This window comes from Lutra lutra, chromosome 9 (assembly GCF_902655055.1).
Source record: "Lutra lutra chromosome 9, mLutLut1.2, whole genome shotgun sequence".
NCBI classification, from domain to species: Eukaryota; Metazoa; Chordata; class Mammalia; order Carnivora; family Mustelidae; genus Lutra; species Lutra lutra.
This window is the reverse complement of record NC_062286.1, coordinates 123,063,164-123,191,569: the sequence shown is the minus strand read 5'-3', so window position 1 is coordinate 123,191,569 and position 128,406 is coordinate 123,063,164. Positions and strand designations below refer to the sequence as shown.

At 46.7% G+C, this 128,406-nt stretch overlaps 2 protein-coding genes and 2 pseudogenes across 2 annotated transcripts; 1 reads left to right on the top strand and 3 right to left on the bottom strand.

The window, feature by feature from the left end:
• Positions 1–3,653: 3,653 nt before the first annotated feature.
• On the top strand, positions 3,654–4,487 carry LOC125109893 (frataxin, mitochondrial-like; annotated as a pseudogene).
• Positions 4,488–23,153: 18,666 nt separating this feature from the next.
• Positions 23,154–23,991, bottom strand: LOC125109110 (40S ribosomal protein S3a-like; annotated as a pseudogene).
• Positions 23,992–48,226: 24,235 nt separating this feature from the next.
• Positions 48,227–72,067, bottom strand: LBP (lipopolysaccharide binding protein). The gene is made up of 15 exons (XM_047746859.1): positions 71,847–72,067; positions 70,019–70,133; positions 68,714–68,842; positions 65,094–65,249; positions 64,428–64,491; positions 60,921–60,984; positions 58,745–58,836; positions 58,060–58,236; positions 56,680–56,739; positions 55,271–55,438; positions 53,757–53,824; positions 53,213–53,255; positions 51,150–51,213; positions 50,245–50,321; positions 48,227–48,621 (listed from the first exon to the last, which is right to left on the bottom strand). The coding sequence occupies exons 1-15, from the start codon at positions 71,968–71,970 to the stop codon at positions 48,577–48,579; spliced, it is 1,446 nt and encodes a 481-aa protein (XP_047602815.1). The 5' UTR covers positions 71,971–72,067; the 3' UTR covers positions 48,227–48,576.
• A 10,147-nt stretch (positions 72,068–82,214) lies between these two features.
• On the bottom strand, positions 82,215–107,624 carry BPI (bactericidal permeability increasing protein). Its single transcript, XM_047746724.1, has 15 exons — positions 107,425–107,624; positions 104,718–104,832; positions 103,325–103,453; positions 101,771–101,932; positions 100,437–100,500; positions 98,260–98,323; positions 96,838–96,929; positions 93,889–94,065; positions 92,788–92,847; positions 91,228–91,395; positions 90,090–90,157; positions 87,900–87,942; positions 84,993–85,056; positions 83,871–83,947; positions 82,215–82,433 (listed from the first exon to the last, which is right to left on the bottom strand). Exons 1-15 carry the CDS (start codon positions 107,552–107,554, stop codon positions 82,395–82,397), a joined length of 1,452 nt encoding a protein of 483 aa, XP_047602680.1. The 5' UTR covers positions 107,555–107,624; the 3' UTR covers positions 82,215–82,394.
• Positions 107,625–128,406: the final 20,782 nt, after the last annotated feature.

The window sequence follows — 128,406 nt, the reverse complement described above, 5'->3', positions numbered from 1 at the left end:
GTTCTAGGCTCCCAACGGCTTCACATTTTTTTTTTCTCTTGCCTACATTGTTTTAAATCAACTTTATTAAGGTATAATGTATATGCAATAAATGCAGACATTTTAAGTGTACAGTTCAATGAGTTTTGACACATGTGTGTATCCGTGTACCCACATCGTCATCAAGATAAAAACACTTGCATCACCCCAAGGATCTCCCTCGTGCCTCTTCCTGGCCAATCTCTGATCCCACCTCCTACCCCTGAAAACCATGGACCTGCTTTCCGAGACCATCCGTTCATTTTGCCTGTTCCAGAGCTTTGTGCGAATGGAACCCAGCAGTCTGCGTCCCTGCTGTGCTGACCGCCTTCTTTCACACAGCATTACATCTTTGAGAGGAATCCCTGGTATTTCATGGGTCAGTACTTCACTCCTGTTTATTGTAGAACAATGCACACAGCCGCTGGACCAATCCTTTTATTATATTGTATCGTATCTTTAATTTTCTTCACGTAGGAAATGCATCCACATGGCTCAGCAGTCAATCCGTATAGCAAGACGGACAGCGAGGGGTCTGGCTCTCAACCCTTTCCTGCATCCCATCGGCTCCTATCGCCTCTGCAACAAAACAACATGAAACTCCACTGGGGTAAGACATCGAAGGTGATTTGACACCTTACATCCTAGGGCCAGTGGGAGCCCAGAGAGGGAGCAATCAAGACAGGAGAGGCACTTGGTCTGGGTTTTGAAATATGTGTAGGAGTTTGGTAAGTAGTCACAGAGAGGAAAGGTATCCTGGACAGAGGGAACAGAATGAGCCAAGACACGGAAGCCTGAGGCATCACTGCACATCCTGGAAAGCACAAGGAACTGTAGGGTGAGAGGCGGGAATGAATGAGAGCATGGCCGAAGACCAGGCATAAACATGGACAGAATCTCCTCTTGAAGGGCCTGGATAGCCTGGTTGAAGTGTGAACAAGGAAAAGTTTTCATTTTCCCATCATTGATCACCTCTATGTTGTGTTAGATTTTCCTTTACCCCTGGATGGTGGCTCCTTTCGTGACCTCTTGGTCCTGATTCAAATATTTCCATTACGTTCAGTTTAATTTATGACTCGGTCCTGTGCTTGTAAACCTGAATCTCATATTCCACCACTCAATGTTTTCTCTCTGCCCCGTGCAGACATCTGGAGGCTATCACGGCTTGGAGCAGGAAAGCATGTATGTGCCCGTGCGTGTACATGTATGCCCACATGTGCAATGGTATGTGAGCATGTTTGCACGTGAGTGTGTCCGTGCGCATGTGTGTTATCCGTGCGTGTGGTGCTTACATGGGCATGCATGTGTGCACATGTGTGTGTGTGGGGGGCTGGTTGTCTCTTCATGCAACCCTCCCTCCCTCTCCCCTACTCTGACCTGTAAGGAAGGAGGGAGAGGTCACCGGGGGGCACTGGAAGTCCTCTCTGTGTATCTCAGGGGTGGTGAGTGGCCCATGCTGCGGCTCCTCAGCACCGACCAAACTTGATATCCATCAGCTCAGGGTGGGTAAACTGAGGCCCACGGGGGCCCTGTTACTGAGGCGCTCAATTCCAAGCAGCTGTTCCAGGCAAGAACCGACCTTTGGGAGAGTTGTCCTCTACTTGCGGCCCCCAATATGTCCTTGATCCTAGGCCTGTGGCCACAGTTGAGTCTAGTTTCACTTCCTTTTGGAAGATGAGACATCAGGGGAGTGGTCCTTGCCTTTTCTTTGCTTGTCACAGTGCCTACATCTCTAGGACATCCCCATTCTTCTGGGGGCCCCTTTGTCTCAGTTTTGTTTAGGGGAACAGTCATAAGAATCTTTTCCTCTCTCCCGTCAGATGGTCTGGAGAAGGGATAGTAGAAGGTCTTTGTTGACATCCTCCTGGAAAGAGTTTAATCAGGAGCCTGGCCAGCTCAGGTCTGGGTTCTGCCCAGAGTTCCAGCAGCAGCTGGAGGATGGAGATCTACATGAAGGGGGCCCATGGGCTTGGACTTCAGGGTAGTTTGGGAGACAGAACAGACTCAGACTGCCCATGTCAGTTTCCTGGGTCTCTGTGACAAGGTGAACAAGCTGGCAGGATTCAATAACAGAAATTTATTTTCTCACAGTTCCAGGGCCTCGACATCTGGGATTGAAGAATCGGGGGCACTGAGTCTTCTCAGGACTGCGAGGGAGATCCACTCCAGTCCTCTCCCCTCGCTTCTGGGGCTCTCTGCCAATCGTTGGCATTTTGTGCCTTCTGCCTTCATTGTCCATGGAGTTCTCCCTGGGCATGTGGCTGTCTCCAAATTTCTCTCTTTCAATAAAGACACCAGTCCTTTGGATTAGAAGCCCACCTTAATGACCCATCTTAATCAATTACCTCTGCAATGATCCTGTTTCCCAATAGCATCACATTCTGAGGAGTTGGGGGCTACAATTTCAACTTATGAAGTTGCGGGGGGCAATCCAGCTCATTGCCTTCAGGATGAGCTTTTTGTGCGATGAGCTTTGTCCCATCAACTGTAAGGAGTGAGGATAGCAGTTCAAGTCTTGGGGATGCTGGAATTTGCATCAAGGACCTACATGACTGTCCCTCCATAAGCCTCTGTCCCATCCCCCAAATGGGCATAATTTTACCAAGCTTGCAGGATTTCTGTGGAGATTAAATAAGATAACATTTGGGAATGCACTGGAGTGTCTGGGACCTGCTGAGCCTAGGCAGAGAGGTCGAATGCATTGGGGACCATCCCCCAAGCTGACCTCCTGAGACATCTCATCTTGCCAGAGATGCAAAACCAGCAGTAGAGAAAACCTCCTAATTGTGGCTTTCACTTCTCCTTTGGCCAAAACTTGAGGTCATGTCCAGGGAATTGGAAGTTCATGCGTCAGAACTCCAGGGTTTAAGCCCCACACAAGCTCTGTGCTGAAGGCCTGCCTTTGACACAATTTCACGGACACTACCTCTTCATCAGAACCTCCCAGGCATCTTGTACCCATCTGACTTAGTGTGCCCTCTGCCGCCTTGTCCTGGGACTGGTCTCCTCACTGGCCACCACCGAAATCCCTCTTCTTCCAAAGATAAGGAGTGCATGCCACCCTGTGAATACCGGGGGGTGGCCCAGCCTGGGCATTTTTCTTCTCCCCCATGGTGGGACCACTTGAACTCTCTGTTGGGTGCACCGCAGGCCTGCACAGACCTTGACCTGCATCAGGGACATTGTGTCTGTCATTAATCCTCTATCCAGACTCAATCCCACCCCTCACCTTCTTCCAGAACTGAGCTGAAGCTCTGGCTTACTGATTACAAAACTTTTTTTTTAAAGTTATTTATTTATTTGAGAGAGAGAGTGTGTGTGCACAGGGTGTGAGCAGGGGGAGGGATGAAAGGGGAGGGAGGGAGAGAGAGAGAACCCTAAGCAGACTTGGTGCTGAGCTCAGAGCCCCAGTGGGACTCGATCTCATGACCCGGACCAAGCTGAGCCACCCAGGCACCCCTGTTTACACAATATCCTTATAGACAATATCTGTTCATGATAAAAATGGTACAAATGGTATAAAAGGGTGACAACAGCTCTTCCTTCCACTACTGTCCCCAGGCTTCCAGCTTTCTGTCCCAGAGGCAGTGTCTTTCTCATCTTTGCAGAAGTCCTTTGTGACAAAAGATAACGCGATGTCCTCTACATCGTACTCTCCGCATGTCTTTGACCTTGGAGGGAGGGCGCAGTGGCCGCAGATGGTGAGCAGCATGTGGTCACTCAGCGCCCCGCAGCTGACCCCCTCCTGCCCCACGGGGCACCTCCCAGGGTGATGGAGGACGCCCGCCTTACGGCCACGGTGGCCCGCACATGAGGACTGCAGCAACCTGCATACCCAGCAACCTGCTGGTTTGAGCCTCCATGGCCTTCAGCACATTGTGAATGTCAAATAGCAGGTGTCTGATGACTGTGTGGACAGCGGGAACTTCGGGGGACCCTGGCTCTCTGGATGAGACCACCCATAAAAGACTGGCAAGAAGACCCTGGACTCCTTAGGAGAGTTTGTTGAAGACCTCGAGGACAAACCTTACACATTCGAAGACTGTGAGGTCTTGTCTGGGAGTGGTGTTTTAACAGTTAAACTGGGTGGAGATCCAGGAACCTATGGGATCAACAAGCAGACCCCAAACAAGCAAATCTGGTTATGTTCACTTTGGCGGGGTGGGGGGGCTAGACTTAGGACTGGATGGGGAAGAACTTGGTGTACTCCCAGCACGATGTGTCCCTCCAGCATCTGCTGGCCACTGGGCTGACTAAGGCCTTAAAAACCAAGTGGGACTGATCTTCTCTGGCCTCTTCTGGAAAAGGCACTTGATGCCCAGCCCAATTCCAAAGACATTAAAAGCTATAAAGCCAAGACCCCAGGCTTTCTTCTGCAGCTAAGTGTCTGGTTTTTTTCATTCCAGATTTTGAAGACGGTTGTCTGCTATGTCTCAGCTCTGTGAAAAGAAAGCGTTGCCTGCCACCCTCCCCCAAATTCAGATTTTTAATTTCCATAGTCTTTAAAAAAATTTATTGTCTGATTTCTTCCTTCACAGGATATCCCTTCTCTTTGATAATGTCCATATATGCATACATTTATATATAACGTTACAACAAAGAAAAATAAGAAGGAGAAATGACTTGATTTCACTATCCATTCTTTGAAGGACTGAACGGCAAAAAATCACATAAAGAGCAGCTGGCCAACTTCACCTCACTGTCTACAAATGAGACTCATTCAAGAGTTGCCTATGAATGTTAAAACAACAATAGCAAAAACCTGACCTTGAAGTTGGTTTCACATCAGCACCCTCAGGGTGCAGATCTGCTTTGTCTGAATGACTGCAGAGTATTCCATTATGTGGATTCATGGTTTGTGTGACGGGTCATCTCTTGATGGACATTTAGATTAGTTCTGTTCTTGCTGTGACAAACTATACTGCCAATAGTATCGTTGTGCAAAGGGATTTGTGGGCCAGTGTGACTACGTCTGTGGGACTTCTCTTACAAGCACATACTTTGGCTGCTGGGGTCTTTGCAAGTTTTGCTAGATTGTTACTATGTTCCCTCTAGACAAGTTGAACTCATTCACAATTGTCTTTCATTTGGGGACTGGCTGCTGGCTTTGCCTCTGAAACCAGAGCCAGGAACCACAACCCACTTCTCATTTGTGGCTTATCTCTGGTCTATTTCCCGCCCACATGGACCACCTTTTTAAAAAACCACTTTTCTTCCCCTCTAAAAGTAAAAAACCACACACTAAAACACATGCACTGTGTGGAAAGAGGGTCTTCCTTATCTTTTTAAATTTTTTTAAAGATTTTTATTTATTTATTTGACAGAGATCGCAAGTAGGCAGAGAGGGGGCGGGGAAGCAGGCTCCCTGCTGAGCAGAGAGCCTGATGCAGGACTTGATCCCAGGACCCTGGGATCATGACCTGAACTGAAAGCAGAGGGTTTAATCCACCGAGCCACTCAGGCATCCTGGAGAGAGTCTTCCTTATCTTATTTAAAACTGTATACCTTCCTCCTAACACACTCTCTGATCTATAAGAGGCACTTGGTAAATATTGGATGAGTGAATGAATGAGTAGAGAGGCTGAATAAACTTAAGACTTTGACTCTTCATCTCTCACACTCAAGGGGGCCAAATGAAGAAACATTATATAGGAAAGCCGATGGGTTGCCTGACATGAAGCCATCTTCCTTCGAGCAAACCCTGGGTTTTGTTCCTGTCCAGTCCTCCTCCATGTCATTCTAGTAAATTCTGACTTGTCTAAGTCAGTCATACCATTCCTTTGCCAGTGACCAGCTTAGAAAATGCATGTGATCCCATCCTGGCCATGGAGAGGTATTGAAGTCCCCTGATGAAGGTTTCCTCACTGACAAGACATAAGCTGCGTGAGGAGTCATAGTCCTCTGCTGCTGGAGGTTGTCATGTAGGTGTGTGATACCTGGACCTGGGGCAGCCACCTTGGGGTAGTGAGAGGAGCCAGCCCAGGGTAGACTGACACGTTGATAAGGGCAGAGCCAAAACAGAAAGAAGCTATCCTTTTGGTTAAACACAGAGCCACTGAATGGGCCAAGTCCAGATGGCCAAACCTGGAACTGCTGACTGTGGTATTTGCTATTACATGAGACAATAATTCATTACCATTTTCTCTAACTTGCAGCCAAAAAGCAGCCTAAATGAAATCTGTTCCCTTGATAAGTTACAAAACTCACATGCCTGAAGTGCATTTATAATGCAGATGAGGGACACTGGAAATTTCAGAAGCCTTGTGTATCTTGAATTTGTTTTGCCTAATCAACAGGGGGAAAACTAAAATGAGTATATATATATATATGTATTGTTTAAAATATGGCAGTAGAGGCAAGCACAAAGGGAATAAAAGATTTGTTTCCTTATCATCAAAGATGAGCAATTTCAGCATTTTCAGATAGACCCTTCCAATATCCTTTCTCTGTTTCCTTACATATGAAGTTAATGTAGGTAATAGTAAAATATAATGGCAATTATCTAGGTTTTTTTGTTTGTTTTTTTACGAAGCATAAACATTTTTCTCTCTGTGGTCAGAGAGCCCTCAATAATGTGATTTTTGATGGTTGCGTGCATTTTGGGGAACAGCTCTGCTGGATTTCCTGTTGCGGCTTCAGGCCCTCCCATTAGGGAGGTCCAGTTACATCATCTTCTCCCTCTCTGGTTGCCAAGGGTCTAAAGGGTGGAGACCAAATATTGTGGTCAGCCTGAGTTTCTCAGTGGAGTCCTTTAGTCACTGTTGATTCGAATCACCCAAAGAAGACCTTAAAATGCAAGCCCCAGGGGCTCAGCACACTAAAGCAAACGCTCAGGGCAGCCCTCGAGGTAATTCTGATGCACGCTGAAGAGTAAGAAACATAGAACTCAGCTTTGATCACTTTCCAGGCAAAACCTGCTCTCTCACAAATTGACTTGGGGCACCTCCTCCTCTCCATTTGGGCCGGTGAGGCTTTACACCACCGTCTGTCCCTCCTAGCTTGTACTAGAGTCTCTGCCACTCTCCTCACCAGCTGCTCTCCACCTTGGGGAACTTTCAGCGGTCAAACTCTTTTCTATTACCAGAATTCTGGGAACCCTTTCCTGCTTCTCTGCAAATTCCACCTGTTGGCCCCAGGACCTCAGTTGACTCTCGAACTGTCAAGACAAAGTCTGATGCCTTTCACGTAACAACGTCTCATCTATATATTCTTCTCTTTTTTCATCCCATACAAATGCTTGGTGCCCCTACCAGGTACTCACTAGAGCAAAGGTGTGATGAGGAGTGAGACTTGTCCCAAGGCTGGCTGCTATTCAGCTCTCAGGTTCCAGCTTACGGTGTCCCCCTCTCAGTGAGGCTTCCCTGGGCGACTCTACCTCCATGGGCCCTACCCCCGTGCCACCATCATCATGCTCTACCTGTGCCTCAGTGACCTCTTCATTCCTTAATTGGTTGCACCTTCCATTCTTGAAGGATATTTTCTCTAGATATAGAATAGCTGTTCTTTTCAACACTCTAAAGAAGTTACAATTTCATGGTCTCCACAGCTGTGAATGGAGTCATGGAGTCCGTGAGTCATGGATCCATCATGGTGTCCGTGAGTCATGGACCCTTCAAATCACTGTTCCCTTATTGTGACATTTTTCTATGACTTCTCTCAAAACTTTTCCCTAATCTTTGGTTGTTGTATTATGATGTGCATAGATGTGGTTTTCTTGGTATTTATCCTGCTTAGGTTTAGTTGAACTTCTCGAACCTGCAATTTTATACCTTTCACTAACTCGAGACACTTTTGAATTATGGCCATTATTAAAATTTTTTAAAAATTTTAATTAAAAATTTTAAATTTTTTTGGCCTTATTCATTCTCTTTTCTCTTTCTAGACCTACAATTCCATCTATGTCAGGTCTTTTGATATTGTTCCATCAGTTCGTGAGACTCAATTCATTGTTTTTTCAAACTTTTCTCTCTCTCTGTTGTTTAGATTGAAAATTTTCTCTTGAGGTTGCTTACTTTTTTTTTTTTTCTTACCACTTTCAATCTACTCTTAAATCCATCTTGCGAACTTTAACAGACATTGTAAGTTTTCAACTCTTGGATTTCCATTTGGTTCTTTTTTAAAGTTTCAGTATTTCTGCTGCGATGTCCTATTTGCTTATACATCATGAGCATATTTTCCTTATGTCCTTAAGCATGGTTACAGGAGGTCCTTTAAAAAAAACCCTTGTCTGCTAATTCCAACACTTGGATCCTCTAGGTGTTGGTCTCTTTTGATTGTCTTTTTTTTTTTTTTTTTTTTGAGGATGGTCATGTTTTTCTGCTTTTTGCACATTGAATAATTTAGGGTGTATTCTAGGCATTGTGAATGGTATGAAAGCTTTAGATTCTGTTATGTTCTTCTGTAGAATATTGCCTGCCTTTCTTTCTTCCTTTCCGATTGTATTAATGAGGGCAGTTGCAGTCCTTACCCTCTTGGAGCATACAGTCTAGCAGAGAAGATGGATATGAAACAAATAATTACATGGTTAGAAAAGGGAAACTGGAATTAAAAATTTAAATAAGGCTGACTATCATTACTATGTGTAACCATGGCACAAAGTGCCTGACAAGCTTCATTTTATTTAATCCTCATTATTTCCTTCTAAAGTGGGTGTGTTAGTTTCATCTAGGGAGGCTGGGAGGCTGGGAACAAGAAATGTTAGCGGTGGAGAGAGTCCTGTGATGTGCAGAGGATACCAGTTTTGTTACCACTTCAGTGTGGGACCCAGAGAAAGCTTATCCCCTCTATAAATGTTTGTATTCCTTTTATAAAAACTGGACAAATATAGTGACCTCCCAGGGTTGTGGCAGATGAAGGAGGTGCAAGTGTTGAACACCAGAGAAAGAGACTTTGGAAATCACAATGTTCTTAGAAATGCAAAGAAGGGTAGTGGCATGGGATCTCTCTTGGTTTCTCCTGCAAACTGTTATGGTTGTGAGGACATAGGTGCTTGGATGTGTTTACATGGCGTAGCACAGGTCCTCCTTGGTGGAATGGTTGGGGCTTTTCCTTCTCACTGCCTTGTTGACCGAAGAAGGGATATTTGAGAGGGGTGTTTACTCTTCCTTCCAGCAGTACTGGAAGTCAACCAGGGAGATGTAGGAACACAGTGGATGAGAAGCAGCTGCAGGACAAGAGAGCTGGAACAGGAATTGCAAGTCGTGGTCAGGCACCTGCTTTTCCAGGGAACTTCTTAAGAATTTATCTGGTTCATTGGAGCTGGGGATGGTCAGAGAAATAAATGATGCCATGAAATGTTCCAATGTCAGAATTATTGGGATCCTTGAGAGGGTGGAGAGAGAGAGGACTAGAAGACATATTTGGCCAAATCATAGCCAAGAACTTCCCCAATCTGTTATGTGAAACAAGCAATCGTGTCCTAGAGGCAGAGGGAACACCCCCCTCCCCAAGATCAATGAGGGCAGATCAACACATAGGCATGTAATAGTAAAACTTGGAAATCTTAGAACCAAGGAAACCTTTTTAAGGTCAGTTAGGGGGAAGAGATTCCTTAAGTACAGAGGGAGGAACATCAGAATAGCATCAGACCTGTCCACAGAGACCTGGCAAGCCAGAAAGGACTGGCAAGACATATTCAGTATACTAAATGAGAAGAATATGCATCTAAGAATTCTTTATCCAGCAAGGCTGACACTCAGAATAGATGGAGAGATAAGAAACTTCCAGGACCTACAAAGACTGAAAGAATATGTGACCACTAAGTCGGCCTTGCAAGAAATATTAAGGGGGAGGTTCTATAAAAGTAGAAAGACCCCAAGAGTGATACAGAACAGAGATATACAGAGATAATCCATAGAAACAAGGACTTCACAGGCAACATGATCACAATAAAATCTTATCTGTCAATAATCACTCTCAATGTGAACAGCCTAAAACCTCCCATAAAACAGCACAGGGTTGCAGATTGGATAGAAAGACAGAACCCATCCATATGCTGTCTACAAGAGACTCATTTATACCCATAGATACATCCAGACTGAAAGTGAATGGATGGAGGACCATCTTTCATGCCAAGGTACCGCAAAAGAAAGCTGGGGTAACAGTTCTCATATCAGACAAATTAGATTTCAAGCTAAAGACTGTAGTCAGAGATACAGAAGGATGCTATAACATTCTTAAAGGGTCTATCCAACAAGAAGATGTGACAACTATCAATATCCATGCCCCCAACATGGGAGCAGCTAACTGCATAAGCCAATTGTTAACCAAAATAAAAAGACACATTGATAATAATACCTTAATTGTAGGGGACCTTAACACTCCATTCTCAGCAACAGACAGATCAGCTAAACGGAAAATCAACAAAGAAACAGGAGCTTTGAATGATGCACTGGACCAGATAGACCTCATAGGTATATACAGAACATTCCACCCTAAAACAACAGAATACTCATTCTTTTCAAGTGTGCATGGAACTTTCTCCAGCATAGACTACACACAGGGTCACAATTCAGGTCTCAACTGATACCAAAAGATTGAGATTATTCACTGCGTATTCCCAGACCAAAATGCTTTGAAACTGGAACTCAAGCACAAGAAAAAGTTTGGAACAAGTTCAAACACCTGGAAGCTAAAGACCATCCCGCTCAAGAATGTTTGGGTCAACCAGGAAATCAAAGAACTTAGTCAATTCATGGAAACCAATAAGAATGAAGACACATCGATCCAAAACCTGTGGGATACAGCAAAGATGGTCCTGAGGGGTAAATATATAACAATCCAAGCCTCACTCAAAAAAAAAAAAAAAAAAAAAAAAAAAAGAAAAATCCTGAATACACAAACTATCTTTACACCTTAAAGACCGGGAGAATCAACACTAAATTAAAACTAACCCACGCATGAGAAGGGAAAGAATTAAGATTAGAGCAGAGATCAATGAATTAGAAACCAGAAACACAGTAGAACACATTAAAGAAACTAGAAGCTGGTTCTTTGAAAGAATTAATAAGACCGATAAACCACTGGCCAGACTTATCCAAAAGAAAGGAGAAATGACCCAAGTTAATAAAACTATGAGTGAAAGATGAGCAATCACGACTAACACCAAGGAAATAAATACAATTATCAGAAATTATTATCAACAGCTATATGACGATAAATTAAGCAACCTGAAAGAAATGGATGCATTCCTGGAAACCTATAAACCACCAAGACTGAAACAGGAAGAAATTGACAACTTGAACAGACCCATAACCAGTAATGAGATTGAGGCAATGATCAAAAATCTCCCAGAAAACAAGAGTCCAGGATGTGATGGATTACCTGGGGAATTCTACCAAACATTCAAAGAGGAAATAATACCTATTTCCCTGAAGCTGTTTCAAAAAAATAGAAACAGAAGGAAAACTTCCAGGCTCTTTCTATGAGTCCAGTATTACCTAATCCCCAAACCACGCAAAGACCCCATCAAAAAGGAGAATTTCAGACCAATATCCCTGATGAATATGGATGCCAAAGTTCTCAACAAGATCCTAGCTAATGGGATCCAAGAGTACATTAAAAGGATATCTATCACGACCAGGTGGGATTTATCCCTAGGATGCAAGAGTGGTTCAACTTTCATAAATCGATGTGATAGAACACATAAATAAGAGAAGAGACAAGAACCACATGGTTCTCTCAACTGATGCAGAAAAAGCATTTGACAAAATACAGCATCCCTTCCTGATTAAAACTCCACAAAGTATAGAGATAGAGGGAACTTTCCTCAACTACATGAAATTCATCTATGAAAAACCCACAGCAATTATCATCCTTAATGGAGAAAAGCTGAGAACCTTTCTATTGAGATCAGAAACATGACAAGGATGCCCACTCTCACCATTATTGTTCAACATGATACTAGGAGTCCTAGCAACAGCAATCAGACAGCAAAAAGAAATAAAATGCATTCAAACTGGTAAAGAAGAAGTCAAACTGTCTCTCTTCACAGATGACATGATACTGTATGTGGAAAACCCAAAAATCTCCATCCCCAAATTATTAGAACTCATATTGCAATTCAGTAATGTGGCAGGATACAAAAATCAATGCACAGAAATCAGTTGCTTTCTTATACACTAACAGTGAAACTGTGGAAAGAGAAATTAGAGAATCAGTTTTATTTACAATAGCACCAAAAACCATAAGAAAACTTGGATTAAACCTAAACAAAAACGTAAAAGATCTATACTCTAGGAAATACAAAACACTCATGAAAGAAATGGAAGAAGACATAAAAAGATGGAAAAACATTCCAAAACATTGGAAGAATAAATATCGTTAAAATGTCTATGCTGCCCAGACCAATCTATAATTTCAATGCCATCCCAATCAAAATACTAATGATGTTTTTCAAAATGCTGGAACAAACAATCCTAAAATTTGTATGGAACCAGAAAAGACCCCGAACTGCCAAGGAAATGTTGAAAAAGAAAAACAAATCTGGTGACATCACGTTGCCTGATTTCAAGCTATATTACAAAGCCATGATTACCAAGACAGTACGGTACTGGCACAAAAACAGACACATAGACCAATGGAACAGAATAGAGAACCCAGATATGGACTCTCAACTCTATGGTCAACTAATCTTCAACAAAGCAGGAAAAAATATCCAGTGGAAAAAAGATAGTCTCTTCAATAAATGGTGCTGGGAAAATTGGACTGCTATATACAGAAGAATTAAACTGGACCATTCTCTTACATCATACACAAAGATAAACTCTAAATGGATGAAAGACCTCAACATGAGACAGGAATCCACCAAAATCCTAGAGGAGAACATAGGCAGTAACCTCTTCGACATTGGTCACAGCAACTTCTTTCAAGACACGTCTCCAAGGGCAAGGGAAACAAAAGCAAAAATGAGTTTTGGGGACTTCAACAAGATAAAAAGCTTCTGCACAGCAAAGGAAACAGTCAACAAAACAAAGAGGCAACCCACAGAATGGGAGAAGATATTTGCAAATGACACTACAGACAAAGGGCTGATATCCAAGATCTATAAGGAACATCTCAAAGTCAACACCCAAAAACAGATAATCAAGTTAAGAAATGGACAGAAGACATGAGCAGAACTTCTCTAAAGAAGACATACAAATGGCTAACACACACATGGAAAAGTGTTCATCATCTTTATTTATTTTTTTTAAAAATATATATATTTTTGAGATTTTATTTATTTGACAAAGAGAGAGAGATCACAAGTAGGCAGAGCAGCAGGCAGAGAGAGAGGGGGAAGCAGGCTCCCTGCCGTGCAAAGATCCCGATGCGGGGCTCGATCCCAAGACCCCAAGATCATGACCTGAGCAGAAGGCTGAGGCTTAACCCACTGAGCCACCCAGGCACCCCCATCATCTTTAATCATCAGGAAAATTAAAATCAAAACCCTTTGAGATACCACCTTAACACCAGTTAGAATGGGAAATATTAACAAGGCAAGAAACAACAGATGTTGGAGTAGTTGTGGAGAAAGGGGAACCCTCTTACACCATTGGTGGGAATGCAAATTGGTGCAGCCCCTTTGGAAAACATTATGGAGGTTTCTCAAAAAATTAAAAATGGAGCTACTCTATGATCCAGCATTTGCACTGCTGAGTATTTACCCCAAAGACACAGATGTAGTAAAAAGGAGTGGCACTTGCACCCCAATGTTCATAACAGCAATGGCCACAGTCACCAAACTGTGGAAAGAGCCAAGATGCCCTTCAGCAGACAAATGGGTAAAGAAGATGTGGTCCACATACACAGTGGAATATTACTCAGTCATCAGGAAGGATGAATACCCAACTTTTGCATCAACACTTTATGCTGAGTGAAATAAGTCAAGCAGAAAAACTCAATTATCATATGGTTTCAGTTTATTTGTAGAACATAAGGAATAGCATGGAGGATATTAGGAGAAGGAAGGGAAAAATGAAGGCAGAGAAAACGGAGTGGGAGATGAACCATAAGAAACTAGGGACTCTGGGAAACAAACTGAGAGTTTTAGAGTGGAGCGGGTGGGGAGATGGGTGAGCCTGGTGATGGGTATTAAGGAGGACACAGATTGCATGGAGCACTGGGTGTTATATGCAAACAATGAACCATGGAAGACCACATCAAAAACTAATGACGTACTGTGTGGTGACTAGAATAACACAATTTAAAAAAAGGAAATAAGACCTTTGCAGATGTATTAAGGTAAGGATAGAGATGACATCATACTGGACTAGGTTGGGACTTAAATCCAATGGGAATATCCTTGTGAGAAGAAGAGAAGACACGCAGAGAGACACACAGGGAGAAGGCCACATGGAGACAGGGACAGAGACTGGACAGATGCTGTCACAAGCCAAGGAGTGCCAGGAGCCAACAGAAGCTGGAAAAGGCAAATTAGGGTCCCTCCCTGGAGCCTTTGGAGGGATTGAGCCCTGCTGACACCTTGACTTCGGACTTCTGGCTTCCAGAACTGGGAGAGAATAAATTTCTGTTGTCATAAGTCACAAAGTTTGTGGTCATTTGTCACAACAATGACAATGAAGCTAATATAAAGGACAATGTGATCACATTGTTTAAGTTACTTTGATCCATTCGTTTCACTGCCAAGCAATTACTGTAAGGATATTCTCTCACATCTCTGCCAACACACGTGCATGAGGAGACACTGGCGTGGGAACGGGGGTGGAAATTTGCACGTTATAATTCAACTGCAAAAGAATGTAACTTTCTGTTTTGGTTTCTAACTTGTGTAGGGTGGTATCTCAATGTGATTTTGATTTGAATTTCCCTGATGACTAAAGATGATGAACACTTTTTCATGTGTCTGTTAGCCATTTGTATGTCTTTAGAAAAGTGTCTGTTCAAGTCTTCTGCCCATTTTTTGACATAATTATCTGTTTTGTGTTTGTTGAGTTTGAGGAGTTCTTTATAGATCCTGGATATCAGCCCTTTGTAGTGTCATTTACAAATATCTACATATAGGGGATTGTTGACAACTGGGGAATCTTGGTGAAGTGTAGATAGGAGATTTTTTTCTATTTTTCACAGGTTTTGTGTGACTTTTAAGTTATTTCAAAATAAAAAGCTTCCAAAATATAAAGTTACATATTCATTGACATTCTACTATAGGAGAGAGCAGTTTCTTCCTATTTACTTACTTATCTATTTATATCCATGAATAGTCAGTGGGTTATAATTCATTAATATTGTTATTTATTTTGATGCTCAAATTATCTCAGATGTGTCCAATGGAAGGCCATTGAAGCTGGCTTGTGTGTCCTTCCAATGAGTCTCTATCATCGTTTGAGCACATCCTTACTTTGTGGTACAAGAAGATACTTCACATTCATTTAAACTTCTCTTGCCCCAGCCTTGATATCAGCCCTTTCTCCAAGGAGCCTGGCTCCTTTCAGTGGAGAATGGTATTTAGAAATGGGGATCTGGATAGTAGGTGTGCTCATTGCTCCCCAAAAGGTGTAAATCCAGATATAATAGATGTACACAGAGATGCCTAGGGGTATTTTTATTTTTTATTTTTTTTTTTGCTACAAACTCAAATCTGAATCAGACCAGCCTCTAAATCTCACTAATAATTTACAGAAAGTGCAGGGGAAGGGATACATGTTCAATGACCCCATAGAAATGCAGTTAGAAAAATGAAAAATGGGAAATTCTAAGGACAAATGATCTGTTTTCTTCAACCAAAAGATAAGAAAGGGAAAAAGCAAATGTAGGGGGCTCTTAGAAGCTTAGGAGCCCTGGAAGATTCTGGATCCTGGATGTGTAGATCCTGGCACACACCAACTGAGTAGGAAAAAATTTATGAGACAATTAGGAAATGTGAACACTGACTGGGTATTTGATGATATTAGTGATTTAGTATTAACTTTTTTTTTTTTTTTTTTAGAAAGAGAGAGTGAGAGCATGCATGTGCTAGCAGGGTAGTGGTGGGGGAGAGGCAGAGGCAGAGGGAGGGAGACTCTTAAGCAGCCTCTATGTTCAATGTGGAGCCCCGACCTCATGACCTTGAGATCATGACCTGAGCTGAAATCAAGAGTCAGATGCTTAACTGACTAAGCCACCCAGGTGCCCCAATTTAGCATTAACTTTCAAGGTGTGATAATGGTATTGTGGTTATGTAAACATTGCTTACTTTGTTAGAGATCCACACTGACTGACTTATGGATGAACGTCCACGATGTCCAGGACCTGCTTTACAATAACCCAGTTAAGCATCTGACTCTTGATTTCGGCTCAGTTTGGGATCCCAGAGAGGTGAAACTGAGCCCCGTGTTGAGTTCTGCACTTAGTGTGGGGTCTACTTGGAATTCTCTTTCTCCCTTTCCCTTGCCTCTCTCCCTGCTCATGCACACACATGGGCTCTGTCTCTCTAAATAAAACCTTAAAAAATAATAATCCAGGTGGCACAGTCACTTGAGTGTCCAACTCTTGGTTTCAGCTCAGGTCATGGTCTCAGGGTTGTGGGATTGGGCTCTGTGTTCAGCAGAGTCAGCTTGAGATTCTCTCTTTCCTTCTGCCCCTTCCCACTGCTCTCCCTCTCTCTCAAATAAAATAAATAAAATCTTAAAAAAATAATCCAGTGGCAGTGGTGGGGAGTGGGCAGGAATTAGAGGAAATCAGAGGGGCCACAAATTAATTGCTCAAGCTGAGTAATGTGTTCCTGGGAGTTTATTTTAATATTCTCTCTAAAATACCTTGAAATTTTTCACGATAACAAAGGTTTTTTTTTTTTTTTTTTAAGTTTTCCAGATATCTGCTCAATTCTTGGCTTATAGCTTATATAAGTCAGTGTCTCAACAGGAAATGGAGGACACATTTATGTTAGGACAATTCAAGGAGGGTTTGTTTATGAAGGGACTGTTTTCCAAGGGAAGGGCAAGGTGTAGAGGAGCCACAAGGGACAGTACAGGAACCTGGAGCTAGGGACAGGTGCGCTGTTATAGCTTAGGAACAGCAGGAGAAGGGAGGACTAAGAAGAGAGTAATAGAGACGCCTCTTATGGAGGACACCCAGGTCATCTTCCACTCTCCCAGACCTTGCCAGACCCCCTTGAAAGCCAGAGGGTAAGGGGCCCATTGGTGTGGTCTGCACAGAGCAGCCCCCTGGGCACAGAGCCCAGTGGAAGGGCGAGTGTGCATCAGTAAGGGCCAAGAGGAAATTAGGGGCTTGAAGCGAAAGTCCTTTACTGAGTTAGTTGCCTGAACTCACAATGTCTTTCTTCTTTTCTAAACTCATAGCAGTCGGGTTTCAGCCCCACCACTGCATTGACCCCTTTCCCCCTGAAGTCCCCTCCATCATTCTGCGCCCATGGTCAGTTCTCATCCTCCATCTGGACCAATCTCTCAGTAGCATTTTACCATGGACCCTTCCTTCCTTGAAACATTTGCCTGCCTGGCTTCTGGGACATAAGTTGTTCTGTACTCTCTCCTACCTCTCTTACCATTTCTTCAGAAGGCCCTTTGCTTATAACTGTTCTTCCTCCCAACCTCTAAGTGTTGGAGTGTTCTGGGCTCCAGCCTGGGCCTTCCTCTCTTTTCTCATTCCTGGGTAGCCTCATCTAGTCTCTTGGCTTTAAATATCTCCTACATGTCTAAGGCTCATGTTCTATTGCCAGCTCCTACCTGTCTCCTGGGTTCCAGACTCACAGCACCAAATTTCTATTCAACATCTCCATGTGGGTGTCTGGTAGGCATCTCAAAGGGCTCCTTCACATGTCCATTCAGTAATTAAGCCACGTACTTAAAGATCTTCTTTCCATCAGACCCCACTGTAATTTATTAGCAAGTCCTGGCAGTGCTAGTGTCCAGAATGGGACCACTCTTTGTCACTACCATGGCTCGTTCAGGTTACCCCTATGTCTCTTCCAGGACCACGGCAAAGAACTTCTTACCTAGTCTCCCTGATTCCATTCTTGATCCTTTATAGTCCACTTGCCACATCTCTGCCAGAACAATCCTTTAAAAAAAATGAATCTGATTACGTCACTTCCTTGTTAAAGATACTTTGATGACTCCCCGTATCTCTTAGGACAAAACCTAAACCACACAATGCTTGACTCTGTCCCAGGGAGAGAGGTTGGCTTTGCTTGGAGACTTGTTACCACAGTCCATTACCCAAGACATGCTTCAATTCCTTCATTTCTCGTATCTTCTCAGTGAAGGAACATGTGAAGCTTGTGGGAAAGGGGCTTCTGGGTATGTGGGATTGAGAAAATTGGCCTTGCTCTAAGGAGGGGTGGGCAAGACTCACCCCATCATCTCCCAAATTAAAAAATTAGGTGTTTCCGTAATTTTAAATAAAAGTCATTCCTTTTTGGTGTATTTTTTTGGTCTGCATTTATACCACTTAACAAAGTAGTTCATAATCCCAAAATAACCTTAGCAGGGTAGGTGTAAGGCAGCTGTGGGAAAAAGGGCATATTTGATTGGGCCTCTTTTCTCCAGGGGCCCCTTGATTTGAACTCTCAGGAAACTAATCTGCAAAGACGAATTTGCATCTCCCTACGAGACCAGTATTGCCTCCAGTGCACTGCGAAGTAATGTTTAAAAAACAGATCCCATACTTACCTAAGCATGGTTGTTTTTCATGGCATTCTTGTGTGATATTTTCATAGTGTTTCTATGTTAAATGCAAGTATCTAAATTTTTAGACATTTTGTAAATCAAACCTGTAAACCTATTTAGAATTGCCTCAATTTTTAATAGTTCCAGGAGCGCCCACATGGAAGAGGTCTGAACTCATTAAAAGGCTCAAAAGGTTGTTTTAGTTTATTCACAGTTAGGGTTTTCTTTTGGGGATGATGAACACTTTCTGGAATTAGGTAATAGTGATGTTTGTACTAAATACTAAAAAACACTGAATTATACACGTGAAAGGGGCAAATTTTACGGTATGTGAATTATACCTCAATAAAGCTGTTATAAAACAAAGTACATAGGAGTGCCTGGGGGGCTCAGTTGGTTAAGCACCTGCCTTTGGTTCAGGTCATGATCCCAGAGTCCCAGGATTGAGTCCTGCATCGGGTTCCCTGCTCAGTGGGGAGTCTGCTTCTCTCTTTGCCTTCTGCTCCCCCTGCTTGTGTACTCTCTCTCTCTTGCTTTCTCTCAAATAAATAAAATCTTAAAAAAAAGAAAAGAAAAGAAATATAACATGAGCCACAGGTAGAATGTAACATGTTTGGGCTCCTACTAGGAGTCAAACCCAGATCTGCAGCCTCCAGCCCATGTGAGGCTGACAGTGGTCCCAGCAAGAAAAGGGGGAGGCACACGGTTCTCCCCATCACCACCACTCAATCCCTCTAGTGCTTTTGGACTCCAAAGTTCTGGGATGTCTTTAAAAATAGTTTTTTTAAAAAATACTTTATCTCCCTTTTCCAGTTGTTCTTAGAGGGAGCTTTGTCTTATTGTTGTCTTTATTTTTTATTAGAGAACTTCTTTTCTGTTTGGAGAGCAGACCATGGCCAGACAAGAGTGAGAGTAGGGTGGCCAGGTAGGAGACCGAGGCAGAGGCCTAGGGGAGGCAGGTTGGTGACCAGGACCGTGGAGGTAGAGACAGAATGAGAGAGATCTCTATGTGCCAATATGAAAGGCAAGCACATACTTTTAGATTAATCAAGCTAGGAGCACAGAAGTATATAAAACATGATGTCATGTTTTTGTTAAAAAATGTATACATATACATACTTAAAATGGGGTAATCTTCTTTTTATTTTGATGTGCTTTTCTCTTTTGTCTTTCCTAGCCATAACCTTTTTCTCCATTACATCCTAGATATCTTTTGGGCCAGGCAGAGATTCAACTCAGTTCCAGAAAGAATGCCAAGAGAGACCATAGCACTAGCTCTTGCCATTCAAAAATGGGATTATACAACAGGACAACAGCCTTGCAAGACAAGTTCTCCAAATTCCTATATGAGTAAGCAAACTTGGAGAATCTCTCCCAGTTGAATTTTTCAGGGATGTGGAGTAGGTACCTCTGTAAACCATTAAGGCTTAGCTGGCATCAGGAAGAAAGATGTAATTAGGAGCCACAAAAGAAAAGCCTGTCACCTTCTTCACCTCTGGAGGTTGAGGAAGGAGAAGAACAGCGAAGCAGGAGATGAAAGGCTAAGATGGGTGTCCCAGTTTCCCTTCTCTGGGCTCAGGTTTGGAGGGGGAAGGTGGATTAGTGAGAACACAGAAGTCAAGGAGAGAATCGTTGACCCTGCTTGCAATTCAGCACTCTTCTGGGACAGTTCCTGGTGCTAACCTATAGTACACATGGGCCAACAGGACAGCTTGGTGTGGTTGGGCAGAGGAGGGGGTCTAAGTCAGCTGGGCCGTCATCACAAAATACCAGAGGCGGGGTGGCTTACACAACAAAATTTATTTTCTCACGGTTCTGGAAGCTGGGAAGTCCTAGTCAAAGTGCAAGCCAATCTGGTTTCTGGTGGGGGCTTTCTTTCTGGTTTGCACATGGCCAACTTCTCCCTGTGTCCTCACACGGTGGAGAGAGAGAGCGAGAGAGCTCACTGGTGTCTTTTCTTGTAAGGACACTAATCCTACTGGATCAGGGCTCCACCCTGATGACCTCATTTTACCTTAATTACTTCCTTACTCCAAATACATTCACCTTGGGGGTCAGGTTTCAACATATGAATTTTTTTTTAATTTTCTTTTTTTAAATGTAATTTTAAAATTAACATAATATGTGTTATTAGCCCCAGGGGTACAGGTCTGTGAATCACCAGATTTACACTTCATAGCACTCACCACAGCACCATAGCACATACCTTCCCCAATGTCCATAACCCAACCACCCTCTCCCTACCTCCCTCTGCCCAGCAACCCTCAGTTTGTTTTGTGAGATTAAGAGTCTCTTATGGTTTGTCTCCCTCTTGATCCCATCTTGTTTCATTTATTCCTTTCCTACCTCCCAAGCCCCCCACGTTGCCTCTTGGCTTCCTCATATCAGGGAGATCATGTGATAATTGTCTTTCTGTGATTGACTTATTTCGCTAAGCATAATACCCTCTAGTTCTATCCAAGTTGTCACAAATGGGAAGATTTCATTTCTTTTGATGGCTGCATAGTATTCCCTTGTATATATATGCCACACCTTCTTTATCCATTCATCTGTTGATGGACTTCTACGTTCTTTCCATAGTTTGGCTATTGTGGATATTGCTGCTATAAACATTTGAGTGCACGTGTCCCTTCTGATCACTACATTTGTATCTTTAGAGTAAATACCCAGTAGTGCGATTGCTGGGTTACAGGGTAGCTCTATTTTCAACTTTTTGAGGACCCTCCATGCTGTTTTCCAGAGTGGTTGCACCAGCTTGCATTTCCACCAACAGTGTAGGAGGGTTCCCCTTTCTCCGCATCCTTGCCAGCATCTGTCATTTCCTGACTTGTTAATTTTAGCCATTCTGCCTGGTGTGAGGTGGTATCTCATTGTGGTTTTGATTTGCATTTCCCTGATGCTGAGTGATGTGGAGCACTTTTTCATGTGTCTGTTGGCTATCTGGATGTCTTCTTTGCAGAAATGTCTGTTCATGTCCTCTGCCCATTTCTTGATTAGATTATTTGTTCTTTGGGTTCAACATATGAATTTTGAAGGGACACAATTCAGTCCAGAGCTGGGGTCTTATGTATAATTTAGTTTCCCTGAGATGCCTTGGGATCTTGAGGGGTCTGAGCAGACCCAGCTATACAAGCAGCTGAGAAGCTGGTTGCAGAGCCTGCCAGAAAGGACCCCAGTACCAGAGGGAGGTACCAGATTTGTTCTCTGCTTAAAATCCAGCATGCACCGTGCTTACCTGTTGGTACCTGACAAATGTCTTTATTTAGTTATTTATTTATCTATCTAACCAATTTATTTATTTATAAAAATTTTTTATTTGTAAATATTTTATTTATTTATTTGAGAGAGAGATAATGAGCAGGGAGGTGGGGCACAGAAGGAGAGGGAGAAGCAGGCTCCCCACTGAGCAGTGAGCCCAATGCAGGGCTCGATCCCTGGACCCTGGGATCGTGACCTGAGCTGAAGGCAGATGCTTAACTGACTGATCCACCCAGTTGCTCTTGGCAAATGTTTGTTGAAAGAATCAACTGTAGCATCTTTTTGTACATGAGTGTCTCTAGTTCTCCAGCCTTCAGGAGTCACTGTCTCCTCAAACATCCACTGAATACTGGCCCCCAGCTCTGCAGAAAATCCATCTGAGTCTTTAGAAAGTGCTGATATATATTTCAATAGATTTGTCCTACTTGTGTTTTTTGTTGTTGTTCTTGTATTTTACTCTGAGTGACTCCATTGCTTCTGGCTTCTCTGTGGTCACCGGTGGCTGTCTTAGTTTCTTCTGGTTGCTGTTCCTTGCCTAAGCCATTTTACTCCAAACATCCTTATGAAGCTAAGGCTGTTTCCAGGACAGCACAGACTCCAAACTCTGCCCTGGTCTTATTCTGCCTCAGAAGCACGTGGAGCCATGGGCCTCCGATGGCCGTCACAGCATTTTCTAGTTTATCTGCGCCGGCTTCCTTGCCAACGTTCAGCCAGGAGGACGTGTCCATTTTCTGGAGCTTGGTCATAATCTCCTATCTTCCTTGTGGTCCATGAAGCCTCACAACCCAGCTGGGATGCTTAAATGGAACCCCAGGGGCTTCTGAGAAGGTGTTGGTTTAGAGGGGAGGTCAGATGGGAGAAGATAGGATGGAAAAGAGGATGGTGGGAAGAGGGAAAGCAGAGGAGAGAGATAGCCTGACTCCACTCCAGCTGCAATATGCACCCACACCACCTAGATAGCTCGTTAAAACACAGATTTCTGAGCCCCACCCCAGAGTTTTTGACTCAGTAGGTTTGGGGTGGGGACCAAGAATTCTCTTTTTTTTTTTCTTAAAAAAAAAAAAAAGATTTCCTTTTATTAACCCTCTATAATACTTCCATCCAGGTGACTACAGCTTAAAATGGATCATTACCTTTTGGCAGCTATTTAGAAATGCAGAGGAATGGATAAAATCCATACCACAGTTCAGGAAAGTTCACATCACCAACAGCTCAGAATATCTGATGCACCAACCCTACATTATTTAAAAAGAGTCATCAGAAATTAAACACCACAAATAAGATTTTTAAATTTGTCATCATCAAATGTCTGAATTTTAAACAGATTCTTGGACTGGTGGCTCATATCCGTCAGCTCTCTCAACTTTAGCACTGGTCTCATCCCCAGGAGCTTTTCCAGAACTCCCACCTCCACCACGAAGCCCCATGAGCTTTCCCAATTCAAACTTTGGCTTCTTCAGCATTTTCACTTTTCTAACAAAGACATCATGGAGTGGATAAATGGGCTGACAAACTTTTTCTATACCTTTTCTGATGTTGTCTGGAATCAATTTATTGACCACTTCCTTCAAGTCATTTGTCGGTGCCTCTCGGGTCATGATCTCCATCATCTTTTTCTGAATTTGGTGGACCTGTTTGTGGTGAGCCTAAGAGGTCTTCTGAATCAGATTATTGCATTTTTTAGTAAAACCAACAGAAAACAGATGAAGCAAATAACCATCAGTAGTCTTGACATAAACATGAGCTTCAATCATGGTCTGCCATTTTTTGGCCATGGAGCACATTTTGCCATGGGTAAGATCCATGCCATGGAAATTAGTCAGGCAGTGTTTTCCCTGAACAACCTCGATAATTCGTTTGAATTTTCTAAACTCAGCTTCATCATTCTTCAGATCATCAAGGCTCCCATCAAAAACACAACCTTGAGGCCATCAGATGCAATTTTGGCTCCTTGAGTTCTTGTGACTAATGTTTTTCCAATATTTCTTACATTGAACATAGCTGGTGCTTTCACATCATACCAGTCTTTCTTAGAAAATGGATCAACCACTTTCTTCTTTCCTCCCTTTTTGCCGCCTTTCTTAAGGCACTTGTCCTTGCCAACTGCCATGGTGATGCTCAGGGAGCCAAAAGGGTAAGAATTCTCATCTCTGACAAGTTCCCAGGTGATGCTGATGCTGCTGGTCAGGGGACCATGCTTTGAGGACCACTGATCTCATCCCTAACTATCCAGGACACAGCAGGCCCCATTTGGATATGGTGTTTTGCTCTTCACAATGGGCAATCAGATATGCTCCTTCCAAAACATCCTCGCAGCCAAGAGCAGAGTCCATCTGTTTGTTCATATAGTAGCAAGATGTCCAACAAATCCCCAAAGAAGCTAACGAGCAACGTGGATCCAACTCTTTATTGTCTGTCAGAGAAAAGGCATCCATGCTTGGTAATGTGCCCTTGGTTGCTCTGCTGGGCTCCGAGGCCAGAATAAAGCACCTTGTCATCTAGCTGGTAAAGGCCCTGGTGGAAGATATTGGACCAGAAGGCTTAACCACACCACAGTTTCCTGAATAGCACCCACTTAACACCCCATTAAATTGGGGGTACAGTGGATGGTTTCTACGTTCAGAACCCCATTTATTTCCAACTTGGTGGAGGGGGTGTGTCCCTCATTGCCCAAAAGCCTGGGGCAGGATGGCCACTCCCCCCGCTCACCCATTCCATCAGTGATTGGCAGCTGCCCACACATCCTGACCCTGAACTAAGTGGGATCATGCTCTGTGGGAGCAAGGGGCAATGATGAAATGCACCCAGGATCTCCCACCAGGATCTGCGAGGCCTGGGACACAGCTCCAAGCTGTGTGCGTAGTGAGGCCTCAAGAAATGCCAGCCTTGATGATTATGGGCGTGATTAAGAAGAGGACCCCAATCACGGTCTGCTTGTAGAACTCTGTCGCTTGAGGCAATGCACGGTCTCCTTGTGGGAGGAAATTAGCATTCCTGATAAATGCTTAAGCAATTTTCTGATAAACTTTAACAAGATTAAAACCTCTTTGGGGAAATCAACTACCCACACATTCAGCTGATTATTAGACATTCTTTGTCTTGTATTCAGTTTAATAGTGATTATCCAACCATTCTCTTTTCCTGCAAAAATGTCCTTAACAAAAGGGAACTGTGACTTGGCTCTGTGGCAAGATGGAAATAAAACTTTGACACCTGCTTATAACTAATTTATCTGAAAAATTTAAAACAGTCATTATGGAGAAAGGACATAGGAATAGGAGCCAATGTTTACTGAGCACTCACAGCTTGCCGGATGTTATAGGAAAGGCTTTTGTAGAGTTCGGCTCCCTTTCTCTTCATCATGAGTTGGCTTTTAATAGCCCTGTCTTATAAGATGTTCAGAGAAGTGAAGCGACTTGCCCAAGATCACACAACCAGTCAATGGCAGAGCCTGGACTTTGACTTCAGGCCTGAGTCTACAGTTGGAGCTAGCAGTAACTATATTCTTCTGCATCTGCGAGGAATTATAGTGGGAGATGGAAGGTGGGAGAGTCTCGGAGAGAGGAATGCCATAGGATGGTAGGGCAGTAGGGGAGGGAGAGAGCCCACCCAGGAAGAGTCATGGAAGGGACCGTGGGGGGAGGAGGTGGCTCAGCCCAGAAGAGGAAGTAGGGGAGGGATACTGGAGGCTGTGAGAAGGAGCAAGGAGGAGAGCAGAGGCAGAGCCAAGGCCCGGGCAGGTTTGGCTTGAGTTCAACGTGGCAGCCGCAGGAGTGGGTCTTGGTCCTTTCAACAGTGAGGTGGTCTGTCATCATCTTGGGTTGTGGATCCTCCCTGCTGCCAGTTGGCTTTTGAGGACTCTGGATCCCAGTTTTATCACTTCTTAGCTGTGTGACCTTGACACATAACTGCCTGGAGTGAAGATTTCCCCATCTGAAAATGGAGGGGGAACAACAGACTCTCTCCCGTGGGATTGCTGTGAGGATAACCGGGGAAAGCCCCCCCAAAGTAATTAGGACATGCCTGGCATCTCCGGAGGGCTCCGTAAAACGGTGGGGTGCTCCTGTTTTATTTAATTAATTAATTTTTAGCGAAGTGTGGTTGACACACAGTGTCACAGCGGTCGTGGGTGGATAGAATAGTGGTTGCACAAAACCCTGTATTTATGCTTCGCTCCCCACGTGTAGCTACCAGTTGCGAGGGGATCCTGCTGGGGTGCGTAACTGAACATAGGCATCATAGTGCCGTTATTTTCTCAGGAGGGCTGTGACAAAATTTTGAACATACTTGAGCATAATTTCAGGCTGTTAGAAAAGTTGCAAAAACAGTACGAAGAATTCCTAAACACCCTCTACCAAGACTATACATTTATATCAATTTATTTATTTATTTATTTATTTTCCCCCCTTCCTGAACTGTTTGCAAATCAGATACAGGCCTGGGGGCCCTTCATCCCTAAATACCTACGCATGTGTTCCCTAAAAGCAAGGACTTTTTCTTACATAGTCACAGAACAATGATCAAAGTCATGAAATGGACAGTGAGACGAGACCGTTATCGGAAGACCATACTTGGATTTGTCAGCTGGCCCATGACATCCTGTACAGCACAAGAAAATAATCTTTGTTCATATCTGGCGTTCAGTTGTCCTGTCTTTACAGTCTGCTTGAGTTGGTAACAGTGCCCTAGTCTTCTTTGTCTTTCATGACCTTGACATTTTTGAAGAGCACAAGTCAGTCACTCTCTTTGCCTGATGTGTCCTCATAATTAGATTTAGGTTAGGTGTTTTTGAGCAGGAGCACATCTCAGTTCATCAAGTCACTTTGAACATTTTTGTTCACAACCTAAAAATGGGGTACCCTCAGAGGAAGAGGTGGGGAGCACTGGACTGCCTGCAGAGGATCTCCTGAGGGACTTGATAAACATATGGACGCTGCAGGACCCCTGGGCCCCTGGACCAGGAACCTGCCTGGTTAACCAATGACCTACGTTCCCTCACACCTGCCACTCCAAGACATGACCAGCAGATGGCAGTGCAGTCCGCACTTAGAATGCAGCTTCTGGGTTTCTGGAAAGATCTCAGGGTGCCCGGTTTCCTGTGAGTACAAGGTAACATCCATTAGGAAAGCTTGGTTCCTTAAGCTGCCTGCCTCCTGCTCTCCCATCTCGTCTCTTCAGAGGGACTGCTCAAGATGCCTCAAGACCTCAAAGTGGCCAGAAGTCACTTGGAGGTTCCTCAGCCAGAGATGACCCACTCCTGAGTGAGAGACCCCGCTTCTGAAAAGCTAACCAGAAGCAAGAGTAGGAAACCATTCACACCGAGCATTTACTGAGAGCTTACAACATGCTGGACACCGTGGTTAGCATGGCTCATTCATTGTCTCCTGTAGGCTCACAATAAACTCAGGGTTTGCCCTGAGGAAGGACTAGTACGGACGCAGTGACCTATCCAAAGTCACACAGCGAGCTATTGTTAGCACTTCCAGTTTCCATCTTGGCCGGACCTTGTGTTTCAGTTAGAGGAGGGGATAGGGAGCAACGTCTACACCACAGGCACATGACCAGAGAGGCCTGGGGGTGTCCTGACTAAGGAGGGCATGCTCAAAGCTGCCTGTGGGGACCAGTGTGACTGGGCCTGGAGCTGCCCGAGACAGACCCTGGGTTAGCCCCCTGTGAAAGGGGCTCAAATGGATTGCTCTGTCTAGCAGATTCCGAGGGGCTGGAAGAGCTGAGCGGCTTTCAAAGATTGGGGGACACTGTGGGACGTTTGGTCTGTGTGATACCCATCATAGTGAAATCATACTTCTACCTATTCCATTCTTTTCTAATAGATTCCATTGAGGGGATTTTCAGGAGATGGGATCCACCGTATCTGAGAGGATGGTGTGAAATGAGCCTGGAGATGTGGGCAGGTGGGAATTTTCACCCATGGGTGTGGTCAAGAGAAGTGGCCTAGAAAACAGAGAAGTCTGGGGCTCTAGGAAGAATCCTTATCGATATATTTTGCTATTGAGGCAGACACTGCTGGTTGCTCATACAAGACCTCATCTCCCCTTCTTCCTTATTAGCAGAAGTGGTCACCTGCCCAGCTCAAGAGCCCTGGCAATTAGTCTAGGCCAATGAGCTGTGAGCTAATAATGCTGGCTGGGTGTGTAAGTCTGGATTCAGACAGGAAGAGAAAAACCCCATGGTAATTTGAACAGGGAGAGTTTAATATAAAGAATTATTAACTATAACAGAGGATTGCAGTGATGGGGGAGTGGCTAGGAAGAAGCAAAGAGAACGTAGGATAAGGAGCAGCCACTTCTGCTTATCCTATCTAGTTCATTCAAAATGAACTAGAGCTCAGAGGCGTCTCTGCACAGGCAGTGGGTCCCCACAGGCACCATGGGTGGGGAAGCTGGGGGGCGCTGCTGGCAGGCAGTGCTACTGGCTGCCACCTGCCAGAGGACGGGGGGACCTTTAAAAGGGATTAGGTCTGTCTGGCTTGTCCCTTTTATACTTTGATTTTCTTTTCCTATAAACTGGGTCCAGAATAAAGAGCACTTGGAGCAGAACTGCGGCTGATGGGTAATATGAATGAGAGATGAACCATTGTGTTGATAAGCCACTCAGATTTGGGGTTGTTTGTTTCATAGTACAACCTGGTGAAACCTGACCACTACACACTAAGAACGTCTTATGTACTAATTGCCAGTTAAAGTAAGGAGAAGATTTCTCTGTTTCTTAAAAGACTGAGGAGGTTAAGAATGATGGCTAAAGAAAGAACTAGTAAGGTCTTATTCAAAGGAAAGGGGAAAGAGTCCTACAAATGCTTCCTGGACAGAAATACTGGTACTTACAGATTTGTTTCAGGGTCAAGAGAAGGAATAAAAAGAATAAAAAGGAAAGGAGAAAGAGAAAAGTAAGACTTTAAGGGAAAAGCAAAGAAAGTTTGAGAATACAGTGTTTCTATACCACTCAACAGACTCCCGGATGTTGCCCAGGAGAATAAGAAGAATATTATCAAACCGTGAAAGCCTGGTTTGCTGCTTACCTAAAGACCAAGTCGAGTTGCCCACGTGAGACACCAGGCAGAGCATCTCCCTGTCCAGGAGACAGGATTTGAAGCCACTGTGTTCTCTCTCAATGGCATCTTAACATGCCTCGTTCGTCCTCATCAGCAAGCACACGGGCTTCCCACTGAATTCCAGCTTCAGAGTGACCTTTGAGGTATCCCCAGGGATGCACAAAGTTAATAGCTTTTATTTTGAATCAGACACTTCAACACCTAGTCTCTCAGTTTCGCGAGGACTCAGCTACTGGCTTTCATAGAATGTGGCAACAGACAGAAGCGATCGGCTCAGATGGGTGTGAGGAGGGGGAGGGCTGCGGGAAAGCCCCTGGTGACCCTCTCTATCAGCAGCAGCAGCAGAGAAAAATGCTGGAGTGAGGCACAGAAAAACATACCATGAATTTTACTGATTTGAGCACATTGGAGACTGTCTTCCGAATACAATGATATCGGCAACACATTTAAGGGAAACTTTGAGATCCCCTCCTGCCTATCTCCCAGATATTACGTAGGTCTGGTTTCCCAAAAGCAAGGCAAGAGGATCTGGAAAGTTCTGGCCAGCATCTCTCCTTGGAAAGATGAGGACAGAGAGCAGAGGTGGATTGAGTTAAGGAAGGTCACAGCTGGAGTCTGTCTTCAAGCCCCAGGTGGTGGGAATCCGAGGTGTAGGGAGGACCCAAGAACCTTACACCTTTATGTTCTCTGGGCTCCTCACCCAGACCAACAACCTGAAGGCAAGATGGAGAGAGGACAGGCGGGAACGATACTCTGACATTACCCTCACACAATGCCAGCTGAGCAGAGGTAAATAAATTACATCTCACTGCATAAAGGTGGCCCAAGTCTTTGCCATGTGTCACAGGTCACAAAGGGATGCAGAGAATCTGAATCGAACGACTCATCGGGCTGACATTAGTGATGATGCTGCCTTGTGTATCCTGCAGACAGAGAATATACCTTCCGTTGAAAAACCCATGAGAGTTTTATAAAAAATTGTTTATAAAACGCTTTTATAAAAATTGACCATGGCTATAAAGGAAATTCCAACCCCTTTCCCCAAGACAGAAATTGCAGAGACCTCTTTGGCCACCAAGTAATAAAACAGGAAATTAAAACAAGAGGAGAAATGAAACCAAAACCCCCACCACGTGGAAAATCTAAAACCCCCTCCTCAAAAATTTCAAACTCCATTTGAGAACAAAAGGAAGTCAAAATTGCAAGTTGAACCAGATTGGGGGGAGGGGAGGGAGGGAGGGAATGAAAATACTGTGTGTCAAAAACAGTGAGATACAGCTAAAACCATATTGAATAGAAAATGTAGTTCAAAACGTTTATATTTCTGAAAAAGAAAAAGAAGAACAAGGAGGACGGAATCAAGCATTCACCCCGGGAAGACGTAAAATGAGCAGCAAAATCAATCCAGGGGATGAAGGACAGAAGGAAGACAAGCAGAAATTAATGAATCCGAGAACACAACAAAGGGAGAATTGATAAATTGAGGAGCTGATTCATTGTGGGAAAGAGCCCCACACAGGAAAACAGATGAGCCGCGAGCCTGCTTTATCGCAGGGGCCAAACACAGACAGAGAAGGCATGATTAGGAATGGGAAATGACAGACTAGCGTGATAGGAGAAGATTTTAATATGTATTTTTAATTACATAAATAATGCGTGGATAGATGTGCTTTTGAAACAAGAGTCAAATAATAAGAAAAAATAGAGTGAAAATTTAAAGCCCTCTAAATTAGTTTGCTGGGGCTGCCTAACGAAATACCACGGAGTGGGGGGGCTTATGCAAAAGAAACGTGTTTTCCTATGGTTCTGGAGGCTGGAAATCTGAGATCAAGGTGCTGCAGGGTTGGTTTGCTCTGAGGCCTCTGTCCTGTGTCCTCTTGTTGTCTCTTTACACGGCTCTCCTGCTGCACGAGTGCCCCTGGAAGAGGAAGGCCAAACTTCTTCTGGTAAGGACACCAGTCAGTTTGGATGAGGACCTACCCTAACAGCCTCATTGTAACTTGATCACCTCATTAAAGGCCAAGGAGGTGGCCTGTGTCCAAACGCAGTCCCATTCTGAGGTACCGGCCATTAGGTCTTACACAGGAATCTGAGTGGAGACACAGTTCAGCCTTGTCAAATAATTTTCACCTTCTTCCCCTCAAGTCCTACCTCTTTCCCTGGAAGTGTCATGACTCATTAAGCTCTCCCATGACATTTGGGGGGGCTCAGGACAAAAGTCAGACTGAGGCTCACATGCCAAATGTCTACATTTTTTCCTGTAAATCCCGCAGCTAACAAACACTTCAGTAAGAACATCCTATCCTCCTACCTCTAGACAAAGGCACCTGTGTGTTGACCTGGAAAACCGGGTTCGGATTTAGAATTTCTGAACTCTCCAGAGTTCCTTGCCAGAATGTGGTGGGAGGAGCACCCTTCTCTTCCCACACTTGACTCAGTCTGTCCCATGAGGACCTTGGGTACAACTGTGCATACGGGGACTCCAACCTGGACCTCCAAGCTCCTCTCCCACCTCAAACACTGCGCTTTGGCTACTGCTTGGATGTTCCAGGGGTCACGTTATCCTCAGGAGGAGGTACCTGGGTGAGGCTCCCACATACCCTGGGAGGGACCCTATTCCTGGGAGCCTGGTCTAGAAGGAAGGCTCAGGCTCTAGAAGGATAAGTCCCCTGGACTGTTGTGTGTGGAGCATCTGGAGGGGGCTTGAGTGGGTCCCTTGGAAGTGTAAGCCCAAGGCAGAGTCATCTTGCTTGGATCTAAGGATAATATAAAAATGCTACAACCACGTGTTACTGGGTATCTTCTCAGACCATTTTACATCCATTTTACATATAAAAATGAGACTTTAGTTCCAAAAGGAAAGCTTATTTAAGAAAAATGGATTTTCCATTTTTCTGAGACTTGTGTCCCTCCCCCTTATGTCTTATAGGTTTTTCCATGTCAGCATATATAGATCTTCTTCATTCCCTTTAACTGTTGCATTTAACACAAGGCAATGTTAATCCCCTTGAAAACTAGGATGATTTCAACCCAAAATAAGTTAAAAGATACAAATTACCAAAATTGATTAAAGAAGAAACAAAACAGCTAAGTTGGATGTAGCTGAGGAAGTTGTCCAAGTGAACTTCATAGTTCGTCTCAAATCTACAAGCAACAGGTCATTCCAAAGCTCTTTGAAGTCTCCTAGAGCATAAAGAAATAAGCTACACTGCCCAGTTAGTCTTCTGAAGGGTACAAGTATTGCTGTGGATTGAACTATGTCCTCTCCCCAAAGTCATATGTTGAAACCCTAACCCCGAAGTGTGATGGTATCGGGAGGTTGGGCCTTTGTGGGAGTGGTTAGGTGTGGATGAGGTCCTGAGGATGTAGCCCTCTTACACAAGAGAGATCTCCCTTTCTCTCAGCCATATTGAGACAAGATAATGGCCACCTGTAAGCTGAGATTTGGACCCTTACTAGGAGCTGAATTGGTCAACACCTTGATTTGGGACTTCTCAGCCTCCAGGTCAAAATTTAAAACCAAGAACTGTGAGACATAAATTTCTGTTCTGTAAGCCACCCAGGTTATGGTATTTTGTTCTAGCAACCTGAGGTAGGACAAAGCAACCAAAAGAAATTCACTAACTAATTTCATCTAGGAATACTGAACAAAGCATCTCTATGAAAGATTAAGAGGTAGAATCCAGTAATATAATTAAAGAATAAGAACCAATTGCCAGATGGTGGGAAGTTGACACACAGAAATCAGTTCTTTTTTTTTTTTTTTAAAGATTTATTTATTTATTTATTTGACAGAGAGAGACACAGTGAGAGAGGGAATACAAGCAGGGTGAGTGGAAGAGGGAGAAGCAGGCTCCCTGCTTAGTAGAGAGTCCGACGCAGCTCAGGTCCGGGATCATGACCTGAGCTGAAGACAGACACTTAATGACTGAGCCATCCAGGTACCCCAGAAATCAGTTGTTTCAATCATATTTCTATGTATTGCCAATCAACAATCAGAAACTGAAATTAGAAACACAATACCATTGATAATAGCTCTAAAACTTGCAATATTTAGGTACAAATCTAACAAAACATACAAAATTTATATGATGGAAACTATGAAATGTTATGAAGTCAAAGACCTCAATAAAGGGAGAGAAAGACTGTGCTCATGGATAGGATGACTCAACATATCCAAAATGACATTTCTTCCCAGATTTTTTTCATAGGTTTAACATAATTTTTTTTTTAAAGATTTTTTTTTAATTTATTTATTTGACAGACAGAGATCACAAGCAGGCAGAGAGGCAGGCAGAGAGAGAGGAGGAAGCAGGCTCCCCGCTGAGCAGAGAGCCCGATGCGGGGCTCGATCCCAGGACCCTGAGATCATGACCTGAGCCGAAGGCAGCGGCTCAACCCACTGAGCCACCCAGGCGCCCCAGTTTAACATAATTTCTATCAAATTTCCAGTAGGAGTTTTTGTAGTTGCAGACCAAGTGATTCCAAAATGGACGCTGAGGTGAATGGACCAGATGAGTTAAAAAACACTTGAAGAGTGAAGTTAGAGGAATCAGACAACCTGATTTTACTAGTTGTTATGTAGCTTCAGTAACCAAGAAAGTGGTGTTTGTGTAGGGATAAACACATAAATCAAGGGAACGGAATAGAATTAAAAAATAGACCCACATAATTTTGATCAACAGATTCTTGACAAAGGAGCAAAAGTAACACAATGGAGAAAGGATAGTCCTTTCAACAAATAGTGTTGGCACGGTTGGACTTAGAAAGGCAAAAATAATGAACCTTGACCTAAACTGTATGTTGCAGGCAAAAATTAACTCAAAATGAATCATAACTCTAAGCATAAAATGCAAAACTATAAAACCTTTAGATGAAAATATAGGAGAAAATCTTCATGACGTAGGGCTTGGTGAACTCGAGATCTTCGACATTAGACCAAAGCACAAGCCATAAAAGAAAAATAATTGATAAGTGGGACTTAATCAAAAGTAAAAACTTTTGATGTGTGAAAGACCTTGTTAAGAAAGTGAAAAGACAAGTCACAATCTGGGAGAAAATATGCACAAATCGCATAGCCCACAAAAGACTTGTATCCAGAATGTAGAAAGAACTCTCTGGGCTCAACATTAAGATAACAATCAAATTAGAAAATATGTGAAAGACTTGAATACACATTTTTTTTTTAAAGATTTTATTTATTTATTTGTCAGAAAGAGAGAGAGCGAGCGAGCACAGGCAGACAGAGTGGCAGGCAGAGGCAGAGGGAGAAGCAGGCTCCCCACAGAACAAGGAGCCGGATGTGGGACTCGATCCCAGGATGCTGGGATCGTGACCTGAGCCGAAGGCAGCTGCTCAACCAACTGAGCCACCCAGGCGTCCCAAGACTTGAATACACATTTCACCAGATAAGATGTAAAGATGGAAAATAAGCACATGAAAAGATGTTAATAGGTGTTAGGAAAATGCAAGTTAAAGCCACAATGACATACCATTACACACCTGTTAGGATGATTAAAATTAAAAATACTGACAATACCAAGTCCTAGTGAGTACACCCTTTGGTATAGACCTGACTAAGAGAGCCACAGTAATGTCTCATATACCCAATAAACAAATAACAAACCCAAATGAACCAGGATACGTGGGAGAAACCCAAAATTGCATACAAAGAACAACAAACCAATCTGGGTTACAAGTGTATAAGATAACCCCACTGAACCCTATGGGGAGTAAAAGAACTAACTAAAGTAACTTTGGAAAACAGTATTTTGGCTGGATACTCTATTTAGAAAATATATGTTTACTGGTATTGAACAAAAAAGTAGATACTTTGTGGACAATGAGAGACAGGTTTCTCACTGTCAGAAAAAGGAAAGAGATAGAATGAACCCTATGTGGTGTTGGACCGGAATTCGAAATATAAGGATGAACCCAAGGGTTTTAATATATTTACGGATGGATAAACAGAAATAAATGGATGCACGTATGAATGTGTTCCTCCATCCATGTGTATTTCCCCGTTCCGATGTCTCAGAAGGCAGTGACATCCCACTGGCAACAGGCACATCGAGATATTTAGCATCCAGATTGTGGCCTCTATATACCATTTTCCTATTAAAAAAAAAATTAAAGAGGAGCACCTAGTGGCTCAGTCAGTTGAGCAACTGACTCTTGATTCCAAGGTGATGGGATTGAGCCCCTCACACTGGGGGCTCAGTGGGGAGTCTGCTTAGGATTTTCTCTTCCTCTCCCCATGCCCCTCCCCACGTGCTTGGGCCCATGCTCTCTCCCTCTCTCAAATGAGTAAGTGGATCTAAAAAAAAAAAAAAAAAGGAAAGAGAAGAAAAGAAATTCACATTTCAGAAAAAAAAATTAAAAAAGAGAAAGTTCCTTGGAGAAATGATCAATTCCAGAGCTTGGCTAGAGAAAGTAAAACATGAACCTGGAACATATTATGGTGCTAGAGAGAAAGGAAGTGTGTGGAAAATGCTGGGGCCATAGTAAAAAGATATAGAAGGCAACCTGAATTATTCCTAATGGCTTAAAGCCGGGACTACTTGAGCAACAAAATAAAGATTGGATTGCAACCCTGTTCTGTTTCCTCCCATAACTGTTATCATCTCTTAATTAACCGTATAATTAACATATTATGTTTTTGTTTATGGCCTCTCTCTCCCCACTAGAACATAAGCTTTACAGAGGTGGGGATTTGGGGGTCTAGTCTGTTTACTGATATAGGCCAAGTACCATAACAACACCTGGCATATAGTGCAGACTTAGTAAATATTTGTGGAGAGTAAATTTTTTCTCTTCCTCCGTTGGCATGTAGATTGGGGAAATTGAATGTTCTAATGGAAACAAAAAGAGTTTTTCCAAATAATTGAACAGGAAAAGAGCCAGCACCACCTGATTCTCTGCCTCAGCACATCTGAGACTCACATAGACAGTCAGGGGTGGTCTTGGGGGAGCTGAGCAGTCTGGGGCATTGCCCTGAGGAGGACATGGGCACCTGGGAGTACAACTTCCAAGGAACACTTTGGAAGATATTCCTCTCAAAAGGATGCTTGGAACACCTCGGGTTATTTCGGTGCAATCACTTTAGTATGACCATTTTAAACGCCATCGGTATCCTTATCGCAGCTGAAACCCTCCCACCCTTGGGAGGTTGACATTAGGCGCCCACTTTATGGATAAGGGAAAGAAAGCATGGAGGAGGTGAGTGTATCAGTTTTTGAGGGCTATTGTAAAAAGGACCACAAACTGGGTGGCTCAGACAACAAATATTTATTGTCTTTCAGTGATGGAGGCCAGAAGAAATCAAGGTGTCCATAGGGCCGCTGCCTCTGAGACTTTGGGGAGAACTTTCCTTACCTCTTCCTAGCTTCTGTTAGCCTCCAGAATTCTTCAGCTTTTGTAACTACGTCAGTTCCAGTTCTGTCTCTGCCATCCGATGGCTGTCTTCACATCATCTTGCCTCTGTGTGTCTGTGTCTGTGTCCAAATTTCCCCTTTTTATAAGGGGAAATGTCATATTGGATTAGGGCTCCTCCTCATGACCCTATTTTAACTTGATGACTTCTATCAAGACCCTATTTCCAAGTAAGGTCATAGGGTCACATTTGGAGGTACTGGGGCTAAAATTCAGCATATCTTTTTTTGGAGGGCAGAATTCAGCTCATAGCAGTAAGTTACTTCACATCATGGAATATTAGCACTAAAAGGGACTTTTGTTATTGTAGCCACCCCACTCTCTACTCCCTCTACACAACCTTAACCATGAATGGTGTCTCCTAAAATGGAAAGTTGTCAAGGGATTTCACCAAAATATTAACAATGGCAAAGGTCATTTAAGTCTACCAGGCCTCCCATACCTGCAGTCCTCGACTGGCCTCCAAAAGGCAGGCCCTCTGGGTCTTCTCCTGTTTTTTGCTGCCTTGGGTTTCTATCCTCCGACTTAACATTTCATGACTCATCTCCCCCCACCCCAGTACCGAGTACCCTCTGGAGCCCCAGTAGACAGCTTAGAACCGTCAGAAAGAGTGAGAATGGGGGAGACACCCTTTGGGGAGCTCTGTGATTTGAACAGGAGAAACATGAAAATGAAATGCAGGGACTACTGAGCATGTGCAGCACAGGCAGAGGTAAAGATATGGAGATGATTAACAACTGACTATAAATTGGAGGAGCTATGTGATAAGGGCCTAGGGCAGCCTATTACTGGGGAAAGATTGGAGTATTAGGTTAAGTGCTAAGAGACTTCAAATAAAATCACCAGGTACTTATTAAGTGCTCAACTCAGTATTGCAATAAGACATGGGTGACACAAAGACACACAATATCTCTTTCCTGCCTTCAAGGAAATTCTAATTTACTTGGGGAGGTTAGACATAAAACTCAGGAAAAGTCAGACAACAAAATATTTAAATAGTAATCTACAATACCACAAGATCAGTTGTTAAATGAACTGTAGAGCTGATAAGAAGCTTTTAGAATTCTGAACCAGGAGATATTATTTGCTTACTTATGATCTAGATAGGTACATATTTTCTTGCCAGAGAGAGGAAGAGTTAACTGAACAGGGAAAACCAATGAAACTTATAGTTTTTTTTTTTTTTTTTAACAGAGACCTACAAGATTGATAAACCTGTAGTCAGACTAAGAAAAAAAAGAGAAGACTCAAAATCAGAAATCAAAGAGAAGGCATTACAACTGATGACACAGAAATAAAAAGGATAATAAGAGAGTACCATAAACAATTATATGTCAGTAAATTGGGTAAGCTAGAAGAAATGGTTATGTTCCTAGAAATATACAACCAACCAAGACTGAATTATGAAGAAACAGAAAGTCTGAGCAGACTTATAACTAGTAAGGAGATTAAATCAGTGATCAAAGGTCTCCCAGCAAAGAAAAGCCCAGTACCAGATGGCTTCCCTGAGAATTCTACCAAACACTTAAAGAATTTATACCGATCCTTCTCAAACTCTTCCAAAATACTGAAGAGGAGGGAACACTTCCAAATGCATTTTATGAGCCCAATGTTACCCTGATGCCAAAGCCAGACAAAAACAGTACAAGAAAAGAAAACTATATAGGGCAACATCTCTGATGATTATAGATGTGAAAATCCTCAACAAAATATTAGCAAAGAAAATTCAATCTCACATTAAAGTGATCATACCCCATGACCAAGTGAGATTTATCCGTGGAATGTAAGGTTATTTCAACACATATAAATCACACAACATATTAACAGAATGAAGGATAAAAATTGCATGATTATCTCAATAGATGCAGAAAAAGCACCAAGTTCAACACTCTTTCATGATAAACAACAACAACAACAACAACAAATGAGGAAAAGAAGGAAACTACCTCAACATAATAAAGCGCATTGTGAAAATTCCACAGCTAATTGTACTCAATAGTGAAAGACTGAAATCTTTTCCTCTAAGATTAGGGACAAGGCAAAGTTGCCAACCATCACCACTTCTACTCAACATAGTATTTGAAGTCCTACCTAGAGCAATTAAGCAAGGAAAAAAAATTAAAGACATCCAAATCAGAAAGGAAAAAGTAAAATGACCTCTGTTCAAAGATGACATGAAGTTAAATGAACCCAAAGGTTCCAAGCAAAAAAAAAAACCCGTTAGAACTATTAAACAAAATAAGCAAAGTTACAGAATACAAAATCAACATACAAAATTCCATCACATTTCTATGTTAAAAACGAATGCTCCAAGAAAGAAATTAAGAAAACAAACCCACTTACAATAGCATCATAAGGAATAAACTAATTAGGAATAAACTTAACCACGGAGGTAGAAGACCTTGTACAATGAAAACTATAAAACATTGCAGAAAAAAATTAAAGAGGACACAGATAAATGGAAAGACAGCCCAAGTTCATGGATGGAAAGACTTAATATTATTAAAATGTCCATACTACCCCAAAAGATCTACAGATCCAATGCAATCCCTACCAAAATCTTAATGGCTTTTTTTTTTTTTTTTTTTTTGCAGAAATAGGAAACAACAGCAACAACCCTAGAATGCATATAGAACCGCAAGGATTCCAAATAGCCAAAAAATCTTGGGAAAGCAAAACAAAGCTGAATTCAAAGCACTTTACACTTTCTTAATTTGAAGCATATTACAAAGCCATGGTGATCAAAACAATACAGTACTGGCATAAAGACAGACATCTACACCAGTGGAAGAGGATATAGAGCTCAGAAATAAACTCATGCATGTATGGTCAAATGATCTTCAAGAAGGGTGCCATAACTACATAATGGGGAAATTATAGTCTTTAACAAACAGTACTGAAAAAACTGGGTATCCAGATACAACAGAATAAAATTGAACTCTTTATCTTATACACAAAAATAAATTGAAAATGGATTAAGGATCCAAATGTAGGATCTGGAACTATAAAACCCCTAGAAGAAAACACAGAGGAAAAGCTTTGTAACGTTAGTCTCAGCAGCAATTTCTTTGATATGCCACAAAAAGCACAGGGGACAAAAAATCATAGACAAATATGACTATGTTAAACTATAAAACTTTTGCGTATCAAAGGAAACAATCAATAGAGTGAAAGACAGTCTATAGAATGAGAGAAAATATTTGCAAACTATGTATCTGATAAGGAGTTAATATCCAATATATGTAAGGAAATCCTACAACTCAATAGCAAAACAAAACAAAATAAAACAGATAACCCTACTAAAAATGGGTAAAATTTGAATAGGCATACAAATGGCCGACCAGTATATGAAAAGATGCTCCATATTATTAACCATCAGAGAAATGTAAATGGAAACCACATGAAATATCACCCCACACTTGTTAGGATGACTATTATAAAACAAACCAACAAACCAGAAAATAACAAATGTTGGTGAGGATGCAGAAAACTTGGAATCCTGGTGCACTCTTGGTGGGTATGTTTAATGGTCCAGCCACAATGGAAAACATAGAATTTTCTCGAAAGATTAAAAATAGAATTCTCATATGATCAAGCAATCTCCTCTCTGGGGATTTATCCAAAGGAATTGAAAACAGTACCTCAAAGAGGTATTTACACTCCCATGTTCATTGCAACATTATTCACAATAGCCAAGGGGTGGGAACAAACGAAATGTCCATTGATGGATGAATAGATGAAGAAAATACGGTGTATACAAACAATGGAATATTGGAATATTGGAATGAGCCCTGAAAAATAAGGAAATCCTGCCATATGCTACGACATGGATCCACCTCTGAGGACATTATACTAGGTGAACTAAGACAGTCATAGAAGGACAAATACTGCATAATTCCACTTATTATCTAAAGTAGTCAAACTCATAGAAGCAGAAAGTGGAGTCATGGTTTCCAAGGGCTGGTGGGGAGGGGAAAATGAGGAATTGTAGCTCTTTCCAGTCATGCAAGATGAAAGAGTTCTAAGGTTCTGCTGTACAACAATATATATACAGTTAACAATACTGTACTATGGACTTAAAGATTTGTTAGGAAGGTAGAATTCATGTTTTGTGTGTGTGTGTGCACGTGTGTATGTGTGTGTGTGTTTTATGACAATAAAACAAATTTTAGAAACAATTAAAATAAACATCACTATATCAAAGAATGACTGAGCAGGATAATCACAGAAAGCTCTGGATCGGGAATCAGAAGACAATTTGAAGCCTAAGGCGTGTATTAGCCATAATAATTGCTCCTGTTTATTGAATCCTGACTGCAGACTCAGCAATTAACATACTTTGTACGTAACTCATTTAACTCTGTCAACAGTTTCATGGGTTGCTATTGTTACCTTCTGCAACAATTTAAACCAACTCTAGCTTCTGTGACAGATAAATCCCCAAAGCTCATGCTAAATAGGGCAGAAGTTCATTTCTGCTCTTCTAAAGTCCGAATGATGGTCAGGATTGGCTCTGCTTCTCTGCTCCATACAATCATTCAGAGACTCAGGCCGGTGGAGACTCTGCCTCAACACATTTATCTCAAGTCTCCTTGGGTGTCAATATCCAGCTTCAGCTACAGGGAAAGTTGGGGTGGTGGGGGGGGTGGGAAGAGAGAGAGGGAGACAGAGATAGAGAGAATCATACTGGTGGTGCTTTATGGGCTCTGCCCAGAGTGGCACGCATTACTTCTGCCCTCAGTCCATTTGCCAAATGGTCACACATACTTAAAAGGGAAGCTGGGAGACACAGATGTGTGTCCAGGAGGAAAGATTAATGTTTTGTGGATAGCCATCTGGTCAGACTCTCCCACACCTGCCTCTTTTTTCAGGGGCGGGAACTTGGACTCAAGGAGGTTCAAGGTCACACAGTGAGTAAAGAGAAGTCAAGAGACACCACTGAAACTAGTTGATGGAGCAAAAAAAAAAAAATAAGTTGAGAATATAGTATCTAAAATTATGCACTTTCCAACAGAGGAACCAGAAATATTAAGTTACTTAACTAGCTTGAGAGAGGGATGGTAAGTGGGACAGTTTCATGAGCTTAACCCTCATGAAGTTGGTAATTTTGTTTAAAATTGGTAAATTTAAAAAAGGGAAAATGGAAACATTACTTGATATTTGGAGTTATCTGGAACTAAAACCAAACATTTAAGGAATTAAAAGTTGTTCCCTCTGTGACCATTGCTTCTTATAGAGGCCCTTTTGTACATTTGAGTTTTAAAGCATATACTCTGTTACTTTGATTGACACGTTTAAATTTATATTTTGACAAAATATAAATAATAATTACTTGTGTAAAAAATCCAAACAATACAAAATGGCACAAGAGGGGAAATCAAGACCTTACAACTTTATAAACCCTTTCTTCCCACTCTCCAGAGGTACCCTCTGTTTCCAGGATTTTGGGTAAACTCCAAGAAGTTTCCTCTATACAGCTAAGTATGCGTGTATGTGTCCCTATCATTTTAGATAAAAGGAGACAATACTGTACTTTCTGTCCTATAGTTCACCCTTTCCACTTGCCTTGATATTTTTTCATGCTTGCACGCAAAGTCATTCTTCTTAATGCTTTCCTTTGCATGGATGCATCATAATTGATTTACCAGTCCTAATCAAAGGTCACCTGGGTTGTTTTCAGCTTTTGTTCTTGTTTTGCTATTACAAATAATGCCATAAAAAGCAACCTATACAAGGTGTCCATTTCAGTGTGTTAGATGAATAGACCTGGAGAAATGGGGTTTTGTGCATTAGGAGCCCAAATAATCAAAGGCACTGTAAGAAGTCTCGTAAATACAGATGGAATCATCTTACGTATTCTTCTTGGAAGCAAAACATACATGCAGAAAAAGCACAGAAACAATAAGTGTATGTTCACAAAGTGAATTCACCCAGCCAGCACAGGGAACAAATTCCAGAGCCCAGGAGACCTCCGTGTCCTCGTCTAGTTACCCATCCTCTCTGGCATGGCACACACTCTTCCTGACTTTTACTTCCATATGAATTAATTTTGGTTTTGAACTCTGTGTCGGTGGAATCACACGGCATGGACCCTTTCATGTCAGGTTTCTTTAACTAAGCCCTCTCTTGGCAGGATTCATCTACATTATTGCCTGTACTTGAAGTTCATTTTTTTGTTCACTGCTGTATAATATTCCATGGTTAAATATTCCACAATCTACCCACCTGTGATTGACGGACATTTGGGTTATTTTCAGTTAAGGGTTATTAGGAAAGGTGCTTTATCAACATCCTGGTAGGTATGTATTGTTTGTTGACCGTGTGAAGGCATTTCCACTGGGCATCTACGGAGGACTGGAATTGTGGGGTCCTGGGCATGCGCACGTTCCACTCTGGAACATCTTTCCCGTGGTTGTACCAACTTACACTCCCACCAGCAGTGGACATGTGTTCGTGCCAACATTCCACGTTCTCGCCAACACAGATTTTTGTTTGTGTTTTTCATTTGAACCATTTTGTGTTAACTTAAAATGATTTTACGCAGGGGCGGGGGCAGTTCATGGAGCACTGCTCATGACTGAATGATAGGGCCTAGATAGCTTGCTAGCAGTGGAGGGGTGGGGATGGAAGAAAGCTGGGCTTGATTGGGTCTGGGGACTCAGGTGATGGCTCTGGGCCTAACCCAGCACCCCAACACCCCAAGATGGGATGGAATGACAAGAGCATCCTTGTAAAGATTTTATTTATTTGAGAGAGAGAGAGAGAGAGCATGCGCACTTGAGGAGGGGGAGCAGAGGGGGAGTGGAGGGGGGAGAGAGAGGGACAGAATCTCAAGCAGGCTCCATGCGGAGTGCAGGAGCCTGATATAAGGCTGGATCTCATGACCCTGAGATCATGACCTGAACCGAAACTAAGAGTCGGACACTTAACTGACTGAGCTATCCAGGCGCCCCAGCAAGAGCATCCTTTAAAAAACAGCCTTCCTGTCCCTGGGATTTTTGCTGATAGGTCTGCACTAAGGGCCCCAGGAGATCACTTAAGGCGGGAAGAAAGCCTACCCTAAGGGAAGTGGAGATGTAAGCCCTGGATTCTTTAGTGGTCCCGGGTGGGAAATCGGTTTCTTCTGGCCCATAAAGCAGTTGTCTGTTCTGCTGTGTTTTACTACCAGCGTGGCCTGGCAGGCTGCCAGAAGCAGACCCAGGGGCATGTGCTGGGCTGTGGGATGTCTGTAATAGACTCCAGGGAAGCCCTCAAGATGCCTTTACAGATGCCTTTGTCACACAGGCCCCGTGTACCCCCCAAACCCAGTCAGCCTGAGGGGTATGTCCAGCCTGCAGTTAGGGGACAGGTCAGAGTCTCAGGATAGATCTGGACTGACGTAGACGTCAGAGTCATTGCAACCAGTGATGGTCTTCCAGGCAGTGGGGGCTGAAACCCCTTTCCTGCCTACACTGACCAGATTGGATTCTGAGGTTTGCAGTACCCACAAGAGCAGAGCTGAAGATGAGTCAGCTGGCAGCTGAAGTGGGGGGCCCTCTGGTCCCCAGAACACATCCAGAGTCTGAGGCCAGCAGTGTGGCTGGTGGCTCACGGAGCCAGAGAACAGAAGACCCCTTGAGAAGTGAGAGGTAGTGCAGCCCATAAGATCACCCTCCCTTCGGACACTCACCGCAAGCTGGAAGGTCCCGGAGACCACCCCATACATTCTGTAACTTGCTAAAGGACTCCTAGGACGCACAGAAACCTATTCATCTCATGGTGACAGTTTGTTAAAGGTAAATGATGCCATTTAAAGTCAGCCAAGGGAAGAGGTTCATAGGGCAGAGCCCAGGAAAGTTCCAAACACAGAGCTTCAGTTACCTTCTCCTTGTGTATACTTGGACCGGCTTACTCCCTCCCCCCCCTACCCCCCCCCCCATCAGTGCGTAACAACGTACCCAGGGTGTTGCCTGTCAGGACAAGCCTTGGTGTCCAGTCTTTACCGGGGCTTCATCCGTTGGCACTACTGACCACCTGTATGGGTGACTGCCTTCTGCCACCCCTTCAGGGATCCAGCTGATGCCATGTAACCCAAAGCACCCACCACAGATCACACTGCTCCCCTGGCTTGGTCCAACGCCCCCGGGTAGACAAAGATACTCTGCTCCAGCAAGACTTCCCAAGGGCTTAGAGATTAGCTCTTGGGCTGAGGACAGAGATCAGACAGCTCTTCGAGCAGGGCTGAATTATTTACTGCAGAAGCCCCCACTCCACTACCTGATTCCACGGGTGCTCAGGCCCCAGCTCGGGGGAAGGAGGGAGAGTGTAAGAGGAGGGACCCTGAGCACATACCCATGGGCTAAATGATGGAAGCGTCTCCTTCAATGTTGCATTCCATTTCTGGGTATTGATTTTCCAGCTGTACCTGTACATATACATGCGGGGATGGACTAAAAGTGATGTATGGATAAAGCTATCCACTAGCACTATGTGTTGTCCAGAGCTCTGCCGAGCTGGAGAGGGAGCCCAGCTGCCAGGTGTCAGAGATGCTGATCACAGCAACAACAAGCCAAAAGGAAAGCAAGCGGGGAGCCTTCAGTCACTCCCATAGTGTAGACCGAGAGCCCCCTCTGCCCTTCCCCCTTTGAAACGGCATGCTGGTGGATCTGATGGATCCGTGTAGACGTGGGGACCATCTCACAGTTGAGGAAGCCCCAGACAAAAGCCTCTGGCAGTTTTATGGACCCAGGGCCATGGGGAGTGGGGTGGGGTGGGGGATGGGCTGGGAGGGAAAGTGCTGAGTACTGAGTCATGGTTGGGGAGGAGTGTGTGCAAGGCGACCCCCTTCTCTCCCTGGAAAGGACCCTCAGCAGAGGCACCTAAAGAAGACCGCTGCTGAAGGCCTCACCTGGAGAGACTTAGGGCGGAAGATGCCTGGGCCAGGAAGGCAAATATGCAAATATGCAAAGAGCAGGAAGGGCTGGAAGCTTCCCCAGATACAACCCGCAAGGGCTGCTCCCCAGGTCTGGGAGGGGAGGCCAGGCTTCCGCCAGGAGGCCTGTCAGCTAAAGCCTTTCTGGTTGCCTCTTGTCAGGCCTCAGAAAGCACATGTAAGGTTTGGGTGCAAATGCCAGACTTTGGTTAAAATGAGGAGGTGGACTCCTTCTTTATAAAAACAAATTATTGGAAACAACAGAAGAACCCATCAGTAAGGGATTGGTTGGATACATTGTGGCATCTCCCCACCAGGAAATCCTATGCTTCTATAAGAAAGAGGAAGTTGGGGGTGCCTGGGTGGCTCAGTAGGTTAAAGCTTCTGCCTTTGGCTCAGGTCATGATCTCCGGGACCTGGGATTGAGGCCCGCATCTCGGGTCCCCCGCTTGGCTGCTCAATGGGGAGGCTGCCTCTCTCTCTCATTTTCTCTCTTTCCCTCTGCCCCTCTCCACCCCTCAATCTCTCTCTCAAATAAATAAATGAAAATCTTAAAAAAAAAAAGAAAGGAAGGAAGAAAAAAGAAAGAGGACGCTGTCTTGTACATACACAAGCGTGGAATTCTGTGTAGCTGTAAGTGGGGGGGGGGGGTGTGGGGAAGTCAGGGAAGAGGAGAGGGAAACTATAGCTTGCAGTCAAGAGGAGGGTCTCCAGGGCAGCATCTTAGTTTGGCGGGAGGATGAGGTCCATAGTGCAATGAGACTGTGGTCTCACGATGGTTTTTTGACAGCTCAGACTTCTGATCATTAATAGCCAAATGTCAACGCCAGTCCTTCTCGACAGGTCTGAGCTCTCCAGGATCGTCAAATGCCCACAGTCAGACTTCAGGGTTTTAGAACTTGTTATGGGCCAGCTGTGGGTGCCCTGGATCTAGCCCAGCAAGACATGATGACATTCTGTTACAAAATGAATGTGTTTATTCTCACTGGGTTAGAACGACCTTTCCTTGCTTTGTGAATAACAAACGTTTTGTTCTTTTACAAATAAGTGTTCTTTCCCTGTCTCATAGCAAAATGATTGCCCCATACTCATCAAGGACTTGCCTCGGCTTCCCTGAGTCTTTTCTTGGAGCTATCTCCTTGGGATGTGCTTGCAAACTAGCCTAAGTTTCTTTAAAAGGGAGAACACAGGAGAACAACTTTCCCAGGCATTGTGGCAAACAAGTTTTCTTTCTTTCTAGCACATTCAGGATTTTGAGCTGGTGAGCTCCTACTCCATTGGGGGACCATGTGCAGGCCATGTCAGAGCCCACCCATCTTCCCACAGCCATGCTCACCAACCTGATTGCTGCTTGCTGGCACTTGTATTTCTTTGCCTGAGAGCTTTCTGTTGCTGCTAGAGCCCTCTCTGAGAAGACTAGGAGAACTAGAGAACTCAGGTCCACCAGAAGCCCTCCCCCACAACCAGTGACTGGTGGGAGATGGTTTATAAAGATTCCAGCTCCTGTGGCCCTTGGGTGTATACCCTGAGAAGCAACCTGAGCTGGCTCCCAGAGTTTCCCCAGCAGAACTAAGCTGAAGTCACCTTTGGTTTGATCATATACCCTTTAAAAGCTGCTTTCTTCCACCCATCCAATTTTCTCTCCTCCTCTGGAACTTCCTGGGCTCTTCTTCCAAATAAACTATTTGTACTCACCTCCTTGTACCCAGGGGTGCTTCTGAGGAGCCCAAAGTTAGGCAGGTGATAATCACATCAGCCGTTGACCAGCACCTAGTATGGCCTGGGCAACCCCGAGGGCTTGATAGGAACATGGAGTCCCCAGTCACCCTGCAAGATGGGATTCCCAGACACAGCTGACAGGTGAGGACACAGGACTTGCCCAGGGGCCCAAAGTAAATGCACAGGAGTCCAGGCTGGCTCTTTCCACCAATCCTGAGGCAACACTCTTAAAAGTGTGGACTGGAACTGGGTCCGTGCTGCCTCTACTTCCCCCATGCTGAGTCTACAAACAGGAGATGCTCGAGAAGCACTTCTGGCCAATCAGTATCAAATTCCCAGTATGGCTAAATAAGTCCTTTTGGGTGGATTACCTAATATCACCATGACGACAGGCTCCAGAAGTGGCTACTGTCATTATCATCCTTATTTTATAGATGAGAACCCTGAGTCGGGGGAAGGGACCTGCCCAAGGCCACCTGGCTTGTCAAGGACAAAGCCCAAGTCTGTCACCTTCCACCATAGGGATGGATGATGGAGGTGGACAAGTGAACCAAAGGAAAGAGGAGGGAGGACAAGAAGCCATGGCCTGCCTACCCTGCCGACAGCTGGGTGACAGCACATTGTCCCATCTTGGAACGTATCTCTGTCACACACAGGGTAAATGGGTCTGTTCCTTGTGAATTATCTGTTAGCCGGCAGCTCCATCCAGCTGCTCTTTAACACAATAAAAAAAATATCAAATGAGCCTTCTGATTCCCAGTCCCCAGGGGCCCAACTGCATAACTTGGAAATGACTCTTTAGTAAGTCTGATCAAAGGCTGGTTGTTCAGTAATTAGAAATCACGGCCTCTTCCTCCGGGCTTGGGGCTCATAAACAACAGTTGGATGAACTCTTTATCTGTGTTGGACCAAAAACCTAGAGGGATCCATTTCCTCCTAATTTACACCCGTTTCAATGGGGGAAAGCAGCAGGAGCTTGCGTTTCTGCTCTGGGACACCTACTGGTTCCCTTGTCTGTAGCAGGCAGGGAGAGAGGGAGGGAGCACACATCGAAGTGAGCCCATGAGCTGCCCATGCACTGAGATGGTCAAGCACCTTCCAGAGGGGGCCTCAGAGCCAGATCCAGGGCTTGGTGGGCCTCTGTGAGACCACGGATGGGGCTGACCCTCCAAAGAGCCCGTAGACAAAAGAGGCCAGGTGGTAGGGAGGTTTAGCTAGAGCACCAAGTGGTTCCTTCACTGAACCATTCAATAAATATTTATTGAGGATCTACTCAGTGCCAGGTACAGAGATCAGATGGTGACTAAAAAAGATGATGCCTGCTCTTAAAGAGGGTACAGGCCAGCCCAGGGAGATGGTCTCTCCTGGGGGAGGTGGGGGCTGGGAAGCCCAGGGACAGAAAGGGTGTGGGTGCACCCGCTGAAGAGGCCCAGGGCACCCAGGCAGACCTCTCCCCCAGAGCTGGGAACAGAGAAGTCTTCATCTCCCCGGGAAAATGCTGCACATCTGGAAATGCAATTTGCCAGTCCAGCTGTGGGCTCCAAACCCCAGCTGGGTCCTGGCCCTCAAGCTCTCTTGTACTGGAGGTTGGTGCCCAGGAACAGGAAATCCTAGGAGAGACAAGACAGGATGGCATGGGAAAGCATTCCTTACGCCAAAAAAGACTCATCTCCAGTATAAAGGGAGGCCCACATCTGGGGAAGCATGAGTTCTGCCAGAAACCAAGTCAGGGCATAAATCTCAAATGTGCCTCCATCCCTAAGGTCTCCAGAAAGCACAGCTTTTTCCATCCACCTTCTCTGAGATGGCGATTTATCTGTCATTTCCCAAGCTGCTGCTTCCAGGCAGGCCCCATAAATGTCCTTTGTGTCACCTAAATTTTCTCTCCCTCGCAAATAACACAAAATTGTGCACCACTGAGGTTTACACTCCTACCGCCTTGGAAGTTTCCATCACCTGAAGGGGCGGGAACTCTGAACCCGAGCCAAAGTCCAATTCTCTCCCACAGTGATCCAGCCCTTGCCTTTGGGGGTCAAACAAATGACCTCAAAAGTCTACTGAACATGAGAGTCTATAATAAATCTTCTGATGATTTCTCATGTGCCCAGCTGAGGCCAGCGGCATGAATTGTTGGTCCTCACTTCAATTAACCAGCTGTCTGACTCCTTGTAAACTCTCAACAGTAGGATGTTGAGCATCCTTGGGTCCAAAAGGACACTGGATATTACTCTTTCAAGTAGAGTAGTGGGTCAGTGTGTCCATGTCCCTGACCCGCTGCTGCCCTTCCCTGTCTTTTTATTTTTTTATTTTTTAAAAGATTTTACTTATTTATTTGAGAGAGAGGGAACACAATTCGGGGAGAGGTAGTGGAGAGGGAGAAGCAGATTAACCTGCTGAGTAGGGAGACCGATGCAGGACTCGATCTCAGGACCCTGGGATCATGACCTAAGCTGAAGGCAAATGTTTAACTGACTGAGCCACCCAGGCGCCCCTGCCCTTCCTTGTTTTTAGCGGCTGTTACTTGCTGTAGATTGACGATGTCCCAGACACAATGCAGCATCTCCTTTACTGCTTACAGGGCTCCCCACCCAGTCATCCCTCCTTACAGACGCTATTCCAGAAAGATAACCTGAACCATGGGCACAGACACACCAGAAAATGCTTGATCAGAACCGTGGTGTGGAGAGCAAAGACTCAGACGTATTCCTTGATATGGAAATGGTTCAGTAAATGATGTCTCTGATGGCTCTAACTGTCGGTTCTGTTAATGGTTCTGTTAACTGACGGTTAAGTGTCTGCTTTCAGCTCAGGTCATGATCCTGCTTGTTCTCTCCCTCTCTCTGACGAATAAATAAATACAATCTTAAAAAAAAAAAAAGAATTTAGAAGAAATTTTCAAAACTTCCAAATGGCTCTCAGAGCCTGTGCTGTTGCCATGACAGCGTTTTCAAACTGAGCTGGTGTTGAGGTTCCCTCAGGTCACCCACAGGGGTGGGGACGTGGAAGGCAGTGCGGCACAGGCTGTGTCCAATGCCAGCTGCCCGAGGAGGGGTGCCACATCTGAAGGACACGTGGGTGGCTGCATGGCATCTAGCGTGCCTGGGGTCTTCCTCCCCTTTCTGAGCGGCAGCGCTGGATTGAGTCCCACCCACTGAGCTACGGCCTCTGAACCTGGAAAACAAACCAGTCGCCCCCCTCCCCAATTCCTCAAAAGCCCATCGGAACCCACTGACCTTGTGGATCTCGAGAACAGGGTCATAGAGCTGAATATCCTTGAGCAGAGGAAGGGGGAAGCCTTCTGCCAACTTCTCTGGAGGTTGAGGCATAGCACGGAGAGAGATTTGCAAACAAATAATAATTATAAGTAAAGTCATAGAAAAAAATAAGTTTCCCTCATCCAACTCTGTGTACAGTATACTCCCATTTAAAGATCACCAAAGATTATGAGGTAGATAAGATTATTATTTCCATTTTACTGATAAGGAAATTGAGGCACAGAGTGGCCAACTAACTTGTCTTAGGTCACACAGCCAGAACTAGGATTTCAACCCTGGCAGGCTGCTCCAGGAGCTTGAGCTCCCAGCCCTGGTGCTATATGGGAGGAGTAGGAGGTATGGGGAGGCAGATACTCATAGTAAGAAGCTAGTAGGCACCTGCTCCCTGCCCTCACTCTCATCCTGCTTTCTGTTGTGGCCAAATGAAGCAGGGCTTCGTGGAAATGGTGTTTAGAACTTGATGCTTTATTTTCTGACTAGGGAGTTGGCCATTGACTGGGAAATGTGAATTCAGAGATGGGCTGCCCTGTGCCCGCTGCTTTAGCTTGGTCCTTAGTCTTTTACCTGCCATTTCAGGGCATAAGGGGGCACACTTCTGTGAATCCCTCCTTCTCTCTTAGGAGGAGGTTTCCTCTGCCCCAAAGAGCCCCCTCAGTTCCTAACCCTCACTAGAGCCCTGGAGGGAGAGGAGACCACCTTCAAAACTCCCATCTCATTGGCTGCTGAAGCTCAAAGAGGGCAATTGACTAAACCAAGGTCACTCAGCCTGCAGGAAAGCCGTGTTTCCCATCTCCAAGCTCAGCTCCTTTTTCCTCAAAGAGCACTGTCCTCCTTGACATGGAAAAATCCCTCATGATTCTTACCATTGACCTTGGGGTAGAGGGTGTTGAGAATGTAGTAGTTGAGTAGCGCCTCCAACAGCTCCACCTGGTGGAGAACAGGAGAGATACACCGTGACCACATGTGCCATTTTGCCCACCAATAAACGTCCCCATGTCTGCATGTGGCGACATGGCGAATAAGACTGAAAAAAGCGAATTTCAGATAGATGCCTACATCATACTACTGTTTTATATTATAAAACTATTTTAAGAAACACGTTTATTTGTATACAAAAGGATAGACACCCTTGGAAGATTACACACCCAACTGTCTTCCCTCTAGGAAGAACGTCAAGGTTTGACTTAGCTTTGTCTTTAATTTTTTTTCACAGTTTAATTTGTTTCCATATAATGTTTTCCCAATTTGCTATGTAATAATTTCTTTTAAAAAATTCAAAACAAAAATTATGAAATACACTTTATAACACTCACCATGTAGATGGTATAGGGCTCAGAACATTACATATACACCTGACTCAGTTTTCACAATAACTCTTTGAAGTTGATATTACTGCCTCCATTCCACAGACCAGAAAACCGAGGCCCACGGAATGAAAGTGACATTTAGAAATGGGGAAGCAGGGGCAGAATTTGAGTCCAGATTTATCTGATTCTATAGTTCCTACTTTCGGCATTCCATGCTCTGAACACCCGATAAGATGACTTCTTGTGAATCTTTACATATGAATGTTTTACCTCATAAGACACTTATACATGCCATGTACAGATGCAATATTAGTGTGTCATTAGTCACTTCCTCCATCATTGCTTGGAAGGGGTCATCCTTTGGGATCCCTGTGGGCAGAGTCTCTCTCCACAGTTTATGTGGTTGTTTCTACTTCGTAAGTTGGTAAGGGAGGGTCTGGGCAGCGCAGGGCAGGGGGAGGCTGGCCAGAGGGGTCGGTGTGGGCAGGATGGTAAAAAGGAAGACAATTAGAGGTTAAGGTCTATCCATCTCCTCCTTGGCCTGTGAGGAGGAGCTGTCATCACCCCGTCTTCCTTCTTGTCAGAAATTTCTCCCTGATCACATCAGCCCACACTGATTTTCCCACTGTCTTTCTTACTTCAATATGGGGCCATCCATTTTGCCACTTGTTCCTCCTGGTGGAAATCACTTCTTGGTTCAGCCAGGCCAGCAATTAATGCCTCTTCTTTTAATAACAGAGTCCCAATTTTCCCCTGGGGAACTCTCCTTTCCAATCTCAGTCCATGTGGCTTGGGACCACACACCCTGGCTCCCGGAGTGTAGATGAAACCCATGTTTGGTCAACTGGCCTTGTCCAATTTTTAGCCACAGTGATTGGCTAAAGAATGGTCACATGACTCAGATTCACCTAATGAGAGCTAACACCTAAATTTTTAAAAATTAAACTACAAAATGCTGATGTTTTCTAGCAGTGGGAAAAATCAGTCAGAGAATGAAGTCAACATGGATGAAGGCAAAGAGAAGAGATGGGGAGAGATTCTTGATGCACCAATTTGAGTACCTAGATCCAGCTATGCCTGAAACCTCATTTTTAATTTGTTTTTTAGTTTTATGACCCTATAAATTCCTCCTATTGGCTTAAGGCACTTTTAGTTGGCTTTGTATCCTTTTTTTTTTTTTTTTAAAGATTTTATTTATTTATTTGACAGACAGAGATCACAAGTAGGCAGAGAGGCAGGCAGAGAGAGAGAGGGAGGAAGCAGGTTCCCTGCTGAGCAGAGGGCCCGAGGTGGGGCTCGATCCCAGACCCTGAAATCATGACCTGAGCCTAAGGCAGAGGCTTTAATCCACTGAGCAACCCAGGCGCCCTGTTGGCTTTGTATTCTCGTAGTTAAAATAACTCTGTCCAACAGAAGATTTAATTATAACTTATCTTCTATTGCAATGTAACTGTTCCTTGGCCCTTGTTTCATGCCCTCAATGACTGCACTTTTTACGGCAGAGAGTAGCTCTTCTCACTTTTCTATTTTCTTCTGTAAGTGCCATAGCATTGCTTAGGAAACACACTAAATTAGTTAACACCTTAATCAATTCATAAATAAAAACAATGATTACTTACATTGAACACTCCAACTTTAGATCCTTTCAGTTCTACTTGTATCCTATAACAAATCAGGCAAAAGTCAGAGATGTGGGCATGATATCCATGGGACACCTAAGCAATGTGGGGGTCCCCAGAAAGGAGTCTCTGGTTTAAGAAGACACAGAACCAAGGATGGTGTAGGGATGGGACTGAGAAAGATGACTAAGAACCAAAATCAGCGATGCAACCTTACTGGGAAGACTCACAGAGGGGACGTGAGTCATGTATGTCAGAAAGTCAATATGGTTAATGTCAAAAATAAGAAAAAGCAGTATTAGTAAACTCTTTAGAAATTTGGAAGTAATGGGAATTAGGCAGAAAGGACATTTTGGAGGCATGACAAGTGGGGGAAAAGAATTGAGCTAACCGGGGTAAAATTTAAGTTTCCTTCCCCAGTGATAGACCCCTAACATTGAGAAGAAGATCTGCTCCCATCCCTACCCCCAGCTACAGAGAATCAGCTACAATGTCCAGATGGAAGGAGCCCAGTTGCCTCCACGGGGGCAGGAGGCTGACTTACTTTCCCGGTTTCAGAAACCCAGTGATCCTACTGGTATTGAAGGTCAACATGGCAGACACATTAGTAGCCTGGAAATTCCAGTAGAAGAAAACAGGTTTAAATGAGAAAGGCAGTCGGGGCACCTGGGTGACTCAGGGGGTTAAAGCCTCTGCCTTCAGCTCAGGTCATAATCCTAGGGTCCTGGGATCAAGCCCTGCATCGGGCTATCTGCTCAGCATGGAGCCCACTTCCCCTCTCTCTCTGCCTACTTGTGATCTCTGTCAAATAAATAAATAAAAATCAATAAAAAAATTAAAAAAAAACAACTAAATGAGAAAGTCTGTCACATATAGGAAGGATAACTATTAAGACCAGCTGTTTCCTTTAAACAAACAACTTGGTGAGTTAAAACAGGAACTTGTTCCCTAACTGTAGACTCCCAGAAGGTTCATCATAAGTACTCAATACATATTTGAACTTGGACTTGAACATTTTTTACTTGAAGTTGGTGACTATGATAGTGACTGAACTTTGAACAGACAGACTACCAAGAGGTGTAGAGTGCCTATCCCTGGAGATCTCTAAAGGGATCATTTCTAGCTACCTCACAGCTAAGAGTCTGTCCTAGTGGTGATAATAATAAAAATAATATTAATAATATTTTAAAATTTATAATATATTAATAACAAATTTGACAATAATAACAACAATATCAAATTGCAGCTATAGCATCTAGGAGCAATGACCCTTCTAGAAATTTGTCTTGTTGAGTTTCCAACCTGACACAGGAGAACAAAGTTCTCCATTCGGTGAGCAGGAACCCAAACGGACTCAGAATCCCTTCACTGTTACACAGAGTCCATTGAGAAAGGAGAGAACCCTCTCAATATTTAACCCAGAGGGCCTTTGATATAGGGAGGTGCTTACACAAGTGATGGAATTGCCGAGAAGCCAAAGAGAGCTAAGGGGGTGACTTAGAGACCAGCAGAGGAAGGAAGCTGCTTCCACCCCAGGACTGAAAGAACAGAGGAGGGATTGGGGTTAAGGGAACCACCATGGAAGTGACAGAATCACTGCCTGAGCCTCTGTCTAGGACAAAGACAGAGGAAGAAATATTCAGGCTTCTTCCTTCCTCCCGCTCTCTTGACAGTGTTTCCCATTGGCTAACTTTATTAGAAGTCAAAGTCCAAGGGAGCCTGGGAAATGTAGTCTTCAGAGGTCAGATATAGATGCAGAGCAAACAAGTCCAAGACCCTTATACCTTCCTCCCAATAATAGCCCTTCTCAGTGTTTTGGAGATACAAACATTAAGCAAATAAACCTGCAAACAGTTATGTAAGCATCTTTATAATAAATGCTATGCAGGAAAACAATAGCGTGCTTTAAGAAAAAAAAAAGATGACAGGGAGCCTAAGGTGGTAAGAGGCAATCAAAAAAGTCCTCTCTGAGGAATTGATACTGAAGTTGAGATCTGAAGGAAGGGGGAAGAGCATGCAGAAAAAGGGAACAGCATTTGCAAAGGCTTTGAGCCTTACCACACCAAGCCGGAAGACAGGCTCCCTGACGGAGCTGGGTAGGAGCACAAAGCCTTCAATCTCCATCAGGGGGGTCGAGGACAGATTCCCAGGACTGAAGTTCAGGAATGGGGCAGAGGCCATTGCTCCCTGGAGCTCCAAGTTCATGTTGGGGTACAGTCTGGCTAACTGGGGGCAGAATGAGAATATTATGTCAAGAGAAGGAAACATGCAGGTTTGCCAGGAGAATCCCGAGGGAGTCAGAGAAAGCTGAGAATGCTTTTTGATTGATTTTATCTTCACAAAACGCTCTGTTCATTTTTCTCTTAATGGTGCCCCTGGAGATCTTGTCTTGTCAGACATCTGGAGTTTTCATGGCTGCATTGGGTTCCATCGGGCATGGGCACTGTAACGGATCTAACCACACTGGGCATCAAGTGGTATCCAAGGTTTTGCCCTTATAATGACCACTCCTGTGAGTACCCTTGGCTATTTTGGGGGGAGGGGGTACATTCCTAAAAGTGGAATTGTTGAGTCAAGGGCAGGATGGGTATATGTCAAGCCTTGGATATTCAATATGACTGCCTGTCCGAGGCGCATCTGGGGCGGGGGAACTGGGAAGGTGTAGGAGAGGACAGATGGATTTCCGTGGGATTAAATGATGAATTTAGCCCCGTGATGACAGGGTTGCTGTAGCAACTGCCGGAAACAACCACGGGTCCTTCCTGGGAGACTGGCTGAGCCAACAATGATGAGTCCGTACGATGGCAGACTGGATACTCATGAGAACACAAGTGAGGAATCTTCTTTTCTACTTCTGCAGAGTAAGCTCCCGGGACAGTAAGGCAAAAAAGTAAGACAAAATGGCGTGTATGATATGCCTCCATTTGCGTACAAAAATGGAAAAGATTCACAGCAGTTGTTGGCATATACATAGAATATCCCCAGAAGGAGGTAGGCTTTGGATGGGAACTGGGTGGTTAGGGGCCGGGAGTGGATGGGAAATTTTCCACTCTAGGGCCTTTTATGTCTTTTGGATGTTGAACCATGAGAATTATTATCCTTTCAAAACATAATTTTTAAAGCACCAAGAACCATGCCTAGTCCCTAGTGTGTCTTCTGTAATTGTCTGATGTTATTAATTAGGGTGCATTTGGCGGGACATGTTGGCACTCCCTGGGATTTTTCAGATATCATTGGTGAAAGAATGGGTGACTCATGTTCCCAGAGACACGGGGCTCAGTCCTCTGTTGTTGGGCTTTGGAGAGAAGGGGCCCCGAAGCCAGCAGCAGGAAGACCTTGCCCTCCCTGGGGGACTCACTGCCAGCCTTCTGACTCTTGGTTAAGCTGAAGCTCCGTGGTTTTAAAGGGAAACCCCTGGAGGCTAGTGGGCTTGGCTTGCACCTGCTGAGGTCTGAGAGAAGGCTTACCCTGGGGACGAAGGGGCGAAAGGACTTGGTGGTCAGCCGGATGTTAGAGCCCGGGGGAACCTGCAGCGAAGAGACACGAAGTTTTAGGGCGCTCTCACCGGAGCTGAAGGTCTGAGAAAGATGGGGAGGTGGGAGGAGGATGCTCAAGACTGTGGTTTCTTGACTACCTGGGTTACCATAACAACAGCGAGATGTCTGTCTTGCACTCACCACAAGCACCAGTTGCCAGGGCCTCGGCTGCTCTCCTGGGACACAGGTGACATGCGGGATGCGCACAGAGGGTCCGTGAGAGTGAGATTTGCAGTCATAAGGACCTACGTATGGTTCCTGGCTTTGTTGCTGTGTGGTCACAGGCCAGTCCCTTCACCTCTCTGAGCCTATCAGGTCATCGCGAGGGCTGAATGGGATGGTGTGCACACAACACCTACATGGGACCCAGCGCACAGCTATTATAAAACACAGCTATTATGACCCAGTCCGCTAAAAGAAAGGACTGCACCATTGGAGGGGTGCCTTGCTCAGACATGATATTAGAAATAAAAGGTGAGAAAGGTGCAAAGGTGAGAAATCACCCAAAAGACCGCAAGCCACTCCCCCCACTCACTAGGTGGCACCCCGTCTATCATCAGAGCCAGCTGGACCACACAATGGGGCTGCGCTGTTGCTCTCATCATCCTGATGTTCACGAGGCCTCAGCTTTACAAAAAGCTACAAGAAATAATTTTCTGAAACCCAGGAATATTAAGGAAACTGGAAAATTATTAAAGATGCAATCCACTTAAAAATTTAATATTTCTTATACAAAACCCCGTTTGAGTCTCTTGTTTTAGAGGTACGTTCTAGAAAGACTGTCTCCTTTCACCATGAATCACTAAATCATGGACCTTTTTCCTCTTGGTTACAAGGTAGTTTCCAAATAGATATTTTATTTAAAAAAAATCAACTATGGGCACAATGTTTTCATGGTAGTGTTTCACTTTTAACTTGGTTTCATTTCCTATTCAGTATAACTTTATGCATTTATTAGTGTATCCATTAACCTGCTTCATTTACTAAATTTTTAAGAGCTTTTTTTTTTAAGCCTCTACAAACTAAGCATGAGGGAAAATATGAATTAGAACAACAGGTCTAAACGGGGACAAAAGTAAAACCCAGACAAAGAAGTCACAGTCTTTCACAGTTCTAACGGAGAAAGGATTTTTGACTCGAGCTTCCTGGTAGCTGAAGTGAAAAGGGAAATTGTGCTCATTTATATATTTCCTTGTCTGAATCGTTCTTCTCAATAACTTGCTATATCATTGATATAAACGGGGTGGAAAGGAAAGAAGGAAGGGCAGGCCACCCTGTCATTTGTGCATGTTTTTCTGTCATCATCCTCACCATGTCATCTGTGATGGAGAAGTTCAGGTATCCGGCCTCATGATAAACCAAGCTGGCTGTGTTGAAGACATAATCAGAGATGGCAAAGTAGACCATTCGGTCATGTTGCTCAGGAAGGCTCATGACAGGAGCAAGGAAGGTGACTGGGGAATAGTGATCACGGCTAAAAATTTCACCCTGGAGAGAGAAATTAGTATGCATTTGAACTTTTCAAAGTCTACCCCAGTGCTGGACATCTGAGCTAGGCAGTTGCTTATACAGCCTGAGTAGGGGGTGTTGGAAAGTCACTGCCTGAAACTCTACCATTAAAACACAACACATCAAAGTGTTGTGTGTCCAGAATCTGTAAATGAAAAGCTCCCCAGCTTTGGCATTTTTAACCCATTAATACCCTTTGCACCACCTTGCCCAGTTCTGATTGACCTCACCTACGTGATGGTCAAAATGAAGGAGGAGAAGAGGGAGGGTTTCAAGGCTGAAGACTTGTAAGTCTCCTGTTGGAGCCCTGGTTCTAGAAGCACTCCCCACCACTCCATATTGCCCTGCCCTCAACACAGCCAAAGCCCCTGGGGAGATGAGGACAGATCTGAAGCCAGAGAGAAAGGAGGCCCCAAGTAAGGGCTGGCCTTGAGGGTATGCTCTGCTGGGGCTGAACCCACCCATGCCCCTGCTCTAGGACTCTCACCTTAAACATCATGTCCAGCATTTGGGCTGTTGCCCGAGGGGCTTCCATTAAACTGTAATCAATGCCAGCAAAACTGTCGATCTCTGTTGTGACTGTGAGCCAGGAGAGGGGAAGAATTAGAAGCCAGGTGATGGGGGCTCTGACTGATCCACACTCTTGTGACTTTCTTCAGGGGCCCCTGCCCCTCTGCCAAGACCTTTGACCCAGCCCAGCCCTGGAGCAAAAAGATGTTCCTCCAAGAAAGAGAGGACATGTTCCTGTTGTCCCACTGGTGGGTTAGCATGAAGGGGGTGGTATGCTTAGCCTGGGACCTGGTTTCCAGGGTGTCTCTCTCTCTCTCTCACACACACACACATGCACCACGCATGCACACACATCTGAGGGCAGAAGGAGCCCAGGTCTGGCAGCCCTCCACATCTTCATGCCAAAGAAGCCACAGAATGGGGAGAATTCTCCAATCAAGGGAATTATTCCCCAGTTTCCAACCGAAGCCTTGATCTTTGGGGAAACTTGCCTCTTATCAACACAGACCAAATAACCAGGAAGGTCAGTCCATGTCCAGAAGGCCCAGAAACTCCCCTTCAAAGCCCTAGGGGAATGAGAGTCCTATGTCCCATGCACTAGGCTGTCTGTGCCTGCCTGGGCCTGCCCTGAAAGACAGGGGCCAACGAGTGAGTGGGGGGCCTGGGGGCCAGGGCATGACACAATACCTCAGACACATCCGTATGATGGAATGACACATATGATGGAACTACACAGCTACTAAAACGAGGTCTGTTGCAACCACCTCAGAAAACTGGAAGGATCTGGTCACGCAGAGCCTGTAGCCATCACGTGAGCCTGCTGTCCCTCTCCCAGGTATATACCCAAAGACATGTGTCCATATGTACTAGGATATTCATAGAAGCACCACCCATAATGGTCCCAAAGTGAAACTCCCCAAATGGGTTCAACAGCAGAATGGATAAATAAAGGGAGGGACACCCACACTGTGGAGCGGCATCCAGCAAGGACAATGACTGACTCTCGCTCTTCATGCAGCAGTATGAGTCAACTTCATCTTTTATTTTTATTTTTATTTTTTTTTAAGATTTTTATTTATTTATGTGACAGACAGAGATTACAAGTAGGCAGAGAGGCAGGCAGAGAGAGAGATTGGAGGAAGCAGGCTCCCCGCTGAGCAAAGAGCCCGACGCGGGGCTCGATCCCAGAACCCTGGGATCATGACCTGAGCCGAAGGCAGAGGCTTTAACCCACTAAGCCACCCAGGCGCCCCCAACTTCATCTTTTAAAGTAGAGCCGAGAAAACTATCTGCTCTTGATAGAAGACCTGAAATGCGGCGTGGTGCCATTTGCCTACAGTGTGCAAAACTAATCTTTGTTGGAAGAAGTTGGGAGAGCGGTGTTCCTTCAGTGGGGACCCGTGGCAGGGGCTCACGTGAAGGAGTTCCGAAAGCCCCATCATGTTCTGTTTCTTGCTCTGGGAGCGGGAACGTTCCTGTGCTCAGTTTGGCAAAATTCTTTAAACTGTTCACTTATGACTTAAGCACTTTTCTCTCTATATAAACCCCCACAAAAAGTTTCTTTTTTAAAAAAAGATTTACTTGTTTATTTGAGAGAGAGAGAATGAGCAGGGAGAATGGCAGAGGAAGAGGGAGGGAGAGAAGCAGGTCCCTTGCTGAGCCGGGGGTCCAACTCGGGGCTCAATATCAGGACCCTGAAATCATGACCTGAGCCGAAGGCAGACGCTTAACTGACTGAGACTCCCACGTGCCCCAAAAAGTTTTTTAAAAAAAATGAGATAAATTTATGTATGCTAATACAGAAAGATGTCCAAGGTATACAAGTTACAAAAGAAACAATGTCTACTATGTGTAGACTGATACATACTCATAATTTGACATATGCATGTGTATTCATGAACAAAAGGAATATATAATGAATGTATGTTTGTATCATTATGTATACTTATATTTTTATATATGAAAGAAAATATCTGAGAGCCGACACCCCAAACAGAGATTATTACCTCTTGGAAGAAAATCTGGGGAGAAAAGGATACTTCACATTATTACTTTCTACACTGCTGCCCCATTTAATGTTTTATAAGGCTTATCTGATTATAAATATAAATATAAATTAATAGAGTGTCCCCCGCATGGGTGGAGTAGCCTACCTGGCAGAGTTTGGAGATAAGGCTGTAGGTCTGAGGTCACCGATTTCTGGAGCATTTCGCAAACCTGAAAAACATGGAAGGAGAAAGCCTGAGTGGGTCCTCCCCCCTCCCATCCCCGCTACTGGCTTTGGTCTGCCACTGTGCTAATTGCTCTAGTCACTGTCTTTCATATATTAGCCCATTGATCGATTCTACAAAAATGTATCAGTGCTCACATGTGCCATGTGCCAGGGAATAGAAATGATCAAAAACATGCAGGTCCCCATGTGGACCTCAATAGGGTCCATCCGGACATCTCCAAGTTGATCCCGGTGCTGGATATCTGAGTTAGTCTGCTACCCAGCCGGGTCAAGCACTTTGGCTAGAGGCACTGCCTGAAATTCACCTTGAAAGATACTTTCGTTTGGGAGGTGCTGCCCCTCCCCTAGAATTTAGACTTGAATAGAGGAACTAGACGGCCAATAGAAATAGCCATCTCATAGGTGTGTACTTAGTAGGTACTTCTGAAATGCCATCCGTTCACAGGTTGGCTGGGATCCATCCGTATTCCACGTTTCTCGTGTCCCAGAGGCCACCACATGGTAGGCACATACCCTTCGTGGAGACAACTTGCGTGGCATGTTTCTCAAGAAGAGGGAATATGTGTTCCCAAAGCTGCTGGCTATACATGCTCTTGTAATCGCTCAGAATATTTCTTGTGTAAACCAGTGAAATACGACCGAGAAAACCTAAGTACTTGGGAGAGGTGAGCTGCTTAGAGAAATTTCCTAGTGTGCACAAGAAAAGGCTTAGGAGGAAAAAAAAAATCATGAAAATCTAGAAGGATTCTGCACCGGGAATTGCTTTGTAAATGTCTTTGAATTCTCATTGTGGTTAAAGAAAGCTGAGCTGGAATTTGTAGCCGATCAATGTTTCGTGAGCGAAAGAGAAGTCCAATGTCAACCAGGAGACTATTTTCAAAGAGCAGTTTCTATGTCAAAAGATGACAAATGGATTTATATTTACTGTATCTTAAAACATTTGGATTTACATGTAAATAGTTTCTTTGTTCGTGTGTGGGCACGAGTCCCCATGGTCCACAGTTGTTTTTTTTGTTTTTTGTTTTTTTTTTTTAAAGATTTTATTTATTTATTTGTCAGAGAGAGCGAGGGAGAGAGAGCGAGCACAGGCAGACAGAATGGCAGGCAGAGGCAGAGGGAGAAGCAGGTTCCCTGATGAGCAAGGAGCCCGATGTGGGACTCGATCCCAGGACGCTGGGATCATGACCTGAGCCGAAGGCAGCTGCTTAACCAACTGAGCCACCCAGGCGTCCCAACAGTTGTTTTGATTAAGGGGTCACACCCCCTGTGCGGAGGCATCCATGTATATAAGGAAGAGGCATATGGGGGAAGGAAGGCTCCACGGGTATGGGAGCTGGCATTTTAAGGGCAGGCAAAAGGGTGAGCTCACACAAATCAAGCACGGAGGTGTGGGAAACTCTATGCTGGGGGCTGGGCAGGCAAGAGATGAAATCTTAGTCTCCCTTTGTTGCTGGCTCAGTGTGGTGAAGGACAGTCACGGTTGGTTTCATGGGAACCAGGAAACTGCTAGCCTCACTCAAGCCCTCAAGGAGACTAGTCCCTCCTTGCTTTTCCTTCAAAGGCCTACCAGATCTTCCCAAAGAGCCCCCAACCCTGAGGGGACCTGCATGACGGGGGAGGGAAGGCTTTCAGCCCTCAGTCCCAGACCCATCACAGGGCCTCTTAGAGAGGCAGGTTAAGGGTGTCGTAGGGGAGTTGAACAAACCTGGGTTCAAATCCTGTCCAGTCCCCTACTGGCTGTGTGACCTTTGCAGAATCTCTCCCTGCTTTTGTGTCCTGGTCTACAGGATACAGGGACAAGGCCAAGTGCTTCCCAAGGATGTTTGGGGTGGGGGGGGGGGGTGAGGAGACTAAGACAGTGAGTCTATATGGTTCAAAGAGCAAGCAGGCAGGAAGTGGTTATTCTTAGCCTTGCTGGTCAGATACCATCAGTGGGGAATTTGAAAGGGTCTGTACCAGGCTCTTTGTTTTCCTAGAAGAAGGAAATTTCTGAAGACCCATAAGGCTCAGGGATCCAGGGAGGTCTCCATCTTTCCCAAGACACCCAGCCCCTAGAAAGCCTTTGGTACAAGCTGCTCCACCTTCTAGGAAGTTTGAATGCTGACCCAGCTCTTCACCAGCAAGGTGACCACTGGGCAAGTTTCTCTACTCTTAGAGCCTTCTCGGTCAAATACAGAAAAAGGCACTTTCTTCAAAGGTTGTGGTTAAGCTGGATGGCATATTCAGTGGTTGAATACTTAGCACACTACTCCTGGCCAGACCACATGCTCAATAAGTAGCCACCATTGTTACAAATAAGAATAGTTATATAGTGATATATTCTGCATCATGTTAATTACATTAATTAATCAAAATAAAATTAATTGTATATATCAAATTAATTGTGATATATTACTATTATTATATAATGTTATTGCTAATCCTTATTTGCACCGTCATCAACAGGGCAGTAGAAATCCATACCAATGAAGAATATTATGGCCTACTGAGAAAAGCATGGCAACACGGAAATGAGATGCTCAAGAAGGAGGCTGTCATATTTCCCAAGCTCACCTAGACCCCAGGACCCCAGAACAAGACAAGGAACAGAATGCACTCTGCCCCCCGACTCCCCCCCCCCCCCCCACCCCGCCCGGCCATCTGTGGGGTCTGTCTGCTATTCTCACTTCAACCACTAGGGGCACTCAAAACAAGACCAGTCCGTGGGCCCCAGTGAAGAGAGAGAGTCTGTGTGTCTGTGTGTCTGGTGTGTCTGTGTTCCTCTTTCCTCCTTGGTGACTTTCTCTATCAAAGCAGTCATTGCTACAGACACAGATCCAGGTCCATGATACCTCAGAAATGGGATTTTTGGGTGAGGTGAGTATTTGTTAACATGAAACCTCTTAGTTGTAGTAGGAGATTTCAAAATTTGGAGATTTCACGTAATTTTTTTAATGGCAAAAAATGACACTCTGTGCTGCCTTACCCTCCAGGGCAGAGGCTCGTGAGCACACCCAGGTAGGAACCAGAGTTCCAATCTGGTTCTCACATTTCCCAAGTGTCCTGCTTGGTGTCTGCTGGCACCTAAGTGCTGATTTCCTTTTTGGCCTTATGGAGTGCAGGGCGGTGCGGGAGGGAGGGCAGGGAGACAGTGAGCAAGGTCAAGGAGAGGGAGGGGCAGGAGTCTCTGTTCACCCCCTTTGTTTTACCGTTTCCTGAACATTGAACCATTCTCTGCCTCACTAAACACATTTGGAGTCCAGGGACCTACATTTTGCCCCAGCTTGGCCATGCTCCATGACCTTGGACAAATGATTTGTCCTCTCTGGGCTTTGGGCCTAAATATGTCTGGGCCAGTCCTCCTGGCCATCCTGGGCCAGAGCCCACGGAGGGCTCCCACCTGGCCCTTGAGTGACACAGCAGATGCTAGCAGCTTGGACATTCCTACCTTGCTCTCCAGTACTCTTCGGAATTTGGACTCAATCTGGTTGTGGAAGAGATTCAACAGCCACCTGGAGAGAGGAGCACAGTGGGCGGTGAGTTTGGTGCCACTGAATGCAGGGACAGTGAGGCAGCTGAGAAAGCTTGGCCCTGGCCTCTGACCAGGCCGGTCCCTAAGGGATCCCTCTTCCCCACCATTCTGGGACCCTGCTGTGTCTCCAAATCCTGGACAGGATGAAAATGCAGAGTCCCAGCTCCCAGCACATTTGCTGACTCCTCTTATCTGGCATCCCAGCCCCCTGTTGCCCCAGTCAAATTCAGTGGATTTAGGGGAGAGGCTTGAGAATCTACATACTTCTAATCAAGCAAACCGAGACTCAAAGATATGTACCCACAGACTCGTACATTGTCTGTACATTCTCCTTCGGCCAAATGCCCTTGTGTTCCCCTAATAGATTTCATTCACCTGATGGTGGTCCCCACCAGTATTCCTGGCTCGAACCTGTATCTTTTAATCTCAGCAGGGTCCCCCAAAGAATGACCTCCAAGTGCCTGTGATGTGCCCCTGCATTATACCTGGGCATCTGTGCTTATCAGAGGCCAGGCCTTGGGCTGGATGGGACTCGGGCTGCACGCAGGGGTCAAGCTGGGCAGTGTCCCAGTGGTGGCTTACCCCAAATCTCCCGATATGTCCACCTCCACGTCTTGAATGTGGCTGCTGCAGCCAGAGGCAGTGATGGTGGGCCTCCCAGAGGGCTCCCTGCCCAAGACAAGACTGACTGAAATGGTAATGCCCTTGACCTGCACATCAAAGGAGCCATGTAGTTTCCTACAGGAAATAAGAGAAGCAATCAACAATTCCTAGACTAAGATCAGCCACCATGTAGGCGTAAAACATGAAGCTCGATTCTTACCCCAAAATAAGTGGAGCTGGAGCAGAAATTTAATTAGGAAAATTATTACAAAGAAAAGATTTATTAAGTTAAGAACATAGAAGGTCAGGAAGAGAGCCTGGGTCTAGGTATTGATGGGAATGGGGGAACAAAAGCCTTTCTACATAGGATCCAAGTCTAAGGAGGTTTAAAAGAAATGGTTGATAAACTTGCCAGCATAGAAAAATAAAATTTCAGTAAACAGACCAAAAAAAAAAAAAAAATACCAGGGGTGCCTGGGTGGCTGGCTCAGTGGGTTAAAGCCTCTGTCTTCAGTTCAGGTCATGATCTCAGGGTCCTGGGATCGAGCCCCACATCAGGTTCTCTGCTTGGTGGGGAGTGTGCTTCCTCCTCTCTCTCTGCCTGCCTCTCTGCCTACTTGTGATCTCTGTCTGTCAAATGGATGAATAAAATCTTTTTTTTTTTAAAGACTTTTTATTTATTTATTTGACAGAGAGAGAGATCACAGTAGACAGAGGCAGGCAGAGAGAGAGAGAGAGAGGGAAGCAGGCTCCCTGCTGAGCAGAGAGCCCGATGCGGGACTCGATCCCAGGACCCTGGGATCATGACTTGAGCCGAAGGCAGTGGCTTAACCCACTGAGCCACCCAGGTGCCCCGAATAAAATCTTTTTTAAAAAAATACCATATTCAAAGTAAAAAAAAAAAAAAAAAGAAAGAAAGAAAGAAAGAAAGAAAGACTGCATGGTGAGCTGGCCAAAAAGCTAATTCCTTAATACACAAAGAACAAGCTCATACAAACTAATAAGGAAAGGACAAAACAACCCAAAAGAAAAAAACAAAACAAAACGGGGGTTATCAAAGATATCTAACAGGAAGTTCAGTTGGAAAGAAGCATATGAAACATATAAAAATAAAAATAAAATAAAATAAAAATATAATTAAAAATAAAAATAACAGTAATGCCAGTTTTCCCCTGTCAGATGGATGAAAATTCTGAAGCTTGAGCAGGTGCGTGTAAACAGAGGTCCCAGGGGCTGTGGTGGGGAGATCACCTCTGGAATATCGATGGTTGGAATCCAGCCTCTCACACACACGTCTTTGGCCATGGAATTTTACTTCTAAGGCTCTACTCTGTGGCCTTCCTGTCTACATATATGCATGGGGCGGCTCACGGAAGCATCACGGGTCACAGCAAAAGGTGACCGAAGCATCTAAAGGTCAGCTAGTAGGGACAGGTTCAGTTAAGTTGTAGGCATCTATGCTACGCAGGCTTTAAAAAGAATGAGGATAGGGGCGCCTGCATGACTCAGTCAGTTAAGTGTCCAACTCTTGATTTCAGCTTCTGTCATGATCTCTGGGTTGTGAGGTTGAGCCCTGCGTTGGGCTCCGTGCTGGTTATGGAGCCTGCTTGGGATCCTCTCCCTCTCTCTCTGCCCTGCCCTGCCCCTTTCAAAAAAAAAAAAAAAAAAAAAAGAATAAGGATGAACGTTGTCTATCTACACAATGAAATATTACTCATCCTTAAAAAAAGGAATAAAGCACTAATGCACTAAAGAACTTCAAAAATCTTAGGCTAAATGTAAGAAGCCAGACACAAAATGTCACGTATTGTATTATTCCATTTGTATGATATGTCCCAAATCGGCAAATCCATAGAGAACTAATATAGATCGGTGGTTGCTGGGGGCTAGGGCAGTGGGCAGTGATCTCTTTGGGGAAGGAGGATGGAAACATTCTGGAGCTAGAGGGAGGTGGTGGTTGCATATCATCATGAATGTATTAAATGCCACTGAATTGTTCACTTTAAAATGGCTAATTTTACAGTGTGTGAATTTCACCTCAATAAAAATATTATGTTAAAAAAGGTAAAAGAAAAAAAAAAGAATGAGGTAGATTTTCATTTGCTCGTATAAAAAGATCTTTGAGATACTTAACTGAAAAAAAGCCCAGACAGAGTGGCTGGCTTGATTATTTTTGTGGAAATGGAATGAATGCGCCCTACACAAGTGACCTGTATCCTGAGCATCTTTCTCCAGCAGTGCTGCCCGATTGAAACAGAATGTGAGTCCCATCAGTAATGAAAACATTTTTAGGAGCCACATTCAACAAGGCAAGAAGAAAGAGGTAAAATTAATTTTATTAGCGTAAGTTGTCACTTCAACCTAACGACATAAAAACCACTAATGGGGTTTCTTCTGTTGTTTTTCGTACCGAACCTTCAAATCTCGTGTTTCACATTTAGAGTGGGTATCAGTTTGTACTAGCCATTTTTTGAGTACTCAGTGGAGACACGTGGCTAGAAGTGACTGGATTGGACAGTGCAGGTCTAAAATATAAATAAGATCAGGTCACCCAGGAAGGTTGGCCCACCATATGGGCTGAATTGTGAACCCCCCACCCCAGCTTTGTCTGGTGAAGGCCTTAACCCCAGGACCTCAGCATGTGACTACATTGGAGGCAGAGCCTTTGAAGAATTGATGCCGTTACACTGAGACCATTAGGGGGACACCTGGCTGGCTCAGTCAGGGGAGCAGTGCTCTTGATCTCGGGGTTGTGAGTTCGAGCTCCTTGTTGGGTGTAGAGATTACTTAAATAAACTTGAAAAAAAATTGAGGCCATTAGGTTGGGCCAGAATCCTGACTGGTGCTCTTCTAAGAAGAGGACACGGAGAGACACTTGGGGTGCCTACACACGGAGGGATGACCATGTGAGGTCACAGCAAGAGGGCCACCATCTTCAAGTCAAGGCGCGAGACCTCAGAAGAAACTAGGCTTGCTGACACCTTGATCTTGGACTTTGGATCTCCAGAAGTGTTGCTGAAACCACCTAGTGTGTGATATTTTAGTATGGTGGCTCAAGCAGACTGATCTACCTTCCATCCAAGGATCCTGGAGGTCGAGAACAGTTCAAAATGCAGGGAGTTCATGTCCCTGGGAGCCAGCTGCCTTTGACCAATGGCAAACAGGAAGAAGGGGTCATAATGGCTGAGTTGGGGAAACTCAGAGGTGTGCTCTACCTACATGGTCTCCCGAGGTCCCCAGTCGGCTGCCCAACTGATTTCCTTCCCTCCCTACCTCCCTTCTCCACCTCCATGGACATTTCCTTAGGTCATTTTCCAGATAAAGTACTTACACTTGAATTCTTGTCTCCGGTCTGCTGCTGGGGAAAGCAAACTTAAAAAGATACAGAATTCTGTCCTTCAGCTCGCCCAACACCCCATCAGGGAAGCATGAGAAGGGAAGAGAATCAGAATCAACCAAGAGCCAGGCCTCAGATCCCTGTGCGCTCTTCCCATCCACCACGTGGCCTTTCCAATGAGCTAGGAACAGGTTGGACCCAAGAAGGATGGGACAAAGGCCAAGGCCAAGGGCCCAAGAACCTGGGAGCAGAATCTACTTACACAAAGGCTTTGCGCGCCTTCCACTCTCCCTCGACTCTGATGAAGGAGTCAGAGATGCTGAGGCTCAGGCCCTGGCTGGGCAGGGGGCTCAGAGCAGAGTCCCGCAGCTCACAGCTGTGGATGCTCAGGCTGAGGAGAGAGACACAGGGAGCACAACGTCAGCCCCAGCTTGGGTCCAGCCGCAGCGGGGATCTTGCTCCAGACCCTGCTGCTGCCCCTACTCTCACCCCATGGGGACTCAGCTGGTAGAGCTGGCTCCAGGTCGCTGTGGGTCTCCCCCAACTTCCTGAGCACCTGCTGTGTGTTCTGTGCGGACTATGCGGCCATGCTAAATGCATTGTCTCCTCTATGTCACCTGCGCCTCTAGGGGGGACGGCACTGTTCTTGTTCCCTTTTTACGGAGGGGGAAGTAAAACCACTCGGAAGAGCTGCATTTGTCCAAAGTCACACCATCGGGATCAGAGCCCATGAATCTCACGATCCTGGGTGGGATCTGGAATAGGACACATCGACACGCCCCTTTGGGTTTGTAACTCCTTTTTGGGGCCATTTCTCCCTCGACAGATCCAAGTAGGGGGAACGGATTCAGGGAAGGCTGAGGCCAACCCCAAGAAAAGACACGAAATGCTGGAGAAGCAAACCAAGACGACGCATGTTGTGGGGGCAATCGGCGGGAAACCAGTGATCAAGCTCCAGTTTATATGCCCAGCACATAGTAGGTGCTCAATAAATGTTTGCTGATGGAGTGAATAAAAGAAAGAATGAGTGGAGCCATGAACGGTAGTGGGCAGGGAGGGGTGCTGAGCGGTGACTCTATTGTCCTTCTCCATTTCCTGTTCCTCTGCAAGTGTTGTATGCCTTTTTTGGGCATCAGCTGCTCATGTCTAATGATCCTTCGAAGACTCAGCTCAAATGCCACTGCCTCTTGGAAGCTTTCCTTGACTTCCCCGATGGACAAACCTCAGCTCTAACAGTTGGGCTACTATATTGAAAATTTAAGGTCTATCTTCTCTTCCGGACTACAGGCAGGGGCCAGACAGAAGGCTGGATTATCACAGTGTCATCCCCATCTTGCAGATAAGGAAACCGAGGCTCAGGTCACCCAGCTAGTAGGTCTCCGTTGATATTTGCTGGATAAATGAATAAGTGGGGGGACCTAATTCCCTCCCAGGACTTCGCTCTGAATGTTGTGAGGAACTCTTCCATTACTGGCCCAGGGACGTCCTGGGGAATCTCCCTCTCCTCCCTCCAGAGCCCCACCCCCACCCCCAGTCACCTCAGGGCCGCAGCAGAAGGGAGCCTCACCTGTGGAACTCATAGTGCCCTCGGCCAAAGGGCTTGGTCTTGAAGTCCCCGGTGAAGTCAGGCAGTGTGATTCTGAGCAGTTCCTTCTGCAGAGCCACTGACCCCTCCTTGGCCACTGTGGACAGGAAAAAGCTGCAAGTCAGCCTGGCCTGGCCTTCCTCCCCTCTAAACCCTTCAATGGCTCCCACCTGCTCTAGGGAGAAAGGCTGACTTCCTTGTAAGCATTAATGACAGTTACAGACTATTGAGCCCCTGTTGGGTACAAAGTGACACGAGAAACAGGAGCATCACTGCGTTTCACGTGGTGCTGTTTTGTGGGTGCCCAGTTTATGGGTGAGGAAACGGTGTCTTTGTCAGCGACCCCACAAGGGGAGGAGTGCCGTATGCATGGGTGGGGGGGGTGCTCCTCTGTCCCATCCTTCTCGGCATCTAGCCTGTGCAGAAGACACTGTAAGCATCTGAGGGATAGAATCCTGGTGTCGGCATCTTCCTAGCTGGGTGACCTTGGGCAAGGCTTCAGCTTTGCCTTCTCCATGGCAATGGCAACAGAACTTTCTTTACTGGGCTGGCATGAAGATTAAAGGAGATATTGCAGAGCAAAAAGGGGGTTGGGGGGAGGACACGCACTCCTAGCTGGTGCGTGGCCCACGGCAGGCACTGAGTAGATGCCTGGAACGGCAAAGTGGGGTTTATGTTGTTAAAAATATGGAAAGGACCAAAATGTCCAACTCTAGCCAATAGGCTAAGAGAACATGGCACAATCAATCACACAGTGGAGAGGAACCAAAGGCAAATTTTGCCTGATTTAGGATTTCAATATAAACAACACTTGCTAATACCCTCTGTTTGTTGGGATACATGAAGGATTCAGGATTCTGCCTTCAGGGAGCGCATGTATACACGGAAGACCAGGGGCCTCCCCTCTTTCCAGCTGGCACTGCTCCCTTGAGAGAATGGCCGTGACAGTCCTCCTGCCAGAACGCTATCCCTTATCCCTGGCCAAGTGTCCCTTATCTTTTGTACCTCTCCGAACCTCCTCCAAGAAGCTTTCCCTGATTTCCTTTCCTCTGCTCCCAACAACCCTACCTGGGGAAATGTTATTACCCCATTGAACAGATTAAGCAGTTGAGGCTCAAGACTGTGAGGAGAGCCCTGGTTCAGTTCCGGGGAGGGTGGTATAGAAACACCTCAGCTCCTGACCCCCTGGATGGGTGAATCCTGACACTTCGTTTCAGCATCTTTTTTCAAAAAGTCATCTTACTTTTGTTCATTCTTTCTAGTGGAGATATAACGTACATCAAAGTCCCTGCCAGATAACTTTTGAGTGTTGAAGCAGCCACCTACCCACCCCCGGAACCGGAGGGAACGCGGTCCCAGGCCCCCTGCAGGCTCCCTCCTGCCCGCTCTGGGTCACCACCAGTCTGCCTTCTAGATTTAAGACACATGTTTTCAAACTCTACCAAGAACTTTCCGGTAGAATTGCCCTGGTCAGTGGGTAGCGGCAGGGCTCGTAACACACTTCCCTGTCTTCTGGCTGCTCTCCTCCTCTCAACTTCCCACTCTCCTGCGCCGTATGCTGAAAGTTTTCTCCCAAATTGATGCTTTCTCCAAATCCTTCTCCCTGGCGGCTGGTAACGGACCCCACTCTGACAAGTAACATGCCCAAGCTGCACTGTGGGTGGGCACAAGGTGAGACTTGGAGCCAAGGCTGCCAGACCCTGGCTCACCACCCCGAGGGAGAGTGCCCCATTGGTGTCCCCTGTTGTCCCCAGAGCAGTCTGGCGCCCAGCAGTCCAGCCAAGTGCAGCCAACAGCCACAGTTTCTTACCATACTGTAGGCCCTTGTCAGTGATCCTGGTGACCAGGCCAGGGTTGGTGCCCAGGGCGCCTGGGGTGGACGTGAGCAACAGTCTCAACAGTAGGGAGGGCAGGGCCCCAGCCAAGGGCTTCATCCTGGATTCCCAGTGCAGTGGCCCAGACGGGGCCCCGCTCCCTTAAGTAGCAAGGGGGTTGGGGCAGAGGTGGCTCCTGAGTGGGGGCGGCTCCTGGGATCTGGTTCGTGGCATTGGGAATGGGAGGCACAGAGACTGGAACTGGCTTGCGACATTGCTGGGGTCACGGGTCATGCTTTGAAGCCCGTTGCTGCTGTCCCGGGTCAGAGGGTGGGTTGGCCTGGTCCCAGGTAACGATCTCTGTCCACCCTTCCCACAAAAAGACCCCACATTCATTGCTGGCAAAGCCGGTGTTAGAGACTAGGAGGCTCAGGGAGGTCATGTCACTCCCTCAAGATCCTGCACCTGGCAAGTCGGGGAGCTGGGAGTCAAAGCCATGTCTGGCACCAGCCGAACTCTTTTCTCTTTTTTAAAACAAACTGAGTTGAATATAAAGAAATCTTTCCCCCTCCCCGCCCTTGGGAAACCAGGCTTTCTCAGACCTTGCTGGTGGTAACATTTTCTGGAAAGCAACTTGGCAAATCTTTAAACGTTTGCATGCCTGGTAACCCTGAGTTTCTGCTTCTGGAATGTTAAGTACATAATTATGTCAGGGGAAAAATATGTCACTGCACCAAGGTGCCCAGAGCTGTACTGCACGAAGCAGGTAGGGGAGCAGTGGGACAGCCTAAAGGGTCCAACGAGAGGACGCTGGCCAAATTAATTATGGTACATTTAAAGTGAGGCTGCAGAAACCAATGTATTTCTTGATCTGGAAAGATGCACATGAGGGGACGGTTCCCAAGGACACCATACAGCAAGGTCTTTGTTTTTTGGTACTTAAAATTTTTCTTTTCTTGGGGGACATATTGGATTCGCAGTAAGTAAAGATAACAAAATTTCATGGAGGGAACAAAATTTATAATAAGGATTGTGCCTAAATACAGGATCCCACCCCCAGGGATCCAATGTGTGTGAACTTTGTTCTGCCCCCACCTCCAGGAAGCCTTCCCTGATTATCCCTGCAATTCCCTGGATTAGAGGGAGGTCCTCCTCTGAGGTCCCAGAATATCTGCATTTTCTTCGTCATAGCATTAACCACTCTGTGGTTAATGTGGTCCTTTAAAAATATGTCCACAAATTCTTTTCTACTCTTCCATCAACAGGTGAAGTCTCTGTATGCTTCCCTTGACATGGGGTTGGGTCTCTGTGACCACCTCGGCAGACGGAATGTGGTGGGAGTTAACAGTTCCTCCCCCGTGGGTCAGACAAGGCACTGGAATTAAGGTTAAGATCAGAACTCCCCCCGTCAAACACAGGAAAGCCTACAGCCCAGACCCCTCTGCTTCTCTGTATCCTGTTGTTGATGTTCTTGGGGTTGAGGTTTGTTGAGGTCCCTTGCACACTACCCCCGGTCCCAGCGTGGGTGCTCTTGAGGGCAGGGCTGAGGCTTTAGAATCCTGTGATCCGTGCACATGGGGCAGGAAGAGGCAGGAAATCAGGAGCTGTGAGCTCCTGCCCTGTGCGGGTCCCCGCACTGGTTGCCCACACCTCTCAGCCCTCTAACGCAGGTCTCTGTCTCATTTTAGCTGAAGGATCTGAGGCTCAGGGAGGTGAAATGCTTTTGATCACAGTCAGCCTGCAGGGATTTGAACCCAGATCTGTGGCTGCCATTCCAAGACGATAGTCCGGGAAGGCTTCTCGGAAGTGATGTGCTGAGCTGAGACCCCAAAGATGAGCAGGAGCCAGGCTTTGGAGGAGTCATTCCAGGCTGAGCTGAGAGCAAGGACAAAGCCTGGCAGCAGGCAAGGCTTCCCCCTGAGCCAGGGGAATCTATTTCCCGGACACAGCCTGTGGAGGTGGGGAGGGTTCCTGGACTGGGAGCTGGGAACCAGGGTTCTGACCTGGCTAAGTCCTGCCTGGTGTGTGACCCTCAGCAAATCCGTGTCTCCTGTGTGCCTCAGTTTGCCTCTGTAAAATGAGGGAGACAGAGCAAGCGACTCCCGTGCAGATTAGGGGAGGACAGTCTGGAGAGTGGGGACCGCCTGGGGACACGGGTGTCACCCCCAGTGCAGCAGTCTGAGGATGTCCCAGACTGGTGGCTGTTGGCAGGGGTGGGAATTCCCAAGCAGTGAACTTCGGACCTTACACCTGCCCAGCCAGCCAGCGTGCCTCATGGCCCCAGGCAAGGCCTCCACCCCCACGGGTACCCTTTCCTAACTCAAGGTCCCTGCTGGTGACCCGGGACCCAGCAGAGGCTCCTGGGGGCAGCATTCTGCTTGGAACCCCTGGGTCTTTCTCCTCCCAGGCTGTCCATCCGTTTCGAATGATAGCTGCCCCGGCGCTCCTGCCTCCATCCAGTCCTACAGCAGTGCTCTCCCTTTGAATAAGAACAGTCTCCGTTGTGTTCTGATTACAAAAATGTTGGCAGAAAGAATTTGGAAAATCCCGAATGTAGAAACCGCAGTGCCTGGAATACGAGCGGCATATAGGAGACCACTGCTGAGGGAGGGAATAAACATAAAGCAGGAAACAGTGTGAGGTTAAGGGCATGGACTCCAGGACCTGGCTTGCGTTGAATCCTGACTTGCCCCCTGTGTGATCTTGGGCGCTCTGTGACTCAGTTTCCTCATCTATAGTTGGACTCAGCTCAAGGGTAATAGGACGGGAAGTCAGAGGTCTGGAAGAAAGAGGGAAGAAAGCAATTCTCAGCTTCCTTCTTGCTCTGGATCTCAGTCTGACAGTAGCCATGTCACTCCCCCAAACCCCTCACCCATGGCTCCAGCCCGCCCTGGGCTTGGACACCAGACTCCTTTCTTGACTGCTTTAAGCCAGAAGCTAGGGATGATAGTTCCTGGGTCCCTCAGCATCTTCTGCCAGTGTCCTTAAGCCTGTCCCCCACCTCTATAAATAGCCCCTTAACTCAAATCCCAAGAACCATCTGAGTGGGACTCCTTTTTCCTGCCTGGACCCTGGTGGACACAATTAGCACAACAAACTTTTCGTTTGCAGCAAACGCCTTCGTCTTGTGGAAAGCTTTGAATTCTTTGCCCACGTCTGCACAGGTCTTTTGCGGGATAGTAGACTACGAAAGACAGTACTAGAAATACACAGCAAGCCATGCTGTGCCATCAGGGGAGTTTCTGGGGGCCACCGAGGAAGGCTTTGTAGAGAGGTAGCATCCTGCGGCGTCCTGAAGGTCACGTCGAAGTTTTGCAGAAGGGAGAGCAGAAGGCAGTCCAGGAGAAAGAAGCAGCGTGGGCGAAAACACAAAGCCATAAAGTAGGAAGGATTAGCAGCCAGGAAGCCCGGGTCCTTGTCTAGGTTTTGCTCCTGACAGGCTGTGTGACATGAGACAAATCACGCCTCTCTGATCCTTGCTTTCCTTGCCTGCCAATACAGACAAAGGCATTAGGCTAAGACAGCATTTCTCAGATCACTCGGGAATCTTGTTTACTTATTTGTAAACTTATTTGGGGGATATAATCAGGGATATAAATCTAAGGTGTACAGTGTGTTGATCTGATACGTTTAAAGTTTGCAATATGATCAGCGTTCTAGAATTAGGTGGCCTTCTATCCGGTCGTTTAATTATCATTTTTTTTAAGATTTTTTTAATTTATTTGTCAGAGAGAGAGGGAGAGAGAGCAAGCACAGGTGGACAGAATGGCAGGCAGAGGCAGAGGGAGAAGCAGGCTCCCCGGCAAGCAAGGAGCCCGATGGGGGACTCGATCCCAGGACCCCGGGATCACGACCCGAGCTGAAGGCAGCTGCCCAACCAACTGAGCCACCCAGGCGTCCCTAATTATCATTTTTTGTGTGTGATGGGAACAATTAAGATCAGTCTCGCAGCAACTTTGAAGTTCATGGTACAGAACCGCTATCTTTAATCTCATTGCTGTGCTTTGGGTCTCTAAGACTTATCTACTTGTTCCAAGTTTGTCTCCTTAAATGACATCTCCCCCATTCCCGCACCCCAGCCTCTGGTAACAATCATTCTGCTCCCTGTTTTTATGAGCTTGGCTTTTTTTAGATTCCACAAATAAGTGGTATCACATAGTATTTGTCTTTCTCTGTCTGACTTACTTCACCTTGTGTGACGCCCTCAAGTTCTGTCCATATTGTTGCCAATGGCAGGCCCTCCTTCTCTCTTACTGTGTGTGTGCATGTGTAACATTTGGATATGGAGATAAGGGAACCCTTGTGCACTGTTGGTTGGAACATAAACTGGCATGACTAACCTTTTCTAACTGTGGAAGACAGTACAGAGGATCCTCGAAAAATTAAAAATAGAGCTACCCTATGATCCGGCAATCCCACTTCTGGGCATATAGTCAAAGAAGATGAAAATGGGATCCCAAAGAGAACTCCGTGTTTCTTGCAGCATTATTCCAGTAGCAAAGACATGGAAACAATCTAATTATCCATCAACAGGTGAATGATAAAAAGTTGTGGTATAGATATACTAGGGGTCCTGTCAAAAGCAATTCTGATTCATCGGGTTCCTCTGGGGCCCGAGACTCTGCATTTCTTTTTCTTTGCTTTTATTTTTTATTATTTTTTAAAGATTTTATTTATTTATTTAACAGAGAGAGACACAGCAAGAGAGGGAATACAGCAGAGGGAGTGGAACAGGGAGAAGCAGGCTCCCATGGAGTAGGGAGTAGGGAGTAGGGAGTAGTAGGAGTAGGGAGCCCCATGTGGGGCTTGATTCCAGGAATGACTTGAGCCAAAGGCAGATGCTTAATGACTGAGCCACCCAGGTGCCCCTTATTTTTTATTTTTATTTTTTATTTATTTTTTATTTATTTTTTAGAAGATTTTATTTATTTATTTGACAGAGAGAGGTCACAAGTAGGCAGAGAGGCAGGCAGAGAGAGAGGAGGAAGCAGGCTCCCCACTGAGCAGAGAGCCTGATGTGGGGCTTGATCCCAGGACCCTAAGATCATGACCTGAGACAAAGGCAGGGGCTTAACCCACTGAGCCACCCAGGCACCCTATTTTTTATTTTTTTAAAGTAATCTCTACATGCCAGGTGGGGCTTGAAATCACGACCCCCAGATCAGTTTCCCATGCTCTATGGACTGAGGCACCCTCGAGATTCTGCATTTCTGACAAGCTCCCAGATAGTGCCAATCTTGGACAGTGTTTGGAGAACAAGGGGCTAAAACGAACTCAGATTTCCCTCCAGGCTCAGCGACTCTAGAACTCTGTTCCTCACTATTTTCACACCTGAGAGCACCGGCTCTCACTGAGAGAGATCGCTGTTTCCAGACCCGCCTCTCTGGATCTCTGTGGGCTAGTCTGGAGCTGAGAGAGTGACATTTCTGGCAGCCCCCTCCCCCAGCCCCTTCACCGGCAGATCTGAGCGCTCAGATTTACGGAAGAACACAGTACTGTCAGCGATGATCCAGTGTGGTTTGAAAACTGTGTCACCTACTCGTGTGGCTGGATTCACAGTCGCTCACCCCAGGGGAACACTGAGGAAACTGAGGACGCTCCCCCATCTCTCCCTCAACCCTTTCTTGGCCTCTGCAATTGACAGCATCTAAAATCCCAGCCTTAGCCTCATCTCGCTGGATCTTGATCGCTTTTGGGGGACCCATTCTGTGAAAATTAAAACTTCTCAGCGAGGAAAGATTCTTTACCCTTTGCCAGAACTCCCTTTATTGGATTCCTTTCTGGGAATTCCAGAGGGCCCTTGCTTTTACAGACGGGGAGACCGAGACTGGGAGAGGGGGAAGGACTGGCCACACCATGAGTTCCTCATTGAGCCCAGATTTCTGGCCAGCTGGTGGTTGGCTTCTTGGGATTGGGCCTGTGGAAGCAGGCAGGCCCAGATCACACTTTGAAAACCGTGACAGGGTGGCTTTGAGTCACACAGATGTGGATTCAAATCCTAGATCATTAAAAAAAATCGGTATTTAGGGGCGCCTGTGTGGCTCAGTGGGTTAAGGACGCCTTTGGCTCAGGTCATGATCTCAGGGTCCTGGGATTGAGTCCCACATCTGGGCTCTCTGCTCAGCAGGGAGCCTGCTTCCCTCCTCTCTCTGCCTGCCTCTCTCAGAGTAGCTCAGTCGGCTGAGCCTATCAGCTCAGGTCTTGATCTCAGACTCATGAGTTCAGGCCCCACATTGGGGTCCATGCTGGGAGTGGAGTCTACTTAAAAAAATTAAAGGAGTGCCTGGGTGCCTCAGTAGGTTAAGCACCTGACTCTTGTTTTTTTTGTTGTTGTTGTTGTTTGTTTGTTTGTTTTCTTTTTTTAATCTAATTTCTTTTCAGTGTACCAGAATTCATTGTTTATGCACCACACCCAGTGCTCCATGCAATACGTGCCCTCCATAATACCCACGACCAGGGTCCCCCAACCTCCCACCCCCCGCCCCTTCAAAACCCTCAGATTGTTTTTCAGAGTCCATAGCATCTGACTCTTGATTTCAGCTCAGGGCGTGATCTCAGGGTTGTGAGATTGACTCCCACATCAGGCTCTGCTCTCAGCAGGGAGTCTTGGGGGGCGGGATTCTCTCTCTCTGCCCCTCCCCTTGCCCTGCAAGCACTCTCTCAAATAAATAAATAACTTAAAAATTTTTTTTTAATATATATAAAAAAAATTTTTTTTTTAAAGAGTTATTTATTGAGCACCAACTATTCGGCAGGCATTGGGAATATAACTGGAAAGCCGGACACAGTCCTTACAGTACAGTGGGAAGTGCTGGGTATATTAATAGGAAGAACTTACTTTGATTTCTACTTATCAGGTCCTGTACCCCAGGTTTCACATATGTTTGATTCTCGTTACCACTCGGTGAGGTAGGGACTGCTGTGACCTCCCTTTGCAGGTAGGAAAGTGGAAGGCCAGCTAATTGTCCAGGGTCACACAGCTAGTAAATTGCAGGGGTGAGATCTGAAACCATTGTGTCTGGGACCACGGCTCATGCTCTTAACCACCATTGTACCACTAATTCCTCTCCAAAACCTCATACCAAAGAGGAGGGCAAGGTTTTATCTGTACTTTTCAGAGAAAAATCAGAGAGGTTAAGTAATACTTGGAAAGCTGTGCAGCCCACAAGGGGCTGGTTTGGCCTTTGAAATCAGGCTCTGAGCTCAGTGACTTTGGGTGGGCCCCTCCCCACAACTGTCTACCTTTGGAAGTGGCCTTGAAGATTAAATGAAGTAATGAGTATGAAGACATTGGCACAATGGGATGAGGCAAAATGGAGAATGTAGTGCTTAGTCTCCCTGGGACCTGCCTCCTGTTCTCTCCCCCAGGAGGGGACACCTCCTACATATTTAACAAGTTAGCCTTTCCAAGAGGAACCCCCAGAGGCCATGACTAATCCAGAAAGGAAGCTGCTTGAATGGCAAGCTTTTAGGCAGACTGGAATGGCAATTTAAACAAAATTTTTATGGACATATTCTTCAACATACCATCACGTTCACCGCTCAAGTGCACGGTTCATTGGTTTGCAGAGAGTCGTGCCACCATCACCACCAGCTAATTTTAGAGCGCTTTTCTACACGCCCCCCAAAGAAAACCCATACACTTTAGCAATCATTTGGAGCTGACGAGGCTTAGCCTGGAAGATGAAGTCACTCAGACTGGTTTTGTCGGAAGTGTGACAGGTCATTTGGAGCGTGGTGGGGGATTCCTCCCAAATCATACCTCAAACAACTGCTCATTTCTTCCATCAGAAAGCTGTCTATGGGGCACAGTGTCTTCCATTCTCTAGTCTTTAGGTCCAAGAAATAATGACATTTTTCTTTCCTGTGGAGAGTAGGGCAGGGACTTCCTGAGGGTTTGGAAAGTAGCAGGTCATTGTGGGAGGGGCCAACTACCCCAAAAAGGATGGTAGAGAAGGAAGTGAGGGTGGGGAAAGGCAAGGCTGGGTCCCACACTTAACAGCAAGGCTCCCCTCCCCCACCAGATGGATCTTTCAGAATTGTGACTTGGATCTTGTTGTTTTCCTCCTTGAAACTCTCCAATGGCTTCCCTTATTTTTTTGGAGGAAAATTCAGAGTCCTTAGTAGTCTAAAGGCTTCCCAGCTTCATCCCATGCTGTGTTTCCACCCATGCTCTTCCTTCCAGCCTCACACGCTGCTTTTCTGTCCCTACTTTGCCTACTACTACTTTTGCCTACTTTGTGCTTTGTGCAAACACAAAAATGTGCACTCCTGGTAGAACAAATTAGAGAAAAGATTTTGTTCTCTCTGCCTGATGCCTTTTTATAGCACACAACCTATGCAACTGAACCCAGCAGTCCTGCCTTAAATAGGCCAAGCCACCAACAGGCAAGATGTTGACATCTAGGAGGAGTGGAAAGACTCCACAGGGCTTGGAGGGCATCTCTGACGGTGGGAATCCCAGCTCTGCTACTGGCCCGCTCTGTGGTCTAGGGAGGGTGATTCCATCTAAAAGGTGTGAGTGACCCCCACCTTGGAGGACGGAGAGTGCCGTGAAGATATAATGAAATCATTGTTGTGCTGGGCCTGATGGATGCCCCAGAATCCCTACTTCCATTTAACAGAGAATCGATGATGTCAGCAGTGCATACACATTTTTCCATAAAAACACAAATTTTTAAATGTCTTTAGTCTGCTTCTCCTCACTACAAATGCTCCTCCATTTTTACTAAGCACGCTGGATGAAGTCTGAATGACAGCAGACTCCTAATTTGTGCCCATCCCCTTCCACTCTTACCCCTCCAATGCCTTCAGGAGTCACAACAAAACATGTTTAAAACCAAATCTGGTCATGTCACCCCAAACCCCACTGCCTGCTTCAAATTCCTCATCATTCTGGTCTCTGACCAAATGTCAACAGTGAAAGAGCCTTCCAGGACTGCTCAGTCAATGCTAGGAGGACCCGGCTAATGGTCTGAGATGGCCACAGCTGGTGTGCCACTATGGGAAATAGCCCAAAGCCCCCAAGGAAACTCACCAAGGGTCCAAGGGCAGTCTGGGCTGGTTGTGTGGCTTCCATGCCAGCCTAGAGACTCAAGGGGAAGAACTAATTGCAGCTGAGGATGTGACTGGCTAAAACCTCTAATGGTCTCTGTCCCCTGGCCCAGTGTTCTGCTTTGGGCTCAACCGCTGGGCAGGAGAGCTTGGAAAAAGGGAGCCACATCGCGGAACCCAAGCATGGGGCAGGGAAACAGGCCTCGCAGGGTAGCCGTTCAACAGCGACACCGTGTGGTGGCGACAAGAGCAACAGGCGCCCGATTTTGAGGACCGCACAGGAAGACAAAAGGTTGGGCAGCCTAGCTGCTCAACAGCGACACGCTGTGTCAGTGGCAGGAACGGCAGCCTAGTGGATGGATGCCCACCCCACCCCAAACCGCCCCCCCAACCCCGACCACCCACCCAGACCCTCTGGCCCTGAAGCAAGACTCGCTCCCTTTGGACTAAGTAAACCCCAGACACTCTTGGAAGTGTGGAATAAGGGGTGTCTCCAAAAAGGGACAACAAGGGTCGCCTGGGTGGTGCAGTTGGTTAAACGTGGGGCTGCTGGGGCGCCTGGGTGGCTCAGTGGGGTAAAGCCTCTGCCTTCGGCTCAGGTCATGATCCCGGGGTCCTGGGATCGAGCCCCACATCGGGCTCTCTGCTCCACGGGGAGCCTGCTTCCTCCTCTCTCTCTCTGCCTGCCTCTCTGCCTACTTGTGATCTCTGTCTATCAAAAAAATAAAATAAATAAAATCTTTAAAAAAACAAACAAACAAACAAACGTGGGGCTGTTGGTTTCAGCTCAGGTCTGATCCCGGCATCCTGAGATCAGCCCCGCAGAGGGTTTCCTGCTCAGTGGGGAGTAGGCTTGGGTTTCTCTCTCCCTCCCCTTCTGTCCCTCCCCTTGCTCTCTCTTTCGCAAATAAATAAATAAATAAATGTAAAAAAAAAAGAGAGAGAGAGAGAAAGAAAGGGACATGAGACTTTCTGCTAAGAAGGGCATGTGAGGGCTCAAGAGATTAATTAGAGGACTGGAGAGAGGTGATTTTACCTGCGCTGAGCTCACGCTGCAGGGCAGGCTGGGTCTAGCCAATGAAACAAAGAATGAACAAAACCCAAGAAATAATACCATCACACAGAACCGCACAGAAAAAGAAGCGGATTTTTTTTTTTTTTTTTTTTTTTTTTTTTGCCGGGGGGTGGGTATGAAGCACGTCGAGAAATAGTGTGGTAACAACTGGAAAGCAATTCTTGGAGGAAATCTATGTGCACACTTAGCCCTTGCGGGAAACGCATGACCCCGAAAGTACACACTCCACACTTTCTCAAGGAACAAAGTTTCTGTATTTAGATCATTTCTGAATCTGAGTTCAGAGAAATTTGCAAGGGACTGTGGTTCAAGGGCTGGGGAAAGGCAGCCTGTACCCTCACAGGCACGTCCGGAGTAGATGCCAACCAGCCTGTCCCTCCTGGCAGGGCTGACGGCTTCCGGCCCCAGGAGAACTTCACCCGTAGTGAACATCTGCACCAAACAGCAGGAAATTCTAGGGAGAGAAGAGGGAGCTGTCATCAATGGGGAGTGCACCCTGGTCTCTGAGCAGGGGGCTGCTGAGGTTTTTGAAGGAAACTTGGGGAGCAGCTGCCCCACCCCCAACCTTGCGAAGGAGAGCCGAGTGGGGCCTATCTGTGGACACAGAGACAGGAGTGAGAGGGGGGCTCTCGGGGATGTCGCCACTGGGGTCTTCGTGTCAGCGGCTGCGGGCACTGTGAAGCCGACTGTTCCCCTCCCAGATGGACGTGGAGGGCCGCGGGCCACAGGCTGGGCCTTCATTTGTCATCCTTGCTTCACAGCAGTTCAAGGGACCCTTGTTCCCATCAAGGCTGCAAAACCACTTTATTTTGCTCCTTCCTGCCCTTCACTGAGAACTTTCAGAAATGAAATTACATTGTGCCATGGGGTCATTTTTTTTGTTTAAGGACGAACTTGGTAAAACGTGGGGTACCCCGGGGCTGTGTGTGTGTGTGTGTGTGTGTGTGTGTGTGTGTGCTGTCTCAGCTAGTCTGCGGTCTCAGCCCCGGGCATAACCTGGTCTGAAGAATTGGGGGCTGGGGGCTGGCTGACTGGATATTGGGGCTGAGGGAGAGCAGGGAATCCGGGTGATGTGGCCGCTTCCTACCAGGGCCACAAGGTTAGCAGGAGCGCTGCTGAGCAGGATAAGGAAGACGATAGTGGCTGGCAGGCTCGTGGCCCAGTTACTGGCTTTGCTGGAACACACGGGACTTAAAGGGCCTCAGAGAAAAAACTGGAAGTTCGGCTGGGTCTTTAGGTGGCACCAAGCCAGCAGGGATGAAAGCCAGCAGGGAAAGCTGACAGTGGGGAGGACAGAGGCCTGGGCAGGAATCCTGGAGGACTCCTGCAGGGAGGGGGAAGGAGGGGGAAGGAGGGGAGGAAAGGGGAGGAAGAACCAGTAAAGAGGACTGCGTTTACTAGGGAGAGGGGGCGGGGAAACCAGGAATGGGAACCTTCCAAGCTAGGAGAAGACATTCCTAACCAGTCTCAGAGGCTGTTGTGGGTCTGGCTGGGGGACAGGGAAGAGAAGGTCATCCATTCTGGGACATAAGTCTCCACTTTGTGCCTCCCTTTTTACTCCCTGGGCCTAGGGAAGCATGCCACACACATTTGTCGAAGATGTAAATGCTTATAAAAGAGGTTCTGTGGCCACCAGCGGGGTTCTGTCTTTTACTGAGTGGAGTGTGGGAATGCTTCAAAGCCACTGGTTCAAAGCAGGGACCTGGCTGTCAATTTGGATTTCCCTGAAGAACTGTGTGGCTTTTCGGAGCCTGACTCTTTCTTCCCTGTTCTTCAAGAGCCACCCACTTCTCAGGGTGCTGGTAGGGCAGAGGTTGCTCAATATGGGGCTTTCTGGGAACAGGTGGCTGTTGTGGAGGGACATTGGGTGACGAGGGACCTTTGGACCTACCTGGTGGGTTTGAAGCACCAGATTGAAGAGCTGGACGTTGGCGGGCAGCGGGAGAGGGAAGCCTTCCCGCAGCCGCTCTGCAATATAGAATGAGGTCAGCACGAGGGGAGGGAAGGCGGAGGCCAGCCCCAGAGAGCTGGGAGAGGGGGACAGCCTCCTTGAACCTATGTGCCTGGCTCTGGGTAGGGCCGGCAGGTACCTGCAGGCTTGAGGAGTAGGCTGTCCCGGAGACTGTCTTTCTTCACCACGCTCCGAGGACCTGGGAGCCTGGCCATCCCACCCCATCAGCCCCAAGCCCACATTCAGGACCCGTGCAAGCCTTTTCCCCAAAACGGCCCTCCTGGGGGTGACGGCAGTGCTGGTGCCCACGGCAGCAGGAGACAGCCCGAGGCATGTGATTGGGAGTAGCTACTGGTGGGCACATGAAGACCCTCAATGTTTAGGGTGAAACCAGAGATGGGCCGTAGCCAGGGGCCCGCTTCCTGCCCTACTGCCTTACTCTGACGTGGGACTCTAGAGAATTCCAAACTCAACACTATTCTCCCCAGGTCATTACAAAGCTACATTTGTCAAGGTAGGAAGAGGAGTTTGTGGTCTTGATTTATAATTTCTAACTATTCTGGTCCCGCGGTCTGTGGGTCTCTGTGTACTCTTGCCCCTGGCTCAGCGAAGATGAAGCTTCCATGGCGGGGCGGGGGCTGAAGCCGAGAGACGAGCCGGGGTTATCCTTCTTCCCTGCCGCTTTGCTCCAAGGCAGAGAAAGGCAGAGGGCTCTGGCTTCAGAGCCGGGACCAAGTCCCAGCTTCATTTCTCACCTTCTCTGTGACCTGCAACAGTTAGGCACCTGACTTCTCGAATCTCCCCTTTCCTCCTAGGACAGTCCTCATCTCGTGGGGCTGTCTTAAAAACTGGATAGAATAATAGATGGGCACATAATAGAAGCTCAACCTCTGGGCGTCCCCTTGTCTCCATTCCTTTTCCGGGTCAGGTGCCCTTTGATGTTCCTTTGAGGTGACCATCTTCCAGCCTCCATAACTTGGGCCAATACCAGGAGACTCTATGACTGAACTCCATCCGCCTCCTCTAGGACTAAAAGTCACTCATTTCTCCAAAGCTCCTTACCGTTAACCTTGGGAATCACAATCGTGGGCAGAAGATAATTCATGACAGCCTGCAGCTCTGTGACCTGGAAATCAGGAGGGTGGGACCTGCGTCAGGGCACCTTGGTGTCGTCCAGCATTCTCCGCCAGCCTCCCTCCCCTGCAGGGCAACCTCAAAGCTGGGAAAACAGCTGATCGAGGGACACAGGGGATGACGGGAAAATTCTGCCGCCCAGTCACGTCACCCAAGTGATCTCTTTTGCTCTCAAGTTTCCAAATGTAAAGCATGTTCTAGATGTAGGTTACAAGACAGAGGAAAGGAAGGTCAACAGAGTATTTAAACATGAACAACTCTGTATGAGAAAATGCATGGTCTCAGACACTTTAGGCTACAGGACAAACTGGTTCAGGCTTTCTGAGGTTCTATGTGCCCGTGCTCAGCAAAAGCCTTAAAAATGTGTGTGCCTGGGGGCACCTGGGGGGCTTAGTTGGTTAAGCATCTGACTTCAGCTTGAGTCATGATCTCAGGGTCCTAGGATCGAGCCCCTCAGAGAGTCCCACATCGGGTCCTGCTCTCAGAAAGGAGTCTGTCCCTCTGCCTCTCACTCTACTCTCTCTTTCTCTCTCTTAAATAAATTAAAAAAAATCTGTGTGCCTGGTGGGCCAGCAAATATGCCTGTAAGGCATTCGCCCTAAGGAAATGATGTAGGATGCAGGCAAAAATTAAAATGCAATGATGCTCACCAGAGCCACAAATTCAACCCAAACAGTAAATTAATAACAACCTACATGTTTAACGATTGGGGAACTATCTGGGGGACATGGTGGCGCTTTGGATCTAGGAAATACGATGCAACTGTTAAGAATAATATTGTAGGGGCGCCTGGGTGGCTCAGTGGGTTAAAGCCTCTGCCTTCGGCTCAGGTCATGATCTCAGGGTCCTGGAATCGAGTCCCACATCGGGCTCTCTGTTCATTGGGGAGACTGCTTCCTCCTCTCTCTCTGCCTGCCTCTCTGCCTACTTATGATCTCTCTGTCAAATAAATAAATAAAAATCTTTATAAAAAAGAATAATATTGTAGGAATTTAATTATTCACACAGAGACATTCATGTTATATTTTTGAGTGAGGAAAAGCAGATTATGGAAACCACATAATTCTACTGTCCTATTGAGTATGCAGAGAAAAAGGTCAGGAAGGATATACTCCAAGTGATTAAGTGGCAAAAACAGGAATGGCTTCTATTCCCTTCGGCTTGCAAATCTGTACGTTCTGCTTCCTCTATAATGCAGATGTTTTACTTTTACAATAGTAAAAAAAAAAATTCAAAAATAATGTAGCGCCCTCAAGATGATTGCCTGGTGACATTAAAACTTGTAAATATGTACTTTTTTTTTTTTTTCCTGGAACAATTGAGTTCCTTCCCCAGGCTAGAAATCCCTGGACTCCTAAAATGGGGTGCCCTTCTTTCTATGAACCTGAGAACTTTAATTTTTTGTTTTCTGCAGAAGCGGAAGTTAGTTACCAGCTGAGTCAATCCACCGTCTGAGCTCCGGCACCAATAAATCCGTGAAAATACAATGAGGTCGATTGAGTCCTTCTGTTTGTTCTAGTCTTACCGGATGGAAAAGGGGTGGCTGGCTTTCCAGCCGATTTGGAAGGCATGTTGGGATGGCCCAACTTTGGGCTTCGTGGCTTACAAGGCACACACTGGGTGGGGATCTTTGGGAGACATTTCAGGGATGGAAGGAAATGTTCTCCAAGGGTTCAACAAGAGGCCCCCCCGGGAGATTTGGACCATGGGTAGTAAGACCCTGTGGACAGAATCAGCACACCGAGGCTTCTAATGGAAGTCACAGGGAGAAGGTTCATTTGAGGCGGCTGGGGAAGAGCAGTGAGCTACTATTTTCACGGGTAACTCCAGGGTCCCGGGGGAACTTAGGAGGGAGGCAGGGGGAGGCTACTCAGTCATGGTCAGTGAGTCCAGGTAGTGGAATACTTGCTCTCCTCCCTCCCACCTGCTCTTCCCCACCTCCACACTGGCTCTGGCACTCACTCAGTTGTTCAAGCCAAAAATCTAAGAGTCCCTCTGCATCACCCTCACCACATATACCACCACTCTCAGCAAGCTCCATCTAACTCCACTTCCGAAGTATGTCTCCCTTTGTCCATCTTTCTCCTCTTCCTAGACAAATGCACCCGCCTCTCACTGATACACATGGTCTGACTCTTGGCCCCCAAGTTCCATTCCCTCTCCCCTAGCCTGGGCTACCTTCTATGAAAGCCTAAATCAGATCATGTCACCCTCTGTGTGGAGAAGGTCACCTGCTTCTCATGGCCCTTTGACCACCATCTACTCTAGGCCAGAAGGCCCAGGATGAGCTAGCCTTGCCTGCCTCTCCAGCCATGTCTCCTCCTACACCCCCACCCCCAGCTCGAACTGGTCCAGCCCCTCTGGCTTCCCTTCAGTCCCTAAACATGTTGAACTTGTTCTCACCACATGGCCTTGCTCCTGCCAGTCCCTCTGCCTGCAACAGATCTTTCCCTTGCTGGCTCTTTCAGCCCACACATCACCTCCTCAGAGAGGCTTTCCTTGATTCCATGATCTAACCTTCAACCCTCTCCATCCCTTGCTACCCTATCCTCATTTTGTTTTTCATGATGGTGGAAAGGAGTATGCTTAATTTGGGGAAGATGTGAGGTCCAGAGAGGGGAAATGACTTGCCCAAGGGCCACAGTTAGTAAGCATGGAACAGGGACTCTAGCTTAGGTCTGTGGGTCCACAAGGCTCCTCTGGCCATTACTTCACATGCAAATTATATGCAAATGAACAGGCAGCCTCCGGAAATGATGGCAGAGTTCTGAGCAGACCGCAGGACAGTTAGTTTTAGATCGGGGAACAGGGAGCCCCTGAGGGCCTCAGACTCACCGAGAAGGGGCCGACGTCTGAGTGCTTCAGTTCTAGGAGCAGCCTGTGAGAAGGGGAGCAGAAAGCTGAGAACACCATTTGCCTGACCTGTGTTAGAGTCCAGTTGCTGGGGAGAAGGGGCCCCCTCTGGTAGATGCTGCCTGGTTTTCCCACCCAGTATCCATTCCCCTTCCTCTGGTCACAACCCCTAACAGTTCCTTTCGGGGCATCACCCATTCCCTACATTGTTAGTGCTCTGCTCTGGGGTAGGCTGGCCAAAGGGCAGAGTCCACCTCCCCTACCACAGTTATTGTTGGAAGGATGGACCTGTGACCCATGCTGGTTCAATGGGACTTGGCCCTAGGACTTTTGAAAATACTGGTACTGAGGTGTTCTCTTTTCTCCAGGAAAACTAGGGAGCTGCTGGTGGCCATTTTTGTCACCAATTGGTGACAGCCTGATGAGAAATGAAGTCAGCATAGGGGAGAGTAGAACCAAGAAATGGAGAGAGTCAGAATCCCAAGGACATCATTTGAGCACCTGGATCCACCCTTGCCTGAAACCCTTAGACTTTTCAATTACCAGAGCCAATGAACCATCCCCTCCTTACAGTTTTTAGGGCATCCTAACAGAGATCTAAAGAAATAGGGAAATAAATGGCTACTTATTGAACCCTATCACTCACGATGTTGTGTACTTTACCCCATGGAAATCCTCTAACACCCCCAGAGGCAAGGGCCATCACTCACATTTTACAGATGAGGATACTGACACTCAGAGATGTCAGACAACTTGCCCAAGGTCACACAATCAACAATTAGCAAAGCAGAATTTCAACAGATCTCCTGATGCCTGAGCTCTTGTCTCTGATACTCTACAAAGCTTGAAAGCTCACCCTTCTTCATCAAGAGTGGGAGCCCCAGGATTCCCGCCCTGTGGACTCTCACACCCTAGGCCTGCATGTGTGAGCATCTGCCCAACCCTCACCCAGCTGTATCTTCTCTGACTCCTCTACTTGAGGGCTCATGGGTGTTCAAGGAAAATTAAATCCACATGTACCCGAAACATTAACACATGTCAGAGTGATGCCAGGAGAAATAAGCAATGTGTAACCCTCAGGGGCCAGTCTCAAGGTTAAGAAGGACAGCTCTGTGCTGCGGAGAAGGCAGAAATGGACAGGAATGTAGGTCAAGACTCAATTTAAACAGCGTGAGCGTGATTAAGAGGCAGATAGCTGGTCTAGCCGTTGGGGTCATTGTGTGGACTCTGCAAGGCTCTCTCTTTCTCCTCCTCTGTGTGTGTCCTTCCCTCTCTCTCCCCCTTCTGTGTCTGTCTCTCCATCTGTCAGTCTCTCTTTTGCTCTCTCTTTCTGTCCTTCTTTCTCTCTGTCTCTTCCCTCCCTCCCTTTATGTGTCTCTCTGTCTCTGAGAATCTCTCCATGTGCCTCTGACTTTCCCTGTCTCTCCCCCTTATGGCTATCTGTCTTGTTTCTGCGTGTCCCTCTCACTCCTCCTTGTTGAGCTTGTATATTCCTGGCATTCTCCACATTTCAATGCTTGTGAATTCCTCATTTCACCCTCACTACGACGCTCTTGGCAAAGAACAACCATCGGGCTTGTTTGTTTCTGTTACATCAGCAGGCTTCTTTCTAAGCCAGGGCGACAGAAGTTCGATGAGTAGGGTGTTGGCTCAGGGGGGCTGCACTTGGCACACAGGCAGCCCCCCCGCAGAGCCGGCAAACCTAACCACAGTCACTGCCATCGGGACTTTCCTAGCACCAAGCAGCTGATCACGGCTCATGGATGGGCCACGAAGAAATGGAGGTGGCTTCCCATGTGCTAAGGCAGGCCAGCGACCCGGGCAGCCGAACCCTGCTGAGGGTCAGTGCGGGGTAGAAGCACCCGTTGGGCCCGCACAGCCATGAGTCTGCCTAGGACTGAGGGGTACCCCGGGGTACAGTACCTTCTGTGCTAACACTGGGGGACCGCAGGCAAACCACAATGATGGTTCACCTGCGGTGTGTGACCTTGGGCAGGCCACTTCATCTCTGAGCATCAACAGGGCTCTGGTGCCCACCATGCTCCATCTGAGGCTTAAACGTGATGGATGAATGGGAGAGCAATGACATGGGCTTGGTGTGTTGTAGGACCATCACTGGGCTCATGCACAAGGGGGTGGGCGGCCACCTCCCATCTCCACAGGCTCACTTACCTGTTCAGCCTGAGCTTCCCGATAAGCCTGTCGGGCGTGGTGCCGACCTCCACGGAAAAGTTCGTGCTCTGCAAAGCAGTAATCCAAAGAGTGAAAGCCCCCCACAGGGGCCAGGGCCTTGGCGAGGTCTCTAAGATGGGAGGGTCAGCTTCACAAAGGTGTGGCAGAGGAGCCCACATGGCCCCCAGGGAGGAGGGGCTCTTCCTTTGCTTTGTGCTTGTTGGTGAGTCCTGGGCTGTGCACCAATTACCATTTTCTCCCACTGCCCTAGGGACTATTTCAGATCTCCAGGCCATTCATGTGGGTTAAGCGAGACTGACCTCAGGGCTGGAGTCTAGGCCAGCCCTACTCTCAAGCCATTCATTCATTCATTCATCCATCCATCAAATATTTACTGAGTCGGAAAACTGAGGTCCCCACCTCAGCTTCTGGGCTCACTGTCTGCATGATCCCGGCAGACCCCTCAGAAACCATTTAAATTGGCTAAGTGGGGAAAAGAGGTCTTAAATTGAGAGAGGGCAGACTTGCCCGAGGCCCGTGAGCGCCCCCTGGTGGGGAGAGAGTCTGGCCTTCCCCTCCATGGCCGCAGTGGGGGCCACCAACGCCACCAAACACTCAGGGAGTGACAGAGTGAGCAGATGAAATGAATGCGAAAATCAGCAATGGACCAAAAACTTGAATCAGCGAAGGATTACACCCACAAACGAAGGAATAAACAAAGGTATGCATAAATGAGTAAGTGATGAATGAGTGAACAAACAAATATACAAATGAATACTTAGACAAAGGTGTAAGTAAACGAATAAATGCATAATGGAACAAATTAATGCACGCATGAGCCAGAACGGTCTAGCATATTTCAAGTGAGCAACCTAAGGAGTAATTGAATGAATGAACAAATTCACAAACGCATTCTTGAGTGACCACAGGCATGAGTGGATGAACCTGAACCAGTGCACGGATTTCAAGCCAGTGATGGAGGGCAGAACTGAACCCATGGACACCTGCAGAAGCCAGAGGCAGCTGGTAAAGGGGCTCTGGTCTGAGGCCCCGGAGCATCTGAATCTGGGCAGGATTCACCCTGGTCCCCCAACCCCGAGGCAGTGCCCTCATCTGCCCACACCCGGGAACAGCTTACCAGTTGAAGCACAAAGAGGGGAGCCAAGGAGGAGTTCGGGAGCACAGCAAAAGCCTGGGTCTCCAGGACAGGGGTGAAGACAAGGCCAGTAGGGAGCACGGTGAGGTGCGGTGGGGACGGGGCCCCAATGTTGAGCTGCATGGTCATGTTGGGGAACATCTTTGCCACCTGCAGTCCCCCAGTGGGAACAACAAACAAAGTGACAGTTTTATTCCACCATTTCTAAATCCCATCTTGTCTTGACCCTGCATGAACACCTCCCATGTATTCCTGTTGCTTCTGGACTAAATCCTAAAGACTGCACTCTCTGGGACTCAGGGCCTGCAGCCTCCCCTCACAGGCCTCTACTCCTTGCTCTCCAGCTCCAGCCATGTGGGACTCCTTCCTGTTCCTCAAATATATGACCCACTCTGTTCCCGTCTAAAACCCTTTGCACTCTCTGTTCCTCTGGCAGAATGCTTGTCCCCTCACTCTTTCCCAGCTTGGCTCTCTCCCTTCCTTCAGGGGTCAGCTCAAGTGTCACCTCTTCACAGAGCAGTGGTAGCCTCCTGGGGGCAACTGAGGAGGGCTTTGGTGACAACCGCATCTCTTCTGGCCTCCAGTCCTCCCCCAGGTAAACTCATGGTCTCAGAAAAACAATGTGATTGTTAGGCCATAAAGCTTCCAGAGGATTCCCCTGATTCCCTGACCAGTCATGCCTCCCCACACCAGTACCCCTGTATAGAATCTTCTGGAAGTGACACCACTGGAGAGGCTGTTGTGGGTTGAATGTTTGTGTCTCCCAGACTCGTATTGACCTTCTTACCCCCCAGTACAGCTGTAGCTAGAGACGAGGCCTCGAAGAAGTAATTAAGATCAAATAAAGTCATAGAGGTGGGGCCCTGGTCTAATAGGATCTATTAAGATCCTCATAAGGTGACAGCAGAGCGTGCTTGCTTTCTCTCCATGTGAGATCAGAGGAATGGCCATGTGAGGACACAGCAAGGAAGTAGCCATCTATTAGCCAGGAAGAGGCCCTTACCCAAACCCAAATCTGTGGGTTCCTTGACCTCGGTCTTCTCAGCCTCCAGAATCCTGAAAAATACATTCCTGGTGTCGGGGCCCCCTAGCCTTTGTTATGGCAGCCCGAGCAGTCTGAGTGACCTCATCCATTCATTGACTTCATGTCTCATGGTGTGCACTTTCTTTTGGATTATTCTGGGTCATTCTGGAGGACCATTGTCTCTCTTCACCGGAGTGGGGCTCCGGGAGGGCAGGGATATGGTCTGCTTTGCTAGATGCCAAGAGCAGAGCCCTGGCCACATGACGAGCACTCAATAAATATTTTTTGAGTGGATCACCCACCCCCCCGCCACATCTGCCTTCACGCCTGGTCGCCTGGGTGCTTGGAACCTTTCTCTGCATGGGGGAAGAGCCCTAAGGCTGTTTCCACTCTCAGGCTGGGTTGCCTCTGGATCTGGAGAGGGGGGCTCTCCTTGGGCCACTCAGCAGAACTCAGTCCTCCCCGGCACTCCTGGGCTGCCTCATGAGCGGACAAAAGGGGAGAAGCCTCTTTCTTACCTGGGGTATGAGGACTCCAAAAAATGTGGTTGTCAGTCGGAATTTGGATCCCTTTGGTATCTGTGGCAAAGGAAGAAGAGAAAAGGACTTTGGGGGATTATGTTAGAGATTTGGGGGGCAGATTCCATATGAGGGGTGAGAGACTGAACACACAAGCAGACAGCAGACGGCCCATTCCTGACAATGCTGACCCACGTCGCAGCCATCAGCTCAGAACAGTCAGGATATAATCAGGGACTGCCAGCTTTTCTATTTTTTTTTTTTTCGCTGAAAATATGCTCTTCAAACTGATCATGTAGGATGTCCTGCTTCTATTAGCTCACATCCAGCACCCCCGTGCCCAAAACCTCCACAGGAGCACAGCTGTAATGGTATAAAGCCATCAAGGTCCCCCTCCTCCGCGTGCATTCGTCTCTACCAAGTCCAAGTGCAGGTGGCTGACTCTGCTAGCCTGAGGAGCTCCCATTCTGGTGGTCTTGGTTACTTCCAGGGGACATGTCGGGGCTTAGCCTCCCTTTGGTGCCCCTACAGAGAAGGGGAGCCCGGTCCCTCTTCCAGGAGCAGTGGGGGAGGAACCCCACGTGGTTGGTTACCAGGCTGTACCTGGACTCTGGACAGGATGGTCATGTCCCCCTATTACAGACAGGTAAACTGAGGCCCAGAGCAGGACTCAGCCACGAACATATCGACAGAGATACTGATGATGATGATGATGATGGTGATGTGGGACTGAGACCGGATTCTGGCACGTACTCAGGCAGTGTTGGCTGTAACATTTACCCCTCGTGGAGGACTTCCTGCCTGTTCAGCACATGCTGACTACTTCTGGCACATTCATACCTCATTCCACCCTCTCATACCCTCGGGAGAGAGATACTGGTACTGGTGTTTTAAAGGCGAGGAAACAGGTTCTGAGAGGTTGAATGACTGGCCCAAGGCCACCCGGCTAGGAAAGAGGGAGTTGATATTCCAACTGTGGTCTGGCCGCCTCCAGAGGCTGGACTATGATCCCCACCGCCGTGTGACCACAGGTGCAAGCCCAGACGGCCGCTGCGCTCTGAGCCCCACACTCATCCCTCATCCACTCCAGCCCAGCCTTACCATGTTGTCCGTGATGGTCAGGTGTAGGGCCCCTGCCTGTTGGTACACGAACCCCGCTGTGTTGAAGAAGTAGTCGGAGAGCCCCAGGTACACCATGCGGTTGTGGTCAGCTGGAAAGGCCAGCACCGGCGGGGCGAAGGGAGGGGGGCTGGGGTGGGCCACACTGAAAAACTCCCCCTGGGGGCGGAGGAGACATGGTGAGCCTGGGCTTCCTTCGGGAATGATAAGTTAATGTCTTCATTCCAGGAGAAAATGGGTTGAGGAGACCAATCACGCACTCAGAGAGGAGGAAGCCATGACCAGAAACCAACAAGAGTGTCACGTGCCTCCTGGGAGCTGGTTTCTAGGGGCTTTTCCTGCCAATCCTGCAAGGCAGGTGCAATGACGCTCATCTTGCAAGAGAGGACCCCTAGCCGCAGGGAAGTGGAGTGACTTGTCCAAGGTCACTCGGCAACACGCCCAGTGGCTCCACAGGCTCAGCCCCGCCCTTGCCGATGAGCATAGAAGTGACACCAAAAGAACAAGGAGATTCTGTTTGTTTGTTGTTATTTGTCAAATTAGCAATGTTTTAAAGAGAGAGGTAAACTGTTTTTAGTGCACGTGTATTTCAAACTCACACTCTCCAGTTTGGGGTAAGAGTATTCCTACGCTGCTGGGGAATATATATTTAATAAGTTTCTGAAGAGCAATTTGTTTATTAGCAAAACCAGGTGGGTTTGCCTTTGTGTGTATGTGGATTTGGCAAATGCACTGCCAGAGCAGATCACTTATTTAGCCGGAAAAAAACAACGTTGAGTTATAAAAAAGCAAATTGTAGATGGATACATATGGTAGAATACCACTTATGTAAAATTTAAAGGCATATAAAGCATACTAAGCATGAATTGTTGACACGTGCAGATACATAGTAAAAGTATAAAAACCGCATCACACACCGGCATCATATCCGTGGGATTCCCTGGGGGTACAGGGGACCCCAGGGGGCTTCAGCGATTTATTTTTGGACTATTTCATCTAAAAAAAAAAAAATCAGAGACAAATAGGACAAAATGGCAATATTCCTTAAATCTGGGTGGTGGGGTTCTCTGTACCTTTGAATCATCTCATTATTAAAAATTAAGCACCATGACACCCGTCTTACAGAATACCATGCCACTCTTAAAAATAGTAAGTGGACCCATGTGCCAGCCAGGAGCCAACTCCAATGCCTATCTTTAGATACGCATTAATAAGTGAAAGCCTGATGTGTATCCATTCATGCGAAGGGTTTATTAGCAAAACCAGGTGGGTTTGCCCTTGTGTGTATGTGAATGCTTAAAACCAGGGAACTGGGAGGTTAACACTCCCCTGCCAGGGACCTGGGAGATTAACACTCCCCTGTGGCTCATTGCCCTTACCTCTGGAAAGGACCCTGGGGGGCCAGTAAACAGGACATTCTCATTCACTAAAAATAATTATGTATCGTTTTAATCCTTTATTCCATTGTATCACTTAGTTTTTTGTTTTTTTTTTTTAAGTATACTATTTGGTCTAGCAGTGCCATTTCCAGGAAATAGTCAAGGATGGGCAGAGATCCAGATGCAAGGATGTTCATGGCAGGTCTGGTTACATGTGTGGAAAAAATGGACAGAGACCAAATGTCCCAGAAGGTGGCACTGTCCACGAACCTTATCCCAAGCTATCCACTGGAAAGACCCAAGAGCCAGTAAAAGGGCTGTTGGAGGACGATTCATGGGAAGGTGTTCACGTTACACTGTTGTGTTTTGAAAAGCTGTGAGATAGTATGTATAACACAACTCATATAAATACGGGTATGTGTGTACTTATCCCTATGTCTACATATATGGGGGTTTTTATGCATATGCATGTGTGTGTGTGTGTGTGTGTGTGTGTGATTTCCTATGTCTTGGTAGAGATGGGTTGGAGGGAACTAATCTGTGTGTCAATAGTGTGTATCTCTGAGTTGTAATATTTGGGTGATCTCTCTCACTCTCCTTCCTCCCTTCTTTCTTTCCTATTTATTTCTCTGCTTCTCTGTAGTCTCTAGATTTTCTTTTTTATATCAAATGTGTCTTAGAATAAAAAAGTAAACAGTAACAAACAAGTCAGTCACCAATTGTGGAGAGACTGAATGAGGAACATCCAGAGGGAATCCCGAGCTGGGACCTACTCCAGCTGGGGCAGTCAGGGAAGGCAGCTGTGGGAGAACTATCCAAGCACAGACCCACCTGGAGTGTAAGAAGGGAGTGTGGTGGAGGGGGGCATGCCAGGGAAGGCAGTTCAGGGGGAGGGAAGAGGTAGGACAAAGGCCCTAAGGTGGGAATGACTTTGGTGTGTTGAGGAAGTGCAAGGCCAGTGTGTCTGGTTGGAGGATGGTGACTGAGGGGTCAGTGGCATGAAATGAAGCTCCGTCCATCCAACCATCCATCCAATCAAAATATTTACTAAGCAGCTAGTGGCTACCAAGCACATCTCCAGGTGCTACACCAGCTATCAGGAACAAAACAGCCATAGCCCCTCCTCTTTCATCACAGAGGGATACTGATATGTGACTGTGTGTGTGTGTGTGTGTGTGTGTGTGCATGCACATGTGCGTGTTGAGGAGGGTGTTAGTAATAAGTAATGCTAAGAAAAATAGAGCAGGATATGGAAGGAAAGGAAGGAACTATTTCAGTGAGTGTGGTCTGGGAAGTTCTCTCTAGGGAGAGGGATGTTTGAGGAAAGACTGGAAAGATGGAAGGGAGAGCTTATGTGAATATCTGGGTGAGAGCTTCTGGGCAGAAGAAGGAGCAAATGCAAAGGCCCTGGGGAGCAAGCATGCATAGGGTGGTTCAGGAGAAGTGGGGAGGCCAGTGTGTCTGGAGCAGGGAGAAGGATGAGATGAGAATGATGTGGAGCCCTGGGAGGGCCCAAGACAAAGGCCTGAGGGTCCCTCCGTGTAAGTCTTACCTTCAGCTGCCCATCCAGACTGTCAGCTGTGGCTGTCGGAGGGGCCACCAGTGAGTAATTGATCCCAGCGACCTTATCTATTTTGGTTGTCACTAGAGGGGAAGAAGACAGACCATGAGCTGGCTCTGCATGGCAGCGTCTTTGGGGCCTGAGATGCAGTGTCGGCATCACCCAAAGTTGAATCAAGAATTGCAGTGAGGGTTCCATTCCCTCCTCCTCCAGGGAGCCCTCCCTGAGGGAGGGAAATGAGCCCATACCCCACATAAACAGACATCGTCTCCATCCCTTCTTCCAACAGCCCTGAGATACAGTCAAGGAGCAGAGGGCTTGAATTGAACTCTCTGTGACTTTGGACAAGTCCTTTCATGTCCCACTTTTTGTCATTTGTAGAACAGGATAATACTAGTGACCTCACAGATGTCCTGTATGTGGTAGGGGATCTGAAACTGAAGGGACCGTTACTAGCAGTCATAATAACCCAGGCAGAGCCCAGGCTGGCTCAGGTCCAAATGGTTTCTGTGTTTCTCAGCGGTCATCAATGATAATTCAGTAAATACCGGTCCCTCCTTAAGCCCCCACTTCCCGAGTTAGAGCGGATGAAATGAGGCTCAGAAAGGTAACTTGTCCAAGACAGCACAGCAGGTGACTGATGGATCTGGAACCCCAACCCACATCATTTTCCTGTCTGCTGAAGCCAAACTGTGGACACTGAAAATCCCTGGGGGGCTGGGGAGGTGTCTGGGGACGGAGGCACCTTAAACATGCTCACGCTGTGCAGCCGAGCCTCCTCCGCAGGGAGGAAGCCCAGGTAGCAGTTTGGGGCCCAGGCTCAGGAGGAAGAAAACCTGAATTTGGATCCTGTATCTGCTCCTTTCTGGCTCTGTGACCTTGGGCAAGCCACGGCTCCTTTCTGAGCCTCAGTTTCCACCGTGGTAAAATGGGGAGAATGCACCAACCTCCACGGGGGTGTTGGGAAGCCAGGAGGAGACAGTTCTGCGGGGTGCATGGCTCATGGCAAGGGCTGGCCAGGGGAGTCCTCCCCTCACTGACAGCAGCTTGTCACAGTTTACCACGTACTTAGGGATAGAGAGAATTGCCCCCATTTTAAAACTATGAAAACTGAGGCCCAGAGAGGCGAAACGATCAGCCTCAGATCTTAGGCCAGCTATGTGTGTCCAGTCTCAGAGCTGGGAGTATTTGGTGGTTCGGCTCCTGCATGGGTAGGGGAATGACTGGGTGTGGGCTGCTCTAGCACTTGCCACAAGGGCCGGGCCCACTGGGCATCTGATGCCGACTTCCATTTGCAAATAATCTGTTCTACCCACTCCTTCCCCTGGCCCCAGCCAGTCTGGGAAACTTGCTGGCTCCAGCACACGGTCCTTTTCCCCTGTCCCCCTCCCCCCTTGTATCCCTTGACCTCACCTCGCAGGGTCTTTAAATAAGACTGCAGCTTGGAGGACACAGAACTGGTCACCACCTGGCAGATCTGGAGAGAACCAAAGAAGTGATCAGTGAGGGTTGCCCATAGTGGAGACTGTAGTTTGTGAATAAGGAATCTGACATGTTTTCCTTCCCTTGGATGTTTCTTTGAAGGAGGGAGGAGGGAAGGAAGGAGGGAGGACTAGAAATGTAGGAGGGAGAACACTGGTTTCCCGAAGCATGTTTCTATCACACCAGACTTGTGATTCTGCATGCCCCAAGAATATCATCCTCTAGGAGCCTGTGCCTCTGCCACATGGCCCGGGGGGGGGGGGGGCGGTGGGGGTGGGTGAGGGGGATGGGGAGCAGCACATCCAGGAGCTGGAGCCCGGCTGAACACCTAGGGTACTGCCCTCCAAGGCTGCTCACTCAGGAAAGCCACCAGATGGCTCCAAACCACAGCAAATCACACCACATCCCAGAGCTGGGCTTCCTGCTGCTGCCCCTCTGTGCTCCATCCTACCTGCCCTCCCCGCTACCCCCCACAGACCACTGAGCATCCCTCAGATACCTAGTCTTCACTCTGCATTCCTGGGGAGCCAACTGCCAAGCTCATACCTCTTCATTTCCAGCCCTTGCTACTATCATGGACACCTTGGCACCTCCTTTATCTATCCCTCCATCCCTCCATCCCTCCATCCCTCTATCTATCCAGCCATTCAAGCCAGTACTCTCTCCTGAAAGATCTTGTTATGATTAAGAGCTTCACCTCTGAGGTGGGATGGCCTGGGTTTGAACCCCAGCACTCTCACTTCCCTGTGCCTCAGTTTACTTATCTGTAAAATGGGGAAAATCATGACACCCCCTCCTCCATCATAAGGAATTCGTGTGGGTTAAGTGCTAGGATCCTTACAGAGTTCTAGGCATCATCCCAAGCCCACCCCGTGTCTGTAGTACCCTCTTGTTCCTTCTCCCCATCACCACCGCTATCTGACAGCAGCGCATTCTTACTTCTTAGCTTGGCTGCTTTTAAGGGGCCACTCTTATGGTGTCACCAAGAAATACTCTGTTTTAATAATTCCAGTGTTAAATGCTAACTTTCCCCTCTTACTGTTACTTAACTACAAAGACAGTTGAGCCATGGGTTAGCCAGGCTAGGGGGTGAGCCCACCACCTGCGTCACCTCCGTAATCCTTCCAGCAGCTTGGTGCCAGAGGTATTCGTGTTCCCATTTTGCAGATAGTGAAACTGAGGTTCTGATATTTGCTAGAAGTTACAAAGCTAGTTAGGCCCTGGGGCCAGGACTAAAACTCAGAGATTCTGACTCTAAAACCCATTCTATGATCTACCGTGTTAATATGCATTGTGACAACCATGCACTGTTTTTTTTGTCTTAAGACTTTGATAGAATGCCTTCAGACGGATGATCTGGTTTGACTGATGTCTCCCTACCCCCATGTTTGCCTGGGAACCAGTGGCTCCCTTCCAGATGACCATATAGCTTCCTCAGTCTCCCTGATACACCTTGCCCCATCTTCTGGTTCCTCCAGTCATTCTCATGGCAGCCACAGAAATTCCTCTAAAACACAGATCTGGCCAGGTCACCCCCTTAACTCAAATCTTCAATGGCTCCCTATTGCCTTTGATTCACTTGGCCTGTGAGACAGATTAGGGCATTCCGGGGAGCTAATGGTTCATTCATGGAAAACCAGTCCAAGGAATGGCCCCATTTCCGAGCTGAAGAATATGGTCTGGGTGGATTCAGGGTGAGGGCAGGATTGGGAACGCTGGTTGGTACCAGTTCCAGCCTTAGGGAACAGTTTGCTGGCACTCTAGCCTAGCAGCTTCCTCAATGGAACATCAACCCCCTTCCAGAAGGGATTGGGGAGCTGGCCAGAGGGCTTTGAGAAGGGCAGCCAGGGCAGAGGAGGCAAGAGAAGGTAGTTCACCTGAAGGGAGGAATGTGGAAGGAAGAGTGGGGGTGGTCCAGCGGGAGCAGGGCGTTGTGGCTGTATGCTGGGACCTTTTCTTGGCTCTTGTTGGACTCCTCATGACTGGTTTCTAAGTTAGACCCATGATTTCAAAGAACCGTGAGGACCACTTCCGGTCCTCTGGGGCTGGAGCAGAAGAATCCAGTGCTGCGTACACTGAGGGCCCCACCCTCTCTGAGCCCATCTTACCTTGCTCTCCATGGTTTTTCGGATGGAAGATTCAATTTTTTTGTGGAAGAGTTGGATCAGCCACCTGGAGATTCACATGTGAGGACAAGCATGAGGCTTCCCAGGTGTCCCTGGGCTGCATTCGGGATCCTGCCTCATGTGGAAAGCCTTCCTCCCTCTTCCAAATAGCCTAGGCACCCTTGTTCTTGGACTTTAACTGCACACACACAAACACACACACACACACACACACACACACACATGCCCATTAGATACTTGGCCCTCTGGGTGCAGTGACTCATTAATGAGTTTATTTCCTCAATTGGTGCATAGCTGCCCCACCCCCAATTCTGGTCTCAGCCTCTTTCCTCACTATTGTTCTCCATCTTGGCACTCCAACCGTACTGTTTTGCTGTATCCTTTTGTGTTCTGTGCTGCCTCCCACCACAGGGCCTTTGCACATGCTGTTCCTCCTATTTAAAACACCCCCTGTCTGCAACATCCACCTAATTGTCTCCTACATCTTCCTTTCATTTCAATTCAAATGTCATTTCATCAAGAAAGAACCAGCCAGCTTCCAGACTAGGTCAGATTCTCCTGCTCTATGTGTTGGTAGCACTTTGTATCTCTTTTTCTTATTTCTTCTATCCTTTTGTAATTTGTTGCGAACCATTGCCTAGCGCAATGATTTGATTAATGTTCATATTCCCCACCGGACAAGAAGCTTCAAGAGAACAGGGACTATGTAGCTAAGAGTCTGCAGCCAGATAGTTCTGAGCTGAATCCGTTTTCAACCCTCACTAGGTTGAAAAATTCAGGATATTTTCTATTCTCTCTCTACCTTGGTTTTCTCCTCCAAAAACAGGGGTAATAATAAACTAACTTCATTGTGTGGATTGGTTGAGATGATTCACAAGCTTAAAGGAATGCTTGGCACACAGTGACACGGGCCACTGATGTTAGCTACTGCTAAATTTTAATTGGCCATTACTATTTCTCGGGCATGAGCCTGGTGCACAGAAGATGCTTAGATGACATTTGTTGAGAGGGTGCATCAATGCCTATGGATTGGTGGTGAGGACTGTATAGTTTAATGCACATCAAGTAGGTAGCCCAGAGCCAGGGAGTGTCATATGTGCTCAGTAAACCTGTTGAATGAAGGTTGCATGAACAAGTGACTCCCTGAGGCAGGGAGGGAGTCTGCTCTGTCTGCAGACCCCGTCCTCCCCTACACCTGGGCCCCTGGAAGAGACCTGGCAAGGAGGAGGCACTTGGCATGGTTTTGGAATACACAGATGATTAGGACGGTGCTTCTGGAGGTCCCTCTTCCCACCCACCATCCCAGGAGATCATACCCCAGCTTGCCGCCTGAGATGTGCACATGGACAGCGTTGATCTGGTTGCTGCAGCTGGAACAGGTGGCAGTGGGGAGGCCCGAGGAGGGGTCAAAGCCCAGCTGCAGACCAGCCGAAATGGAGATGCCCTCCACACTCAGGTCAAAGTTGCCACTGGTTTTGCTGAAGGAAAACACGGACGAAAGAATTGGAGCAAGCATTTTCTTCCCCGCTGCCATTATAACGGCAAGCCTGGGCTGGTAGGTAGGTTTTGCTATTTGAGATGGTGTTCAGAGAGGGGAGGCAGCCTGCCCGAGGTCACACAGCTCTCAGGGAAGTGTGGGTCCATGTTTGCCTAGCAGAACACTGTTCTTACCCACCGCCTCTGCCCTTGCCAGTGGCTTGGGGTGTCTTAACTGCTCTGAGGTCCAGTTGCTTCCCTAGACCCTTGGCCAACAGTGGAACATTGGCTTTGCCCCCTAAAACATTGGGAGCTTGGGGGCGGGTGGTCAGAGACTTTAATTAATTAATGCTCTTATTCATGCAACGGGGTTAATAACTCCTCCTTCAGGGATGAAACAAGTTTGGGTAAGACAGTGGACCTAAATGTATTTTGTCAACCCTCTTTCAATATGATGAAGTTCTGTTATTTATTTATTTATTTTGCCATCAGTGAGTGAAATGATAGATGCAAAAGAGCCCATGTGAAGAACCAAGGGATTCTTACTGTGGGGAAGGGACAGACTGGTATGGGAGGGCAGATTCCAGCCCCCTCCCCAGAGTGCCTTCTCCTCCCTCCATTTCGCCCCCAGACTCCCCAAGAAGTCTCTGAAGTGATCGGTCATTCTGAGCCACCACCACCAAAGGGCAGGCTCACCATGCAGTGAACCCAATATGTAGCTTTGGAGTTGTAGTTTGGATGATTTGCCTCAATGTTTCACCCCTTTGCCTATCTTGGGGGGTACCTGTGTGCATTTCCAGGCTTTTGACTTTGGGCTTGACCATGTGAATTACTTTGGCCAATGGCGTATGAATAGAACTGACCATAGTCCACTTCTGTCTAAGCCTTAAGGGGACCTGTGTGTTTCCAGTTATCCTGTTGGCATGTCTGCCATCACCAAGGATCTGCTCTGAGTGGTCCACTGGTCTAAGGATGAGGAGGAAGAGATACACATAGAGCAGGGCTGCCTCAGCTGAGCCCAACCCAGATCAGCAGAACCCCAGCCCACACATAGATACATAGTGATAATATGAGGCTGAGTTTGGGGTGCTTCATTACACAACAATAGCCAACTGATAAAGGGGCAAATGAAAGGTCCCACTTAGCCTTCCATCCTAAGCCACATGTACCAATTCTTGAGACTGTCTCACTTTGTGATATGGGCAAATGCTCAGCTATTAATCAAGGCTATGTTGAAACTTCACAGGTGAAAAATGCCCCCAGGAACCCTCTGGGGACAAGAGGTGGTGGGTAAGGCAAAAATTGGGCATTCCCATGATCCTGGCTCTCATCCCTTCCAAATTTCACCAAGAGCTCCCCCACACACTCAATAAAGCCCAAGCTTGGAAACTCACATGAATTTCTTTCGTGCCTTCCATTTTCCACTGATCTTGATATTGGCATTACTGATGGAGAGATCAAGGCCCTTATCAGGCACGAGTCTTATGTGGGAACTGGGAAGCTGGAATCCACGAATAACCATGCTGTGAAGAAGAAACGCTCCGTTAGCCTCCTGGGGGCCCACACAAGGACTCAGTTAATGGTTAGTGCAGACTCACCCCTTCCCCCGCCCCTGTACCCCATCCATTCCAGGAGAACCCAGAAGCTACAAGAGCAGCCTTGGGCAGAGTAGCTAGGCTTTAAAGTCAGACAAATCTGCATTAGAATCCTGTTCTCCAGTGTACTATTGTGTGACTCTGGGCATGTCACGTCATCATCCTGAGCCTCGGTTTTCTCATCTGTAACATGGGCGCAATAATGTCCATCTTGCAGGAAGTGTGACAATCCGTGAGGATGATACAGGTAATCTCAACGGGCTGCAAGTTCTGTAAAAGGCTGGAATGTGTCTCTCTCGGTTGGTTCACTATTCTAGCAAAGCCTGTTGTGGCACACACATAGTAGGTCCTCAAAAATGGTTGTTGAATGAAAAGGTGTATAAAATTCTGTAGAGGACATATCCTGCCCAGGACCCACCTCCCCCTTCTCGTGGTAATAGAACTGCCTTTTTACTTTGGGGGGACCCCCGCCCCAACATCTAGTCTATGTCTCTCCAAAGAAAGTTGACCTCACCTCCGCTTTCCTGGGGTGGGGCTTTGACCTCAGGCACAAGCTAGTTAGTGTGGGCTATCCCCTGGCCACAGGGATTGGTTCAGGGTTGTGTGCATAACTGAAGATGGGACCATCACAGGGAATTTAGGGTTTGTGCTTGGGTTGCAAGGGAAAAGTGTTCTGTCTCCACAGGATTCTCAGTGCTGGTGGCCATCTTGCATCTTTGAGGGGACACCGTATCTGGGATTAGACCTCCCCAAGGGAAGCAATGTTGGAAAGTGGCAAGGCAAAGACAGGGTCCAATGACATTTGGGCTTTTCTCAAGCTGAACCCAAGGACAGACTATTCCAGAGACTTCTCATACATGTGAGTCAATAAATTCTGGCCTGGGCCATTTTGGAGTAGGCTTCCTGTCCTTGAACCCTCATCCATCTTCCAAAATCCTACTTGTTATATGGGCCTGCCATAGAGTTTGGGCATTCATGACACATTCCTCCAGCCTTGGGAGTCATGGTAAATACCTTCTGTGGCCTCCTCCACACTCAGCTTGGGGGATTATATCCCCTCAGGCTGGTGTCAACCCTACTTTGTAGATCCTAACCTCTCTGAGTTTAGGAATCTGGGGCTCTGTGATTCTAGGTCTTGGCCCCAGGACACTACAAGTTCTGTACGCTAAGGATTGAGCTCCATGGGTCTCACCTGTAGAATCTATAATGCCCTTTCCCAAGATGCTTGACCTTGAAGCTTCCTGAAAACTCGGGTATCTTGATCTTCTCCAGCTCCTTCTGCAGCACGGCCACCCCTTGCTGGCAGGCTGAGGGGTGAGAACAGGGGCGATGGTCAGAGGCTCCGCCTGTCCCTGTCCATACTGGGGGTCAGCGAGGGTTTTCTGAGAAGGCTCAGATGGCAAATATCTTTGGCTTTGTGGCTCCTACCGTCTCTGTTACACCCACCCCGCTCTGCTGTGATCTCAGGAAAGCAACCAGAGACAATTGGTACGTGAATGGGTGTGGCTCTGTTCCAATGAAACTTTACTGATGGACACTGGAATTTGAATTTCATATAGTTTTCACATGTTGTGACATATTATTCTTGTGTTTTTTTTTTTTTTTCCAACCATTTAAAAATGTAAAAAGTAAATGCCATTCTTAGTTCCAGGGCCATACCAAAACACAGGGTGGGCCAGAGTTGGCCTGAGGGCTGTCATTTGCCAATCCATTGTCTAAAATACTGCCTCAAACACGCAGTCATGTGTCCCAGCAGTCTTTCTGGAACACTGACTCTGAGCCACCTTCAGTGCTATGCCCTCACAGGCACCCTGCCTCCCTGACTTTTGGCCTCTCTCTCTCTGTAGGAACTTTGCTTGCGTCATCCCCCCCTCCCCCCTTTTTTTTTTTTTGGCGACACTGCCTGGACTCGAACCCTTGCTTGTGCCATTCCTATGGCCTGGGAGACCTTTCCCTCCCACCTTCACTTGGTCAGCTTCTCCTCAGCTGGACCATCACTTCCCCCAGGAACTTGCTCTGAGCCAGCAGATGGGAACAATCCTCCTGTCATCATTCTCATGGTGCATTTCCTTAGGAGCCCCCTTTACTGTTGGGGACTATACATCTCTTCATGTGACTTTGGGGTTGCTCTCTCTACTGCTGCCAGAGACAAGCCCTCCGAGCCTTGCAGTTCCGCTGTTTGATTTACGAAAGCGGCCCCTGCATTTACCACAGTGATCAGCACTTATTATTAGGAAGCCCCCCTATTTGTGGAACGAATAAATGAATGAGTGAATGCCAATGTCAGGAACCCTGCTGTCAGTCATTAAGTAGTTAGCACCATCCAAGAACCAGCTGGAAGGCAAGCACGTTATTTGAGAAAGAGGAAGTAGTAAGAAGAGGGAACCCGGGCGTTGTGTTTTCCGGCACCACCATTTATGTGTGCCGGGCGCTGTCCTGGGCTCTGTACCTGTATGAAATGATTGAATCTGAATAATCCCAGGAGGTAGGTCCCGTTACCACCCCCAATTCACAGAGGAGGCAGCTGGATTTTGTGGGAGTGGCCACACTTCCCATTCAGCTGATAAGGAATGGGTCAGGATTTGAATCCAGGTCTTGTGGTCCTGGAACCAAGGCACTGGGACAGTTCTCCTGGGGATTCAAAAGCAGGCAGCGTAGACATAGTCACGGACGAGAGGGGAAGGAAAATGTGGATGGCAAGGACCAACGTGGGTTGGCTGGGGCCAGGTCTTAAAAGGTCTCAAATGCCATGCCAAAGGGTCAGGCTATCTTCTGAGGACTGGGACGTGAGCAAATGTGCTGCGTTTCAGGAAACCCACTCTGGCAGCCACATGCGGGAGACTGAGGCTCTCGTGACAGAAAACAACACTGCCTGGTTTAAAAGGCTGAGCCCAGGCCTCTGCTCCCTGGAAGCTTCAGGCTACCCATAGTCTTATCTCCGAGCTCACATGGAGCCTTCTGTCTGCACCCCTGGAATTCAGAGGTGTCCCGTCAGGTCCCCCCGGAACCCTGTCCTGTATCCCTCAGTGGGACCCCAGCTGACGAGGCTCTGCTTTCTCCTTGGTCTGATTCCTCTGTGGCTGGCTCTCCCACACCAGCCCACGGTCCGTCTCTCCGCCACTGGAGACATCGAGCAGCCCCACGCGGGGACATGAGCTAAGACTGGAGGCCTGCTCCAGACCACCCACTTCCAGTCCCTCCTCCAAGTTTCAGTTTGCTCATCTGTGAATTGTTGCCAGTAACATTATGTCCCATCCAGGGCCGACATAAAGATGAAAGGAGATCGGGTGTGTAAAGTGCCTGGCACAGATCTAAGCAGGTCAGCACGGGGCTGTCCCAGGCCACGCTTTCCTCAGTCTGGGCCCGAGTAAGTAGCCTGGAGGGAACCTCTCTGGGGGATGGTCACGTGCATAGTATGGCTGTGCCAAGCTCCTGCCCTGGGGGAGACCTTGAGGAAGGCCCTCCTCTTCCCCCCATCCCCATCACTCAGCCTCCTCACAGGTTCTGCCTAGGCTCTGCCCACGCTAGAGACTGAGCCAGAGATCTCAAGGCAAATGACAGGATGGAGAACCAGGTCTGAAGGGAAGAGAAGGGCCTAGAAGCCTGAGTTGGCAGCTGGATGGAGAGAGGGAAGGGACTGCGAGGACCCTTGGGTGCCTGAGGACTTGGAGTCCTCCAGACCAGCACTCCGACCCCAGCACTCCCACTTTGCAACTCTGTGACCCTGGACAACTCCCCTGGTCTCAGTTTCTTCATCTAAGTGTAGGGGGGGTGGCGTTGCTAAGAGGGTTGAGGAGCAGTGAGCAGTCCACCCACTGGATTTAAAGGGCTGCACACAGCAGGTGCTCAGTAAGTGCTCCTTAGGGGCAGAAGAGGAGGAAAGGAAGGCATTTGATTACCGTAGTCCAGGCCTTTCTGGGTGATCCTGGCCACGACGCCAGGGTTGGTGGTCGCGATCACAGCTGTGCTCAGGGTGGTCAGCACCAGCAAGCCTGCCCACCTCAGCGCGCTGTCAGGCTCTCTGGCCATGTCTTCGTCCTCTGCAGCTGCCAAAGCCTGGAGGCCTTGGAGGGGAGCCAGGGATCTATAAAGGAGCTGGCTGGGGAAACGCAAGCCAGTTGGATGTAGAAAGGAGGAAGGAAACTGGATGGGGGCGGGAGGGGGGAGGACTGCTGCCTGCCATGGTTGGGGCCACAGCCCCAGAGGCTGCCAGAAGGGGAGCCTGGGAGGTGGTGGGGGGAGGGTGTTGGGTGTGTGTGTGTGTGTGTGTGTGTGTGTAGTGTATATGGGGGGGAGTCATGTGTGGGATGTGTGTGTATGGTGGTGATAACGGTGGTGTGGGGGAGTTTGTGTGGTTTGTGTGGTGTGTGTGTGTGTGTGTGTGTGTGTGATATGTGTGTGTATAATAGAATGGGAATTCTGGCTCTGGGCATCCTTCCACTCCCTAAGCATCCCCATGCCCTTCTCTGAGCCCTCACCTAAATCGCTCCACCTAAGGGTCACGCATACATCAGGATTCATTATATTTTCCTTTTTACCCCCACACTACTGAGGTATAATGGACACATGAAATGGTATACATTTACAGTATACAACGTGATGACTGCCACAGCCAAGCTAATTAACACGTCCGTCACCTCCCACAGCTGTCATTCAGTGTCCTCTTAATCTACTCACATAGCAAATCCCAAGAATACAATATAATATTCTTAACTATACTTATCATGCTGTACGTTAGATCCCCAGGACTTTTTCACTTTATAACTGGAAGTTATATTTTTCTTTCCACTTTTGATATCCTTGATTTTTCTATAGTAAAATATTTTTAAAAACAGACGCTTTAGCATTTTTTGTCCTAAGAGACAGTAGGGGTAATAACTAAATGCTTGAATTTTGGAGTCCAGTATCTTAACTGTGGTTTGAAATCTCAGCTCTGCAACCCTCTGGTGGTCTGACCTTGGTCAAGCCCCTTAACCTCTCTGAAACTCAATTTCCTCTTCTGTAAAGTGGGGATAATTAGAGTACCCTACCTCCTTGAATTTCTGTGAAGACAGAAAGGGCTTTAAGCCACATAAAGCACTTAGCAAATGCGCCCCCCCCCCCCCCCGCCTCCACATAAGCACAGAAATGGTAGCTATTAACGTCTCTCTGACTATAAAAGTAATGCATGATCCTCATTCACCAAAATTCAACCTTCACCAAAATGTGGGGAAGAACCAAGAGAACATTGCATGCGATCCCCAATTCTAGAGACAAGCAGAGGTGTTTTGTGTTTTTTAGAGGATCCTTTTGGTGAGCATAAATAGAGTGTGTTTTTTTAACAAAGAAAAATGGGATCCTACTGGTCAGTTTTGTCAAGTTCCCCTTTTCCAATAACCAGTGTGTAGTGAATGCTGTCCCCAGCACTAAATATCCTTCCTCACGCACCATATATCATTGCTTCCTCATCCCACAGTTTTCTTCACCAAGCTTTTGTTTTTACTCCTTTTTTACCCCTTCCTCTGACAGATGTGGAACCTGAGGCTTGGGGAGGGGAAATGTTCTTCCTGCAGTCACACAGCTAGCTGCTCCCAGAGCTGCGACGCAAACGCAGACCGCCAGGAGCGTCCCACTTCGGCCTGAGTCCTTCAGCTCCTGGGGGCGAGGGTTGGGGCGGTGGGATGTAGACACTCCCCACCCCCACTCCAGCTTTCCAGTCCGGTCTCTGTGGGATCGGCCCCTGGCCCTCCCTTTGCCAGCCGCCTTAGGCCTTGGGTGGGCGGGAACCCCGCCGGGCAGCCAGCTCAGTCTCCATGGTGATGAGAGAATGGGCAGGGCTGCGGAGGGGGAGGCCAGCTTCTCTCCCGCTGGGTCCCCATCAACCCCCTGGCGCTCTCTCTCCCCGTCTCTAATTTTATGAAAGTCTAATGAAGCCCGCTGAGCAGGGAGGATGTAAGACCTGAGTTTTTTTTGTTGTTGTTGTTTTTGTTTTGTTTTTCTTCCCTCTCCTCGCCGGGTTCTAAAAGGCCCTCTCCCTGCCTGCCCCCATCCACAACAAGAATCCTTTTGGCTTGCTTAAGAATGAAAACAGTGGCCACGTACAGAACATCTACTGGGTGCCAGATGCTTTACATGTATTATCTCCAGGTCTAAAAACAACCCTCGAGGGATGGATGAGAGGGAGGAGTGATTACTCTCCATTTTGGAGTTGAGGAAACTGAGCTATTATGTTCCTATCAAGGTCACATTGCCTTTCATGGAGATAAGACTTCTTCCCCTTACTTGGGACAGTTTCTAGGAGGACTTGTCACCCTAGGACCTCACCCTAGCTCTTATTTCCTGGGCCTCCACAGTCAGATGTCTGTGTCTGCACAAGGAACATAGCTCTAAGCAGCAGCTAAAACACATAGATTGATGATTTTTTGAAAAATTAGATTTTTAAAAAAAGATTTTATTTATTTATTTATTTATTTATTTGAGAGAGAGAGAGAAACACCAGCAGGGGGAGGGGCAGAGGGAGAAGCAGGCTTTCTCAGCAGGGAGTCTGAAACAGGGGCTCGAACCCAGGACCCCGGGATCATGACCTGAGCTGAAGATAGATGCTTAACAGAATGAGCCACCCAGGTGCCCCCCAAAATTAGATTTTTGAAAAAATTATCTTACATAGTTTTGAACACTTGCAGTTCCAACTGTCCCAAATTCCTGAGTCACCTGGGCCCAGGCAAGGGTTACATCTGTGAGGATGTTGGACAGGAAAGGAGCATTACACGAAACTCATGTGACTATGACTTACATCGCCACAAAAATGAAATCTTAAAACCAACTGGCAAGTTTCTGAATAAGCCACCACCCCAGGCTTCCCTCTGTTGGCTCATGGCCAGCCAAATCCAGATGAGTCCATCAGCGACCCTCCAGCCTCCTTTTCAGTGCTGCCACTGGCCATGGAGGGGCCCCACTGCTTCAGATCTGACTCTCTATTCTGTATGAGTGATGATGTTTTCAACCCAAGTAACAGAAATCCCCAGTTTACATTGGCTTCAACAATAAGCACGTTATCTCAGAGAATTCCAAAGAGAGAGAGGGCAGGTTTCAGGTTCTGGCTGACTCAGCAGCTAGCAGACATTTACCATTCCTCCATCTCTCCACTCTGTTAACCTAGTCTCAGATTTATTCTCACACTGGCTTCTTTCATGGCTGTAAGATGGTTGCAGCAGCTCCAGCCATCACAACTAAACAAGCTTCCTCCAATGCCGCCTCCTCTGCTCTTCTTCCTTTTCCTTTTTTTTCCTTTTTTTTCGTCTTTTTATTATTATTGTGAAATATTTCAAACATGTAGATAAGAATAGACCACCCAGATTTATAAAATCTTAACATTATGCCATATTTACTTCCCGTAGTTTCTCCTAGTTCTATGAATTTTCATACATGTATAACTATAGGTAACCAGGACTTTATTAAGGGTTAGAGTATTTCTATTGTCCTCTCACACTCTCTCCTGCTATCCTAGCTCAACACGGCTGAAAGCCAAAGGAAAATGTAGTTATCTCTTTGGGAATTCCAAGGTGAGTGGATCAAGAGTTGGTGAATTCAGGGGCTGGTTTTGTCTCTCTTTCTAGTCTATGGTCCTTAGGATGTTGACATTTCCCAGAGGAAAGTGCATTGGGTTTGGAGCTGGCGGATCTGGGTCCATCGTTCCAGCCAGGCTACATATTCTCCGTGTGACTCCGATCAAGCCCTTTGACCCTTCTGAAATTCATCCTTATTTAAAGATGGGGAAACAGTGTCCATCATGTGGTATGTTCTGGGGATTAAATGAGATAAGGTATGAATCCACTTGCACAGAGAAGTTGCTCAGTACCTAATCTTAATTCAGCCTTCATCACTAGCTGGCTGGAGAGTCCCAGACCCCCCCAGGAAAACACACCAGCAGCCCCACAAACTGAGCTCTTGGTCCTCTGAGCTTTGGTTTTGGGCTGGATACATGTGAGAGAGAGGAATCCGTGGCTCACATCACCTCCAGGAGCCTGTCACTTGTGGTGCTGTGAGCAGTGACCACTTTCCACACAGCAAAGCAATCAAGAGTGTGGGCTGGGAATCTTACAGAGCTGGGCCCGACTCCCAGCTCGCCACCTGCTCGCTGTGTGAGTTTGTGTCGTTAGCGTAACCTGGACGAACCTCAGTTTCCTCGTTTGTCTCCACTGGATCCTCAAGCACAGGTCCTTCATGCAGATCCGAGCTCAAGGTTCAGTATCTAAAAGGCAATCAGTCACTGCACCGTGTGGATAATCCCTTGGGAGAGGGTCATGCTAAAAATGTGTCTGTCTCCTGAGCCTCAGTCTCATTAAAGAACACTTTTGTACCCTGCTCCAGGAGGTGCGGGCAGACCTTCCTCATGGCAGTTTTGCAGTTGCTGTAATTTCTGCAGTCCCAGAGCTGATCACAAGCTGTATTTAATGGTGAACAAATGAAAGAAGGGTCAGAATCCAGAGCATAGATTCCAGACGGTCAGAGTTTGGAGCCTGAGAAGGACAAGTGCAGCCTGAGCTGACGATCCTGCAAGGCTTCCAGAAGGAGGTGACCTTGGCCCTGGGGTGGAGGCCCACCTGGGTGTGGGGCTACAGAGGGCTCACTTCTGACACAGAAGCCATTGGTTTTGCACAAGGGATAGTTCCTGCAAAGAGCTGAAGTCTGGGAATGCAAAATAGAAAGCAAAATTGCTCTCCTAAGGGGGAATGGAGAGAGAGTGTCGCTCTCACTTCTTTTCCTCTGTTGCAACATGGGCTGTAGCAGGCTGGGCCTCCTCCAGCCTGAGGGAGGATCACAGGAAGTCAAGCAACACGCTGTTGCCAAATGGCCAAGGGCCTCCAACAGCCAAAGTCAATTCCCATCAGCCTCGTTAGGAAATCTGTATGTGTGCTCAGCCAGCCCCAGGGGCCGAGGATGGTCCCAGAGAGACCTATTGCCAGGCTCCCTGCCTGGCCCTGCCCAGGGATGGTCAGAACACAGGACTGGGGACATAAACAGCCTGGGACTCAAAGGGGCTAGTGAGAAAGAGGGCCTGGCTTTGGCTTTGCCTCTGTGTGGTTGTGCCTCTCTGGACTCCGGGCTCCTTGTCCATAAGTGTAGCCTCCGTCTTCAGAGGGCTTAAATCATGCCACAGACAAAGCCAAGCCCTTGGCTAACATTCTCTCTTAATCCTCACCCATAAAGGTAGGTCTCATTGGCTCCATTTCACAGATGAGAAGATTGAGGCTCAGAGCAGTTGACCAGCTCTCCCAAGGCCACGCAACTGAGAAGTGGCAAAGGGATGTCGAGGGCTTCAGAATGAGGGGAGGGGGGCATCCTGCTAGGAAGTGTGAGAGGGTGAGTAAGGAATGCCAGGACCCCTGGAGAAACATGTCCCCTGCACAGGCACCTCCCATGGATAGGCGTGGGGGGGTGGGGGTTGGGGTTGGGCAGACCAGGTGGAGGGAACAGCTCCGGCTAAAGCACTGAGGATGAAAATCCCGCCGGGGCTGCAGAGTGGACTGCAAGGGGAAAGTGCTGGGGAGGGCCCTGGGGTCATACTGTGGTCTTGTTCTTGGAGACCAGGGACCGCCCAAGTTTTTCAAGTATGAAGGTCCTCCCATGACGGTAGTTAGATTTGCAGCTGGTAGGTTGGGGAGAACTGCCAGGAATTCAGCAACCCTTTTAAGTGAATTGGCATTTTTCTAGCCTCCAATTTGCAGGCATTTGAAATAAGGAGCCAGGCGGACATGTTTGATGATATTTGATCTTTTGGCTAAGGGACCTCTGAATGCCCCAGACTTGCCAGTGTCTGTTCCCTGCCCCCTGGCCCTCACTACATCTGGGAGCTGAAACCAGAGACTGTCATGCTCAGAAACAAAGGATCGATTCACTGTCAGCTGGGCCAGTGGCCAGTGGCTGAGCTGGGCAGGAGCTCAGAAGGCGGTGGGATGGACCTCTCTACACTGTCCAGCCGATCTCCTTCCAGCTTCCGGCTGGCCTCTGTGCTGCCTGGGGGAGAAATCCCAAGGCTGACTGGCTTAGCTGGAGGGAGAGAGTCTGGTATACTTACTAGTCATATAGTGTGATTTTAAGAACAGAAAAAGGTAAGCTGGGTGTGTGGCTCTTTAGCCACAAGGGCAGGAAACAAGGGCTTCTCCGTGTCCTAGATCCAACCAATCAGAGCAGCAATTCCAAATTCCTAGGGGTGGGGGAAGGACCAGAGAGCAGAGAGGCAGGTGCAGGTGAATTTTTCTTCCCCCCAATTGGGGATGTGTTGGTGGCGGGGGCAGGCAATGTTTCAAGGCTAGGTGGATTTGCAGATTCAGAGCCTCTCCCCACCCCCACTGCCCTGGGGCCAGGACTCCCTTGGAGACAGAATCATTAAGCATTTTGAACAGAGATGTGCTTTTGTTATCAGGTAACATTTATATAGCACTAACTGTATGCAAACAGAACACAATGCTACTGTGCCTCTCAATTAATTTTTTTTAAAGATTTTATTTATTTATTTGTCAGAGACAGAGAGAGCACAAACAGGGGGAACAGCAGGCAGAAGGAGAAGCAGGTTCCTGCTGAGCAAGGAGCATGATGCAGGACTCGATTCAAGGACCCCGGGATGATGACCTGAGCGGAAGGCAGACGCTTAACCGACTGAGCTACCCAGGTGAACTGCCTCTCAATTAATTTTAATAAAGTTCACTCCGCCTTCACAGTAGAAGCCTGGAGAATTTCCCGTGATTCCATAAGTCACACTTTTATCGTTTCCAAAGATTCCTTTCTTGCTCTCGTTAGCCACAGGTGGCTTTCTGTTGCTTACAGTTAGGAAGCGGGTTAGTGCAATGCCCATGTCTTTGTGGTGGGTACAAGCGTGCCGTGTGGCTGGAAGGAACTGAGGGGGCCATGGCAGTAAGTACCTCCCAAGACGGCATCCTGGGGGTCTGTTCCCAAGTGTCTGGAGTCTGAAGGTAGAAGCCTCTTTAATGAGAGGAAAGACAGACAAACGTTTACAAAATGTTTCTATGTACCAGATATCACTTCATTCTCTCCACCAAGGAAGGGGTTAACATTCATTTTCACAGCTGAGACATGGAGGGCCAGGAGGGTCTACAGTCCTCAGAGCTACTAATGGGTAGAGCTGAGAAGTCCAAACCCTGGCCTCCTCCTACAGTGCCCACTTCCTGCCCCAGGAAGCTCCCACAGGTAGCCTGAGGGCTAAACGGCTGGGAGGTAGCCAGGTGGGGGCTGACAGAGCTTTGCAATGGTGTGTAAAGGCCCAGAGAAAGCCCTGACCACAGCAAACCACCCCCACTGCCCCGCCCAGCACATCAGCGGATTCTGAGCTGGGCCATCCATGGTCTCCGAAAGAGATGAGTCAAGGAGGTTCCTGAGAGCCCAGCCGGCCATCAAGGGCCTACTGTGCACCTTACCCTGGGCTATACATTCCCCAAAGAGTGAACAACATGGGGCTTCTGCCTGGAACTTGCTGCCAATCCCACTGGGGATGAGATGACTATAGTATGGGGTCACCCTTGCAGGGGTCCTACTCTGCGTTGGGCCAGGGTGGCGCTCTGTGCTCGTCATGGGACACAGTCATTGCTGAATGGGAATGCTCAGTGTCTGCTCAGGCCCTGTCTGCTCGAGCTTGGCTTTGCCAACTCGGCTTCTTCCATCCCCTGACATCTGAGGGGTCTGCGGGGTTTCTTTGGATTCTGGATGGTAGAATGAGGAAGAAGAGAGTGGAGAAAGACCAAGGTTCTAGGGCTAGCTCTGGCAGACGGATCTGTAATCTACATGTGAACAATGGGGATTCTTAGCTATTTTGGTCCTTGACTTATCCCAAGTTTGGCTCCTGGTGCATAGTAGGTGCTCAGTAAATGCTTGTTGGCTGAACGAAGAGAGTTTGGGGAAGAACGCCAAGAGAGCTGGTTGTGATGGTGGCGAGGGAAGTGGCTGACTGAAGACAGAGGTTAGACCGTGTTTTATAGATTGTGCATATGCCTTTCAGGATACTTTAAATCACAGTGAAGAATTTGAGTCGTTGTAAAATCAGTCGTTGCGTGTATGACTCTATGACCGCCACGTGTCCTGTGATGGGACCAGTAGGCTCACACCTCTATCAGCTGGATTTTCACAACAATCTTTCTAAACATTACCGAGCACTTAATTAAGGTGCCAGGTATGTTTTAAGCTCCTTGTACACGCATGCACGCACATAGACACATACAACATCCTGGTGAGGTAGATGCCATCTTTATTCCCATGTTATAGAGGAAGACATGGAGGCACAGAGAGGTTGAGTAACTGGCTCAGGGACACGCAGTCGGTATGTGATGAAAGGGAGCTGATGTGGCAGGCACCAGAGTCCACTCTCAGGACCTTATACTCCTCTACAAGAGCTCAGGCAGTGGAGGAAGGGCGAGCTGGCTCTGAGGGGCAGACTACCCTGAACGGGGCTTCTGAGTCTGAATTTCTGCCCCTTCATCCCATCTCCTGCCTTGTCTGCCCAGGGAAGAAGAATAAACATTAACAGGATAAGACTCAGGGTTCATCCGGGGGCTGCTGTTTTCCCAGCTGTAAACGGGGCGCCTCTTCCCAGCTTCTCCAAGGCAGCACTGGACTCCAGTGGTTCCAAGGAGCCAGGACAAAGCATGGTCATCGTGGGAAAATTAGCAAACATGGGAGCAGAAAATACAGATGAACTGGAACCCCTCCACTCAGAGAGACTCCTGGATGCCATTTATGTTGCTTATCTGGTGGTTCGTCTTTCTACCAATATGTGCAGGTGTCTACACAACACACACACACACACAGAGGCACAGGCTCATTTTATAGTTGCATGGGCATTCATCTGACAATAGGATGAATGCTACTCTATCTCATTAAATGTCTCACACAATGCATTTTTCTTTAGCTCTCACATTGCTGGTTTATTTTAATTTATAAGACTGTTATACGCCATGCCTCTTACAGTGTGCATTTTGTGATTGAGGTATAATTTGCATACAGTAAAAATCAACCTTTCTAGTGTTTATGTCTGAGTTTTCAGAGACTCACGGTCATGTAATCACCACCATAATCCCTCTCTAGAACAGTTCATCCCAAACAAGTTCCCTGTTATCTGTTTGGAGTCGGGCCCTCTCAAGGCCCCACCGCCTGGCAACCACTAATGTTAACGTTTCCTATAAATTTGCCTTTTCCGGGAAGTCCTGTGAAAACGATGACAGAGCATGCAGGCTTAGTGCCTGGCTTCTCTCACTTGACACTGTCTCAGGAGCTGCAACCATCAGCAGTGTTTCCTTTAATAGCTGAGTGACAATCCACTGTATGGACGTACCACAGGATGTTTATCTGTTTACCAGGGGAAGGAACCTGGCTTGCTTCCAGCTGTCGGTGGTTATGATTATAGCCGCTATAAACATTCATGTACAGGCTTTTGCATAGACTTATGCTCTTATTCCTCTTGTGGAAACTCCTTGGGGCAGGATTGCTGGATCCTCTGGTATAAGCCTAAGCCTATGCAACATTTTTTTGGACTATGTAAAAAAAAAAAGAATTGCATTTTATTTGTGTTTTTTGATATTGTTATAGCGACTCAAGTAATAAAAACTAACAGCTTACTATAAATCCTTCCTTCTTTGTAATGTATATATGAACACCTGCTAGATCATAGGGAGAGAATTATACTACATATGTGACTCTACAGTCTGGTTTTTGTTGTTTTTTTTTTTTTTTTTCAGCATTTCCAAGTTATTGCGTTAAAATCTACCACATCTTTTTGGATTACAACACAATGATCCATTGTATGGCTATACAAAAATGTATTCAAACTATCCCCTGTTGTTGGATATACAAGTAGATTGTTTTCAGGTTTTGGTTCTTATAAACAACATCCTAGAACTAAGTATTTTTTCACATTTAGAGTTATTTCTTTAGGATAAATTCTTAGATGTGGATTTGCCAACGTGTTTCATTTTACTTTTTCCTTAACATTTTTTTCTTTTTCTTTTCTTTCTTTTTTTTTTTTTAAGATTTTGTTGATTTATTTGAAAGAGAGAGAATGAGAGAGAGAGAGAGCATGAGAATGGGGAGGGTCAGAAGGAGAAGCAGACTCCCCACTGAGCAGGGATCCTGATGTGACTTGATCCTGGGACTCCAGGGTCATGACCTGAGCCAAAGACAGTTGCTTAACCAACTGAGCTACCCAGGCACCCCTTAACATTTTTTTCTTAGGCATATATGGAAAGCTGATATTCAGCACAACCTGCATGGCCAATCCGGGGGTGGGGGGGAGATGGTCTATCTAATAAACAAGGCTGGAATAATTGGCCATTCATATGAAAGAAAATGGAGATGATTCTCTACCTCACACCATACACTAAAAATTGATACCAGATGGATTAAGGATTTAAATGTAAATTGTAAAACCTACAACTTTAGAATAAAATATGGGACAACCTCCTTAGAAAGAGCCTAAACAAAAGCTTATAAACATATTATACAAAAAATTTAAACCCTAAAGGAAATATTTGGTAAGCTTGACTGTATTAAAATTGAAAACTTCCATTCATCAAAAACCCCAATAAGAATGAAAAACCCAGGGAGACCTGGGTAGCTCAGTCGGTTAAGCATCTGACTCTTGATTTGAGCTCAGGTCATGATCTCATGAATCTTGGGATTGAGCCCCGTATTGGGCTCCCAATACAGCTGGGAGTCTGCTAGAAAGTTTCTCTGCCTCTCCTCCTCCCCCCACTCATGTGCACATGTGCACTCTCTCTCTCAAATAAATAAATAAATCTTAAAAAAAAAATGAAAAGACCAGTCACAATCTGCAGTAAGGTATTTGCAACACACACAACTAACCAGAGTAGCATTCAGAATATATAAAAACACCTATGAATCAAAGAGACTAATAAATAACAGAATAGAAAATGAGCAAAAAAACATGAATAGAAATTCCATAAAAGATGAAACATTTATCATTATTCTTCGAACTGCACATACATGCCTTTGTATCTGTGGTACATTCCACAATAAAAATGAACAAAAAAATCCATAATCATTTTATTTACCGTAAAAGCAACACATCATCATACTAACATTAACTTCTTAGTTTTGATGAATGTGTGATGATTGTGTAAGACGCTATCAATAGGGGAACTGAGGCGAAGCATATACTGGAATTCTTTATGTTGTCTTTGCAACTCTTTTGCAAACCTAAAATTATTTCAAAATTTAAAAAAAAATGTTTTTAAAGGACTACAGAAGCCAAACCATGCAGAGACTTGGAGGCTATCTGAAGAGTTTGGATTCTGTTCTGTGAGCAATGGGGTCAATGGAGGGTTTTCGAAAGGTGGGGCAGGGGCCAGTGGATGTGAAAAGACAAAACACAGCTTCTTAAGAATCTCAAATATCTTCAGGGATGTGGAGGCAGAGTTTCCCTTTGGCCAGATGGTGACTGCTTTGACCATGGGCCCCGTGATCTCTGTGACTGGGGACACATGGAGGAGAGCCAGGGAGAACACAGCAACCATTGATCAGAGTGGACATCGGGTGGGGAGGGAGAGCCCCACAGCCTGTCATCACAGGGTCCTGGGGGAGATGGGGAGGAAACGGGAAGGCCAAAGGCTGCACGGATTGGTGGTGTTTGAGAGGGAGGCCTGGGAACCAAGGGGCAGGCCCCCACCCTTGAGCTTCCTGTGTCCCTCTTAGCTAAACCCTAAGGCTGCTTGCTCCTCACCCACTCCCATCCCCTGTACCTTCCCACTCAGCAAGTGGCCTCCTCCTCCTTTCCCCCTCTCAATGCTCAGGCATAAACACCTGCCTCTTCTCTCTCTCCTCCCCCCTTTCTCTCAGCTCCCAGAAGAGGCCTGGTCCTCCCGCTTTCTGAAATTTTTGGTCTTCTCAACTCACAAAATTCTCCAACAGAAAATCAGATGAACCTTCTCTTTGATCCCACGCCTCCCTCCAGCTACTGCCCTTCCTCTCCTTTTCAGCCAAACCTCCTCAAAGCCCCATTTGTCTCCAAGGGTCAGACTGCCACTTCCTGCCCTCAGGCCACACTCCCCACTCAGATCCTGGAACCTCCTATCCCATAGATATGAGCAACACCTTTCCTTTGGCCTACTCATCCCTGTGCCCTGCTTTTTCTCTTTCTGTAACATTCCTCACTCCTGGAGGTATTATGTACTTGCTTGCTTCTTGTCTGTCTCCCTCACTAGATTATAAGGCCAGGGTTACCTGTTGAATTGTGTGCCCGTCCACCGCAACCCTGCTGCCAAATTCATATGTGATGGTCCTAAGGTCCAGTATCACAGAATGTGCCCTTATTTTGAGATATGGTCTTTATAGAAGCAAAGCTGTTAAAATGAGGTCATTACAGTAGGTCCTAATACAGTATGATTGGTGTCCTCATAAAATGGGGAAATTTGAACACCTACACACTGGAGAATGCCATGTGAACATGAAGATAGCCAATCACAAGCCAAAGAGAAGGGTCTAGAACAGACCATGCCCTCTCCTTCCTCAGAAGGAACCAACCAGCCTGACATCTTGATTTCAGATTCTTAGCTTCCAGAACTGTGAGAAAATAAATTGTTGTTTGTGTAAGCTTTCCAGTCTCCAGTACTTTGTTATGGTGGCCCTACAGACTCATAGATGATGACCACAGGAACTTTGCTCTGCTCACATCACTGTTTCTGGTGCCAAGAAAAATGCTTGGCACACAGTAAGAACTCAGTGAAAATATTTGTTGTTTGAAGGAATGAAAGAACTTTTCCCAAACTCAATGGGCACTCCTTTCGGCCACCAGATAATTATTTGTTTCAAATATATTTCCTAGATGAGGAGAAACATGTAAGCTACAAAGAGATGAACAGTGAAAAACATGTCTTCTCAGAGATGTTCCGTGAAAGAGTCACCCTGTGCTCGGGTAGGTGGGTGACCTCTTAAAGACTTTCACAAACCAAACATACCACCAGGCACTTACATTCTTACTGTCTTCACCTTGTAGAAGCCGGCCTCCAAGGTGATCCCCAGTGACTCCAGCCTCCATGTAGAGTCCCTTCCCACACAGAATAGGACTATGCTCAGATATGGAGGAAATAACTGTGTGTGACTTCCCAAGTTAGGCCATAAGACATTGTGGCTTCCACACTCTCAGAGTCACTGACTCTGGGTGAGGCCAGCTGCCATGTTGTAAGGCCACTCAGGCAGCCCTGGGAAAGGGTCCACAGGATGAGGAACCGAGGCCTCCTTCCAACAGCCAGCACCATTCATCAGACGCTTAAGCGAGAAGCCCTGGAAGTGGATCTGTAAACCCCAGTCGAGCCTTCAGGTGACTGCAGCCCCAGCAAACACCCTGAAAATCAGTGTCCCTTGTTGCCATAGTTGCTGAGTTGGTGGAGTCGTTTGTTACCCAGCAATGTATAAGGAGCTCAACCTTGAAGACAGCTTCACGTCCATGCGCTGAGACTGCTATCAGTTGGTTTAGTGCCTGGCTAAGTTCCCATGCACATATTTTAGCCCTTGATTGAATGGGTCTCTGAGCAGACCTATCATTGTCTGTCTCTCTCTGATCAAAGCATCCGTGGCTTCCTCCAACTTGCTCCTCACTCTCCTGGGGGCCTAGACGAATCCTTTTCTGGCTCCTTGGTGGGCTTTTGTTCCATCCCTTAAACCCTGGGATTTCCTGGGGTTCCATCCGGGGCCTTCCTTCCCCACTCAATAATCATGAGTCAATTCAAATGACCAGTGGGTCAAATCTCTCTCCACCCACTCTTTACACTGCTAGCTCCCCATTTCCCTCCCCAGCTCAGATCTCTCTAGAGCCCAAGTTTGTCATCCTTTGGACAGGAACATCCCCCAGGAGTCTCAGGCTCAGAGTTGCAAACTAAATGTGTCTTCTCCCAGTCTTGCTTCATCTAAGAGGTGGCATCCCACCAGGAACCTGTTGCCATCCTGGGCCTCCTTTCCCCCAGTGATAGCAACCATGTCAGCCCTGTGGATTTTGCCTCCTGGATAATTCATTTAGTATTTCCTGTCTTCTTTTCACCCCTCCCATACCCTCCCATGGCAGCCCAGACCACCATTTCCTGCCACCTGGACCACTGTAGCGACCTCCTCACTGTTCTTCCTGCTGCCATCTACTTCTGTTCCCCACAAATCATTATCTGCCATTAGAAGGAATTTTAAAATCAAAATTTGGCTGTGCTCACTTCTCCACTTAAAACTTTTCCTGGGTTCCTATACTTTACGAAAAGAAGGAAAAAGAAAAGTCTCAGTGTGTCACGTAAGTTCCTCCTGCCAACCTTTCTCCAGCCTCATCTCTCTCTTGCCTCAGGACCTCTGCACTTGCCGTTTCCTTTTCCTAGAATTTGCTTCACTCAGTTATTAGTGACTCACTGCCTTACTTTCTTTAAGTCTCTACTAATGGCTATTTTCTCCAAGGGGCCTTCTCTGGCTGCCCTTTACAGAATATGAACCCCCAGCCCCTTGCCCTGATTTATATTCCTTCTCAGCACATTGTCACTTCATGAACATTTATAAACTTTATTTGCTTATTGGTTTGTCTTTTTCTCTCTTTTTTCCACTGAAATGGAAGGTCCATGAGGGTGAACATTTTGTCTGTTTGGTTCAGTGTGCCCAAACCCTGTGCCTGAATAGGGCCTGGCATGTAGTAAGCACTCAACAGATGTAATCAGTGCTTCTTGCTTTATCTTTTAGGCTTCAGTAACATTGAACTGCTATGGGCTGTCCACATAAGGTATGTTGCTGCTTGCCTCCAAGCCTTTGCTCATGCTGACCCACCTGCCTGGAGCCCCTTCCTTCTTGGCATAAATATTTCCAGGACCTTAAAGGTTCTGCTTGGGTTATCACCTCCTTCAGGCGGCCTTCCCTGATCACTGCGCCCCTTTGCCTGGGGTAAGTACCCTTTCCAGGTGGGCTCCTGCAGGACCTTGGACAAGTCAATTGCAGTACCTATCATCATGTTTTTGAAGGACACATTTGTTGTTTCTTTGCTTGCTTACTTGTTGTGAACACCTTGGGAGAAAACTCTCTCTCTGGTAAATCCTTAGCAGATAGGCTGGGATAGTCAGTGCTGAATGACTGTTTTTATGAATGAGTGAATGAATAAACGAATGAATGAGTGAGTCAGCTTGCGTCTAGCCAAAAAACTTGCTCTGTGACCCTGAGCAAGTCCGTGTCCCTCTCCAGACAGGAAGTCCCCAGTTTCTCTCATTTGTGTAACCAGGTGTTTCATCAACCGGCTGTGTTTATTAAAAATACAATTTCTTGTCCCAGCCCTGGGGGTCTTGATCCTGGTGAAGAGGAAATATTTGTATGAAGTGCATCCCACAGGCCATTCTGATGTGGCAGCAATGAGAAACCATGGCTTCCAAGACCCCTTCTTGCTCTGTAGACCTGAGATACTGCTTTGACAAGAAACCAGAAGGGGAAAGTGGTGCTTGATGGCCCCTGGAGAGCTGGGGGTGGGGGTAGGACAGGCACAGAGAAGGCGGCTGCCCCTCTCCGATTAGGGCTGTAGACTGAAAGGAGGAGAAAGGCAAGCACAGCTGCACAGGACAATTGAGCTCTTTCATGGCCAAGTTCTCCGCACGACGCTACCCCCTCCCTGTTGCTGCCCCCACAGCACCAACTGTTCACTTTTTTCACCCTATCCAAACCCCATCACCCTAGGTAGAGGTCCAGGGTCTCTTTGGGGGGCCCCAGATCCTGAAGTGGAGCCACAGAGGGAAGGGGCCGTCACCGTGAGAAAGGAGGGAGAGAGAACAAGTGTTTTGGGGAAGGAAACACCAGTGCTGGGACTCCCAGGGATGGGGCTAAATCAGGCTACGCTGTGGCCTTGGGGGCAGGGTGGCTTGGGGAGCCCTGCTTCCTATTTTTTGGTGGCTCTTTCACTCCAAGATGATGTGGGGACATTCTACTAATCCTCTGAACCTCCCTTGTCTTCCTGTGGCTGCTGTGATGATGTTATAAAGAGTCCTGTCCAGTCCCTGCCATTCCCAGCACTCAGAGTTTGGGCAGATCCCTGGGCTAGGGGTCAGGATGATGGGTTCTTTTTTTTTTTTTTTTTTTAGATTTTATTTATTTATTTGACAGAGATCACAAGTAAGCAGAGGGGCAGGCAGAGCGGGTGGGGGAAGCAGGCTCCCTGCTAAGCAGAGAGCCCGATTCGGGACTTGATCCCAGGACCCTGAGATCATGACCTGAGCCAAAGGCAGCGGCTTTAACCCTCTGAGCCACCCAGGTACCCCAGGATGATGGGTTCTAATCCTGACTCTGCCATGGACATGCTGTGTGGTGTCAGAGAAAACCGTTGCCCTCTCTGGGCATTTTTGCAAGGCAGGTAGGGTCAGAATGGAGGATGTTTAAGACAGTCTGCCACTTAATTACCCTGTCCTTGCAAAGCATATCCAGAGTATCTACTATCGACATCACCAGTCTTGATGTTGACCTTGATCACCAGGCTGAGGTAGTGTTTGTTAGGTTGTAAAACTAATTTTCCCTTCTTTCCATACTGTGCTCTTTGAAATGAAGTTCATTTTAGGACTGAGGAGTTATGTCCCATCTCCCCAAAGCGAAGTATCTGTGGAAATTATTTGGAATTCTGCATGGGAGATTTGTCTGTTCTCTTCCACTTATTTATTCACTCATATTTATATCAATATAATAATTCCACTTTTTTCTTCCACAAATTTTTGCAGCTTTTGTCATTAGAAGCTCTTTCAGTGGGTTCCCGTGTCTCTTTGACATACTTCCATCATCGTGGGTTTTGTTGGTTTGTTGTTTGTCACTTCCTTACTTTCACCAGGCTTATCTTGTGTATTTCCTACCCTGGTCCTAGAGTCAGCTACTTCTACCCTCTGATTTCTTTTATTGGAGAATGGTATTAGAAGCCAAGATGTGGGTGCTAGGTGTGCTCATTGCTACTGGGGTATGATTTCTTGTAACCTCCTTCAGCTGATGGAGCAAGGCAATATATATACATATATACTGACTTCTGTGTATACACATATCTTTAAATGTTTCTGTATGTATTTATCAATCTACCAATCTTCATCGATATGTATACTAAGCTAAGCATTAGTTCATACCATCTCTGGCTCTAACCTATTACTACAGAGATCATTCTACTCCCTGCTTCTCACTCCAACAGTGAGAAACCACATCATTCTTCCTTGATGATCAACTTGTCTGAACTTTGGTTAGTGGACGCCCCTTTAAGTAGGATCCTTTCATTTGGCCTCATCATTTTTGAGTGCTTCCTTGTTTTCTGACATGAGATAGTTCAGGTTCACCTTGCACTTTCTCTGTCCTGTCATGGAAATTAGTCTCTTATCTAAGGACGTGGGTTTTACCTAGTGGAGATCGGTGTTTAGGAACCAAGATCTGGCCACTGGGGGCGCTAATTGCTATGAGGGTATTGTAGCTCCCTGGCCCTGGAAGTGGACAAAGCTAGGGAATGGGGAATGTGTGTGTGTGTGTGTGTGTGTGTGTGTGTGTGTATGCGTACATTTTTTTTTTTAGATTTTATTTATTTATTTGATAGAGAGGGAGAGATCACAAGTAGGCAGAGAGGCCCGCAGAGAGAGAGGGGGAGAAGCAGGCTCCCCGCCGAGCAGAGAGCCGGATGCAGGACTCGATCCCAGGACCCTGAGATCATGACCTGAGCCGAAGGCAGAGGCTTAACCCACTGAGCCACCCAGGCGCCCCTGCGTGCATGTTTTTTAAAAACACGAGCTCCAGTTAAAACTCAGAGCCACAGATCTTTTCCCCATTCCATATTTTTAACTTCCTATTCCCATAGTGAAGACCTGGGTTCCCAAATCATCAATATATTTGTTCGTTTCTTCAATCATGCAACACAGATAGTAGCTTCAAAATTATAATACCAATGCCTCTGTCAAATACTACTAATTAAAGTTCAGGATTTCTTTGCCATTCTCTTTATCCATAAGGTATGTCTCACTAAGGGGTCAGGAGTCAGAATCCTATGGCCAAAGTAACTTGAATTATTTTGTGTGTGTGATTATACTATTTACTTGAAGTACAGTTAAGTTCATTTGTTCTCTTTGTTTTTAAGTTTAGGGTTTAGGTTTTCATATTATTATTTTATTTTATTTTCGAAAATATACAGTGTTTATGTAGTTAAAAAGTCAAAATTGTATATAAATCTATCCAGAGAAATCTTGCTGCCATCTCTTTCTTCTCCAATGCATTGCGACCAACTCCTTATGAATGACTATTTTCAGTGAGTTTCCGATTTATCCCTCCTGGATAAAATTTTGCATAATTAAATAAGTAAGTACACACATAAATAAATGGTTTTCAAAGAGTTTTTCTTATGTGGAAAGTAATATACCATATACAGTCCTTTACATTTTGCTTTTATTTTGTGTTTTTGCTTAACAACATATGCTGCAAGTCACTCCCTATAGATAGGTTCATAGAGATCTTCCTGCCTGCTTTTATAGCTGCATAACATTCACTTATTTGGCACCATAGTTCATTCACTCAGTTTCCCATAAATGGACATGGATATTCCAACATTTTGCTATTACAATTAATACCTCAGTGAATAAGTTTATGCATAAGTCATTGGGTTTTTTTTTTTTTTTTGTATTTGTGGAATTATATTCTTAGAATAAATTCTAGAAGTAAAAATCCTGGGGTTGGAGGCTACAGTCTGTGTCACTCTGCTAGATACCATCAAATTCCCTTGTTTAAGGCTTATAACCAATTGGCATTCCTACCAATAAATGTGTGGGAGTGCCTATTTGCTCAAAGCCTCACTAACATGTGTTGTCAAGCTTTTGAACTTTTGCCAATTTAATAGATGAGAAATGGCATTTCAATGTAGTTTGATTTGCATTAAAGCTTCTCCTATGTCTCAGACTCATTTGCAAATACATTCCCTGGGAGATGTGCTGGGCCATTTCAAACAATCTCAATGGACTGGATCTTGAGTTTGATCTAACACATGGGTGATTGGTAGCTGTGGCTTTCCATCATGCCTAGGGGGCAGTGGGGTCTGCACAGCAAATTGACTCCTTCGTCCCCCTCTCTGACTCCTGAAGGTCACTACCCTACTCTGAGCCCCCACTGGTCAAGGGAGCAACTGCTTCCTCAACACAAAGAAGACTCTGAGTGAGGAGGATGACTGGTCTCTGAGAAATGCTCAAGTCCTGATCTCCTCCACAGCCCAGAGGGCCATTCAGGACTGAGGACTGACAGAGGCCGGACCATGGGGTACAAAGATCGGGATGGGACTGCTGTTGGAGGAATCTGTGTTTGGAGACACAAGGCAACCTGTCTCCCCAGGATAACTGACACGGCCTCTTGCTTACCTCTCAGCCTGAAGGCTCATTATCCATTCTCCCCTACATGTCTGCCTGAGTGACCCACTAAAACTTAGATAGAACCGTGGCGTTCCTGGATTACAGACTTCTTTTGGCTTTCCAGGATGACAAAACTCAGTTGGGATCTGAACCCCTCCCCTTGCTTTCCTAATAGAATCTCTTTTCCTACATAACACACCCTTTAGCCACCCATTCCCTCTATCCATCCCATCCATCAGTCCATCCATCCATCCATCCATCCAACCACCCATTTGTGTTAATTTATCTATTGCTATGTAACATATTACCTCAGCACCCAACATTTGAAACAACAATAAACATTCATCGTTGCACACTCTCTGTGGATTAGGTGTCTAGAAGCAGCTTAGTTGGGTGGGTTCAGCTCTGCATCTCTCACAAGGCAGCCATCAAGCCGTCAGCTGGGACTATAGCCATCCAAAGTCTGGGCTGGATTGGAGTGTCTACTTTCAACGTGGCTTGCTCATATGGCCAGCAAGTTGGTGCTAACTTCTGGCAGGTGGCTTCCGTTCCTTGTCACATGGGTATTTCACAGAGTCACTTGAGCATCCTAACAACATGGCAGCTGGGTTCCACCACAGTGAGCAATCCAAGCGACAACAAGGTGGAAGTCACATGTCTTTTATGACCTTGTCACAACAGTCATATCCTGTCACTTCCTCCACAGTTGATTCTTTAAAGGTGAGGGTCTCCATCCAGCCCACATGGGAGGGGGCTCCACCTTGGAAAGGCAGGAGTCCTAAGATGTTGGGGACATGTGTTAGAATCACACTACCCATCCACCCGGCCAGTATTTATTGAGCACCTGCTGTGCACCTGGCCCGCTTAGCACCTTACATAGTTTGGAGCCTCCAGAAGCTTTTCCTCTGGATCAAGGATGCGAACTTGAATGCCCACAGGGTCCAGAAGTGACCCAGGAAGTGCAAAGGAGCGAAGTGATCCAGGCGGAGTTTCTGGTGAGCTGGGTACCACATGCTTGAAGTGGACGAAGGGAGAGGCTGCTGCCCAGAAATTTATGTGAAGCCTCCTTGTTGTTAGATGTTGACAACAAATTCAGTTTTGTTTTTTTTTTTGTTGTTGTTTTTTTAAAGCTTGTGTTTGCCAGGTTTGGCACATACATCCCCAGTTTGCAAACTGATGCAGCTATAGTGAATTTCTCAATGCACTCCTCAAATGTTCATTCATTTAAAAATGCACGGTATGTGTGTGGGCATGGGGGGGCACCTGGGAGGCTCAGTAGATTAAGCATCTGCCTTCAGCTCAGGTCATGAATGATCTCCGAGACCTGGGATCGAGCCCCACATTGGGGCTCCCTGCGCAGCAGGAAACCTGCTTCTACCTCTCCCTCTGCCTGCTATGCCCCCTGTTTGTGCTCTCTCTCTCTGTCAAATAAAAAAATAAAATTTTTGAAAAAAAAATTAGAAATGCACAAGGCCCCTTTCACATATCCCATAAATGATCCGCAATCACCCCCTGCACACACCGTGTCTTTTGCCT

Coding starts and splice junctions, on each gene's coding strand:
- LBP (XM_047746859.1), bottom strand. CDS start 71,970: ATGAAGCCCTTGGCTGGGGCCCTGCCCTCCCTACTGTTGAGACTGTTG. Junction 53,256..53,756: donor GGGTTTCTGAAACCGGGAAA/GTAAGTCAGCCT, acceptor GATTTGTTATAG/GATACAAGTAGAACTGAAAG. Junction 48,622..50,244: donor CTGTTCTCGAGATCCACAAG/GTCAGTGGGTTC, acceptor TGTCTCTCCTAG/GATTTCCTGTTCCTGGGCAC.
- BPI (XM_047746724.1), bottom strand. CDS start 107,554: ATGGCCAGAGAGCCTGACAGCGCGCTGAGGTGGGCAGGCTTGCTGGTG. Junction 103,454..104,717: donor GGGCATTATAGATTCTACAG/GTGAGACCCATG, acceptor TCTTCTTCACAG/CATGGTTATTCGTGGATTCC. Junction 100,501..101,770: donor ATCTCAGGCGGCAAGCTGGG/GTATGATCTCCT, acceptor GTGAATCTCCAG/GTGGCTGATCCAACTCTTCC.